Source organism: Astatotilapia calliptera, chromosome 6 (assembly GCF_964374335.1).
Source record: "Astatotilapia calliptera chromosome 6, fAstCal68.1, whole genome shotgun sequence".
Taxonomy (NCBI): domain Eukaryota; kingdom Metazoa; phylum Chordata; class Actinopteri; order Cichliformes; family Cichlidae; genus Astatotilapia; species Astatotilapia calliptera.
The window spans coordinates 33,733,337-33,875,117 of NC_137427.1; the positions used below are offsets into that span (position 1 = coordinate 33,733,337).

Here is a 141,781-nt window from a genome sequence, read left to right on the forward strand (position 1 = left end):
GGCAACAAAGAGAGAAGATAAAGTCAAACAAAAGACTGATGAGGCTGAGGAGGGAACAGCTTGGTGTATTCCTCTTCAAATGACACATTCTTTAACTTCTCCATAGAGAAGAGAGCCTGGGCCCCCTGTTGGAACAATATTTGTACAGTCATGAGTTCACATGTCAGAAACAGTAAGCAGTACTAAAAAAAAAGATGAAGGGAGACACATTTATATAGCTCCCTGGCTATATAAGCAAGCTGAGGATAAAAGCCAAATAAGATTCAAGGTTTAAGGTTGTCAGTCCCGTCTTTGGTTACAGCACCGCATCAGGCCATTAAGGTCCTTACCCAAGTGAAGATGGAGAAGAAGGAGAAGGTGATGGCTGCTCGGGCAGCGTCCCCTCTCTCCTTAAATTGGTTGTCCTCAGACACCTGCCACTGGTTGGCCAAGAAACAGAAACCCACAAACCACATGAAGGACCAGAATGCTGGAATAAGAAAAAAAAACAGAGATTCGGAGTAAAATTGCTAAGAAATTCCTCTTGCTTAACTCCAAAATAACAGAATGGAACTCGTGTTGCAACTCAATATGAGCAAATTACAATGTTTGCAACTGAATTCATCTGTTAAAAGACTAGTTTAAGTATTTACAGTACTTACTTGATTAGATTACATCTGCATGGCTGTTTAGTTAGAATATGCACTAACAGCAGGGGAGAATAGGTAGCTGTCTTATAAAGGTGACAAAACTCAGCCAATCACCACCTTCACCTATAAGCTACTGGTTGATGAATATGTTGTATAACTGTAATTAAGCCAAACTAAACGTTCCCACCTGTTTCAACTCTTTTAGCTTAGCTAGGCTAAGTTCCTGCTGCCATTTGTTTAACAAAACAAGAACTGTTTTACTGAAGACTCTCATAAAAAAAGAGATATTTCTCAAATTGTCGAACACATAGTGCAGAAAAACAAAGCTCAGGTACCACAGCTGGATGACTAAAGCAGGTAATTAAGTCAGCATAAGAATGAAAAGGTGGAGGCAATCAACTGAGAACAGCAATGGGCCCCAAAATGAGCCCTGTGGTATGCAAGATGAGCAGTCAGACAGCAGGATTCACTCATAAAATCAGATATGATTCTTTCCTGCTGGCTGGGGGAAACTGGAAGACGAGAGAGAAATTAAAAGAGCTGGAGTGTGGAGGCAATGTATAAAGCCTAATCAGAAATGCCCAGGGATTATCAGGTTCCCTTATTTCTTCAGTGTGGAAACCATCTCATATTACAACAGATACGGCAAGAAAATCAGAGAGTCAGAGAGTGTAGGTGACGAAAACAGGGAGGGCGAACTCTGTCTGTGACAGGAACTACCTCATTAACCGATCCGACACTTCACTGTCCTGTCATTATATTTGAGTTCATTGCAGTAGCAGTGCAGTGGAGAAGTAGTGGAAGCCACTGTCAGGGACGCCAACGCACAACATCTCAGAGACTTGTTAGTGTCAGATGAGTACTTGTCTACTTATTATCCCTGTCACACATCTCTCCTTTTGTTGTAAAAACCTAACTGCACGGCATTTTTATACATTACAAAAATCGCTGACAGGTTTTTGTTAGGTAGTATATTTTGAGCGGCTGGGATAATTTGCACAGAAAAAGGCCTATTTGGTTCGAGCATCCATGGGAAGTGAATTTAGGTATTTATGAAAGCTGTTTGTAGGAGTCTTTGTTGATCTCCAGACAAACAGACCCAGAGACTCATTGGCAATCACCTGTTGCTTGGAAGAAATGTGAACTCCATGAACAGATAGCAAGTGGTTGCTGACGCTTGCTATGCGAAACTGGTCGCAAAGAGGTATACGGTGCAAATACCCTTGTGATTGCTTTGGTTGCTAGCAGATTCCCACAGTTACTGTATTGTAGATGGAAGATGAAGTCTTGTTTGCAAACACTTGCCAACTACTCCCCAAGCAAAACTGTGAAACTGAAAAAAGTGTGGCGCAAACTGGAAATGTAGCACGCTCACCTTCAAAGTAAAACTTGCACCTTTTGACTCGTAGAAGTAAGGCGGGATTTTTATGAGTAGTTGGCAATCTGCTACCGACCAATCAATCAAGTTTTTTGGTGCAAGCACCATCTCTGCGGCCAGTATCACCCGGCGACAGACAGCAACCACTCACCAACTTGCATGTGATTGCACATGTTCCCCAAACCAGTCTCTAGGTCTGTGTAACTGAGGCTTTAGCACATCTGAAGGTAAAATCCAAACTCAAACAAAATACTTCACAACTATAAAGTATTGTAAAGAAATACGGTATGAAAAGACAATGTGTTTACCTGACAACCCAATATCAGCCAGCACAGCTTTCTTGCGGTCTTTGACGCTGCTGATCTGAGGGAAATAGATGTCCAGAGCCAGGAAGCCCACACAGCAAAGAAATGCCATGGAGCCCATAAACACCCCATAATTGCAGGCGTTTTGGTTGCGGTTGAAGATGCAGTACTCCTCCTCTTCTTTGGCCTGGTTGATGTAGCCCTCATTGGCGATGCAGCCGAAGATCACAATGGAGAAGAGCTGGAAAGGAGAGAAGAAGGGATGAAAATGCACGAACAGATATGACTTTCAGGACTGTGGTAGAGTTTACAAGACAGAATTTAATGTCAGCACCTTTAGAACATCTGAACTGAGTGTGTGCCATAGTGGCTCTGTAAAGTGCTTCTATATGTAAAGCAGCTTTGAGGTTTGCTACTGAATTCAGAAGTCAATGTTTCCATATTTTGAGCATTTGGAATGAGTGTCGTCACATTTGCCTCCACCTGGTTGCTCAAAGGTTGAAAGTCGAGTATTCAAATGGCGTCCCACTTCGTACACGTCAAACTTTTCTGGGAACTTCACAAACAGGTGCCACTATTATGTATGGCTTTTCTTAACTTCATGTCCACACAGCATTGCCAAAGGCTGGAGCCTATCCCAGACAGCACTAGGCGAGAAGTGTAGTACACCCCGTGTAGTGTCACTAGTTCTTTACAGAGACAACCAACCATTCGTATATCATTGTTTGTCTTTACCAAGATTGTGTCAATCCTTATAATATTTCCATGCTGCTGACTGAGTGTAAATAGCAAGAGAACCATCAATCTGACTTTCCTGCTTTATATTAGAGACGGACCGATCCGATATTACGTATCGGTATCGGTCCGATACTGACGTAAATCACTGGATCGGATATCGGAGAGAAATAAAAAATGTAATCCGATCCATGAAATATAAAAAAGCACCTCACAAAACTTGCTACACGGCGTAACTCGGCTCATAACCGTAGCACGTCGGAGCAGTGTGCTCACGTGATAGAGCAGCTGTGTGTATTTGAAGCCTGCTACCAAGCCAGCATTTCATCTCTGAGAAAGTGATCCCAGAGAGAAGTAAAGCAAGTGTGTAAGTTCATCTCTGAATGTTTGTAAAGCATTCCCGCGTTAAGCTTAACAACCAGTACCTGGAGCGACTGCCTCTTCTTGCTGCTACTTCAATCGTGAAACTGCTTAACGATCAGCTGATCGGCTTTTCTGTCGCGACTCCGTCTCTCTTGTTTGTTTATTGCCCACTTCGCGCCAGAAAGAGGAAACCAGCAGCTGAACAACAGCAGCACGTTTAAGCTTAATAAGCTGTTGTTAGAATCTATTTATTATTACCGTAATTGTCGGGCTATAAGCCGCTACTTTTTGCACAAGCTTTGAACCCTGCGGCTTTTAGTCAGGTGCGGCTTTTCTATGGATTTTCCATGATTTTTGTCATATCGTAAGAGGATTTGTTTTGTTTGTTCCGCTGTTGTACGGCACTACGTTGCCTGGCGGAAGGATCGGGGTTCAAGAGTGGTATGTTAGTCACATGTCCGTCCGCCAGGCAACGTAGTGCCGTACGAAGTAGCGCGAAAAACAAACTTCAAAGTAGCGGTACGCATTCAGCGGGAGGCGTGGATGACGAGCGGCGATAAACTTGTGAAAAGCAAGTTATGCCCAACTCCACCGGTGGATTCTGACAGCGTGGAAAAGTGCGAAAACATCCACGATCACCAACGGATTTTGAAGGGCTGGACTGCTGCATGATGGAGAGGACACCGCCACGGCCCTTCTGAGGGTGTTCGACTCTGACACTGACAACGAGGATTTCTTTGGTTTTGAAAGTGACAACGAAGGAGAGAAGCGGAGAGTGGATGACGAAGCCATCCTGAGCCTGTTCGTTTCCGACATTGGAGAAGAGGACTTTGGTGGTTTTAGAGCGCAGGAAGAAGAGAAAGATGGTGAATGACTGACTTTTCTTCTTGTTAAAGCCGTGTCACTGCACCTGAGCCTAAAAGGTAGTCCGAATCTATTTTTCTGGTGTGCTGTAGGTTACTGTTATGTACTACATGTGCAAATATGTACCCATAACTTGTTTTTCAAAATATTAATAAAAGTGATGTGTCTCCAAACAGCCATCTCTTTCCTGACAATTCCCTTTGTGCATATTCTCTTACATATAATAAGTCAACATTGAAACACCTGCGGCTTTTAGTCAGGTGCGGCTAATGTATGTACAAAACAGGATTTTCCCCTGATTTTAGCTTGTGCGGCTAATATTCAGGTGCGCTTTGTAGTCCGGGAAATACGGTACTTTCTACACCAGGATCTTTTTCTACTAGCTGACAGCTGGTAACTGTGCAGGGGCGGATCTAGCAAAGTTTAGCCAGGGGGGCTGATAGGGCATGAACAGGGAAAAGGGGGCACAAAGACATACTTTTCTTTCTTATTCTCATTTAAAATGTTGAACTTTTAATAAATAATTATCTGAATCTTACACCCAAAGTCCATTACTGTATATAGTAACTGTTAAGTCTAATATACCCTAGTAAGCTATATTACTTTTTCCTTTGGGAAGATACCATCTGTGCAGTCTGCAGTTCTGTTGAAGCAAGATGTTGAATCTATTTAATATTTCTTGAAAAATAATTGATTTCTGTGCATTTTTTTCACACTGCATCAAATTAAAGTTGATTACGTCGATTAAGCATCATGAGGTGGAGGGTGGTTCCCTATTTTATTTTATTTTTTGCTGGGAGTTTGCAACCCTATTAGTTAGGTTGCTTAATATTTCTGCTAAGTACTCTTTAAAATACCAGAATAGGGAGGATGGAGCAGGTTTAAGTTTATTAGATTGATCAGTATTGCTGAACTATGAAATATTTTGGGTGCAGTGTATTTTTTACATACAGGTATAACAGAATACCTTTAATGTTGTTGTTTATTTAAACTTGAGTATGAACCTATACAAAATGCAGCAAGATATTAAAAAAACAGTTTTATTGATTAAAAAACACTATATCGGATTCATATCGGTATCGGCAGATATCCAAATTTATGATATCGGTATCGGACATAAAAAAGTGGTATCGTGCCATCTCTAGTTTATATTTGTGCTCCAGTGCTGCCTTCTATGTTTGCATGTTTTCTGAGTGTTTCATAAAAGCCATTTCCAGGCCATAAAACTCCTACTTGCTGCAGTAGGGTGATATATTTAGACTGACTGGGTAATGAAAAAATAGCTTTAGCTTGGTGTTTTCAGCCCATACTGTCACAGAAATCCTGCAGTTATCATTTATTAAACATTTCTCGTGTCTTCTTCAAACAGTTTTGCTCACATGCCTCTTTTTTCTGAGAAGCTGGCATTTTGCTGCATTTCTTTACTGCAATTTAACACAACAGCAACACACAAAAGCAAACTTTCTGGTTGTTCCACTTAATGAACATACAGGTGATACGATGCTTGTAATAATGGCTGCATGGTGAGAATCACCTTCTTTGACTTCTAAAACGCATTAAACACAACTGAGCCGCTGCTATTGAGAATGAAACGACAGGAAATAAAAGAAAACCCTTGCGGTAAATCATGAGATGCTGCACATTATATGAGAATGGGTTCTGTTCTGTCTGGCTTGGTGATGCACAGTACAGTAGCTCCACAGGAGACTGTGGAGCTTAGACTTTCAGTAGATCACCAGAGTGTGTCACCTACAGAAATACTGAGGTACAAGTAATGGGCTAAATGGGAAGACCAACACTGAGGAAGCTGAGATCCTTCACTGTGTGCAGCAAAATGATGGATTTTGTGATTGGCAGCAAACTGGACAGTTTTGAAGATGTAATGGAGAGGAGGACACAGACTATTGAGCTATAGTAGCTCAGGTCAACCTTCGCTCTCCACGTGAATCAGTGAGCCTTGGCCGCCCATGACCTTGTTGCTGGTTCACCACTGTTCCTTCCTTACACCATTTTTGATAAATACTGACCACTGCAGACCAGGAACATCACGCAAGAGCTGCAGTTTGGGAGATCCATCCATCCATTTTCTTTCATCCATTATTTCCTGTACATAATCTTGTACGGCATGCCTGCACATGCTTATAATGTTAACCCAAAACAATAGCATTCATTGCTCCTGCACTGCATCTACTACAGAACATCATTTCAATGTCATTTTGGAGGTATTTGCTACTGGCACTGTAATACTGATCTTCTGTAAAGCTGAACATGCTGGAGAGGATTTATCCTTCCTGCAGTAGTCGGTTAAGGTCGAGGCAGGGACCCTGACAGTGATAAAATGGAGCCAAAGAAAGGACAAGGTTACTGTGATAGCATCTGAGCCCTCTCTCCTTTGTCTTTTCCCTTATTTTCCTCTCTGCGTCTGTCTCGCTTTGCCTCAAGGAGCGCACACCCAAAGGGATACAAAATGGAGTCAATAACAGGAGCAGGTTAATAAGATATCATCAAATCCCTCTCTCCTCTTCTCCTTGCTCCTCTTCAGTGCAGTATCACGAAACAATATTCTCATGGCAACAAATGCAGTACAAACTGTGTAGCATGCTACTTTTAGTTGCTAACAGCAGATCAGACAACTTCATCCAGCTGACAAACCCTCAGACCAAACCTCCCGGGAGCTTTGTCTGTCTGGATAAGAGGCAGAGTGTGTTTATGTTTGTCTGTGTGTGGTCTTTGCTGTGGTGAGTGATGGATTCAGAGGGTATCTCTAAATGTGATCCAGTGTAAAAAGAGAGATAAAAAGCTAGAATTGAACCTTGGGTTGGTGTGTACAGTTTACCCAGCTGTCGTGTCTCTGGGTGTGAGATAAATGACAGCGATACAAAGACTGAATACAAAGCAAAGTGTACCTCCTCTGACAGCCCTGATCATGAAGGCTAGCTACTGGGCCGGGAGGAGACAGGGATGCCAGTCACGGTGGGATTACGGCACAGTTTTTTCTTCAGCTCCTTCCTTTTTTATCTGCTTTTGAGCCCTTCAGCTTCTCTCTACTGTCCGGTCCACGCTTGGGAAACCCCGATTTCATTTGACATTGAGTTCTTGCTTTCTATTAAATTTGACAGACTGGCATTTCTTTTCTCTTTAGATACAATCAGTTAGATTATGTGAAGGACAAAAGTTTAAAATCAAGTCACAATGACTTCATTTTTTATCTGTGGGTTGTGAAGCTTTAACCTATAGCGTCCCACTGATAAAAACAACTGCACTTCTAAGTCGTTTGCATATTTGTCAGACTTTACTTACTTTGTTTCAGATAATCAAACAAATGTTAATAATAGAAAAAGATAACCCAAAGATAAACCTGTCTGACAATGACAAGCAGGCTATAAGATCTCAAAAAGCAACACATCATGCCTCGTGCTTTTTCTAAAGGAAAGGCTGAGGAACAAAGTCAGTGACGTCTGTCGGTCTATAAAGGGTTACAAAGCCATTCCTAAGACTTTGGGACTCCAGCAAACCACAGTGAGAGCCTTTACCCAGCGAGCATAAAGGGAGTAACTTTTATAAATGGCAGGTAATTACAAATGTAACATTTATATCACCTCATCAAACATCAGCAAACACACACGCTGTGTTGCTAGCTTACGATCCAGCCGCCGTATTTCACAGCGAGAGAGCGCTAACTCCACTCAAAGACCGGACAGGAGAGGACGAAGGGAGGTTAGATTTAGAGGTAAGGATGCTCAGTCGTATTTGATAAACTGTAAAGTTAAAGCTTACATGTAAGTCCTCGTGTTTTTGAATGTGGCATTGTGTTTCTTCATATTGTGAAACACGCTGCAAATCAATAAGATAAGATAAGATAAGATAAGATAACCTTTATCAGTTAAAGTCTTTATTATGGAGTCTGACAGCAGTGGGGAGGAAAGACCTGCGAAATCTCTCCATCCCACACCGTGGGTGCCGCAGTCTCCCACTGAAGGAGCTGCTCAGTGCTGTCACAGTCTGCTGCATGGGGTGGGAGACGTTGTCCATCAGGGATGACAGCTTAGCCGCCGTTCTCCTGTCACTCACCACCTCCACTGGGTCCAGAGGGCATCCTAGAACAGAGCTGGCCCTTCGGATCACCCTGTTCAGTCTCTTCCTGTCCCCAGCAGAGATGCTGCCGCCCCAGCAGACCACACCATAAAAGATAGTAGAAGCCACAACAGAGTCATAGAAGGTCTTCAGGAGTGGGCCCTCCACTCCAAACGACCTGAGTCTCCGCAGCAGGTACAGCCTGCTCTGCCCTTTCCTGTAGAGGGCGTCTGAGTTATGAGTCCAGTCCAGTCTATTGTTCAGATGAACACCAAGGTACCTGTAGCTGTCCACAGCCTCAATGTCCATACCTTGGATGTTCAGTGGTTGCAGTGGAGAATGCTTGTGCCTGCGGAAGTCTACCACCAGTTCCTTGGTTTTACTGGCGTTGATCTGGAGGTAGTTCAGCTGGCACCAGTCCACAAAGTCTTGAGTCAGTCCTCTGTACTCCTTGTCGTCCCCATCAGTGATGAGGCCGACTATTGCACAGTCATCAGAGAACTTCTGCAGGAAGTACTGGGTGGAATTGTGGGAGAAGTCTGCAGTGTAGATGGTGAAGAGGAACGGAGCCAGAACCGTTCCCTGTGGGGCCCCCGTACTGCAGACGACCCTGTCTGACACACAGCCCTGAGTCCTCACATACTGTGGTCGGTCGGTGAGGTAGTCCAGGATCCAGGTAGTGAGGTGATGGTCCACTCCAGAGTTCACCAGCTTGTCCTTTAGAACCGAGGGAAGAATGGTGTTGAAGGCACTGGAGAAATCAAAGAACATGATTCTCACAGTGCTTCCCAGCGGTCTCCAGGTGAGCGAGGGAACGATGTAGGAGGTGAATGACGGCATCATCCGCTCCAATGCCAGGCTGGTAGGCAAACTGAAGTGGGTCCAGTGATGAGCTTATTAGGCGCCGAAGCTGAGCCAGGACCAACCGCTCCAGGGTCTTCATCAGGTGGGATGTCAGAGCCACCGGCCTGTAGCTGTTGAGGTCCTTGGGGCGTGAAGTCTTTGGCACTGGTACAACACAGGAGGTTTTCCAGAGCTGTGGGACTCTTCCCAACCTCAGGCTCAGGTTGAAGAGGTGCTCCATCACCCCACACAGTTGGTCCGCGCAGGACCTGACGACCCTCGAGCTGATGCCATCTGGACCCGCTGCCTTCTTGCCATTAATCCTCCTCAGTTCCCTCCTAACCTGGGTGGTTGAGAGAGACAGGCTGGAGCCTTGTGTTGAGTGTGTATTGGATGCTGTTGTTGGGGGTGGGGGGGAGTGAGCAGGGTGAATAGAGGAGGTGTGAAGTGTCTGAGGTGGAACAGCAGCAGTGGGGGTGGGTGAGTCTGCAGCCGATGTTGCAGACTGCCTCATGGCTGAGTCAAATCTGTTGAAGAAATGATTCAGTTCATTTGCCCATCTCACATCCCTCCCAGGCAGAGAGTTCTGCTGTTTGTGGCCCGAGATGGTTCTGAGGCCTCTCCAGACTTCACCAACGTTGTTTTGTTGAAGCTGGTTCTCCATCTTCTGCCTGTAGCTCTCCTTCCCATTCCTTATCAGTCCCCTCAACTCTCTCTGCACCCTTTTCAACTCCTCTTTGTCTCTGGATTTGAAGGCCCTCCTCTTCTGCTTGAGGACGGTTTTAATTTCTGGGGTAATCCAAGGTTTGTTGTTGGAGAAACACTGTACAGTCCTGGTAGGTACAGTGTTATCCACACAGAAGTTTATATAGTCAGTAATGCATGTAGTAAGGCTGTCGATGTCCTCACCGTGGTCATCACAAATCACCTCCCACACAGTCGACTCAAAACAACTGTACTGTGCGGGTGGCTGGTGGCACCCTGCGCACTAAGGGCTCATACACAGGGACAAGGTGCACCAGGTTGTGATCAGATCTGCCCAGGGGAGGGAGAGGTGATGAACTGTATGCCTCTTCTGCATTGGCATACAGTAAGTCCAGTGTTTTATTGACTCTGGTTGGGCAGGTCACATACTGGGTGAAGGTGGGCAGTGTGGAGTCCAGTGAGGCATGATTGAAGTCCCCTGATATTATGAGAAGGGCTCTCGGTGATTGTGTTTGCAGTCTGCTGACCACAGAGTGGAGAGAGTCACAGGCTGCATCCGCGTTGGCCGAGGGGGGGACATACGCTGTTGTTGCGATAACATGCAAGAACTCCCGGGGCAGGTAGTACGGACGCATGCTGAGACAGAATAACCGTGTTATTTAAAGGTTGTGTGAAAGGACTGTGCAGTATACTGTCAGAGGATGGAAATCTGCCAGGGCAACTCGTGAAACGTCTGCTGACATCTCGTTGAAATCAGTTTTGTAAATTTGCAAAGAGCAGCAGATCAGCTGATCACAGCGTGCACGTCAAGAAAATCTACCGGAGCTCTCAATAGAAATTGTGATTCTTTCCCTCACGTTGAGCCATTCCATCTGATTCCCCCACCTGCTGAATCCCACTTTAACCCCTTCCCTACATGTTTTCCTGTTTAGAGGCAAAGTCACCCTCTACAAGGCAGGCAACAGAAAATAAAGCAATTTTTTTATTTTGCTTCTTTTTCTCTGCTCATGTTCTTCTTATGATTCAAGAGTACCTTTATTAGAAATTAAATTTAGACTGAAATTAAACTTGTATTCCTATCTACTAATATTATTTTATTACAACAATAACTTAGCACAAGGTCCAGTTAGCTTTGCACAAAAGTATGTGGCATTAACGACGGACCCGACCACAGGCTTGTGCTTTTCAGCATCACTTTATTAACACTTTCACGGTTGCACACTTTCACCAACACACGGCTGCAGCTCTACAGCTGCCGCCACACACATCACCAACACCAATACTGCAGGACCCAGTGCAGACTTTAAGCCGGCGAGGCGGGATTGAGGATGGTGCATCCGCCTCCCCTGCAGCGGCACCACAGACCACGCCCCACCACAGAAGACCACGCCCAGCCACAGAGTACAGAGCTGGTAATTTTTCACTTTTACTCGAGTAAAAAAGTTGAATCGGTACTTTAACTTGTACCAGAATATTTTTTGACACAGGTACCTGTACTTCTACTTAAGGACAAAATGTCTGTACTTGTGCCACCTCTGCATGTCAGTGATGCGGCTCTGCACTGTGATGGTGTTAACACTGTGAACAGTCTCACTCGGGTCATAACAAAAGACAAAACAATTGAATCCATGTCCATGAATATGACCATGCACATGTTCATGAGTTATGTTTTTAAATAATGCTTTCATTCCTTCGCAGATCGTGCAGGATTGTATTTCGATGTTTAATAAGCATTTAAGTGGACGGCACAGCAGACTGACACAGAGTCTGGGACAATGACCTGGGTTTATTAAAAATATCTGTCATGGTTTCATCGCATATTTCTATTTTTTGTTCAACAGCAGCTTGTATCAAAAAAAATGTTCCCTGCCTCTGACAAAAAGCCTGAATCCCCAGAATAATGGCCACCGTCTCTTTCACCTACAGTGTTATAGTTTGACAGACTGGTGATGAGCTTATGAGCAATCACCTACCTGAATGAATGGAGAGTACGCACTTAAAACTGACCTTCCCTGGCTGTATTACTTATACTAATAAGCATTAATAAAAGTGATTCAGCAGACTATGTTATGATAAACAGAGTAACACTCATTCATTCTACACAGCAACAAAAGCCAAACTCTTATTTCCATTTTAAAGCTCCAGCACAGAGAGAAAGCTGGCATTTAAATCTGCATCTCGATGGCAAACTCTAACAGTTTGTTACTAAGCATGCGCAACCTTTCTGTTTCCTCACTCCTCCCTCGGTCCACTTTATGCCACTCTGGATTCTGGCCCATGCCACGCACTCCTCTTTCTGATTAAAGGATGTATGGGGGAGGGCAGTAGCACCTCAAACACCTCAATCCCATCATTCATCTACCTGCAGTTTTTGTTGTTGTCATGATGAAGAACTAAAGGAGGAGATGGTGGGATTGTGAAGGGGATAAGCAAAGAGAAGCATCGGGGGTAGAAGGGGCATGGAGGCGGTGCTATTTTTAGACCGGCTGCATCATTGCTCCCTCCCCCTCGTCTTTTCCCATCTCCCCTCGTTACTGGCCCTGCCTATACCCACAAGCATTCTTCAGGAAAAAGGAGCACGCTCCGACACACATACTCATGCATACACAGCTCAAATGCACGCACAGTTTGTCCACTGCTTCACAGGGCTGGCTTAACGACTCAGGTCAGAAAATGCGCACACACAAGCATTGCAGCACAAACGCACAGGCATAAGGCCAATCCCATAATGTGGGATATTGTCAGAGCAATAATAACTTTGTTTGCTCACTTAGTCTCTTTCCTCTTATAAAAACACGCTGCATGTATTTATTCATTTATTTAATCTCCATGTGACACAACGGATTTGTGGCGCTGGGTTTAAAGCTAAAGAAAAAGTGGCATATTTGCACGTGCAATAAAAATAAAAGACGTGGTGTCCAAAATGATTTCTGATGAGTTCGAAAAAGGCCAAAAACTGCAGGATTCACAACACTTCTGTGTTTCTCTCTTACCTTTGTGTCATTGCCAAAACCAGCACAGTAACTGTTCAAAATGTGTCTGTTTGGAGAAGCGTGAGGATCATTTACACCCTAAATACACAGACTCACCGCCTGGTCTAACTCCCAGCCTGACACATCAACTCTACTCTTCTGGGTCCTCGTGATATTTGTGAAGTACAAACGTGCACACTCTTCTTCTTCTTCTTTTATCTCTTAAAGAGATAAGCGCAGTGTCGCTAACACGCTTACCTGCAGGGTCATCGCTTCTTTGATATAGTAAAGGAAACCATAAAGATTCTTTTGAATCTTTTAAATCAATCTACTTGACTTTTATACATTGATTTGAAGATGCTTTTAAAGCACTAGTCACCAGAACAGCTTATAAGATTTGATGATTTTGTCCCACATGAAGGAATTTACACTTCCACCACCATTTTTTCCATAACAGAAGCTTTCCAGCCTCCCATTCAGGAATCTTTAACTGTCACGTCTCCTCCTTCTGATTAACATACAGGCAATATTACAATGTCTCTGGTTCACCCCTCACCTTCTGTTGACTCAATTCTGTCACATTGCGAGCATGACTGGATTCCACAGTAATCTATGAAGCATGTACAGCTGTGGCCCCTAACTTTTTTTATTTGAATACAGAAGGGAGTCTGAGTATCTGTAACAGGGACAAAAGTACCTGCAGGGCCACAAGTTTTTAGTGATGTGACACACTTTGGATTTGAAATGCTCGGAGAATCTGCACTGGGAAATAAACTCATCGCCAGGGACTCGCGTTCATCTTTCAAACTCTTTTTTTTCTTCTTTCTTTTCCAGCTACAGCTTCAAAGACACAAACACTGAATGCACAAACGCTATTCCTTGAAATACGGATTGGACTCGGCGTGACCTGGTTCACTAAGAAGGAAAACACGCACCATCTTCAGGATCACAATTATATTTGGTATCACATGGCAGGGGGCAGATTGAATTACAAAGCTTTTCTCTCCTGCTTGCAGCGAAAGTCCGACGAGGCTTGTGTAACGATTCGAGCTTGATCCACAAAAACACCCTTAAAAAATGCACAAAAAAATGTGAACTGCACCTAAACATTTCCCGAGAGCTTCGAAACCATAACCAGTGAATAGTGTGACATGGTTTCATATGTGACTTGACTCCTTTGAGTGGGTGTGTGTGCCTGGGTGAGGTGAAGGTACCCCACCCTGCTTAATCTGTAGAGAGATCACAAGGCTTCTGAATGTGGTGAAAGCAGGCACTGTGAAGAATCCCACGTGCTGTCTCTGGTCTTGTGACCATCAGAGGGTCCCTCACAAATTGCCCTTTAGCGATGCTGATTACAAGATGTGTGTGTGTGTGTGTGTGTGTGTGTGTGTGTGTGTGTGTGTGTGTGTGTGTGTGTGTGTGTGTGTGTGTGTGTGCTTCTGAAACGTTGTGCATTTGTGCGTGAAAGCATGTGCTTCCTGAGAATCTCCCTTTGAAATTGCTGCTGTGTCTCTCCATTCAGACCTTCTTTAGAGCTTTAAGCAGAAATTCTGATATTTGCACGTGATTGCAACAATGAAACACACTTACACACAAATACACACCCACAAACCCACAAACCAGCACCCATATCAGCTGCTACCTAGGCCTAAATCAGATCGGTTCAATCGGTCTGCTTGTGAATGATTTAAAGCTGCTGTTGTGCTGGCTGAAAGGCCTTTTGCATCCATTGTTGAGAACCAGACAATTGAGCCGGGCCTCATGTCACCCGGCTATTCACTGTACCTCACAAAATCCTGTACTAGAAGTAGCCATGCACACACAAATGCACAGACCGTGAGTTAGCAACGTGCAGCCTTTTCATAATAATAGCGTGCCCACATTTAAGGAACAAATCCTGTGAAAGTTATCACCTTTGTTGAATCACTCATTCGCTGATTTGAACTTATTTTAGAAATATTTTTACAATTCACACATGTAAAGTTGTAAATTACCACATTTTCATCTATTTTTAAATATAACCAAGTAGTTTAGATGCCTTCAAAATACCAAAAACGAGTAAAACATGAAAGCAACACGTAAGAGCAAAAACAACAGGACATGCATCTTGGTCGCTTGGTTCTGTTTTGGGTAAAATACTCCTTTTTTAAACGTTTGGATCTGTATGATGTCACAGAGAGGAGGATTTTAGCAAAGTTGGCTTAAAGGGGGAAAATTAGATGTATTTTCTTCAGTAAGTGTTTTGTGATTATGAACATATTTTAAAAATACAGGTTCAGAAATAGCTAATAATAATAAGCTAATCAGCTATGTAGTGTATCAGTGGAGCTTATTCTAAGTAGCCATGTGAAGCCATGTGGTGGTTGCCCATCTGGTAAAAGATAACACTTTTATAGAAAAATTCAAGAGTGAATGGGAAGGTCATGATAATATCTGAAGATATTATCTTTTGTTCAGGATCCAGCCTTGATCAAATATTTATGCCTGCAGTAAAAATTACATTTTTAAAGGAAAAATATTAAGGATATTAAGGATAATTGTTTACAAGGGATTCTCAGTCAGCCTGAACACAATTCATGTTAATTAATGATGAATGGCTATGAGCACACTGTGTTGCAAATAAGCACAGGCTATGTGCACGTGTTCTCTGTGGAAACTGTATTAGATGAAGGCGAGGCAGCACAAAAACATGGCTATGTTATGATGCAGAAGCCATGAGAAACCTGGCTGAGAGGCCTGGCTGGGGTCTTGGAGGTCTGAGAGGTTGTTCTGCAGATAAATCCTAAGAGCTCAGGTGGAGCTCCAACATCTAAGCCTGAGCAATCTGGTGCTAATGGTTACTGCTGTTCTGCTACAGTATGTGCATACGTGTGCACACTGCAGCCATTTTTTCCCCCTGCATGCTACAGGCAGTAAATCCGTCCATCGATTTTTATTAACCACTTATCCAGTTCGGGGTTGCATGCTGGAGCCTTTCCCAGCTGTCACAGGGCCAATGCCATGGGAAAATAAGTTGAGAAAAGTCAATTTTAAGGTTAAGGCTGTGCAAACAAAACAGTTGGTGCTGTAAGCCCACCATCCAAGAACACACCAACTAGGGCAGAGCAATATGGCCAAAAATATTTATCACGATATACATTTGAAAATTTGTGATAATGATATAACTGACGATATAATTGACACTAGACAAAATACTTTACAACTCCACAACTTTATTAGTGCAAAAACCCCATCAATGTATTTTCACTTAAACAAGCAGCTGTTTTTTATGTGCATTAAAGTTATATAAAAATGTAACAGTGCAAATGCAAATGCCTTGCTGACAGTTTAACCAAAAGGCATTTCCAGTGGAAATTGGCCGACATATCCTCAGCATAACCATGTATAATATCCACAAAACTTAAAAAGAGGTTATACACACACAATATGGTAATATTATGTTGAAGCACAGTACGTATCACTCCGCGAGGCTCCAGCCTACGATAGCTGTAATGCTCCGACAATCCATCAAGCAGAGCGGCTTCGTAGCTTCGCACTAAAACATTTTTTGACAGATTTTCGAGCACCGTGTACCACATAAAATCGGTTCAAGGTCAGTAAGCACAACCAGAATTCATACATAAGGCGCACCGGATTATAAGGGGCACTGTCGATTTTTCAGAAAATCAAAGGATTGATTTTAAGTGTGCCGAGTTTACCGAAAAACACTGTAATAACAACAGCCCGCTTGCATGCTCTACCAAAACTGTGCTTTGGTGTGTATCTGACAGACGAAAGCTAAACCAGTTCCACACCACTGAAGTTGCAGCATTTTACAAACCAATTCTGGTTCATCCGTTTCATTCAACGATCCGCTTTCGCCCTTCTCATTCTCCGTCGCCGCCATGCTTTTTCCGCCATGTGCGTATGAAAACAAAGGCACTGCGCATGCGCGTTTTACCCATATTCTATGGCGATATTTCATTTTCTTATCGTTGCCTAACATTATACTGGTATTACTGTGAACAGTATGATATAACCCAGCTCTAACACCAGCCCATCAAAACAGGTAGAAAAAGAAATAAGGGTAGAACAATTTGTTTCTCATGACGCGTTCTAGACTATTAGGATGTGCAGGTCCTCTGAAGTGAGACAGCATTTTATCAATAGGTAGATACAGATCGAGGTCAGAACTAGACACAAGTGTCCAAACAGTTGTCTAATGAATAAAAAAGAACTTGAGATAAAAGCTTACATGTGGCCTATTTTGAACCTCGGCACACCCGACCAATCACTGTGTTTCATGGCCATTTATGTTACATGTTGTTTAGAGAAACTGTCAGAAGCAAAGGAACGTGGGGAACGTGTTGACTCTGAGACAGTAAGTGTAAAGCTTTCTAACATCAATGCCTTTGGATTTATGCCATTCTTTTGACATATAGGTAGTAATTAAAATATGGACTAAGGAAAAAGAAACATTTCAGCAGCACATCACCAGTATCTGACGTGTGTGCTGTGCTCTCAGTGACATTAATATATTATCTAATTGCAAAAACGGAGGAAATTTCCATTATTGCTTACCATAATGATGTAAGTACAGATAAAGAAGACAGCACTGTTGATGCAATCAGATCGTCCCAGAAAGAACATGTTCATTTCTGCAAATTCTTGCCTTTTATGTGCTTCAGAGCTTTTATCTGCTCTGAAGAGAACAAACCAAAGCGAATGCAGTGAATGATCAGTAAAAGTAAGTTATGACAGTGGGAAGTGAGCAGAGCTATCTGCTGCATAATACAGGATCACTGCTGGAGGATATTACATCGTGTGTGTGTGTGTGTGTGTGTGTGTGTGTGTGTGTGTGTGTGTGTGTGTGTGTGTGTGTGTGTGTGTGTGTGGGCTTATTGTCTGCTGCAGAATGTCAGCCCAGACTGGGGATACCTGATTGCTGCTGTCACCATGGCAGCAGCTGCTCATGTAATGAGAGAGAGAGTGAGAGAGACAGGAGACCTTGTCAAAGTACAATTCAAGGAGAGCCACTGCAGTACCAAGGGTACACAATGAGACAGACAGAAACACAAGTTCAGAGCACAACGGCACTCTGATGTCTGTTCTGTCGAGTCACTCAGTCACACACACAATGCTCTCCTCCATACGCCTCTGTGCCTTTTTTTTTTTTTTGGGGCATTATTATCTCGTTTCCATTTGAAATGTGGTGGCAGTCAGTGAGAACATGACCAGACGAGCCCAGAAAACAAGCATGTATCAGTGCAAGAAAACAGACGGTCCCTCAATCTTGTAAAGCCAAGCATAACAGAATCAAGGGAAAGTAGCACTGCAATCTGGTACGGGTGCTCATTCAGTTACAGGCCTGCTTTTTACGTTTTTTTAATGGCAACAGCAAGTGAAACTGAAAGGGCAATTTTGTAGTGTGTTCAGCCAGTCCACAGACAAGGAACAAAGATGGCTGTAGCCAAAGCCATTTGATGTCTTATCTTAATGATTCAAGTTACGAGAGTTTACTCTCTTTTCTCATATGAGTTGCAAGGGAAACCGTGATCAGGTATTTGCATGAAGCAAAATGCTCCAAAAGTCACCAACACAAATAGCAAGGGTGTGAGGCCCAGTGGCTACAAAGGGCCACGCCTTAACAACAGGAACTATAAATCTTAAGAATAATTAACAATATATACTTCAACCCTCTATAAGGTTATCACTAATGGGAAAAATAACCATAGAGACCAAAAGTGTTTTTGTACCATTCTGTAAATACATTTATTTCTGATGTAAAGTTGGACACACAGGAATCTATTGAAAGTGACTTGCTTTTGGAGCCAGCCTGCATTATATGACACTAACTACATCAATGTACTGCACTATGATGATATACCCAAATAAAGTAGGGTTCAGCCTGCTCATGAACTATTCATGCTGAATTGAATCTCAACCAATCACCAAACTGAAAACGATCAGTTGGTTAAGTTAGAAGATGATTCATTTTTTCAGGCTTTATTTACCTGTGAACACAAGCAGTACAGGTACCCAGCGGTACCCTTTTCAGTACTTTACACACCACAACAGCTGCTGGTTACTGCCTGGCACTGTCTGTGATGCTGACGTCACTGTCACAGTGCTTGTATACTGCAGTATTTAAATGGTAGTGTGAGACAATTGTTGGTTATGTTTACATACTAAGGTTTTGTGTGTGTTTACAATATACCATGCTGATATGACATTTCAGCGCTGCGAAACAAATGCTAAAAGTTAAAACGTCAACAGCACAGTGTCAAAAAGCCGTTTCTCTGACAACAGCTTTTCATCATCATCATTACCATTCCTGGGTTCACCTTCTTAACAGGCACGTTGATGTTACCTGCCGGTCTTTCAAATACGGTACACTTTGCAGCTTTCAGACATACTTTGTATTTGACCAGATGTTTCTTCAGATTAGATGTGTTCCCACGTTCAGCTTCTTATTTTACACTACAGATGTTACATTTTGGCACCAACTGTTTTAGCATTGGATGCATGCTAATAATTAGGTCCAAACAGAGATTTATAACAAACAAAACTTTCCACTACACTGCGATTTCAAATATTAGCAGTCAGAAAAAGAATCACCCACAATCAGTCACAGCAGACGGCTGTCCCTCCCTGAGCCTGGTTCTGCTGGAGGTTTCTTCCTGTTAAAGGGAGCTTTTCCTTCCCACTGTTGCCAAGTACTTGCTAATGGTTCTGTTTTTTTAGGGTCTTAACCTGACAGTACACTGAGGCAACTATGAGTGTGATTATATAAATAAGAAATAAGTGAACTGAATTTAATAAAAAGATCTATCTCAACCGCAGTAAGAAGTTATATCAGTGGGGAGTTTAGGATGCTTGGCTGGCCAAAAAGCTGAGTAATTTGAATGATGTATAATAAACATTATTTGACAGGGCTTTAGGTTTTATGAATATTTAATGCAAACATCTGCAGACTTTATGTTCACAATTTCTACTACAGTCACATTAAGGCAGTCAAACAACATAAAAATGCAACTTTCTTCTTAAAATAGCTTTCGAACAACATCTGAATTTTGACATGTAGGTGCTGACACACTGTGGGTGTGTGAGTAACCAGGAGATGACGGAATGCCCTGCACTGCAACGGGTTTGTGCTGGTGACATAAAATAGTTACTCATCAAGCACAAAATCTCTTGACCTCTGCAATGCTAATCACCATCATGGCTAAATTTAAAACATTATCCAACGCTATTTACGTAAGAGTGTTTTAATTACAGAGCAAATATCAGGACAGAAGAATTTTCCACAGCAGCTCATAGTTTATGTCCACTTTTAGATAGGATTCACCATGCTGGGAATGTCAGGTCTTTGGCTAAATGCTCTTTGGGAATCACATTGTTGGTGCAGACGTGCTATTTTATGTCAGTGAGACTCTTATCTTTAGCGTTTTTTTTACATTCTACTAAAGACATGGAGGGAAAAATATGTATCTTTGGGAGGCTGCTAGTAACATAATGTCTAAATATACCCTTTAAAATAGGTTTGTTCTTAGGTTGTTTGTTATGTGCAGGCTGGGTTATCCCTTGAGTTTGGGGCCTTTTTTGTGCTTGAATGATTCCTAGGTCAGTGTTAAGTGGTTTAACATGCAGTCACAAAAATGAACCGACTGGACTGTGAATGTGTAAAAATGTAAAAAAAACAAAAACACTTTATAACCTTCAGAAAGCCTTAAGAACTATTTCTTGAGACCCCTTTAAAAAATGACAAGAAACTGGATTCTTGGAAGCAAATACTTTAGGCCAGGCTGAAATAAGTAACATTATTAGCAGTTTTCAAGCCAGCTGTGTCTAATAGTTTGACTTTTAAAGACATGTTTATATTTAAAATAATCATGCCTATACGTATATATGTCTCTATGTTACTGTATTTTTGTCTTTTTTGAGAGTTAAATTGTGAACTTTAATCAGTGTTTTCATCCACAGGGCAGACAGAAGTTCTACTTTGGGCATGTTGACTTCTGAAAATAAAAATGCTTCTTTAGCACAGTCGAGCACAACACAGAACTAAACAGCATATTTAGGTGTATAGTGATGTGATGCTTTATGTTACCCCTGCGATAACCCGAATCCTTGAACAGCAGCAGAATTCAAGGAACTTCACTCAAGGGATCGATCCAAGTTTTGAAAGTAATTCTCTTTTATGCACAGATCAAAGTAGAACCACAGGCAAACAATGTCATGTTTACTTTGTGAGTCAGGTTGACCCTGTTCAGCTTACTTAAATCCAAATATTTTCATTTCCTCAATTAGAAAATTATCACGGCCACGTTACTCTCCCTGCACCTGTCACTGTGTTCGCTGTTCTTCTTTTCACCATCCAATACTCTCGTAACTAAAATCCGGCGCTGATTCTCTGAGGCGGACACACACGTCATTATCACCTCCACATTCAGCCCTCATGAGTCAGAACAAGTGGGAGATGGATGGAAAAGAGAGGGCAGAGAATCCTCGACCAACATTCATAAACTTTTCTCTTTCTTACTCATTCATTCTGGTCTCCTCTCTCTCATACGCTCTTCTGTGACGTCGCCCATCAACAAATGTTTAAAGGAGAAATCCAATCACGTAAAGTGTCTACCCTTGCTCTGTGGGTGATGCTAACTTCATCGTTTTTAATGTTTGTGTTTCATGCAAAAGTCACTTTAGTGACTGTATTGGAGATCTCCATCCCAGGCGACCTAATCGCACAATAATTTACCTATCCTAGTTTGTTTCAACAATGATTTTCAGCTGTAAAACGTAATGACAGACCATTACCAGGATAATAACAGGTAAATTCAGTTTAACGGTTGGTTGTAATGGAACTTAAATCTGCAGCTGAGGACTCCTCAAAGTAAAGACAAAAGGAAATAAGAAACAGAGGAACAGAGGAAAACCTTCCAGAAAGACGAGGTAATGCTGGATCCAGGGTGTTCCTGTTGTCACTACTCAGTTGCTGACTAAAAAGAAAAAATTATGCTCCAAAGTGTAGATATCGTTGATGTTTTGAGAGTCTCAGTATCTGAATAAATCAGAGCAATCCCTTTCATGAAATGATAGATCTGTGTCTTTGTTTTTCCCCTCACCAAAGTAAACCAGAAGACTAAGAAGACTTTTCATTGGAACAAACGTTTCGTCACTCATCCAAGTGACTTCTTAAGTCTCAGCTGAATGCAGGTTTCCCCAACGGCATAAATGGTACATTTGCATAATGACTTCCTTACCTGGATGAATTAGTACATTTGAGCCTAACAAACACCACCAATTCAGTGGTTCAGGTATGTAGATGACACCTGGGTAAAAATGTCAGGATGTACCATAATTGACTGATCACAGTAACTCAGTAGACATCAAGTTTGCCTGGAAGGATATGACAGGCTAGACTAGTTAGACTGTGAGATTTCCATCAGTAACGGAGGACATTTAAAAGTTAATGTGTACCATAAACAAATGTTCACGGATCAGAATTTAAGGTTTGACTCTTATCATCCACTGAAGCACAAACTGGGTGTCATCAGTATGCTACAACACAGAGCGAACACCATCGCCACAGATACAGCGGCCCTGAGTAAGTGTGGTTATCCCAGCTGGGAAGGCACCTAAAGAAAGCTCCGGGTGATCCAGACAAGAAAAAGCTGAAAACCCTTAGTGATGATCTCTTCCATGTCAGGAGTATCAGAAGAACTGAGACGCATTTTTTATAAACAATCTGCCTGTGTGGCTTTCAAACACCAAAACACGCTGCGCCAAAAATTGGTCCACCCCAGGGATCGGGTCCCTCGACACAAACAGAGTAACATAGTGTACGCTGTTAATCGCCAGGACGATTGCCAGGATTTATACATCAGAAAAAACAAACAACCTCTGGCGAAGCGGATGGCACAACACATAAGAGCTAACTCGTCAGGCCAGGACCCCGCAGTCTACTTACACCTACAGGCCAGTAGCCACTCAAGACCATCTCTGAATTGAGGAGGGGGCCTAAGGGTACATCTTTCGCCATCTTACAATGCTGTGACTGCAGCCATTCCCCAACTCTCTGTGAGTGGCACTCATGGCCATTGATCAGTGGTTGTTGATCAGTCTTCATGAAGATTTGCATATTAATGATCATGAAACTGACCTACAGCCCATAGTTCGTTAGTAGTGCTAGTTTCAGTCATTATGCAAATGTACCGTTTATAAGGTTGGGGAAACCTGCGACTGAAAAATTCTCTTGGATGAGTGGAAAAACCGTTCTCCCACTGAAAACACTACGTCCAGATAAACAGAATCAACTTTCTGGCATTATCATTTTACCTGGTTTGCTCTTACCTCTACATTACAAACAGACATTAAATTTTACAGAATGGGATCTTAAATACTGTTCATCACTATAATGGACTTGCAGGAAAGTGCTAAGAAGTGCTTGACCTTTAAGCGATGTTCACATTGGAAGGGACAAAGTTTCATTATTGCTGAGCATGGCCTGCTACACTGTCAATGAATTGCTAACAAAATATTGTTAAATCCTCTGAGGTTGAAGATGTTAACTTCTATCTTTCGGATGCAAGCAAAAAGCACTTTTCTGGAAGAAAAAGTTTTGACACGTCCATTAAATTCATTGATGTTCTTTGTCTCCTGATTGCCAGAACGTAGGAGAACAAGTTTAACAAGAACATGATATGTAGCACAAGGATAGGGTCAGAGGTGACAAAAGCACAGACATCCTTTATTTAAGTAATATAGATACTAGTATCAAAAATACTCTGGTAGAAGATGAAGTACCAATTCAACTTCTTTACTCAAGTAAAATAAAAAAGTATAGTTCTGAAATGTACTCAAAGCAAGAAAGTAAAAAGTAGCTCTTTGAAGGACATTACTACCAGCTATTCTTTTGTGAAGGACCTGGCACTTTGGGGTTATTGGAATGTGTGTGCACTGTTAGACATAAGATGCATAAATTATGTATTTTTGGTTATTTAATATCTTTCTATGCAATAATCCACAGTAATGGATATACTAACAGGATTGTCACATCACTGGATGTTTGGCATGCAGTGATGTGAAACAATATCTTCTCTTAAATGAGTCAAACCTAAAGAAACGAGGCTGTTTTGACAATCTCAGGAGTAGAAAGTAGATATTTGTGAAAAAAAATGCATGTTTGTTACATGTTTGTTACGTCTTACGTGCTTCATATTATCCATCAGTTTGTGTGTGTTTTACAAATATGGAAGCATATGACCCACTGAAGTCTTGGAAAAAGCTGAAACTTTATTTGTTTGCATGTGTCAGTTTTTAACTTCCATTGAAAGTGTGACTTGAAGCCAACTGCCTTTTCACAATAAGAGCCACAACAGCTACACTATTGGGACATCTAGTATATGAACTAAGGAAGTCTCCTTTAAAGTGGTGAATGTTATAGTCTCCTCCCCCACAGACTGCTGCAGGCTCAATATGATACGATACATCACAAGGTAGGCTATGCCTGTTACTATGGCGACATGCTGCTGCTCTGATGACACCTCTGGACAGGGGATGTGGTGAAGAGTCATAAAGACACTCCATACCTGTAGAGTGTTGTCTTAGTGTCACTTAAGATGTCGCGGTAGTGTCAAATCAATAGAAAATTATAAATGTGTAAGAAAATCACTGCTGAAGCGATCTGTCACCTAAAAATGATCTTGAAAACATTTTTGAGGACCATAAAACTCTTCATTAAGACATTTAAACATGTGCTGTTTTGGTTTCTACTTTTAAGATTTTGAGTACTGAATGCTTGAAGAAACAACTTCAACCATTTAACCCCAACTATGTAACTTGAACATTAATAAACAGTCACATAACAGTAAAATGTATTGTTTAAATATACGATTTAACCCCCTTTGTAGTGCAGTAATTTAGTTAATTGAAATAGTAATAATAATATAAAGATTAAGAAATGAAGATAGAAAATAAAAAAGGAAAAAACTGCAACCCTAGATAATAAATACAGATTTTATAACTACAAATATCTACTGAGTTGTGCCATATACTTTCAACATAAAACCTTAAAACTCTCAAAAAAGGTGAAATAGCAGTGATCAGATTGTGCCATATTAAAATATGCTTTCCCTACGTGACTAAAAAAATATTCCTGCATACAGATGAATTTACAGCACAACATGTGTCATATGTTTAGAAAAATTCAGTGAAAGAAATGTAACTGCCAGGTTTACTAATATAAATGATACACAAAGTACGTCATCATATTAGTATACCTCGTATACAGCCAAAAATCTGACCTCACAACTAAGCTTTACAATGATTAAATTCATGATTTACAGACATATCACATCACTAGCCACTGGCCTTGTTATTTAAGGCTAACGGGTTAATAAACTCGGTTTATGTCACCACAAACTATGCATTTTCTTTGTATTTCTAATTATACAAAGAAAGTTTATGGCACTTTCAGGCAACAGAAACTTTTTCATTTATAATTTTTTAAAGAGGAAAACCTTAGCTCCCACTTTAGTGTCAGGACTGTACAATACAATACAAACCTTACCTTAGGTTTATATAGTTATAAGCATAATGTATTGACGCAACACTGGTCACTGACATTATATAACTGCTTACATTTTAGCTCTGAAAGCAACCTGTGGCTCTTAAGATGAAACTAAAATTTGAGAACCTGACTGACGCTAAAGTTCAGACTTTACGCTACAAAAGAAACACAATGAAATTTTAACTTTTTAACACTATAAAATCTTTGCAAGTGTTTTCTCTTAACCAACTGGTGCCTCAACAGAGACAAAATCAGTACAGTGAAAATATAGAGATGCAGGTAATACAGGAACAAAAAATCTGTTAGTCAGGCTTTTAAAGGCTATCCCGAGCTGCAGAGCGCCAAGGCTTAGTGGCACATTAGAGAAAATAGTCCCTTGTAATTTTATGTTACTGTGCAAAAGTCTTGAAGCACCTCTCATTTCTTCTTATTTTGTTTCCAAGCAGCTACACTTTCTTGTGATATTTTAAAACGCGCTTGAACAATGGTGCTCCAGACTTTCTGAGTCTTTCATTGCACAGTGGCTGCTTTTTCACTTATTTTCAGAGGAATGTTTCTTGTGTTTGTTAAGCCAACTATCACTAACCTGTGAATCAGCACAGTGTCTACACATAACACATAACTGAGGGGAAAAAACAATTTTAAATTGTATTTTTTGGCAGAAACACAAAATTTGTTCCCATTTCTTTAGTTGCGTCTACAAAAAAATGATGCCAAATATAACACAGCTTAACAGACATAAACTAGTATTTTAGCACCACCACCACCCATTCAGTTACTTTCATTAACGGACAAAATCCCAAAACTCCAATCATGTCTTCCTACAACCTTTTGTTGTGGCTGTAGCCAACCTGTTGCGAGCACACAACTTCTAGCTGGCTAATACATCACATAAACATTCTTACTGATGTAAACTAAGAGAAATAATAACTAAAGGTAAGATGTTCTCCCAGTAGGTTGTTACCTTCAGGTAATCCCAACAACTGTGGTCAGGAAGTGCCTTTAGTCATGTGTAAGATAATTTGAATGAGTGCTAGATTAAAAAAAACTACAACTCATTTTTCTTATTAAAAAATATTGAAGTACACCTTTCCACATCCTTTCCTGTTTTTGCATAAAACAAGGAGACATCAAAAAGTTATTATTAAAACAAATAATAATATGCTCTTTGTAATAGATTGCACTGTTGTCAAAAATCAATCGTATAGTTCAAAATCTAAAACAACAACGTCTTGCTGAGTCGAGGAGTACTATCTGTTAACTTATTGTCCAAATATGTTAAAAATAACAAAAATATGAGTTGTTCTGAACAATATACCCATTGTCCAAAGTTTGAAACATCTCTGATATACAGCAATCTTCTTTGAAAGCTTACAACAGCTACACTATTGGGACTGCTGGGCCTAACCTTTGCACTGCTGCCTTTTGTTGAAAAAAATGTTTTAAAAAGTGCAATAATGCCTTCCTAATTGCTGCACATCACCAAATGTTCATCTAAAAAAATAAACTGTAACAATGTAATGTATAAATCTCCGTTGGATATTCATCACTTGATGCGGTTTATGAATGGATGCAGTATATTTACTTCCTGTCTTTCTTAAATTACAACAATTTAAGAGAACGTTCTTGATGCTTTCTAATGAAAACACATAGAATTGCATTTTCCTCCTCTCAAAATATAAACGACACAAAAGGTACAGCTGCAAAAACTAGACACCCAAAACAAAAATCCTATAAAATACCACCTGGCAGTGCACTAAAAAGAAGAAAAGCTGCCCAAAATCCTGACTTTAACTCATTTAAATACATGTACATTTTCCATGTAATTACATAAGTACAATGTAAAACAATGGTCTGGTCAAATGAAATGAACTTGATTGTTATACATTCAGTTTATACCGAGCACATTTTCCTTAATGATTAATTATATGAATAAATAAACCTCCGGTTTCATACATTTCGGATGTATTTTCCTTAAAACTCAGCGTGGAGCCTACACTTTGGGGAGCACTTCTGTTGCCATCTGTTTACTATGCTTGTCAAAAGTGTTCTCCTACTGTTGCTACTTTCATTAGTGCTCCTCCTCCTCCTCAGAGCCCGGAGGGTGGACAGTTATTATGAAATTATTTTCTATGAAATCCAACAACTGTGTGACTGTGTTCTCACTGTGCTCATGAGAAAACATCCTCTGGTCACTAATGTATCATCTGTAGAAGGTGGATTTTGTACACAGCGATCGGGACTCTGTTCAATCAACCCATCAACCCACTGCGTGAGGAGAATATTATTAGTGAGATCAGGTAATAGCACCAAACACACAAGTGAAAACAAAAGTTAAAAGAACAAAACACCACAAAGCATGTTACAGCTTCCTTCAGTATCTATAGGAGCTCCTCTCTGAAATGAAGCCTGTGTGGGCCCTCAGTCGGCTAATTCAAACCCATATTTGACAACATATATGAACGATTTAAAAAGTGGTGGCCTCTGTAGCTAACTGTGTATCCAAGAACAAAGTTATTTTTCGTTTTTACGTCTCCAACTCACCCAAGACACTATGCGGAGAATGGTCTGAGGCTGCTGGAGGAAGGTGACGGGGTCGAAGGCTCCTCCGGCTTTCCCGGCTCCGTATGCCTGCATCCCCTCCATGGTCCTCCTCCTCCTCTCTCTCCCTCCCCGCTGCTGGCTCAAAGGCACAGGGTGTGTGGAGCACCGGGTAACCGAAACGGAAAATCCCCGAAACTGCTCCCTATCACCACTACTGTACTACCGCTGAATCTGCACGGCTGGGATGCGCGTCTCCCCCCACCCCCGGTCTCCTTTGGCGACCTGTTCTCTCGTGCTGTTGGTTTTAAATGTACCTCTAATATTTCTCCGTTATGTGTGGGTAAAGAAAGCTTTGTGATGGTGCTAGATAGTGATGCTTTCTCCCTTTAGTTCAGCGCAGAAGCCGGTGGCGACCCCGTGAACGCGCCTCCGTTGTCACGCCTCGGACGGAGCGCTCCTCGTCAAAACACCCGAGTAAAAAAAAAGAAAGAAAGAAAAACAGCGACGTACTCAGGACCACTACAGAGAGTCACGCGCTCTTCGTTTATCGACGGTGGGCGGAAAAACAGTGATTAAACCATTAAACCAGAACATGATATTAACTTAATCAACGTTATATGATAAAGTGTGTGAGCTGAAAATAAATATTGGTAAAGGGTTATTTTGTGCGACAGCACTTATTAAAACACTAGAATGCTTCTACACGAATAAACGACAGTATAACAGTACCACCACCCAACAACGTTGAACTCCATGATTGATGGTGCCGTTGGTAGGTGCAATAAATTCCGCCCTCTAGCGGTCTTACCGTATATTGCCTGAATGTGCAAGGACCTCACGCTTGTTTTCTCCTTCAGGCTTTATACGTGATATTGCTCTGTTCTTCAACAAGCTCCATCAATCTTTTGTCAAGTCGGCTTATTGGTGTTATAAATGGTTGTGCACACTGGTATTTACGTTTGTACACTGTTTCAGTAAGTTCTGTCTTACACACTCTGCAAAAGTAGCCTTTTGCTTCCTTTACGTCCTCACAGAAAGCCAATGAAAACGCGATTACGCGTTACGTCCACGCCGGCTGGACCAATGAAACATCCCCGTGGCTGGTTGCTAAGAGACGCTTTGTGTCCATGTTCCCGAGGCTGCAGGGAGGATAATCCAACGCATATGGACCGATAAACAGAGAAACATAGCTCGATTAGCTTCAAGAGAGTTTTACCTGACAGAGACCGGAAGTCATCCCATGTAATGGTCAAGTTAAGGGCGAGATGTCTGCTGGTCGGTAAGGTTTTCACCACCTGATATGTAAGCAACGGGGGCTAAAGCTAGCCTTTTACTACAGAAACATCCCCAGCCACAGGCTGTGTCCTTCTTATGTTTCAGATTCAACCTACTTGTTATAGGACTGACGAAAAATACAAGCCTGATACTATTCTAAATGTGAAAGATGACGTTTGTTGGGTCTATTTTATCATGTAGCTACAGTCATTTAGCTTACACAAACCAATCACTGCCGAGTGATGATGTTTCAACTTAAAGAAATGATGGTGAACCAGACACTAAACTCTAAAACTCCCTGATAATGAGGGGGGTTAATTATGAATTCTGTCGAGAACCAACTCCTTACACACAAATTAAACTATTAATTATTAATTCACAAAAACGACACCGTAAACACAACCACAGGACATTATATTTGTATTCTTCCGTGTGTGTGTGTCTGTAGGAGATGCTGCAGTGGGCAAAAGTGCTCTTTCTCATATGTTCTACAGCGATGGCACTCTCTTCCAGAAGAATTACAGCATGGTGAGAGCATTAACACACAGTCACTGAAAGGCTCATGGTTTGATCCCACAAGTGAAGTGAGTCTTCATACTTTAGATCAGATGTGTCCAACATAAGGCCATCCTTTCATAAGTTTTACAGCTTTTCCTATTAATGCAAAACAAAAGGAATTGACTAGGAGATAAACAACTGAATGATAGAAAAGTGCCTGTTTTTTTCCACACCATCTATAGAAATATGTAACAAAATCAACATTTACTGTGAATTAACAAAAAATGTGTTTTGTAAATACAGGACAGTTTGGTGAGCTACCAAGGCTCTCTATGTGATCATTTGTAGTTAAACATCTTTACAATGACAGAAAGTTTTGCTCGTTAGGCCCACGTAAGATCAACGTGTGGTGTGTGTGGCCAACGGTATAAAATGAGTTTGACATCATTGCTTTAGACTAATCTGTAAGGGTTAGGACAGTCTTTTGTTTGGCTCATTGGTCATTTCATTCAGTTTATACAGTGGGGGTATCCGTATTCTCCTGAACGATAGATGTTGCCACTCAGACAAAATTTCCATATTGTCACTGGTACAGGAGAAGTCAAAACCAGAAGCATAGAAGTTATAAAAGCATATTCTTTTTTTTCCTCATTTTTTTTTAATTTCTCTGCATAATCTGCGGATCTCCGAGCTCATGTACTGATATATCATTAAAATGGCAGAAAAAAACGGCACTCATATCTTCAACCTGCATTGGTTGGATTGCCTGCAGTGCCTCAGGTTCCAAAAATCAAAAGGTACTTGGCCGGCCGGAGCAACACTCAGGTGGTATTGTAGGCAAGTGGATGTGATGTCGGTTTGACATCATTTTTGTCACCTGGCAAATGGCGAGCTTTAATAATAATAATAATAATAATAATAATAATAATAATAATAATAATAATAATTTATTGTTGTTACCATGGTAGCAATCAGTGATACCGGTCTGGACCAGTGGCAATCAACACTTGGCGCTTTACACGTGTATAGACATGTGTATATGAAGTTTGGTTTATCTTTAGATAGTTTATATTAGGGGTGTCAACATAAGACTTCAGGGGCCAAAATCAGCTTGGAAAAGATTCCAAACTGGCCCACTAGAGGGCTTTGAAAAATTTAAAATAAGGAATAAATTTAATACGTTTTACAGCTTTTCCTGCTGGTAAAGACCTCCCCCGTGGCCATTCATACTACACCTATACCATTTAATTACTTACTTATAACCAATTAATTACTATAAGTGAATAAGTAATAGATAAATGTCAAAGGAGCTTGCAAAGAAAAGCATCTGGACTTCTTTAAGTTGCTTGAAGACGTTTCACCTCTCATCCGAGAAGCTTCTTCAGTTCTAAGGTCAAATGGTGGAGAGTCCCAGGAATTCGCATGATAAGGTGGGGCCAGGTTTCACAATGAACACACCCGAAACTCTGGCTGATTGGGACCCACGCCCAGTTTCCCACCTTGGCTCAGGCGATTAGAGGATCATCAGGGGGTCCTTTGTCCCTCTGTGGGGGGTTACTCCCACTAGGTTTATATCTGGGACTCTCCACCATTTGACCTTAGAACTGAAGAAGCTTCTCGGATGAGAGGTGAAACGTCTTCAAGCAACTTAAAGAAGTCCAGACGCTTTTCTTTGCAAGCTCCTTTGACTACGATGACCTGGATGACTGAGAACCTTCACAGACATAATAGATAAATGGTTAATTTACAGAAAAGTTTCAGTTTTTCACTATTGACTGTTGACTTTGTTTTTGGTTTTTTTGGTCTTTATCTCATAGAAAAACTGAGACATAATGTTGAAATTGCTCTTCTTTTTTTAATATTAAGATTTCTCCGGGCTTAAATGTGTAGTTAGAATTCTTTACACAGACAGAAAGGATTTTTTCTGGTTTGGCTCACTGAAGATCATAATTAGTTGAATGTGGCCATGTAAAATGAGTTTGGCATCCCTGGTTCATATAGAGGAGCTGCTATACTTTGTGTATTTAAGTATACACTTGGTCCGATTCACTACTTTTGTTGTGTAAGGATGAATGTGAGGCTCGGAGCGCATGTCAGCACGCCTTTCAGTTTTTGCACCAATGTACCAGCTATGGATATGTCCTTCACGTGGACTTCAAGCAGGCTTGAACAAAGTATAATAGAATGACTACTTGTCTGTGACATCTGCAGCAGTCCACATCTGAGAAACTGCCCCCTGGTGTAGCACTGTCACATAACACAGAGAAAGCGAGCCCAATGCCAGAGATACTGCAGTGTATGTGGGGTAGGCAGCATAACATGTCTTATAACAGTAAGTAGGGATGTGTTGTACTCCATTCACACAATCAGCAGAGGAATGGAGCTGTAAAACAAGTTGTTCAGGGATTTATAGATCGGGGTGTACTCCGTGACTAGCCACAGGCTTATGTTTTTGTATTCAGGCTGGGTAAGTGAGGTGAATTGGGTTTGAAGGAGCAGCTCATGAAGTGCAATGCTGGCTCACTGCCAGCACAGAATAGATAGTAGTTTGTAGGGAATAGCGTTATCTGTGTGCTGTGAAGTGCTCAGAAATCCAGGCGTTCAGTCCTGCCTGACATTGCAGCAGCTAATCAGCATGTAATTGGCAAAATGTGCTTCTTTAGTAGGCACACTTGTTCTGATGTTAATCACATGTAGTCGTTTACTTCAGATTTGCTCAATCAGTCAAGAACTGTAGAATTTTCAAATTAATGAAACAGTAAGATGTAATTATACATCAATAGCAAATCAACATGTCTAATATTAGTCATAGAGGACTATGTTTATATTGCATGTAGTTTCTTTAGTGGAACTTCTTGCAGGCTTTTCAAGGACCTGCAGAGGTCTTTACTACAGGACTCACTGAAGTGCACAACAGCATAATGTAGCAATTAATGCTGACGCAGAGAAGGACTAATCTGCATTATTTATGCTAATCTACACGAGAAAAGGAACCATGTCATTAACCTGACTCTGTGATATATGGCGGCATGGCTGTTCAGCGATTCCCTCAGTTTTCTAAAGGGCTAGGGCACTGCAAAAGTAAGAAAGTGTAGGTGCGGTACATGCATTAACTCGTGAGTATGGATATATATTCATGCAGGTTTCTCAACACACAGCCACTCACATTTAGTGAGTTTACCATAAAGTCGTGCAATGGTTATGGTACAGAACAGGTTGGTGTATGAATTACTGGACAAAGGCCAAGTGTGCGTGCATGCATGCGCCTGTGTGGTTGCTCAGATCCTGCTGTGTCAGCAGTTTTGGGGCTTCTGAGGTGACAGGAACGTCGATAATTAATACAGCAGGATTCTGGAAAGCCACCAGAACAGGTACTTAACTAGCAAACACACACACACCAGCATACACACAAAACAACAACAGGGATGAGTTTCTTCATACTGCATAGGCTTAATACAGTAGGCACTTGTTTGCGATGCTGTGTGTGTCTCTTCACCGTGAACTAGCGGGTCATTGACAAAGTAGAAAGAGGCTGCAATTGGGAGGCCTTTACAGTTTGTAATGGCCTAGCATGCATGATTGCTGAATGCCAGGTCAAACTATTAGACATCTTCTTAACTAATGCAGCTAATATGAGTAGATCTAAAGAAATGATACAGGTGGAGCTGTGTGAAAATCTTCAAATACATAGCAAACAGGAAAATAAGAAGAGAAGCAGTGATTCAACTTTGAAAGTAAGTGGAGAGAAATTCAGGTCTGCATTTGTGCCAGTAAATCAAGGCTCTGTGTCCAGTTGACACCACTTTATTAGCTGAATACTCTGAAAGAAATGCTCATGGGGAATTGCTGGTCACAGTCTTTGCTGTTGCCATGCAACTGTTAAAACACCTATTTGTAGCCAACCGCTTGCCTGATATTAGTTGAAATATTTTTAACTTCTTAACTCACTTGGTGTAAAGTGCTTCATGTAAAAGGAACTTGACTTTTGAAAAAAAAATTGAAGCTCTTAAACCACGAATTATTCATCCAGAAGTTACTTTGTATTTTCAAGAGGGTAGTAACAGTGAAATGTACAAATTTGGCTTCAATTCCAACATTTGCACAAGAAGTATGAATATTTACATCTACCGAGCTTCGCCCAAGAGGAAGAACCCTTACTCAGGACTGTTGAACACGTTAATGTTCCCTCTCGTTCTGACTCCATAGACCTTTCTTTGCTTCTCGTTACTTTGAACAGTGTTTTGAGTTGGGTTGTTTAACAGGACTCTTTGCACTCCTGTAAAAAATTAAGTACGCCCATTGATTCAGTAGCTTGTTGAACCACTTCTAGCAGCTTGAAGTAATCATTCTCTGTATGACTTTATCAGTTTCCTGCATCATTGTAGTTCAATAAGGAGAGATCATTAGAAGGAACTGAACATGATTTGTCGATGTAAAGAATTCAATTTGAGGCATTTGGCGGCTACACTCCGATGACCCATCACAGCAGAAGAACATCCCAGTGGTGATAGGGATTAGGACAAGATCCCCTGGAGTCTAGACTCTGGTGGTGGAGATGAAGATGGAGGCTTGAATAGGGCCTGAGTGACTAAGGAGAGGCGGTGATGAGGAGGTGGTGGAGTAGATGAAGGCGTCTGCAAAGGAGAATGACAGATTGTGGTGGGGCGTGGTCTGCGGGGCCGTGCGGACGCACCTGCACGGCATCCGCAATCACGCCCGCCGTGTTAAAACACGGGGACTCAGGGGTTGGTGGTGGTGTGACGTGAATCAAATAAAGTTGGCTCTGAACGTCGCTCCGTGGTCCCGCCGTGCCTTATTCATGCTACACAGATACGCAGTGAGATTTAAAGTATGTGGAGTGAAGGCTGATTGGCCTAAAGAAGGCCGGCAGAAAGATGATTGGACTAGACCAGTGATGTCACAATCAGCTTGACAGTGTGGGAAAGTGGAGGTGATGTAAAGCTTAGATTAGCCGCCAATACCTGACAAGCATACAGATGTGTGACTACAGATCTCCCTTATTGAACTTACGTATGCTTCAAAATAATTTTTCCTTTACGAGTTTGCTTTAGTTTATTGAGATTTGTGACCACTTGTTTTCTTACTTTGACCACAGTATTTCAAATGGGTTGAGATCTGGGCTTGGACTGGGCCATTGTGCAACCCCTTGATTCTTTATTTTTTCTGTCGTTCTGCTCTAGATTTCCTAGATTTGTCCTGATCTGAATACATCTCAATACTTTGCCAGGTGCCCAGATGCAAAACAAGTCCAAATCATCACTCCTCTACTGCCATGCTTGACAGAGGGTATGAGTTGTGTTTCATTTTTGTTCGATGTTTGTACATTATGGCCAGTCATCTCCACTTTGGTCTCTACTGTCCAAAGGATATTGTTCAAGACAACTTGTGGTTCGTGGAGATGCAACTTTGCAAACCTAAGCTGTATTGCCATGTTGTTTTTAGAGAAAAGAGGGTTTCTCCTGGCAGTCCTTGCAAACAAGCCATACTTGTTCAGTTTTTATTCTGTCATGAACTTTAGCCTTTAGCATGCTAGCTGAGGCCGGTATAATCTAAGATGTAACTCTTGGGTTTTTTCGCGGTTTCTTTGAGGTCTGCACGATCTGACCTTTGGATGAATGGAGTGAATTTGCTGGGGTGCACATTCCTGGAGCTGATTAGCGTGTTTTTACAGGGATAGGATATTTTAAAAACTATAAATGGACAACAAAGTATTTACAAGGTCTTTTACTTCTACTTATTTTATTCCAGATTCTTCCAATAGCTAGGTTTGCTGCAAAACCTAGAGCAATATAAATTAGTGTCATTTTTAAAAATGTTAACTGATATCATGATTGTAAATCACTGATCCCTGGGGTACTCCATAGGTGACCTTTCTAATCTAATACCAGTAACTGTGTCCCACAGCTTTCAATTTAAGATTTAAATGCTGATGGAAACAGGACACAATATGTGTTTCTATATGGGGCTTAACCGGTGCTGTGAAGGGTTAATCCTTCTGCAGACGCCCAAGTCATCCCTCATGTTCTTCAACTTTTGATTTTGAAGGGTAGCCGAGGCTGTCAGCCATTCCGCTCACGTCCTCCTTTGAAAATGTCAGACAGCCTGTTAGCAATATTCCAAGCTTATTTGCTACTAATAGGCTCTCATTGACATTCCAGCAAGAAGCTTCCTATGCATCACACCAGCTCATTAGACTGCTCTGAAGTGGGACTGCAGCATGGTCTGTGTGTGTACTGCTGGATGCTTGTTATGAACTCTGCGTGTGTATGAATTGAGTAAATGTTGGTCGGAGGTGTGTGTGTGTGTGTGTGTGTGTATTTCACAGAGGCAGTGAGTGTCCACGGTGCGTTTGTGTGTGCGTGTGTGTTTGCAGGATTTTAGTCTCTTGCATTTGACATGCTTCGTTAAGTGTGAGCTCAGGAGATGAGATCAATTTAGAGTTAGATGCTGATGTGAAGAAACCTCAACTCACTTCTTCAAGGTCATCACTGATCTCATACCAGTGAATAGTTGGAGGGGGAAAGGCAGCCTGCAACTATCTGGTCCATTTAGGATTTCTTTAGATCTCGTAGCCTGTAAAGAAGGTGACTTCGTGATATCGTCCTTCCTCTCTACTGCCTGCACTTTATCTCCTTTAACAGCTACCTCTGTTTGCTCTGTACTAAAAGATCCCAACTACCTTCAGCAGTTTGTTTAACATTAAGACAGTTTGACCAAAGTTCAAATAGCTGATGTTTCCTGTAGTTTGGGGCAGATTCAAAAAACAGCTGCCTCCACCTTGCAAAGGAGGACGAAGGTTTGCAGCCACTACAGCTCTTTTTGTGTCATTCTTATTGTTTCGAAATATTTTTGCAGCTGCTTTTGTGTGACGAACATTCAACATTCATTTTAGTAAACAGCTATACCAGCTATTTGTTTTGACAAAAGAGAAAAACTCACACTGACTGTTTCTGTGTTTCTTTCACATAAACAGTCAGTTTTTTTCTCTTTCACAGTAGATATAACTCTAAAAAAGAAAAATTTACAGTTATACCTATTCTTTTTTTTTTAATGGCCTCTGTTGACTCCCTTTTTGAGTTAATGGCCAAGTTGTTTTTGCTTTGGTTTACTGTCATGTCAGTTTCGGTTGCTGTTGCAGCTGTTTTTAGTGAAATTGTTCTAAAAGTCCTTTGTAAAATACTTGCGTACCTCTAAATAACAGCACAAAGTAGGGAGCAAGAACTTAGAACATAGTGGACCATCAGAAGCTAAATAGTCAGATAAGAAAAAAGGAAACTGAACATGACACATATGTACATCAGTTCAGTATGGCTACAAACAAATGCTACCATAACATTAGGTGATATAAAGGCTTAAAATACTTTAAATTCAATTAAATATAGCGCCAAATCAGAACAACAGTCAACATGTATTGACATTTGCCATACATCAGACTAGACAGTGGTAACTCCCCGACAACAAACTTCTCTTCTCTTCTCTTCTCTTCTCTTCTCTTCTCTTCTCTTCTCTTCTCTTCTCTTCTCTTCTCTTCTCTTCTCTTCTCTTCTCTTCTCTTCTCTTCTCTTCTCTTCTCTTCTCTTCTCTTCTCTTCTCTTCAGCTGTTGCAGATTGTAAATGCATTTTGACAGGCACGCCCATAATGTGACAGAAAGAGTGATTGTTTATGACAAAGGCATGCCAGATCCATCATGAAGAGGTTTATTTTAGCTTTACGTCACATAACTAATTTAACATTTGTAGCCTTGTTTGTTTGGCAGACAACAGGCGTGGAGCTGCTGATGAAGTGTATCAACATCCCAGCGACCAATGACAGCGTGGTGAGTCCAACCATGTGCCTAGAATCCATTGCAGGACTCTAGGTGGAGGCTACATTTTGTTGAATGAAGCAACAGATATTAGCCACCCAACCACAGCTTAAAGTTCATCTCTCAGCCATGGTTGTAAAAGGCTGATGGAGTATTGTCGTCACCCCGCCAAGTGGGCTGCATGGACACTTAAGTTTGTGAATGCAGTAACTAGAGAACAAGGCCATGTAGGATTTTGAAATTGATAGTTGTGTCGACTAGGAGGCCGAGGGGGAGCACTGGCAGCCGCCAGTCTGTTTTTAAAATGCTGACAGTTGGAATCCATCACTCAGTGTGGAAGAAGCTTTCCCAGACATATAATATTGTTATTTCTTCATCTGAATTCAGTATGCTATTTGGCAGTATTGTAGGTCTAAGATTAATGTCCTTATAAAAGATAATGTGAAGTAATTTGATTAACTTCCCGTGAATAACACTCGTCCGTCTCCCCCTTTCTCTGCTTTTCCCCACCAGGAGCTCTACATCATAGACTCTGCAGGGAAGGAGACATTAGTGGATTCCTGTGAGAAGATGGTGAGACTCGTTCCCTGGATTTTTTTTAATCTGCATGATACTAGATAAATTCATCATCTAGAGCTTCACCTCCTGTCATAGTAAAGTATTATTTGATTTGCTACACGAGTAGAGAAAAGTAAGCTGATGTGGGACCAATCATATGTCTGTCCCACTTCCCTCATTCCTTGTATATAAAAACCAACATTTCCCACCTCATCACCACTCGTTCCTTTCTGTAGTGGGGGGAACCTTCGCTGCTGTGCCTGGTTTTCGACCTGACTAGTGAGCAGTCTTTTGCTAACTGCAGCCGTTGGCTGGAACGAGTCCGTACTCATTGCCAGGGTCTCCATGTTCCAGGTAACACCTCACAGAACATGAAATACTGGGAAACGGAAAATAAAAGGGAGGGAAATTAATCAAGACCACTGTGGTCAGAAGAAGACTGATATTACCAGCTGCGGTAATTTTAATATGGTTAAATGGTAAATGGCCTGTATTTATATAGCGCTTTACATATCCAGTCATCCACACATTCACACACTGGTGATGGCAGCTACATTGTAGCCACAGCCACCCTGGGGCGCACTGACAGAGGCGAGGCTGCCAGACACTGGCGCCACCGGGCCCTCTGACCACCACCAGTAGGCAACGGGTGAAGTGTCTTGCCCAAGGACACAACGACCGAGACTGTCCGAGCCGGGGCTCGAACCGGCAACCTTCCGATTACAAGGCGAACTCCTAACTCTTGAGCCACAATCGCCCCACAATTGTTAAAGATAAAATGAGTATGTCAAATTGAGGTGGCTTACAGATGTGCAGCAACAGGAAGGCTAAAGCTGCATAAACAGCATGTGTTACATAAGATAGCCAGTTGTATGTGTAGAAGGGTATCAGCTGAGCCAACTTACACATGTAACCCACTTTGCAACCCACCATCTCCCTGAAAAAAAATACATTTGAGTACAAATCTGTGAAAAAAAAGTTTCAAAACATTAACTCACAAACCACAAGACTTATGTAACAAAATCTTTTAGACAGATGAAACCAAAGGGGATGTGTTTGCTCATAGTGCACAGTGTTTGGAGAAAAATGGAACTCTGAATTTGTTGAATAACTTATTGCTCTGTTTACTATTGGTGTACTTAGCTTTTCAGATATTGTTTCTGGATTTTGTTTGAATAAATAAGGAATAATGACAGTGTAATATGTCAGCAGTTGCCATTGATGTGAATTTATTTCAATAATTAACGAATTGGTAAGAATCAGATAAATTGTTCCGTTACTTTAACTTGTTAATAGTTAAATAAAGACCCACAATCTTTACAAACATCTCAAATGCATCACTTAGTCTGATGCCATAAAAGAAGAATTTTTGAATTTTTGGAACTTTTTGAATTTCCTGAGTATGTGGACCCAATGTCAGCCCAGATTAGACGATAGCGCAGATGATACCCATCTACCCTGTTAGTGTCATGTAAGGTGAGCTATTTGTGCAGCTTTAGCATTCCTGTTGCTGCACCCCTTTGTTGCCACTTTGCAACCCACCAAAAAAAAGACACGTTTAACTACAAATCTTTAAAAACAAGTTTCCAAGCATTAACTGAACAAACAACAACACTTCTGGAATAAGTCTTGAATCTGTGTTTACTGTATGTGCATCTCTAAGTGCATCTTTCTGTTTGCATGTGTTCCAGGTGTCCTGGTGGGCAACAAGTCAGATCTGTCTGCTAGAAGAGAGGTACAGGCATCTGTGGCCAAGGAATGGGCCCAGAGTCAGGGACTGGAGTACCACGAGACCTCAGCTGTGAGTGAGCACATCGACACAGCGTTCACGGCAGACTTTAACAGTTCCCACATCTGAAGGATGAACTATGCAGGAAAATATCCCATTCTTTATATCTTTTTATAATACAGTGATTACTGTCTGTTCATGTTTGTCTTTTACAGAAAGAGATGGAGAACTGTGATGCTCCTCTCCTCTGTTTAGCTCGGGCCTTCCATTCTCTGTACCAAGAGCACCGTGAGACCATCCAAAACCTTAATCCAGCCTAGACCACCGCCACCCTACCCCACTTACCACACACCTTGATTTTTCACCATTAGGAGGATACAAAGTATCTCTTCTGAGAGAATTTCATCGACTGAGGGCCTTTGAAACTTACAAATTCAGATAATACACAGCAAAACACTGTTTTCTACCACACATGCAAAGGGATAGCTTGTTCAGACAGATATTTTACTATGACCACAAATAAAGTTGTTTTTCTCTGATAATAAGTGATTAGCCGTGTTCTCTCTTATCCGTGTGTTTCCTCTGTGCTCAGATAGTGGAGGTTTTCTTTCACATCGATGGTTGGGTGATTACCAAAACCACAATAGCACTTCAGCTCATTGTGGGGGTGGGGGTGTCTGTACCTCCTTTTTTCTTCTTACAACTCCTCTTCTGTCGCAGTGGTTGTTCCTGATTTTAGGCAACGCAAATGTTTGATCTCCTCTTCTTATTTTCTGCCTCTTCCACTCGCCCTCCTTATCTTTTCTTTTTTTATTTCCTGGCGTCAGCTTTGCCTCACTTGGCTGTTTTTTGGGGGGTTTGCATTCACTGAATGCTATTTTCTGTTTCTTCTCTTTTCTGTTCAGTTTCTTTCTCCCGCTGTTCATCTACTGCTTTCTCCCTTGCTGTGTTAACTCCCTGGCTGCAGCCCTCGCACATCATTTCAGTCATGTCCCCTGTGCGGCGCTAACAACCAGTAATCACCGTTCTAATTAGCGCTCTCCCATTCAAACCAGGTCAAAGCCATGTCCTTGTTCTTTCTCTGCCTCTCAGACCAGCTGCTACCATTCAAATGAGGGCAGACTGGTTTGAGGCAGACACAATAGTTTTTATCTCATTATGCACCACATATAATAACTGCAGCATTTACTCATGACGACTCTGTCGTGTTTTGGAGTCCAAACTCAGTCGCAGAATTTGTTTTTTGTGTGGTCTTTAGAAAATCGCAGCTGTGTTTATTCCCCAAACATGTGCAGTAACTGGATAACACCTAAAGGAACTAATCTGGAAACTTTATCCCCTGCAAAATGGTTTGTAGTGAAGTTCTTACCAGAATCTGCATTAAACAACTTATAATTGTTATTGCAGCTTTTGTACTCATTGAGTGGGTGATTATAATTATAGCAATTAGGCTCTCTATCCTTCTCATTCTTTCTCTCCTTGTTGTTTTGTGTAGGTAATTGGTATGTGTGTTTGTGAGGGTGTCTGCATGTGTTCTTTCTCTTTGTGCCCAACAATGTGCGCTTGCATCTCCGTAAATGTATTGTGGCACTGGCAACTGCAGTTGGCTCTTCAATGTGGAACCTGTAATGTAAGTACTTGCGTGTGATGGATCTTTGGAAGTGTGAACTCATAAACCTGGAAGGCTTGGGCTTGGTGGAGCCTTTTTGAAGCGTAATTACGTAACTGTCTTCTGTTCTTCATCTACAGAAGCTTCAAGGACAACCTGGCTTATTGTTGATACAGAAAATTGCTGTGTTCCCTTTATATTCAGGGGAGGGTAGACATACTGTAGAAGTAGGAGGTCTAAAAAAAGTCTCTGTGGAAGGTAGGTCATAGCTGCAGTAGCGGGTGTGTTCATCTTTGGACTTAGTTCTGACTGCCAAAAACTGCATTTGTCAGATGGCCACTTGAGGTTTGATCTAAAAAGATTGACATAGCTTTACGGTCTGAAAATGAAAGCCTCAAACCTGCATCGTTTTTGATGACTGCCAGGTGGGAGGGGGTCCTCTGTTTCAAAAAGAAGTTGTATTTATTTTCCTCATATGGCATCATATTGCTCAAGAACTGTCCATCATATTTGGATGTGATGCAACCACTGGTTGCTAGGGAAAATTTGCATTGCCTGACTGGTTGGCAGTGGTTTCTGGAGGTTGCAGAGAAGGTGCTGCACCAAAAGCTTCACAGTGATTGCTGGAGTTTTTCATGTTTCATGCAAATATTATGCAAGTAGTAGCCCAGTGATAATGAAACTTGAAAAAGTGCAACAAAAACTACAAATGGCCCACAAAAAAAGTTGTCTGTTGTCTACAGCTCTGAGGCACAGCTTTTACTTTGAAGGCGGAATTTCACAAGGATTTCTTTATCAACTGGTTGAGAAATGCACATTTTTCTCTAGTGAAAGGTTGTTCCCAGGGGATCACTGATTGGTCTGTAGGCCTGTGTGGCTGAGACCAATATGACAGAAACCAGATTGCATGGATGTGATAAAACAAAGAACTAAAAGGCTACTTATTTTAAGTGAAAGAAAGATGTTTAGTGCAAAACTGACCTCTGAGGGCTTTTATGGAGCGCTGGCACTCTGAGCCAGGTGTTGAAAACAAGCCCCACCACCTCTCCAGTGGCTGCAGATGAGACCTGCCACACAAACAGGCCACAGGTGGAGCGTCACAAATCATTTTCCCCCGTCACTGTACCAGCTTCCAGCAGCCACTCACAAACGATTAGGGAATACTCCACTTTTCCTTCACGACAGGTGGTGGCCTGATGGTCACGGACAGGCGTGTGTGACAGGGGCCTTACTCACTTGAAAATACATTGTCATGCAATAAATGTCACATATTCAAAATGGCAGAGAAGCTCATGTCATGTGGTTATTGGTCAGATGTCTGCAAAACCTCAATCGAAGTCTGTGAAAATGGCCCTTGGCTCTCTTGCTCTATGACAACAATAAACATTTTCCTGATGAGCACAAGCCTACCTAATAATGAACAAGTTGCTGTTTCCTCGGGTCCCATATGAAAATACCAAGATGACGACTCTGAGAGCACTGGAGGATTCACAAAGGGACTAACCAAGGACATCATTGGATTCATTTTTTATGTATGGTCTATGGTCAGTTCCCATAGAGTCCCATGTTTAAATTAGTCTTGGGCTGAGGTGAATTTTTATATAAATATATCTGTATTTTAAACTTCATTTGTGCATGAAGAAAACTTTAACTCATAAAATTTCCATAACGACACTTCCTGTCTGTATGAGGACACTCGGGGGAAAAAAATTCCCTAAACAGCCCTTTGAAGTTGTCAAGAGGACATTCCAAATTTTCAAACTATGGTTTTGAGCTACAATTTATTCACACAAACATAAACACGCACACACACCAAGGTACAGTATAACACAAGCTCTTGACTATCCTAGAAAACCATTATTATTACTTAAACAGTATCCCTCCTGTCCTCTATTCAATTTAAATGGGGCATCATGCCTCGGGAATATCACTTAATAATATCATAAGACGGAGTGTGGGCTGGTTCTTATTGCTTCGGGAGACACTTCTTCATTTCCACAGATATTGAAACAGGGTTTTAGAGATCACGGCAAATGTCGAGCTCTTTGCTTTCGTGCTTCTCTAGCATGCTCAATCATCTTTCCTTACTAAACACAATCATTTCCTCTCAATGATTAGTATTCATAACAGGTTTGCTCGGCCTGTAATACAACACAGCAGGACAGATGCTTTTCACCTTCCAAGTATAAGTGAGGTAAATGTGGCACTAACACTCGTTCAAAGCAGACATGTTTGCAGCAGGTAATAGTGGTCGGCTTTATGATGTTTATAGCTGTTGACTCTTCAGGGGGTCCTCAAATTTTGTGTCACTATAACATTAATGCAATTTCTTTATGGCTTTAATTATTACTGGTGTAAAACACAATCATTTCTGTGTCTGGAGTTTGTTTGGCAATAGTTTTACATTAACCCTTCATAATTATAAACAGAGATGGGCAGTAACGCGTTACTATAATCTGATTACTTTTTTCAAGTAACAAGTAAAGTAAGGGATTACTATTGCAAAAACGGTAATTAGATTACCGTTACTTTGCCGTAGGAACGCTGCGTTACTGCATTACTAAAACCGTGATTTTTTTGCGAGAATGTCTCACGACAGTGACGTAAGCGAGTGCGACGTTTGTGACAACAGCTGTGTGCAGATCAACAACGAATCATATATCGAGTGCGGGAGAGAGTATGAGCGTGCAGCGTTTAAAGCGTGGAAGTACTGACCTTACTTTGAGTTTGATTCCATAAAAAGTGACAAAAACATTAGTGTCCGTTGTGCATGGGAAGAAAACTTCTTTTTAAAGCGAAAAAACCCCCTAAACTTCCAAGCAAGCACCGAGTGCGCTACAACGTAATGGGAAACTCAGAGAAACTCGCGGATTCTTCCACTGACCGCTGCGGAACACCTGCACCAGGGTAAACCTCCGCCTACACCACTCCTGCTTTACAGGTGAAAATAGAGCAACAGGACCGCTGAGTCTTTGATTTTATTTATTTTCTGCTGTGTTTTACTTGTATCTATTTGAAAGACTGAGTGTAAAAACAAAAAATATTTTATTTTATGTGCTGGAATGTGCAGAAAATAGGTTTAAATGTTAAACTAATTTCTTCAAGTCAGAGAACGGTGCATATAATTTAATTTTTGCTTGATGCATAAAGTTAAAAGATTAAAACTAATAAAACAAGTTTTAAAAAGGGACCTTTCCATTTGATTACATTTTGTATGATGGATTATGCAGAAAAAGTAGAATTGGGCTGAAAGATCTATCGCTTTATCACCTATTCAGGTTGTAAATCGTGTTTTTAAAAAGTAACTAAGTAACTATGTAATTAATTACTTTTGAAAATAAGTAATCAGTAAAGTAACGGGATTACTTTTTTGGGGAAGTAATCAGTAATTAGTTACTAATTACTTTTTTCAAGTAACTTGACCAACACTGATTATAAAGCACTTATGATTCTCTAATATAATGAAGTATTTAATACTGTAAGTAATTCTGGGTGTTTTTTTGCAGTACTTAGCAAGAGCATTGACTTTAATTGTGTCTCGTATGGGACATAAAATTGCAATGCTGCTGCTTTTCCAAGTCGGTGAATAGTGAATGGCAAAAACAGTTCACATTCCTAAAATCAATTATTATTTTTGATTTGATTAAACTTTATTTATATACAACCAAATCACAACAGCAGTTGCCACAAGGTGCCTAATATGGTAAGCTAAAGACCTCTGCAATAATACAAAGGAAACCCCAACAATGAGATCACCGCCTGTGAGCAGCAGTTGATGGTAGTGGGACTTGTAACAGGGAGTTTTTCTCTTCTCTTTTAACGTTAGAATAAGGATTGGGTTAACCAAACAAACACATGTACATGTATTTTGCCACTCCCCCTAAATACAGAGTGGAGTAGGGAATAGCCTCTCTATGGGAGAAAAAAAAAACACCCTGTAGCCAAAGTCTGAAAACTGCTCATACAAACTTCATCAACTTTGGCACTAGAGTCCCCAGCAACAAATTTTCCAAATTGAAGAGGATTATATGAACGGTTATTGAGATAAGTGAACAAAGAGATTTCTGAAATTACTACTCACGTGTGGGCCCACAGTGGGTAGCTGTGGATGAACTGTGGGGCTATGTGGGCAGCACAAAAACCACACTTATTCCACACAGCGCTCAAGGGGGGGTGCCTACACAGCCCCCACAGCAGTTTTGTCCTTTTGGATCACACACTTCTAGAAAACAGCAGAACATGGGCCTTCTTACAGAAAACTCATGTGGGGCCCATGTTGGCCCATATGGGGTACATAGAAGTTCTGACCCTCTGGACCTCCAAATCTCACTTTGCCCACACTGGGCAGCACACCATGCTGGCACTCTGTTGATACGCAGACACATATGTCACCTGCCTAAACTGCCTTTGTGCAAGTTCCACTAGTAGTTTCTCCAAAACTACATTTTGTCACAGTAACACAAAACAGCTGATCAACAGAAATTTGTGGATGCTGAGAATCGTGGATGAGAAAGTGTATGAAAATAAGCAGAAATTCTTAAGTGCAAGCCTTGACTGATGAATTTCTGATTCAATTTCACAGACAGTTGTCATCAGGTTTAATGCAGTGTGTTGAACTTAAAGCAGAGCCTAAGCTGCTGCATTGAAAATCCCCACATGTGCAAAGGTTGAGTAAACACTTGAAGCACTAATTGCTGTGTTTGGATACAACCTAATTGACACTTTGATTACCTTAAAATGCCACCATATGTTTATATTTGAGTCAATTATGCTTGCTGTGCTCTTTTACACTTAATAAAAACGCATCAGACATGTTTAATGGTTTGACAGCGACTTCATTAAAACCGATCCATGCTCTTGGCGTAGCACAACACAGCACATCATATCTGTGGAAGGTCTGAGTGTGCTTTGGGACCCGAGGACTTGATTTGAGCTACATTTCACTGCAGTGCTCCTCATCCAACACAGAGTTTTGTATTCATGACACAGCCTGAGCACAGGGCGGAGAGTTCCAACTCATATCTTACACCTACTCTGGCTGTTTTTCTGTTTCTGTCGCACTTTTCCTGCAGATCAGCTTTCTGCCTTTCTGGTGGCTTACTCTCTGAAAAATCTGTTTCCATTTGCTTAACACCTGTAGTTTTTAAAGTCGCTGCTGCTCTTTTACAATTTATATTCGTCTCATGCCACAGCAGAACAAGAAGATTGACGCCAGGCACAATTCTGTGCAGGTTTATAAAATTGACACACCAAATTATGCAATAATTATAAAAATATTCTAACTCACAATCTTATCATTTGATTTAATTTGAGGCGAACTGACCTCAACCTTGATTTCTCTTCTTTTTGCTTTTTTCGGTCTGTGTGTAGGCTTGAATCTAAGCATGGTTTGTTCTATAGCCTCTAACTGTCCATGACCTAAAAAGCTTACTAATTGCAGGTGAGGGAGGACACAGCAGCTGTTCCCCCAGATCTGCTTCCCTTACAATAATCAGCTACCGTGCCTCTGAGCTCATCTGCGTCACCACCAAATTTTTTTGGTTGTTTGTCTTTTATTTCATTATCTTCCATTTGAGGTGCCATTTGTTATAATAGCAGTCATTGCATTTGCATTCTTAGATAATTAAGGTAACCTCCGGGCAGTATTGTAAGAATTGTAATATTACATTTGAGATAACCATTAACATTCATAACTTCCCCCCATTTTGTTGTACAAAGCAGTCCAATAGATGTTTTGTAAATCCTTACCAGAGTTGCACAAATAGTAAAATGGCCAACAAATACTAGCTTAAAGTCCTCAGGCGAAAACAAAACAAAACAGTCATTGGTAGCAATGTGTGAAACTGGCAGTCGTCTCATATCACAATAAAATTGCGAGCTCCCAGCCAGTAAGAGTGCAATACTGTGGAAAAAAATTCAACCAACCCTCAAACCAAGTTATTTTGTTCTTGAAACAGACCTGAAAAATAACAAAGTTCTCAATTGAGCAAAGCGAATAAAGGTAGGTAGTAGTAGGTTCAAAGGTAAAGATTTAAGAGGCCTGACACAAGACCTCATTTGATCCATCTACTGTCCACTGAAGCCTCATCAGAAATGGTCTCAGTGGAAGGTTAACTGTCAAGGAGCCATTATCAATATCAGTGGGGCAACAGTGATTGTCTACAGCCATCTGTAAAACATGGCAAAGGCTCTGTCATGGTTTGGGGCTGCATTTCAGCCATTGGTGTTGAGGATCTCGTCAAGATGAATAGAATTATAAATGCAGAAATGTACTGTCAGATTTTGAGCCACCATGCAGTTCCATCTGGAAAGTATCTGACTGGCAGCAGCCTCATTTCTCCCCACAACATGATCAAAAACACACTGGCAGTGCTTTAAAAGCACACCAGGAAAGAAAAACACTCTCAGTCAGCCATGGATTGGCCTCTCCAGAGCCTGGACCTCAACATTATTTTAAAATTATTGTGCAATCATCTTGACAGACAACAGAACGAAAGACAGCCAACATCTGAAGAAGAGCTCTGAATGCCCTTAAAGAAGCTTAGAGAACTATTCCTGAATTCTACTTAAAGAAGGAAAAGGTGGTTATACCAGATACTGGCTTTGTGCAAACTCTAGAGAGCAGATTTGAAAGATGGCTGAGTGACAGATGAGGGAATGACGTAAAGTCTGCCTGCTCCTAGTCAAAAAAAACCCTTCCTCTAAGCATTTGATTATAGGGGTTGTTTCAGGGGTTGTTGGCTTTCTCCCTCTAATATTAAAGGGTCTTTACCTTACAGTATAAAGTACCTTGATGGCTTTTGTTGTGGAATGATGCTATAAATATATTTAAAATCTTTCTAGACTATATATTCATGGTGCAAATGCTCTGTGGAAGATTTATGTTCCCTGCACTTCGGCGAGGTCACCAAGTTCAAATTTTGTGATGAAGAAAAATCATTATGTACCTCCGGTCCAGATGGGGGCAGCGTGCTGCTGTTTGAATAGAGCAGAACTGCTACTCCACTCCCTTTACTCTTTCCTCCTTCCCTCCCTCCCCCACTCGCTCACTGCTCTTCAGTGATCTCAGCAGTACTGCAGAGAGACATGCCAGCCACTTTGATCATCACACCGGGGGAGGAGAGAGAGTGGGACGGAGGAAAGAGAGGGACAGACAGCGCATGATGCACACTTTCATGCAACATGCAGGACATCGAGGCTGATTTAAGAATTTGAGATTTATTCCAGAGCTCATGGAAATGGCAGGACAGACAGCTGATGAAGAGCTGACAGCAACAGAGAAAAAAGTGAAAGAATGACAGAAAGAGGGATGCTGAAGAGTGCTGTGAATGAGTGACTAAGAAGGCAAAGTCAAAGTGAATGAATGAAAGTGACCGAGTATCACCTGAGCCACTGTGAGCCAAACTGCTAGGATTGGCTGTTCCAGCTGAACCAGCTTTAACCATTTGGAAGTGTTTCACTCATGGCAGTAGGATCTCATCTAAATGTAGAGGCACTCCCTACAGTTTTCAGAACAATAAATGTCAGATTTAATTAGCTGATTTTATTTAGATTAGAGTTAGTGGCCCAACAGTTACGTGACACACCAGAGTGTAACGAAGCGGCCATTTGCCCACCTTTGCATTGCTCTGTACCTTATCAAAGAACGTGACATTTCATCTAATGCTTAGACAAGCGGTGAATATCAAATCTATGAAGTGTTTTTTAGATGTTACATCTTAGATTTATAAGTCATTTGTGGGAAAGGACACATTAGCAATGTCCTTCATTAGCAGTACAGCTAACATCAGTGATGCATCTATAATGTCAAGTAAGTAAATAACACATCCTTGAACATTAATGTTCTCATCTATCACATACTTAAATACCACATCATGAAAAAACAAAACTTCTGGGCTCATTTTCTTTTTAGCTCTTCTGGCTGAAAGACTCATGCGTTGGCGAGGCATCCGTGCAAACTTCCACAGAAGGATCACCAGTGCTGGGCATAATGTGTTCCAAAGTAATGCATTACTGTAGTCCCAAAATATTTTTCAGTAATGCAGTAATGTAACGTTAGTGGATTACTGTTAGTGTACTAAATGTATTAATATTTATTAATTACGTTATGGTTACAGTTATGCATTACAAAGGTTATTTACACACCATGGCTACAAGGGAAATAAATCAAACAAAAATGCAGAAACAACTGTATCTGCTTAGTCAGCATGCTAACACAAAGCTAGCCATAAACCCAGAGTGATGATAAAGCTGAGTGCATGCTGACCCCCAGCCCAGCAGCCAGATCTTCAACAGCAGTTGGGCTTGTAGTCTCGGTTTCTACATGTTCATGTTTCACGTTCAGGTTAGATCAGATATAATACAACAAAGACTCATTCAGTTCCCTACGGGGGGTTCAATTTTTATTTGTCATCAGGACTTGATGCATCCAAGTTCAGAATCATTCAGTTTTGGCACCTTGAAAGACATTATGTTTTTTTGTTTTTTTGTTTTAATTTGTCATTTACAACAACACAAAGCAAAACCAAAGAACAAGAAAATGAGATAAAGAAAGAGACTAAGGCTGTGTGAAAGTCCAAAGTAATGGAGGAAATAAAATTAAATGAAAAGGCAAGATAAGATTCTCTTCTGTTTAAAAAAAAAGAGCCTTGATACGTTTTTCAAAGGTTGTTTTTTTTTTTTTGTTTCAAGCATGATGAGACCCCACCCCAAATAACCCACTCAAAAAGAAAAACAAGATAAAGAAAAGTAGAAATTGACACAGTACTGTAACATTAATTACTACTTTTTTCACTCCCACTGCCCTTACATGGTATCATTGTTCAGTTGTTCAAAACATAGGTTTCTTAAAAGCAGATCGGATGATTTTAGATTAGCATGCATGAAAATTCTTAATTTTTTTTTGGAGTCACTTAGCTTCAGCTCACTCGTAGCCATGTTCTCACACGCACTACTTTGTGTCTTTGGCAGTAGTGACGATTCATTGTCCATAGTCATCTGCAAGTTTGCAGAGAGACCATCCATTACCCAGAGTTCTCTCTTCACTCCACCCCTGTATGGGGAAAAAGCAAGAGTGGCCAACTCACATCTAGCTGACCCTGAACAAAGAAGGCTGCCAGGGTTTTGGCGGAAGGCCAAACGATTTTGTTGTTGTTGTAAAAGAATGTGATAATGTATCTAACGCTAACCAATACGAGTTTATCAAGTAGGCTGAAGCCTTTGCCCGTCAAATGAGCCAGTCACAATGAATCCTCCGCCTTGGTTTAGTTTCCATGACGACTCGGTTTAGTTTCATTGTAGGTTACGTTGTTTCTTTCTTTTTTTTCTTTTTTCTTGATATTTTTTGCTTCAGGGAAGTCGAGTCATGATTTATTAACATATATGTTCATATATTTATATATAATCAATACATATATTAACTTATGTGTTTTTTCTTGGTTTTTTTCTTTTTTTTGCGGCCTGAAATGCTCCCTGCTAAAATCCCGTACCGCAATGGTTCACAGTATTAATGCGAATAAAGAATGAAATCAAGAAGATACAGTAACTAAAGAAAGGAGTAGGGTTTATAAGGGAATTTAGGGTGCGTATGTTGGGGGGGAGGGGCTTGTGGTATGGTAGTGCGAGGGTTGGTTCATAGGCAGGGCTGTGGGGCCTTTCAATCAGACTGAGGAAGAGTAAAAAATATAAAGTTCGCCTATAAATGGGCAGTTTGGCCCAGCCCACCACTCCACAGTTCCACAGCCCCGAGACAACCACCAACCACCCCAACCCAGCATCATGAATGCCCCCCATCCCCACTCATCTTTCCCCGACCTTCCCCTCAACTCTTTACAAACATGTTCAAAACTTGTTAAACAATGGTTCATGGGAAAATCATGCATGTTTCTTTTTTTTATGCAATTTTACTCCATTTCCTTTCTATTAAACAGAAACTGTGATTATCTGAGGCGCTGTGGAGCTCTCAGAACTTCTCCTCTGTTGCCTACCCCTCGCTCCTCAGTCTTTTGGAGCCCTCTTTCTCTTTCTGTTTCCTTAAGCCACAATCTGTCTTTCCCCCCAGAGTTCCTCTGATTTCTCTTAATGTCTGTGTCATTTTCATACAGGTGTGGTGCGCCGATTGGCGGTGTTGCTATGGCCACCTGAGTCTTTCAGGTCCTTCTGGATGCAGTTGTGGACCTGCAGGAAGTTGTGGTCCCTCTCCGTGGAGTTATAGGTGGCTGTCGGAGTGCCTGTTTGGCCTTTGGGGAGCGTGTACATGGACAGCTCAGTGGAGGGCAGCGTCCCAAAGGCCTTCAGGCCCACTGGCGATGCCTCGCGAGAGTGCGAGGGATCTGTAGAACGAGACGAAGAGCGCGAGCGGCGTCGATAACGGTAGCGGTAGCTTGGGATGCGTGTGATGGCTGCCCCTTGGAGGTAGTCGGCGGCTCGTGCCCCCACACGCAGCTCCCGATGTCGGTCGATGAACATGTGCACAGCCAGCACACCCACCATTTCAGCCATGATGAAGGAGAGGGCGCCAAAGTAGAAGGACCAGCCGTAGGAGTAGCTGTTCTTCTTGGAGTCACTCTTGGAAGGATCCCCAGCATTGGCTGATATGTACACAATGATTCCTATAATGTTGCTCAGGCCTGGGTAAAGAAATGAGGGATGGAGATTAGCTCAAGAGCTAAAATGCAGCCAATCGTAGACAAAGCCACACGTTAAGCACACATTAACCTCAGTATAATGAAATATTCACAGGCGTAACACTATGACCACCACCCTAATATTGTGTTGATCCCCCTTTTGCTGCCAAAACAGTCCTGACCCATTGAGGCATGGACTCCACTAGACCCCTGAAGGTGTGCTGTGGTGTCTGGCACTAAGGTGTTAGCAACAGATCCTTTAAGTCCTATAAGTTTTAAGGTTGAGCCTCCATGGATGGAACTTGTTTGTCCAGCACATCCATTCAATTCAGAACCTCAAACTTACTGTTGTGCTCCTCAAACAACATCGAATACTGTTTCCATGAAAGTGTGTACATGATCTGAAAATGTTGCCCAAAGCATCACACTGCTTCCGCCCACTTGGCTTCTTCTCATAATGCACTTTAAAGACAAAATGTTCCCTTACTCCCTAATATATCCTACCCACTAACAGCTGCCATGATGAAGAAATAAGCATCATAATTCACTTCACATGTCAGTGGTCATAATGTTATGTCGGTGTATGCAAAGTAAATATGCAAAAACATATATGTTATAAAATCAGGTCAAATTAAGATCATCACATGTCATATTTATATTTTCCTCTTAATAATCTTACCTTCCTCCACACTTTTCACTGTCTGCTCAGACTGACTACATTTTTGTAACTTTTCTCTGTAAGAAGGGCAGCAAGTACTGTATTTAGGACAGCTGGTACCAGCAGCAGCTGAATCGAGTTCAGCATGTACAGTAGGGTCCACAAGTTTTTTGGACTACGCAGCTTTTGTAGTTTTGCCTCTGTACACCACCACTGGGGATTTCAAATCTAACAGTCGACATGTGATTGAAGTGCAGACGTGCAGCTTTAATTTTAGTGGTTTAACAAAAAGGATCACATTAACTGTTTAGGAACTACATTCATTTTTATTCATAGCCCCTATTTTCAGACGTACAAAAGTAATTTGGCAAACCCAAGTGTAGGTCTTTAATACCGAACATTTTCCCTGAGGGGAAAATCAAATCTCTGAAAGCTTAAAATGACTTATTATGATTTGTCATTATTTTGACACATAGTAGTGTTTCACTGAAAGTATAATGATTCAATAGGAAGTCACAGGGCCTAGAATGACATTTATGATTATTATAAGAAACCAACCTTTTCATATTTAATTGAGGCTTTTATGTTGAATTTGTTTACATTTCAACTGCTATTGTTATCCACCAGGAAAGTGGCCAAATAGCTGTCCTTCACATCTGATGGCTGAAGTGGCTGATGAATGAGCATGGCAGAGAACCATAAATATGCCTCAAATAAATTAGTAAATTATCAATGTGCAATGTGCATCTATGCGCAACAGCATTAATATGAGTAGAATCAGTGATACTTGAAAGAAAGCATATTCCCAAAAGTGCAGGATTTTTTTTTCCAAACTGGGGCAGGTTCACTTTTATTTCTTATGTCTTATTTGAATGTTTTCATCTGTGCCTTTGTATTTTACCCTCCTCTTTCTCCCCCCAGCCTCCAATGAGCTTCAACTCACATCCTTTGTCAGGCTCTCTGTTATCTCCCTTTCTGTATTTTCAACATCATACAAGAGGATTCTGGGTGTGTGTGGCCAGAAATAGACACAGACATGGACAGACAGCCAGAGAGACAAAAAAGACGAATACAAAGCTAAACGGTGAAAACAGTTCTGCACAAAGACATAGAGCAGCAGTCCGAGGTGTGAGGACTTTGTAGGCCTGATTGAGATGGATCAGAGAAAAAGTATCAGGGACACCTTATTTTTAGAGTGTAATCCCAGTGGCCTCCTCTTAGCCTAGCAACAGGGTGAGAGAGTCAGACGCAGACAGTGAGAAAGAGAGAGAGAGACAGAACTGCATCTCTCACTTCTGACTTGGAGGGGAACTAGTTATCTAGTGCAGCACAGTAGGCCATGGCCTAGAACCATGCACAGCCACACACACATACACAATCAGAAAAATTCTGTGGCAAAATGGCAACTTGCACTATCTTTGTCTTGTGTCGGATGTGGTGCTGTATAACGCAGTGCAACTGGACTCTAGAGCAGTGCAGACATGTTCTCTGGAGTGACGAATCACACTTCTCCGTCTGGCATTCTGATAGACGAGCATGGGTTTGGCGGTTGTCAGGAGAACGGTGCTTATCTGACTGTATTGTGCCAACTGCAAAGTTTGTTGGAGGGGGGATTATGGTGTTGGGAGTTGGGCTCTGTCCCTTAGTTCCAATGAAAGGAACTCTTAATGCTTCAGCATATCAGGACATTTTGGACAATTTCATGCTGCCAACTTCATGGGAACAGTTTGAGGATGGCTCCTTTCTGTTCTAATATGACTGCACATCAGTGCACAAAGCAAGGTCCAAGAATAAGCACATTTGGTGTGGAAGAACTTGAATGACCTGACCCCAACCCGATAGAACACCTTTGGGGTGATTTAGAGCTTAGACTGTGAGCTAGGGCTTCTTTTCCCACACCATTGTCTGACCTCACAAATGTGCTTCTGGAAGAATTATCAAAAATTCCCATAAACACTCCTAAACCTTGTGGAAAGTTTTCCCAGAAGAGCTGAAGCTGTTATTGCTGCAAAGGGTCAACATCATATTAAACCCTATGAATTTAGAATGGGATGTTACCCAAGTTTAGATGTGCGAACAAATACTTTTGGCCATATATATAAATATGGACATGGTCAAGTTCACACTTAAGTGTTTCAGATCATTAAACAAATTTAAACAGAAGTTTCAAAATGAATGTGTTTATTATTAAGAGGAAAAAATCCAAACCTACTTGGTCCTGTGTGAAAAAGTCATTGCCCCCTAAACCTAATAACTTGTTGGTCCACTCTAAGCAGCAGCAACTGCAATCAAGCATTTGTGATCAAGCATTTGTGATCACTGGCAATGAATCTTTTACAGCCCTGTGGAGGAATTACGGCCCACTCATCTTTGAAGAATCGTTGTAATTCAGCCATTGGAGGGTTTCTGAGCATGAACCACCTTTTTAAGATCATGCCACAGCATCTCAATCTGATTCAGGTAAGGGCAAGGCCACTCCTAATCTTCCTATTGTTTTTCTTAAGCCATTGAGAGGTGGACTAGCCAGTGTGTTTTCACTTTCAATCACTTTCCTAGTAGTAAAGTAAATCATACCACTGTATAATCTATATATCTATTATTTTTCACAGTGGTAACATAAAATCATCAAGTCTAACAGAAACCTTTCTTAATATTTGCTTAATATGCTCCCCTTCCCTTTTCTCTCAGTATATCAGTATAGTTTTTAACTTACGCTGGCTCTTTGGTCAGCTTCATTTTCATCTGCCTCTTCATACATCCACAAAGATTTTACCTCCTCTAACTTGCTTCCTCTTAATGTTTACCTCCATCTCCTCACCCACTTTGACTGTTATATCTCCAAGTCTGCCTGTTTTCCTATTTCCCTTAATACCTGCAGAGACGAAGAGGATGCCGGCGCTGAGGATGATGTTATGCCGTGACTTGTAGAACTCGCTTGCGGCGATGCACAGCCCCCCCATGAAGAGCAGGATCACACTCAGGATGGGGAAGATACTGGAGGCTCGTACAGCACCTGCACACATGCATCAAGGCAAAAAATAGTTACCATAATTGTCATCGGTGGACACGCTGACATTAGTTCCTTGTATGGCACGAGATATGAGCAAATACAAATCTTTTAACCAGAAGCTAACAAAGTATGAACGGTTTCAGAGAAATAGCTGCTTTCATGCTTTGCTTTTGGACTATTAAACCTCAAACAATGATCATCAGTAACAGAAATTTCCCATTTGTGAAGGTAATCTGAATTTCTTCAGTCTCTTTCAGTAGCAATGCTGCACTTGACAGCACAACAGGAAATACTTTTAACAACTTAAACACCTTTTTTATGTAATAAAAACTTCTTCTAGGTCTCGTGTTCTTCAGTGACTTTTTCTAAACACTTCTACACCCAGGTTGCAAGACAGGGACTTCCAGTGTGGAAGGGGTTAAGCACCATATCTGCTATCATCCTGTGAAAATTGAAAACAATTATGCTTAAAGCGGTGTACAACATTTGCTTGCACAAATTTTCAGCAGTAGGCCAAATTACCACTTTGGAGCGCCTCGGTACAACTAATCCTTGATATGATCCTAAAGAGGGATCTTTTATTGCCCTGTATATAATATTATTGTTATTACTTTGTTTAACTTCCTTGCCACTTTTCCTCCTTTTCTATCTGTATCAGATCCTCCAATGGGCATCGTGTCTGTCTCCCTCCATGAAACCCCTCGTCATCCCTTTATCGCCCCATCTCTCTGTATGTGTCTGTCCTCATCATCTGTCTGTTTGCCATCTGCGTTGCTGATTTCCTGATCGGCCTCAGGGTTGTCATGGCATTGCTGTGGTCATGGAGCCGGTTTCTGAGGAGACCAGTGTCACGATTCTGAAATTTTGATTGTATTTCAGCAAGCTCATTCAGGTTATTTCCTTTTCCCTTGCAGAAAGTGTGCCAATATTCTAAGCTCTGGTTTTCAATGAATCTAGCATTAAAATCCAGATGTGCAAGACTCTGTGAAGCAAAGACTATTCTTATGCTTCTTGTGAAACTACTAACAAAAGTGTTTATTGTAAACAGCTGCAATTTTGCAGACCTTTGACCTGACTTTACATCCTATGTCTCTCGAAATTATGGTCACAAAGCAAAGGCAAAACAATGCTGGCTGTAATAAACCAGAGTTTGCCTCCATTGCTTTGCTCAAAGGTCCTTAAAATGAACAAAGAGCAGGTCTTGTCCCTGGTATTGTTTCTAATGTCAGTAGCTCCCATATTGGTTTTCTTTTCCCTCCCTCATTTGGTTTTTAATCCTGCATTTCTCTCTCCCTCCAACTCTCTATTGCAGCTGCTCTCTGACCGTTTCATCCACTGAAGCAGATCAAATATTAAGGTGACCTCAGAGTTGGAACTGCACCAAGATTCCCCTCCTCCTCTTCCTCCTACTCTTCTCCCTCCTATTTGTTTTAACCCCATCACCTCTTCTTCATGTGCTGTCAGTGCAAATCGTCTTCAAGGTGGAAATCCTTCATAACAGGTGCACACTGTACGTACACAAAGACACACACATATTCAAAGAATAGGCAAAGTTGCCTTCTGTCACATTCACTCACAGTCATGTAAACATGACTTCAGAGGATGTTACACTGAGTTGCACTTCTGGAGAATCAGTCCAGCATTAACTACTACTAACTACTACTACTAACTACTGCCTGCCCAAGACCCCAGTCACACAGGCCTAGAGACAGGTGGTTGCTAGGGAACAAAATGAGTATTCCCTGACTGGTTGTGAGTGGTTGCTGGGTGTCACTCTGAAATCAATTGCTAAAGCTCCAGTCTTGCAGGTCAACAGATCGGTGACCTGCTGGTAATGACCGGTTACTAGGGAAAAATATATATTCTCCAACCAGTTGGCAAGTGGTTGCTGGAGGTTGCTGATAGTCATTAGTAGAAATTTGTCAAAGAAGTATACAATTCTGCACTGATAATTTTAACAGCTTTGGTCACTAGGACATTGCCACAACTGCAACTATGTTTCTGTAGACACAAACAACTATTCGATAAGTGACAATGCAACTTTAAAAACGCAAGAAACAGAGAATTTTTGCCTTCAAAGTAAAAACTGTGCCTCTAAAAGAGTTAGGCTGTGTTTGCAAACGAGTTGGCATCTTCCATGCAAATATGGGCGCCTGCAGCAATCTCTTAGCAGCACTCAGCGGCAACCAGCAACCTCCACCAAACATTTGCCAACTGATTTGACAATATGGATTTTTCCATAGTGAATGGATGCTGCTAGGGAGTTGCCAACTAGTCACTAAGGGTTACGGCTGTGTCACAGTAATCTTTACAGTGACAACATGAGTAATACCTATACCACACCCACGATTTTGCTTTTGCTGTGAGGACACTTGTTGGCACAATGCGTTCCCTTAGCTCCTCGGTCACCGATAGAGGGACCAGACCACAGTCCGGATTCCGACATAGACCTATTGCTAAATTTTGACAGACTGTTTCTATTTCACTCTGCACAACTTTTCTCATCTTTACAGTAGAGTTTTTTAATCTGTTCAGCCTTTTCTTTGTCTTTACAGGAGTCAGTATATGTACAAATCATTCAGAGCACGTGTGAAAACAGACTACTGCAAGAAGCTGAGATGCAGAAGTCCAAAGACAGAAGAACCCACTACTAAAGAAAAACAACAAGCAGCAGAGATTTGTTTGGGCCAAGGATCACAAGAAATGGACATTAGACCAGTGGAAATCTGTGCTTTGGTCTGATGAGTCCATATTTGAGATCTTTGGCTCCACCCGCCGTGAATGGATGGCCTCTACATGCATGGTTCCCACTGTGAAGCATGGAGGGGGAGGTGTGATGATGTGGGGGTGCTTTGCTGGTGACAGTGTTGGGGATTTATTCAAAACTGTACCAGCATGGCCACCACAGCATCCTGCACCAAAATGCCATCTGGTTCGAGTGTATTACTTATTTGCTTTGAAAAAATGGTACATGCTGATTCCAGATCTTTCTGTAGCTTACCACAAGTGGTCCTCGGCTTTTGGAAAAGTCTTCTGATAATTCTTTTCACTCATGTGACTAAAATCTTTCAGAGAGCACCTGGAACGTTCTGTAGTTTAGAAATTCTTCTGCAACCAATGCCATCAGTATGTTTTACAACAATAAGGTTGTAAAGGTCTTGAGAGAGCTCACTGGTTTTACCCGTCATGACATGAGACACCTTTTTATAGGCCCTCAGATGGGACTGAACCAGCTGATATTAATTTGGTCTAAGTGTCACGGTGTACAAGGTGGATTCACGCGCTGGACTCCGGGGATTGATGCACACAAGAGAATTTATTAGTGAACAATGTCCAATGAGTGTATATACAAAAGGTGAGAGGGGCAGGGCTCCGGGGGAAATCCAGGTGAACACTCTTGTCTCTCTCCAAACAATCCAAACACGAATCCACTCGAACACTCGTCACTCAGGGAACACCAGGGAAAACAGTCCAGAGGGTGAAATTCTCACAACAATCCAGCGAAGAACAGCCGTTGCTTCCTGGCTTAAATGCCATCCACACTGATGAGGCACGGGTGTTTCCTCCTCCGAGGGCGTGGGCCAAGGGCGTGAACCCATAATGAGTTCCGCCCTGGCGCGTGAGAGAGAGAGAGAGAGAGAGAGAGAGAGAGAGAGAGAGATAGAGAGAAACAGCTGATCAGCGACCAGCTGAACCTCCAGGCCGTGACACTAAGTGGCAGGATTGATTTCTAATTATTGCGAGATTTCAGGTGGTGTCATGACTTTCCGTGCCTGCTTGTTCAATACTTTTTCTGTTTGTCATTTCTCATTATTAAAATAAAAGGCTGCACTTTGTTATCAGATTGGCATTTTGCTAAGCTACTACGCAGCTACGTTAGCTAGCACTATCAAACCTGTCAGGTTTGGCATTGTTGCATACAACATACTTTACAATGACATAAGTGGTTATGTAAATTCTGACACAATGGATTCAGAGAGAAGTATGACATGTTTAAATAAACTTCTTGGTTTTACCCGGTGAGCAAAATATGACAACACTCTGACAACATTTTTACATTTTCCAGTTGACTTGATTGAAAGTAGAAAAGATTTTTTTTGTATTTTACCACTATGGCTGATTTCATGTTAATTTGTGCCATAAAAAAGTGAATAACCAGAATCGAGAGAGAAAGAGAGCGAGAGCAGGAGTGGGTTTCATAGATAAGGAAGAAAAGAAACAAAGTTGCAGTAAGCATGCTGTGGCACTGCAGGATTTTTTTAACACACACTGCATGTATAATTATAGGATTCAATGAGAATAAAGGGCTAAATAGGGAAAGGAAAAGAAAAAGAAATAAAGAGAAGAAAGAGAGGGAAAAGAAGAGAAGAGAGGAGAAGTGCAAAGACTGCAGGCTTTCACTTCTCTGTGAAGCTGCTTTGCCTCCAGCGATCCCTCTCCCTCTGTTTCCCTCCCTGCACCTACACTTTAAGCAGAAGGCAGGGAGTTAAAAAAGGAGAATTTTTAAATGCGCTGGCCTCCAGGCGCACCCTGCCACCAAGCACATCATGGCACAGAGACAGACAGAGAGAGCTGAATTGAGAGTGAATGAGTTTTAGTGTCAGCAGTGTGAGGAGACATATTCAGTATGGTTTAGTTTCTTTGTTAAACAAGCAAACTTTTTCCCACCTGTTGTGATTTGATCTATCTCGAGGCCACCGTTTCTTATCAAAGTACGCCAAACACTAAAAGTCAGACAGAGCATTACAAAATCCAACTTTCCAGAAATATCTCCCGTATTTGTTGCACAGAGTATTGTTGTACCAAAATGAATTCATCAATTTTATTATACAGTGTTCCAAAAATTAAAGGAAATTTCCCAGAGGTCTTCAATTGGATTTAGGTAATGTAAGCGTGGAGCCCAGTCAAGTCCTTTGACCAACGTTACAGGCAATGTTACAGACAGCGCAACTTTCTTCGTGACTTCTTTAGACTCTTTTACGTCTGGCACATGTGCTCACGGTGTACCTGCTCTCATCTGTGAAATGCACAGGGTGCCAGTGGTCATTAACCTGCTTCCAAACGTCTCAAAACCCTATCCATAGAGGCAGCACACTGCAACCGACAAGAACAAAGGATTTGAACACTACAGAGCACCTCCAGAAGTCTCATCATATGGACATGTTATGGCTGAGGAATACAACAGATATTTACTGAAGACAATCAGAAAGCAAATTAAAAATACCAATGAGCAATTTGTTTTCACTGGCTTCCATGTGAGAACAATTGCAGCTGACATTACAGTTTGTGCGTGCCACTGGTGAGGGGATCAACACCTTATTATCTGCACATCTCAGCCTATTTATCTATACCCCCTTATACATGCCGAAGGAGTTCGTGGCTGTCTTAGCTCATAATTGGACGAGAGGCAGTGTACACCCTGAACAGAGCACCTGTGTGCTAATTATCAGCATGAAATTGGTTCGTAATATTGTTTCTACATTCCCCCGTTGGACTGTGCAACACTATTGGTTTAGTGGTTCGAAATTAGAAGAGAGTAAGGCTTTGCATTATTGCTGCACATGGAGAAACAATCATTCAGAGGAGGAAGCAGAGAATGGCGATGATCATACTATTGCTGTTGATGCTCCTATACTACACATCAGTCCAGCAGTTGTCAGCTGTGTGACATTTCATCTCACTAAATGTGCCAAAAGCTGCATAATATAAGACTTTTTCTCCAGTTTGGATTTCTCATTTCCAGAATCTGTGCATATGAGCAAAGTTAAGCAACACTTTGAGACATTAGGTCATTCCTACATCCACACCAGCACAATATGTACTGAGGACTATAATTCAGATGGAATACACAATCAGATGGCAGAGCACTCACACAGACATACACACAAACCAACACATTCGCCTCGCTGCTTTCAAACAGCTTTTCTTTTTCTTTCTATGTATTACACTTTCATCTTCCATTCATTTCCCCAATTGCTTGGCTGGTTCTGCTGCAGTGGTGTGTGTGTGTTTGTGTGTATTTGTGTGTGTTTGTGTGTGTTTGTGTGTGTTTGTGTGTGCGCGTGTTTGTGTGTGTGTGTGTCTCTGGCTGACTTATGGTTTCATTAGCTGCAGCAGAGGAGAGCCTTGTAATTGTGGCTGAATTATAGAGATGGGGGTGGACACCACCATGGGAGCTCCTTGGGTTCACACACACACACCTACACACACACACATAGCTGTGTTATGTGTGTACACATAATCTACAGTTACAGTACAGTTGAACCCCCCCCCCACACACACACACACACACCCCAATTACTTTCTCTCTCTCTCTCTTTCTCTCTCTCTCTCTCTCTCTCTCTCTCTCTCTCGCTCTCTCACACACACACACACATTAGCTCAGCAAGCTACAAAGTGAACACACTCATCGATCAGCCCACCACCTACTCACTCGCTCATTCTCCAAAGTGGGGTGTTTCCCATACACACTGTACACTAACCATGCTGGAACAATCTGCTCACTCTTTCTGTCTCCCATACACACACACACGCACACACACACGCACACACACACACACACACACACACACACACACACACACACACACACACACACACACACACACACACACGCACACACACAACTTCGCCCACGTGGGAGAGCCCAGCAGCAAAGAACATGTGGTAGTGGGGAACTCAGCAAAACAGCTTCAGGGGAATAACTATCTGTGTGTGTGTGTGTGTGTGTGTGTGTGTGTGTGTGTGTGTGTGTGTGTGTGTGTGTGTGTGTGTGTGTGTGTGTGTAGGTGTGCGCGCGCGTGTGTGTGTGCGTCCATGCAGGGCTGATGAACGAATCATTTTTGGGAAACAAACTGCATTTATTTAAATGGAGGAAGAAGAACAGAATAATGAAAATAAACGCCACCCTGCAGATGTGTGTTTGCACGTGCCTGTGTGAGTGGGAGCACGTGTTTGTGTGTGTGTGTGTGCTACACGCACAGGGGGAGCTTGCACAGCCTGCCAGTCATTATCATGCCGTATTACTCATGTAAATCGTGATATGCCTCCATGTCACAACTCGACCGCCAAAAATAGCTGCAGTGACATCGGTGGGCCTGATGACATCATCAGTGGGTGACGTCACATGTCTCCTAGCATACCGATTCAAAGTATTAGCATTATGTATACGCATTCAACATTCTAATTATAGGAGCTAGAAGGGTTTTCAGTGCAAATCAGGACTCTGAGGGTGTGCGCCCTCTGTACCGAATTTTAGACCTGACTAGTGAGGACATCTATTCAAAGTCATTATATTTTGCCTTATCCTCACTTGTTCACCTGGCTTTTTATGCTTTAAAAATTTGTTAAAGGTCATAAGTGTAAAATAACTATATATATATTACCTTAAATACTCTATTTTACAGAATTTAGCTCCGCCTCACCCAGCACATCAATGTATTAAAGTGAGCTACATCCCAACATGAGTGCTTTTTTGTATATGACACATTTTTCTAATCAACAGTTTTACTTACAGTATTAATTAATAGCAATAATATATAGTTTCTCCTCATAATGTATACTCTAAAATTTGAATTGTTAGGTGCGTTGGGAGGTTTGTGGTGTAGGACTTACAGACTGCAGTTCGGCATGGATGGCTAGAGGGCGTGAGTGAAATCAGTTGAGCTGAGTGTGTTAGAGTAAGAGCCAATGTGTTTTCAGTTAGCCAAAATACTAATCTTGGTAACAGCACCTACTATACTGAGCCCAGCTGCTGAAGACGATGTCTTATATCTTTCAGTTTAACTCATTTTGTCCACTACAGAGGATATAATGAAGAGGCTATTTTAGATTTTCTGTTTGTGATGCTAACTTTTGATGTAAATGGTTTTATTGATCCAGTTGAACAGCTTACATCATATTTTACAAAATAAATTGTACAGTTAGCTCACTGAATTCAGAATAATTCAGCTTATATTTATGTAGCGCCAAATCACGACAACCGTCACCTCAAGGTTTTTTATATTGTAAGGTAAAGACCCTGAATTAATTTAGCTACGTGAACACCACTGCTCTAATAGTGTTAGCTAGCTGGCATTACCTGTTTTTCTGAGGCAGCTGCAGAATAGCTACTCTGAAACCGACTGCTATGAACGTTGTTGTTATTATTGAGAACAAAATCTGCTGGCAGCACCTTGTAAAGTGTATTGTTTTTGACAAAGCCAGTCATTGCCCAGGTCTCATTAGTTTAATATATACTGGTAGGAAGTAGAGATGGACCGATCCGATATTACGTATCGGTATCGGTCCGATACTGACCTAAATTACTGGATCGGATATCGGAGAAAAATAAAAAATGTAATCCGATCCATTAAATATCACGAAAGCACCTCACAAAACTTGCAACACGCCGTAACTCACCTCAGAACGTTAGCACGTCGGAGCAGTATGCATCACGTGATAGAGCGGCTGTGGCATGCGGGACCTGTCGGTGGTCTGGATAGCATTTGGAGCTTCGCTAGCAACCCGGCATTTCATCTCCGACAAAGTTATCCCGAGAGAAGTAAAGCAAGTGTGTAAGTCCATCTCTGAATGTTTGTAAAGCATTCCTGCGTTAAGCTTAACAAACGAGATATGGAGCGACTGCCTCTCCTGCTGCTACTTCAATCATGAAACTGCTTAATGATCAGCTGATCGGCTTTTCTGTCGCTAGTCCATGTCTCTAGTTTGCTTTTGGCCCACTTTGCACCAGAAAGAGGAAACCAGCGGCTGAACAACAGCAGCACGTTTAAGCTTGATCAGCTGTTGTTAGAATGTATTTAATATTACTTTCTACTCGAGGATCTTTTACTACGTAGCTGACGCTGGTAACTGTGCAGGGGCGGATCTAGCAAAGTTTAGCCAGTGGGGCCGATAGGGCATTAACAGGGAAAAGGGGGCACAAAGACATACTTTTCTTTCTTATTCTCATTTAAAATGTCTAGCTTTTAATAAATAATTATCTGACACCCAAAGTTTTAATTTGATGTAAAATGAATAGAAGTCAATTACTGTATATAGTAACTATTAAGTCTAATATATATACCCTAGTAAGCTATACTATTTTTTCCTTTTGGGAAGGTACCATCTGTGCAGTCTGCAATTTTGTTGAAGATGTTGAATCTATTTAATATTTCTTGAAAAATAATTGATTTCTGTGCATTTTTTTTCACACTGCATCAAATTAAGGTTGATTACGTCGATTAAGCATCATGAGGTGGAGCGTGAGGGGTGGTTCCCTATTTTTTATTTATTTATTTTTGTTGTTGCTGGGAGTTGGAACCCTATTAGTTAGGTTGTTTAATATTTACGCTAAGTACTCTTTAAAATACCAGAATAGGGAGGATGATGTAGGTTTAAGTTTATTAGATTGATCAGTATTGCTGAACTATGAAATATTTTTTTTTGCATACAGGTATAACAGAATAGCTTTAGTGTAGTTGTTGTTTTAAACTTGAGTATGAACTTATACAAAATGCAGCAAGATATTTAAAAAACAGTTTTGTTGATTAAAAAACACTATATCGGATTCATATCGGTATCGGCAGATATCCAAATTTATGATATCGGTATCGGACATAAAAAAGTGGTATCGTGCCATCTCTAGTAGGAAGCCTCTGCCACGCAGACATGGCTAATTTGTCGACTTCTAAAAATCTTCCTGATTTGTGCATATCAGGAGTCACAATCTTCCACAATACCAGTAAAAACTGACACTTTCATATGTTATTGTTTGCTTTATCTGTAGGTTCCATAACTCCACTACTAGAGCTTAGTTAAGGTTAGGCAGTGGTTTTAATGGTTCTCATAAATGCACACAAATGTGTGTGTGTGTGTGTGTGTGTGTGTGTGTGTGTGTGTGTGTGTGTGTGTGTAACTCTGCCTTGTTCAAGCCAGTTAGGGCCAGTGCTGAGCTGTTAGCCATATCTAATCCCATTCATCGGCTCCATGCATGACACAGCACACATAGACACTTCAAAAGCTTGCACATACACTGTCTCTCTCGCACACGCACACACACACACACACACACACACACACACACACACACACACACACACACACACACTTTGTGTTGTATGCTTCACAGCCTTTCCCTTTTTACTCTTTCCAACTCTGCAAACACACACAGCTGTAGTGGCCTATGCAAAATCTGTGAATTATAGACTTCATATGTTTCAAATTAAAGCCTCAACACACACAACTCATATGATACCCAAGTCAGAACATTTACTGTAACATGTCCACAAAGGCACATCAGTACACATATAGCCACGCACCGTGGGCTTCGGATTTCCTCAGTTTTAAAGCCAAAATGGGATCAATTATGTAACAATTTCAGGAAATAAATATATAGCTTTTTTATCTTTGTCTTGTTTTTGGATATAGTGAATGCACATTAATCCACCTTGATGACACCAAGAAACATGCTGTCACCTAAATCTGTTATCCAATAAATGCAAGCTCAGGTTTCAAGGACACCGTGAGTTCATGTGCAATAATAGCAGACAGTGCAAGACATATTATGGACAGAAGGCTATACATCAAAACGGTTTTATATAGGACATAACAAGCGTCTCAGCAAGCCGAGGTGAAATGTATGTCCTTGTATAATATCTGTTTTCAAGTGACCCACAAGTTCGGATTTTGTCAGGTGCATATTTTTGCACAAGGTTTCATAAAAGTCGAAGTTCTGACCAAGAAGCCGGCTGTGATTGCCTTCATGGTTTCTGCACAGCATGAAACAGACCAAGGAAAACCCCAAAGTCTTCATGCATAAGTTAATGTTTTAAAATTAAGAGATCTGAACGAAAGGAGACGCCGGTAAAATTTTCCAGGAAAATGCAGTTGAGTCACACAGAGAGAGATTTCTGCATCGACAGTGGTGCTCTCTGGTTTAGATGGGTACATCCTAGGGCTGGGCGATATGACCCAAAATTCATATCTCGATATTTTTTAGCTGGATGGCGATATAAGATATATATCTTGATTTTTTTTTTTTAAAGCCATAAGTTAAGAACAAAAAGAGAGGTCTTAGTCACACTGTGTCCCAGATGTCACACGGGCACTTTTATTTACATACAGCGTAGATGTACATGAAGAAATTACTCAAAAATAAATTATCAGCATTTATTAAATAATCATGGTCCATAAATAAAAGAAAACAATGTTGTTTTTGTGCATAACAAAAAGCTCGCAATTGTGCAGTCAAAATGTAAACTAAAAGACGCTGAGCATAATAACAAAGAGACAGATTTCACAGCTGCACCACGTCTCTGAACAGGTGCCATTTGTGGTCCTTATACACACACAGTACGTATCACTCCGCGAGGCTCCTCCTCGGTAGCCGTAATCCTCCGACAATCCATCAAGTGGTGTAGCTCCGTAGCTTAGCAAAGTCATATTAAAACATTTTTTGACAGATTGCCGAGCGCTGTGTACCACATAAAATCGGTTCGCGGTCAGTAAGCACAACCAGAATTCATACATAAGGCGCACTGTCGATTTTTGAGAAAATGAAAGGATTTTAGGCCGTGCAGCCCCTCCTGGCTGCATGTCGTTAGCGCAGTTAGCTCGTTAGCACGGTTAGCTCGCTAACACGTTGACACCGTCCAGCCCCACGCACGGTAACTCGCTAACGGAGATTTTCCGCTTTCATCTTGTCATTGCCTGCAGGTGAAGCTATGGGGGAGGCGGAGTTGTGTTCAGTGAAGGAGAGGCGAGGCAGAGTAACGTTGCGTGGGGACAAAAGTGGACGAAAGAGAGGCAAACCTGCTGCTCCACAAGTATAATTATAACGTAACATAGACTATATCGATATAAACGATATTGTCACATCTTATATCTCGTATGAAAATATATCGATATTTTTAAAAAACTCGATATATCGCCCAGCCCTAGTACATCGGCAAGGTAAATCGTCAGCTCTGTCCTCTATATTATGCTATGCCGAAGAATTCTGGTGGCAGATCTGTCCTCTCTCTCTGTGGCTGATAGTGCAACTGCTGCAGGACGAAGGCTGACTGCTTGCTCTTACATAACCACATGTACAAATTCACCCAGTGAGAGGAGACCTAAAAGGGAGGGGGGCAGGGTGAAACAGCTCAGAGAGCAAGAGACTGAGGGAGAGAGACAGAAAATGCCCTTGGGCAGAGAGAGAGGGAGACAGAGAAAAGGAGAAACAGTGTGTGAAAAGAATCTCTAACAAATAAAGGAATCTATGTATGCACGTGTGTGTCGGTATCCGTTCACCTGATATACTGCAAATTTTGACAGTGTTTTTCTCCGATTTACTAGAGCCATGCTCATGTGTTGCCTAAAAGCTGTTTTCTGTTGCACACGGGCACCTATGAGGCATCCCGGGCAAAACTTTGCTACATAGCAATGTATGAAAATGTATGAAACCATAGTGACCGCAAACCCGAGTTTCTTATGCTGCAGTCACGCTCGGGAAAACAGTGACTGGAAACTGCAGCATGACCGGAATTATTACGACTGTGTGGAATGAAACTACAATCTCATTTCTTCTTAAATAGCTGCTTTGGAGAAGGGGATCAGATCAGCCACCATTCATAGTCAGTTTCCGGACATCTTCGAAGCCACTCTGGTGCATCGAGATGGTACTAAAATGGCAATATAATGGAATCAATTTGTTATCAGTCTGTATCAATTTGTCATTGAATGGGGTCAATTTGCAATTATATTCAATCTGTTTGCGATAATATGGCAGTTAACTGTGATAAATCAGTGAAAATTCCACATCTCCTCCTGTCTGCTGAAAATCTGTCGCCATATTCACATTAGATAGAAATTCATATTAACTATTTACATTGAATCCTGCAAGAACCTCCTAGATTTGAAACAGAAATTCTTTCTGATGTAGTTGCTGCAGGATGGTTATTTAACTACAGACTGACACAGGCACCGCGTCAGACTATTTACAGGATAGGGCAGCACGGTTGTTAGCACTGTTGCCGCACAGCAAGAAAGTCCTGAGTTCAATTCCACCGTCAGGCCGGGGTCCTTCTGTGTGGAGTTTGCATGTTCTCCAGCTTCCTCCCACCATCCAAAGACATGCAGTTTGTGGGGATAACTGATTAATCTAAATTGCCTGTTGGTGTGACTGTGAGTGTGAATGGTTGTCTGTCTCTGTGTTAGCCCTGCGACAGACTGGCGACCTGTCCAGGGTGTACCCGGCCTCTCGCCCTATGACAGCTGGAATAGGCACCAGCACCCCCCGCGACCCTGGAAAGTATAAGTGGAAGCGAATGGATGGATGGATATTTACAGGATGCAACCAGCTGAGTTGAGTCCCCTGCTGCAAATAGCCAAATGCAGATGAGTTGCGCTCGCTGGTGCAACCTGATGCAGATTGATCACAAGCGGAAACGCGTTGGTCAGTTAATAAAGTTGTTCCTCTTTACTTTTAAGTGTTGCTGGAGCCTCTGCTTTGTACATTTATTAATTATACAGCAATTATTTGCAAACCTTCACCAATCTGTCTGAGAGTGACTACAATCTTTTTGACAGACTACATTGTAATTGTTTTGGGAGCAGCTTGCCTTCCATCAGATGACCTGTGCAATCATGTTGCCATCAAAAGTGGTCACCCCGAGGGTCAAGGGAATTCCCTGCTTAACTTCTGGGTAATTAGTTAGCTGTCCCTACTATTTGCTATCGATTGCCTTAATTCAACTTTTGAAAACCTTGCATCAAGGCACTCCTCTAGTCTGAATAACAGCATATTAATATTAGTCTGCTACTGTTTGAATTGTTACAGAATGACATCTGACATTTCTGCCCGTCTCTGTGCTTCTGTACACTTTTTTATTCATTTCAGTTCTGGAGCTGCACAACTGCTGCACTTCATTAATCTGTGGACAAATCCCACTCAGTCATGATGCAAGAGGTGTTATTTAGTCTTTTTCCTTTTTTTTCTGTGCAGTGAATCTCAACTTAAAAAACCCATCTGGGACAGATCATGATACTGCAACAAAAACAGGAAAATGTTAGGGCTCGTTTGCTTTCTCCTTCTTAATTTGCATCTTCGATGTGGTCTGTGATGTTAGTCCATATATCACCACAAAGCTGCATTCAGACATGAGAAGAGCAAAGATTTATTTCACACGCATGTTTTCAAAACTGTTGGTCAGAGCTTAATGACTGATGTGATGTGATATTACGACAGAAAAAAAAAACATCAATGATCGGACGTCCTTTTTCTGTATAAATCAGAGTACCTGAGAACAGCTTTGATGTTTCAGGATGTATTGAGGAAACCAGCAACCCCAAGTCAGCAAATATTGAACTCTATTGTTTCACTCCATCTCTCTGGCCGTCTTTATTCAGGCTTTTGGCAGCAAAACAAAGGGATGGAAATTCAAGGTGGCAGAGGTGGGCTGGGATTTACAGATGCAGCACTTGAAGGTTAGCTTTTTGAAGGGGAATGGTTAACCATCTACATCGACTACTGTATAATGAACCCAGCAAGTTCAGTTGAGCAACTAGTATGAGACTGTGGCTACAGTGGGAAGCTTTCAGGTGGGAATGTGTATGAGCAGAATAACAGAGGAAAAGATCTTGCATTGATAAACAGATGTTGCATCATTTCCATCTGTCAAAATGTGTCATCATCCACACTTTACATTGTTATTGCTGTAATTTAGCTGACACTGTTAATCAGAGTGACTTGCAGTGAAGCGGACAGTAAAATAGGCTTTGATTACCATATCACTGAAGAATTCAGGAAGCCAAAAGCAAATAGTGCAAGAGTCAGTGCGTTAACGCATTTATAATAGTTACGTAACCTGGCAAACTGCAAAAGTGGTGCTCAGATAGCAAACAGAATAGGAGCAGAAGGACAGTTTGTGCAAATGGTGACAGTCACAATTAAGCACTTGACACAGTGATGAATTTCAGCATATAATTACAGCTGAGTTCAGCATTTAACTGTTTTACCTGACTTGTTGTCAGGGTTACAGCTAATGACTATTCTAATTAAGCTAGGTCATTCTCGTTGGACAGCAGTGGTTACATCTCATTACAAAGTCAACGTTAGAAAAAAAATTACATTCAGTTTATTCATGCCCACGTGCATGTGAAGCCTTATTAACTCTTACAAACACGTGTTTGTGTTCGTATGGTCAGGATCAGTTTTTCCCAGGCCTAGAATTGCCTCATTATATGTGTTTATACCAATTTTAAAATTAGAGATTCATTATGGAATTTACATAATAACCCATCTGACATTATTAAATGGAGGATTAATTATTAATTAAAGGGAGGAGGGAGAGTATTTTCTAGGCTTTTCAACCCCTGTTTCTGTAGAAAAACCTCTAGTATCACAAATTAGGTCCTGTTTTACCTAAAAATATTTTGTGTTAGCCGTGCAGCAGACTGGGGACCTGTAAAGGGAGTACCCTGCCTCTCGCACTAAGACAGCTGAGATAGGCTCCAGCCCCCCAGCAACCCTACCAAGGATAAGCGGAAGAGAATGGATGGATATTTTGCGTGACTTTTAACAAAATTTCAGGTTAATCTTTTACTGCTACCATATATCAAAATGATTCAAGTTTTGACCTGAACAGTATATAAGGAGGACTCAGAGCGGTGATCGCCCAGGAGAGCTGATGGGCATGATGGCATCCCAGGGGCTGTGGTCAAAGCCTGGCAGGGATCCTCGCCAGCTTCTTCAAACTCTCCTTGACTCATGCCACTGTTCTCACCTGTCTGAAGGCCTCCACCACCCTTCCCATCCACACAAAGACTGGTATAGACAGCCTCAACGACTACACACCTATAACCCTCATGTCTGTAGCTATGAAGTGTTTCGAGCAGCTGTTTCGCACATCAGAGACTGTATACCCCCCTCCCTTGATCCTCACCAGTTTTCTTACAATCCACATCGGTCCACGGAGGATGTCACCACCATCACCCTTTACAGAGTGCTTAGCCATCTGGAGAACAGGAAGAGCTACATTAGGATGCTCTTCGTGGAGAATCCCAGACATCCTCACCACCAAACTGGACCACCATCAGGTCCATCCTGACACCTGCTCCTGGATCAAAGACTTCCCAACCAACTAGCCTCAATCAGTCCAACTCGGCCCAGTTCACCTACAGGTTTTTGGGCACCCACATCTCCGCTGATCTCAAATGGACCCACAACACCAACGACCAGAAGCTCCTGCTGGGCTTCTACCGCTCCTCAGGGCCATTAGTGACAACAGGACGGCTGCACAGAGGGTAATTAACACCACAGATACTTTTTTTGGCTGATAGGTCAGAATCTTCTGTCTGAAAGGCCTCAGAGAAAGCCTTATGGCATCGAGAGAATTGCCGCAACTCACTCCCTGCTGTTATAAAAAAGATTAACTGTACACTATCCAGTCTCAAACTAGCAAACTTCCCGTGCCACACTGTGCGCATCCGTTTCACTAAACCATCTTCAAACTTTTGCAAACTTTTAAAAACACAAAAAAAGATTTTTGAGTGGACATGACAACAAACTCAGTTCCCTCGCTTCCCTGTATTCCTCGCTCTACCCCACAGCCTCCATCCACCAGCTGTCAGGCAAGCGTGAAGGCCTCGGTGGAGATGGACAGACATATGGATGGAAAGCAAGAGGGAGGAGGTGAGGGATGGCTGGATGGATGGAAGGAAGGAGGAGTAGGAGAGGTGTGACCCACTTAGCAGAGCCTAGAGTATTTATAGAAGAAAGTGTCCTAATTGGCAAGCCGCTGGGAGAGCAACAGCGCTGTACTGCTACCCTACTCCTTGTCCTTCACCTCCTCAACCTTCCCTTCACTGAGCCATGTGCTTTCTCCTGATGCACCTTCCTCCTGTCCTCTTTCACCTCCCACAATCTTTCTTCTTGAGGACTTTAACTATTTCTTCTTCCTCCTCTTCCATAACAGTGAGATTCCCCTCATTCTTCCATTCACATGCCTGACCCCTCCTCTACTGAGTCTCTGCTGTAAGTGTACACTGCCCTCCATAGTTTCTCCTTGTCTCTGACTTTCTGCCACCTCTTCCTTTTACCCTCTCTACGACAAAAAAGTGTGGTTTCTCATCCCAGCCCCTTTCCCCTCTTCCTTTGATCTTTTTCCATTTTTGGCTAAGTGTGCTGTCACTCAGCCCACATCCTCACTTTCCATCCTTCATTTAATATGTTTGTAGGCTTTTCAGAGAGTTCATGATAAAGACACGAGCAGTGAAAGATAACTTTAAGATCAGATGTTACTGACTCAAAACCAACTAAAGGAAGGAAAAAAAGACAGACTCACGTAAGAAGTACTCTGAGGCATCCGCCTCATAGTCAGCATCCTCAGGAAAGTGATCTATCTGCTTGCACATGCCTTTGAAAGAACCTGTGAGAAAGAAAGAACATATTACAAAAATCAGCACTGACAAAATCTAAAATTGCACGTGTAAACATGCGTTTATGTTTGTGTTCGTCTGAATGACCGAACGCAAGAAAACTCAATTTTCCCATTTTTTCCTGCATGGTATCGCAGATTGTATCAAGTCTCCAGTATTCTGCTCGGTGTCTGTATCAACCCTTCTTTGGGACAAAAGAGATGAGACAGGGAGGAGAACTTTGTCAGGAGCTTTGAAGGAAACATATCACAGAACAAAAAGTGACAGACAAGGAGAAATAAGGATGACGATTGGAGGAGCTCAGTCTAAACAACTCAAAAACGCAGGTGGGAGGGTGAAGAGGAGGCACGGGGAGAGCAAAATGCAAATGATAGACAGGAAGAAAGGATAGTGCTGCTCATTAAGAGAGATTGTGTGTGTTTGTGTGTGTGTTTTTGGCTTAGTGCAGCTCCTGTGGTAATTGTTGTACCCTCCTAAACCACTGCAATTAAATGGCCCCTTGTTAATTGGCGATTGAAGGACGAAAGACTAGCGCCGGCTTTCAAATGGGCATCGGCTGCGCACACGAGCACACTCTCACAATATGTCTCACACTTCCAGGCGTGCACACACACACACACACACACACACACACACACACACACACACACACATTCACATACTGTAGCATCAGCCCTGTTACCACGAGCCTCCCTCCAGCCGTCTTTTTCACTCATCGCTGGGGGAGTGTTTGCTGCTAAACTTGCATTTTTATCATACCTGTGGAGATAATAACCATTTTATAACAAAGCCTGATTAAAAAAAAGTGAAAAAAGAAAAAAAAATCATGACAGGACTCCAACAACAGCCTGTTTCATATTTACATATCTTTAATACACCTCAGAAAACTCTCAGACGAACAAAGTGTTTTTCATCAAGTGCACTTTGATAGATACATTAAAGAAGATATTTCACGAGGAAGCGGCGCCGAAACCTTTCAGAGTCCTGCAAAAACACTTTCATCTTTTCATAATTTTAGCGTGAACTGCGTGTAGAGCGCTGTGTTGAGATTGCGTTCGCTTCCTGAAAGGACCGTGATGAGTGACAGCGCACTGTGTTTCAGCAGAAAAGTTTCACATCTGAATGCCCCTGTGTCTCACTTGCTTACAGTAATTGTTTGTTGGGCAAATGCGAGTCGGTACTACAAAGTTAAAAATACTGCAATCATGCTGAGTGTGCTTCACAGACACACTCACTTTTCTACAGTAAGCGCCGATGACTAGACTTTAAAATGATGTCATTTCCCCTCCAGTGGACGTGAAGGAGATATTTAGCACTTCAGCGCAGCCTCTTAGAAACTGTTTCTTTGTTTAATCAACAGAGCTTTAAAGGATGGTGGTGACAGCTGCATTGTTCAAGTTACATTGGTAGAGGATAATCTAAGAGCATGAAGAGTGTGACAAATGAAGACGTGAGACTGTCCTCCCTCAGAAAACAACACCACACATTTGCACGAGGTTTTTTTATATGACCCATAAAAACCTCAGTGTGAATAAGAGCATGTGTAATGTGCACTGAGCTCTCCAAAAAAATGAGGATGCCAAACTCATTTTACCACATACAGCCCACTTTGATCTGCAGTGGACCAGACCGGTGAAACTTTCTGTTAGTATAAAGGTGTTTAACTGCACGTTTAATCCCTAAGATGTCTTAGGATAAGAAGAAGAGATGCAATTTCAACCTAATGTCTCAGTTTTATAAGATGATAAAGAAATGCTGCTGTAGTAAGCGAAATAAAAAATTCCAGCTTGGCCCTTTGGGATTGAAATAAGAGTGTAAAATTACAGAAACAGCTCTGCTGGCTCATTGCCCAGACTGCCCTGTCATTACAAAGAGGAAAGTTTTTGTCAAAACAGAAAAAAATGTCCATTTTAGTTATATATTTGAATGTGGACACGTTGTAAAAAACAGACACTTCTAAAGTAGATGTCATTTAATTGTTTATCTGTTACCTTTACTACTGTGGGGGAGGTCTTTATCAGCAGAACAAGCTGTAAATTTGATGAAAATACAGTTAAAATCTAAAATTTATGTCCTCCTTTAAAAGTCCGGTGGGCCGGATTGAAGTCTTTTGTGGTCTGATTGTGGTCCCCAGGCCTTCTGTTTGACACCACTGCTTTAACCTCCTAAGACCCGAACTCTTTCATGGCATGCATTTTTGATTTCTCTTTGCTATGTGGGCTGATTGGGACCTGATGAATGTAAAAAGATTGAACTTTTTTTTTTTTTTACCTGATTTTTTTGTCTCTGAGAAAAATGAAATCCACATATGAGGATATTTGTTTTAAATTTCTATAGAACAGTGGCGGTATAATGTCCTCGTACGTGGATATCAGGCCTTTGTGGAGCAAAATTGAGTATTTTGGTCTAGACGACCCAAAATGTGATGTCCACATATGTGGACGCCAGGTCCTAGGAGGTTAATGCATTAGTCAGAGATCACTGATTTGATCAAGATTGTTGGGGGCAGTAATTCCAAACTAACGAAGCTTAAACTAAACTTGGCATCATATTCAAAGAACCTGGGTGTGACGTAGGTATCTTGTGGGAAGTTTCTGATATCTGAAGTGATGTGCATATCTTATGTTGTTGTTAGCGGTGATTACATTACTGTCAAAAACAATAAAGTTTCTGCAGTACATATGAACAAAAGTAAGTTTAACAGCTACCTAAGAAAAGAAAAGAAAAAATAATGTTTTGATGGTGTCTCTCTCCCTGAGTGCCCCTTGCTGAGTTCCTCCAAACCGAAGACCACGCAGATACCCTGCTAATATTTGCTGGATTGTCTCAGGGGTGTCTTTACACAGCCTGCACTTGGGGTCTTGCATTGTGAGGTAGACCCCAACCTCTGTGGAGCTTGTACTTAGAGCTTGTTCTGTGCTGCAATGATTAATGCCTCTGTGCTGTCTTTCAGTGCAGCTTTGTCCAGCCACTGGTAGCCATTCAATATCAGCCACTTCTTCTATCTGCCGATGATCCATGCCATGCTGACGTCTATCCTTCCTCACGTATTCACTAACATGCGGTCAGTTGTGTCAGTCTTCCTGATGTACTCATGGATGTTTGTTGTTTCATCCTGGATAGCGGTACATAGTGGTATATATATATTCATCATTTTAAGATACGTTATACGGCGTCTTTCTTGTGTAGCTGGGAGTATACAGCCACGGCGCTGTTAGACTGGTACCACCATTTCCTTTAACTTTAATAAAAGGACTTCTTTTTTCCCGTGTTTGGTTTTCTGTATAAATTTATTGGTTTGATCTCTGGTGTCTTCAACCCACATCCCACAGCATGTCAAACACATCAATTCGCACACACTCACAGCTATGTAGAAACTACATTATATCTATTCTTCCGTTGCTGCTTTCTCTCTCTCTCTTTGCCTTTCACACGCTCCCTCACTTGCTTCAACACTTGCCCACCCACACTGCACCACAAGCACATGTAATCTGGAATTGGATTTTCCCTTCCTTCTCCTTGCTTTCGCCCCCCCTCCCATCTTGCTCTCCTGTCTGTCTCACATACATGTGCTCGTACCCTGAAGACCAGATTCCCATTTGAAATGAGCTTGCAGCTCAGCCCGTCCTCTGGGCCTCCCTCTCTCTCTCTCCTTTTTATTCCTTCTGCAATTCAAATTAAGACCATGCTTTACTGTCTTGACTGGGAAGAAACCTGTGCAGTGCATTTCATTTCTTGGCTGATTCTTTTTTATGAATTTTGTATGGGCGCTGGGGGTTAAACACATGATTCCATGGCCTCTTTATTACATACACTCATACCTGTGATTATAGAGCAATATAGCACAAACAGGATTGCCAGCTTTCACCCATCAGAGTGAGGCTGTGGAGAGAGAGAGGGGCTTTGAGCATTTGGCTCTATTCTACTGATGCCACATACTTAAGAGCAGGAAGGACATCTCAGCACAATGATACCACAAGTACTTCACGAGTGGATATTAGCCTAAATCTACATTCTGTCTTATTGATTTCACGTGTGAAGATAACTGATCAAACTTTGGTGAATTATGACACAAAAACATGTGTGAGACAAACTGGAAATATATGAAATGAGTACCTTTTCATATATTTCCAGTACCTTCCTGCTCACACCGTCTATAGTGGGAGTGGGGTGCTGCTGATCTCATCCATGGATATAATAAAGAATTATTCGAAGATCTCAATGCCACCGAAAGACTTTCTGTAGTAAAAGCACAGTTCGGGAACAAGAGGGATGACTCGCCCATCACTGTGTCTGAGGTCACCAAAGTAGTCAAAAAAAGACTACTTATTATTTGGGAGGCGGCTCAGTGGAGCTGTTACTCCTCGATGTGGAAAGGAGCCAGCTGAGGTGTTTTGGGGCATCTCCCTAGGATACCTCCTCAGTGAAGTGTTTTGAGGATGCCTCACCGGGAGGATATTAACCTGTGAATCCAGTCATAAGTGGCCATTCAGCCCTCAAACCCCAGTTTGAGCTAAAACAGAGTTGGCTTCTTGGAGCTGGATAGAAAGAAAAAAAGGGGAAATGATCAGCTTCATAGCAGTAAATTTGGTTTCCATGAAACTGCGAAAGGTCTCTTTATGAAGCAATGCTGTGTATTAGCAACACAAACCTCTGCTAGCAAACAAATCCGCTTTGCATTCATTTACGCTCATTGTGTATTCGGCTTTTGTCAGCTTTGTCATCGTGTTGAAACAAACTGGAGTATTTTTTGATGCTGCAATACATCAACCAATCTTTCGCTCAGATAAAAGAAAAAATGCAGACACCTTTGTGCCTGCTGAGAAATCCCCATCTGAGAAACTCCTCCTCTTCCCTTCTCCTCTCGACACAGCCATCGTAATGACGCGTCGCTCTTACAAATTGCCCCTTTTAAATTATACATTCTGCTTTAAACATGGAACAGATACTATTATTCTGAGACCAACCTAAACCTCGGGGGTCAGGACAGCTCTGTCACCCACTTATGCTCACAGCAAGAGGGGCCGCTGTGTCTCACAGAGGATGATTTATACCAATAAGAGGAGACCCCGATGACCCCTTTGCTGTCATAAGCCAATTAGAATCCTGCTCGCTGACCGACCTGGTAGCTGTTAAGGATAAGTTAATACAGTATGATGAAACACTAGAAGACATCCTTTCATGAAGCATTAACATCGTAACCCACTCGGCGAGATACGTGAAAATGTGTATGAAGAGTAAATGCCCTCCTCTGAACCGGTACTGTGTCTTATGCAAATAACTCGGCGTGTCTTTATTCCTTTATGCTAATTATGGCTCAGTCTGTGTGTTAAAGTGCCACTAAAGTAATCCCTCAGTGGCAAAGGTGGATGAACATCAGAGACCTCAAAGCAGATGTGTTGCACAGCAAAGGTGGCTACCAGCTCAGTTCAGTAGATTACAAACACGGTACACAGGAAATGTGCTCCTTTCTTTTCTTGATCTATTAATGTAAATTCACCCAGGAGAACATTCATCCCTGCTTTCATGCTTTTGTAAATATTTCTTTGTGTTCTTTAGGCTCCTCGGTTGTTCCGAATACGAACATTTTAGATTTTCTAAAAGGTTGCAACAACCCCACCCATGAACCCTTAGCAGAGATGCTTAAAACGCTCCCTAAACGCCCCACCTGCTGCATCTGATCCACCTATCTCCCCAGTCTTTGACTTTTAGTGGCATTAACAGAAAGGAATTTAAAGTAAACATACAACTAACTACAACACATTTAATCTCCCTCAGCTACATCATATTGATGGTTTTCTTCTATATTAACTTCTAGTGGGTTAACAAAGAATCCGATTGTTCAGTGATGACGTGACGAATCCTACTTCCGGGCCTAAAGTAGTCTGCGTTTAATATGGCTTTTGTGTTGTTAACATGTTTAATGTTTTGTATTTTCTTCTATTTGATCTCAAAAAGCTCCTAAAACAGTCAGTGATCACTGTTGACCTCCATAGGCTTTTATTACCGCTAATCATTTATTTAAGCTCAGTTTTTAAAACCTTAGGATGTAACTACAGCCCAGCCCATGCAGCAGTATATGAATGACTAACCTCGTATTGTGGATGGATTATCTCAGTTGTTCTCCTGGCTGAAGTTTGGTCCTTTTACAGCATCCTGCCATGCGATTACATTTGTTCCTGACCACCGAGAACACTCACATTAACTTTTATCGAGTGGGAAAAAAAAGTTAGCTTGTTTATATTATGCTAACATAGCTGTGTCGCTAGCGGTCACGTAGCACATCATTATATACCAGCTAGCCCAACTTCAGTAACCCTACAAACGTCACTGCTGTTTAGTTTTCTGTCTTCATTTATGCTGGAAGTGATAACAGAGCTGTACGTTTTAATTTGTTTATTTGTTTAATTTGTGACATGCTATATTGTATTTAGATAGAAGCTAGCGAGCTAACTTCCTGCTAACTTCTAACTCAGTTAAATGTCATAAATTCCGTTTTCATGGATGCCTGGATGTTAAACTCAATTGTTACACCTGGTAGAGCAGAACGCTGATTATTTTATTAAAGATGAAAGACTTTAGACAGTTTTTCAACTCTCAGTAATGCCATAGTGATCGTTTGATATATGGACCTGCAGCGGAGTTTAGGTCCAGACACGGCTAGTGAGGTCAGACTGAACAACCGGATATGACCTTAATTATTAATAAACATCTGCAGTGTGGCTTATATAATTTAACCTTCTGAAAACACCGTAAGATTTTCAAAGACATACACTGGAGTTGAATGGGAAGGGAGATGTCATGGTTTGAACCATCTCAAAAACATGTTTGTTAGTTAAACCTGTTTTGCATTGTTAAATGTAAGGCTAAAGATCGCTATTGATCGCTGTTGATCAGACGCCACAAGCGAAAGATTCATACTGGTGGAACATCACTATATGGAAACATAAACATTTTAATTGTCGTTATTTAAATCCTTTATAAAGAGCACCTCAAATATTAACAATTTGAATAAGCAAACATAAGGAAATACACTTGTCCATTTAGTAGTGAATATTTTATAAACCCTGTTAAGGTTTCTTTGTTAGACGATTAAATTCAGTTTTATTTCTATAACACCAAATCACAACAACAGTCATTTCAAGGCACTTCATAATGTAAAGAGCCTACAATAATACAGAGAAAACCTCAAGAATCAGATGACCCCCTATGAGCGAGCACCTCGGCGATGCTGGGAAGGAAAAACTCCCTGTTAACAGGAAGAAACCTCCAGCTGAAAAGTGGGAAGTTAAAGATAAGAATAGAGCTTAACTTCTGTGCCCTGTAACTTTACATCATAAAATTTAAGAATAAAAATATTTTGTTGCTTTGTTCTGTTGTGAGAAACATAAATATCTGTGCAAACTTTCACCTTGCGGGATGTTACTTGCTTAGCAGAGGAAGACAGAGAACCCGGTGCACCCACCACCCAATTTTCAATATGAGAGGATAAGATGATAAGACTTGCTTGTGAACATACACCCAGGCAGCTGTCATGTTATTCAACTTACTATTGCTCTTTAAATCAGGCCTACACATGTGTAGCTGGTTCCCTTGTACAATACTATCACAGCAAATTGAATAGTATGCAGATTTCCAGAGCCTTGCATTCGTATTCTCCTGATGAAATTTATATCACTTGTGCTCGTGTATGTGTGTACACGTTACAGTTCAGGTCATGACCCAAAATCAGAACAAGTCGGGAGACAAGAGGATTACCAGGGAAAGTGAAAATTGGATCAAACTGGATTGTAACATATTGTAGTAGGAGACATAATCAGGTTTCTCAGCAAGTCAGGGTAAGCAGCTGCTTGACTCATTAAACCCCATTTCCTGACTTCACCTCATATGAAAAATGCAAAATGTTATTTCTGTACAAACTCAGTTCAAAGAGGAAAAAGGCTTCATTTTCTCCTACTAGTCCCAAATGGTCCAAATATAATGATCCATATAAAAGGAGCTCAGACAAAATTCAGTAAACATGCGGCCAGAAATGAACTCTTCATGCATTTTAAAACTTTGATAGAGAACAAAAGGACTGAAATGACTGAAAAAGCCTTCAGTTCATTAAACGACTTCATTTTGAGCTGTATTTCATTATAATCTTTGAACCCGCACGGCCAATTCATTTCCACGCAATTTCAGCACACGTTTGGCAATAGACAGACCTATTAAAGATAATTGTAATAAATGTGGAATTAGATTCTCACCCTATTTGTTCTAACTAATTTAGAGTAAGCAATTACTTTTCCTACCAGCAGGCATGCACAAGTGTGCACACGCACCACATAAATTACTTTGATGTCTGGTTGTGACAGAGAGAACTGCTCGGGTTTGCTCCTGATAAAGAAGCCTCCATCCCGACTTTGATTTTTTTTCCCTTTTTTGTGACGGGGAAGTAGAGCAGCCTGTTGTCATGTGGCACAAAGCAAAAAGGAGCAAATGACTGGTTAGTGATAATTTGGCAGATCATGGCGCTGTGTGGTGGAGGTCACCGTAGCGTCCAGGTGGTCAGAGAGCATTTCACAAGTGTTCACACTTTTAGTCCAAATTAGTTCATTGCTCAGATTTCCCTCCGCGTTTAAATGACTCAACTTGGGCTAAGTGCTTCTGATCAGTAGCAGAGCAAAAGCCAAGTGGACTAACGTGGGTAAACCAAGTGTGATACAGTAAATGCATCCATCCATTCGCCATATCTTTTACTCTGTATATGGCTATAGGGGGTTGGAGCCTATCCCAGCTGGCACAGGGTATATCGAGGGTGGGCAACTCAAGGCCTCGAGGCCAGAGTCCTGCAGGTTTTAGATGTCACCTTGGGTCAACACACCTGAATCAATGATGATTAGTTCATTACCAGGCCTCTGGAGAACTGCAAGACATGTTGTGGGGGTAATTTAGCCATTTGAATCAGCTGTGTTGGATCAAGGACACATTCTGCCATCTGCCATTGCTACAGCTGTGTATCCTGCTACAGTGATGCCAGCGGAACATTTTTATCAATGGCCTGTGTCACTTTTCTTTCAGATGTTGAAGGACTCCTGTTGACTCTACAGGACTAACCTGCACATTGCCAATAGATGCTAAATAATACCAAGCACAGCTCAGTGTAAAGCCTATGGATCCAGATGCCTCAGTATGTGAAACCTTGGAAAGAAGAGTGGACCCAGCCAGAACCGTCAGTCTGTGGACAACAGTGCTGACCTTCCAGGCTGCAGACAAGACTGGATGTTTAAATGACATGACTGTGTTGCTGCAGCTGCATGCAGAGAAGCAGGCAGAAAAGCAGCTAAACAGGTGAAAGAAAACCAGTGTGATCCTTGGATGACTAAGAAATATCCTGTTTTGCCAGTGTGTCCAAGATGCTGTTTGAAGCGAAAGGCAGATATATATAGATATATAGATTCAGTTATAAGCTGTTAAACAGACTACACTGAAGTTGTAAGGAATCAGATTGCATCTCATATCATGCAAAGTTTTCAAGTTTTGCTAGATATGAAATCCTGCAAAATATAAAATACATCAAGTAGAAGTCAGTCATGTAGTTAATAAAGACAAATTAGCGACAGCAATAACAGCAAAGTTGCAATTTCAGGAGACTTTTTCATTAAAGCAGTCACTTAATTAGCAACACTGGCATTCTAGCAGAAGGAACACCTTAAAATAAACAAGCTGCTTGTAGAGAGTTCATCTGTAACATAACTTGGCATTGCATGCATTCAGTAAATAAACAGGGCATATGGTGACATTATATCTGTGATATAACATTTATTTTAAACTACTACTGAACACAAACATAGTTAAGCCTTTGGACTACATGGTTTCAGTGTTGGTGAATTGTGATGACACACAGCGTCTTACAGAAAAGTCATTTGTGATTTTAATCACTCAGGCAGAGTCAGTGTATTAAAGCTTAGACCATAGTTTAGCTTGTTTATAACAGCTCACATCTTGGATATCTGTTTTTTATGTCTCTGATTCTTGTATAAACACATTATGTAGTGCTGTTACACAAAGAATCCGTCAACAAATGTTGATATTAACTGTGTCGGACACAAAAATTGTACGTCTCAAGTAATGCGTATGCCTTCAGTCAGATATACTAATCCAAAACTGTCATCTTCTGCTATCACGTTTGGATTTGCATTTACGGTACTTTTAAAAAGTATATAAAGGGCTTCACAAATTGCCACAAAAACAAGAGAATACATGAATTATTAATTCATGGATTACAACGATAAATATATTTTTAGCTTTAAAATATTGTCGTTGATTAAAGGATTTGTGCATAACTGGTGGATTCACCATTACAGAAACATGAAAAGTGATTTTGGTAATTACCAAGGCTGTTAATGTAGGATAGCAGTGGCAACAACCTTACATTGGGTGGTGCTTGTGACCCTTTATGAAATTGTTCATTTTTCTTTTCTTTTTAAATGAATGCCAAGCGGAGGATTCAAAAACCCATTTTACCCAATCAAGAATCAGCCTGATTCATAATGAAAAATTTCTATTTGTCATTTGTACACAATGTTTGCTGTATAAGTTAAACAACGAACTTATGGATGATATTTCTACTGTTGCGATATATCATCAAGCTCTTGGTAAGACAGATAATATTGGCATTTAAGGAAATATCAAACCATTCATTTAAGCTGCGATAGAGACCAGAACAACTATGTCAACTCCAAGATGGTGCCAAATTATTTATTTCTATATTTATTTTAGAAAAATCCATCAATGCAACCAACAGTGTAGTTGCTACTCAGTTAAAGTTAAAAAGAGAACAAAATCTAACATGCACGTGAGACGCAGCATGCCGCACCATTCATCTCAGATCTCAGCTAAAAACATGCGAACAACAGAGGCGTTCACGCATCATGAACATCATCTTCATCTGTGCATCCAGCACTAATATATTTGCAGACATCTATCTTCATGGATCCTCGTTACACTAGCTCAGCACGGCTGTCTCCTCTGATAGCGCCACACAAAATTAAACGTGTGATCAGACATAATCACACCATCTCAGAGAGCTGAAAAACTCAGCAACACTTTTTTGGGGGGAGACAGAGCTGCAGAGAAGCAGCAGTTCAGCTGTTAAAAGTAGGACTTGTACTGTGTCACCAGCATGTAGCACTCTTACAACAAGAGTGTTACAACTTGGCGAGCGAATGCAGATTTTCAGAACACATTACACCACCTCACGAAAAACAGCTACAGCTCTTTGAAACTGCCACATGAGAAAGGACGTGAAACGACAACTGAGTGGTGAAAACAGGGCCATCATTTCTTAAGTGAAGCGTTTTTTAACATTGTACTCTGGCTCCACCATCTTAATGTGAAAATAGACGGTTGCGAAACAACAAACACGGTAGCTCTCGCAGCTCTGAGAAAAACACACAAGCCCTTTACACTCTACATCTCTGTGAAGGAAGGTATTTTGTTTAAACTGATGGCGGCTAAAAATGTTGCACCCTGCCATGAAAGACGAATGCTTATCTTAGGAACGCATTGATTTGTATAAATATAAGAAATAATATTCAGCACCAGCAGTAAAAAAATGGTCAAAACGTGAAAGATAAATCAGACACTAATCAGTGCATGAGTGAAGCAAACTGGACAAGGTTGCTGATGAGACAGTTACTAATTACGGAACATCCACCTCCATCTGTGGCTGTAAACGTGCTAATTGCAGACATAAATTTGCAGATGGTCTCTCAAAGTCTTTAAAAAAAAGAAGATTACCAGGTACAGCAAATAAACAATTCATTTTTAAAAAGGGAGTACCATCAACCACCTGCAAACAACCACACTGTCCCCCTTTTGAGAAATCCCTGAGCGCGCCGTCTCCGGTCCCTTCCCTGCTCTATCCTAGTTTTGTTTAGTGAAACTTTCTGCAATGTTTTCCTCCCCCCTCCCAGCTCTGATAAATTCCTTTGGCACACATGTGAAGAAAAGAGGAGCGAAATGAGGAAACTGAAAAAAACAAAAACAGCAAAAGGGTGGAGGGAGGACAGGAAGGAGACAGACAGACGAGACATGTGAGACAGAGAGGTGACAAAAATAAGAGAAATGTGAGAGATCCACAAAGCCTGCAGCGTCCTGGTGAAGCTTCATTGATAAATGAGGCAACAGATGTTTAGCCCCATATAAAATTACAGCAAGCTGCTATATGTGGAATAGATACCTGCCCTCATTCTGCAGCTCTACATTACATCCTCCCAAAATCATCTCTGTTGCAGCGCACTGGGCAGCCGCTCATACGTCCAATATTCGGCTAGGAAAGTGACATTTAACTCGAAATGTTCACATTTTCTCCCCATTATAAGGTGTCAACAACGGCATGTTTACTGTATCTCACTGTGAAAGCACATAACGTGTGCTGGTGAGAGAAATACTTAAGCCAAAATGCTTTGTCTGTTTGACTGACAGGACCTGTAGATTATTTAGTGTGTATTTCAACATCTGCTAGAATTTAGAAGAAAGTTGTTTGGCTGAACAGATGGGTCGGAGCACTGCAGTGACTATTTTGAATCTCTTACGTGTGATGTGTGACTCATTTCAACTTGTTTTACATTTTTATCACCACTGAATATCCTGAAATATCAAGAGGACTAATCATCATTTACTAATTAAAAGCAAAAACAGCTGACTATAATTAAATGACTATAACTGAATTTAATTGTGCATATTTGTGACGCAGCACGAGAGACGTAGCTGTGCACAAAAGCAGCAGCGCAGTGACACGGCCTTTTCTGTTGTTTCCAGTGTTTGCTGTCCTAACTTCACTGTCTCCAAATGTCTCTCAAAACTCAAAAAAGTTTACTCTGTTTAACAGTTCGTGAAGCATAAACTGCAAATAATCAGTGTATTATTTTTCCTCAATTTTCACCCAGCACAAACCTCCACACACGTGGCTGGAGCTAAATCCAGGATGGAAGCTGAATGGAGATTTCTGTTGAAAAGTATTTTACATGCTTTAAATTGCAGTATTGTGAAATTCAGCGGTGCTCCATTCTGAAATAGTCACTAGCTGGTTTTTTTGCACTGTGAAGGTTTTTATTAGTGTAGTCTCAAATTAGGGACATTTTGATGGTAAGACCGACCAATAAAAATGTCTTTAATAGTTTTAGAGACATTCAGGTTCAAATATTGCTGCAGATTTCACTGTGTGGAAAAAGGGCCTGAAAGTAGGTCAATGGACCATTTTCAAAAAATATAGTAACACTTGATCCTGTGGAGTCCTGTGACCTGGAAATCATGTTGTACATAGTACTAGCTTTCTTTTCAAATGTAGGAAATGCTACATTCATATTAGTCGTATACCTTCATTCAAGTGCTTAATCTAGAACTGGTAACACATTGCAAGGTTGGAACCACTGCACTGAAGGCCAAAGCACCGAAGCGTTGGTTTGATTGGTGTGAATTGTGCTCAAATATTGAAGGGATTGATGGCAAGCCAAAAGGCCTGGGAGAGTCACCTCCCCCCCACCCCCCGACCAAAAAACCCCCCAAAAAAACCAAAAACCAATAAAGATGTGATTCAGTGTGAATTAAACTTCTAAAAGACATTATTATCTCTGGTGTCCATATTAGATTGGGGTTTATTTACTTGAGACCTTAATCCATTGAGGTTCTTGGTGTCGTTGGTGATGACCCAAATCCTTCGGAGTCGAGCAAGAAGTCATTTTTTGGAAAAGAAAGTTTTTCATGTGTATCAGGTAGAATGATTTAAGATCTTTGTTTTCTGATTGCGAGACTGGGAAGAATCATTTCTATCAAGAGCAAAAATGAGATATTCTGGTTGGGGTCAGCGTTTAGGCTATAACTAATGCTGACTTACACCTCCAAGGCCTAAACTTCCTGACTAGTGCAGATATAATGCTCATCAGAAATAAATTGATTCTTGATAGGTATCTAGGTTTTGGGGGGTTTTCCGCCTGTCACGTGAGGACATGACAAGAGCAGAATATGTCTGAACATTTCAGGAAGTAATACAACAGAATTACAGTAAATTTTACTTTGTTTGGTTAAAAGAAACAACAAGTGGTCATGAGATATTCTGACTATTTGCAGATTTTTAATTAATCTCATTTACAGCATACATTTAAAGCCTTGAGTCATTCAGAAATCTTTACATAATCACATTAATCATCAGTGCCTGTTTTTCAAATACTGAAAATCTTTTAATAAACCTTATTCTAAAATATCTCCTCGCTTTAAAAGCCCAAACAAATCAGCTGGGTCGGGCTGTTGGTTTAATAAATGATTTAAGCAGAGGTCTAATTTTCAGCCTACCGTGAAACTCGCCGCTGGTGCAGTTAAAGTCGGAGAATTACGTGTTGGTTAGAAACCACAGGCCTAAAATAATTTTCTTCCTGTATTTCTGACATGGACGTGAATTGTTTGACAGATGGGGATTGCTGAATGAAAAAGCGGTCATGGTCATAACGTCACACATTACACCACATTAAAATACATTCATGCTCCGGTGAAAAACGCGCGTAAACGGGTCAGAATCGGCCGTTAGCTCAAGAGGGTTGACTGATCGGACCGCAGGATCTGGCAAGATAGTGGGTCAGTGACCAATAAATGGCGAGTGCTTGCTTTCTCCCCCTCTCTCCTCATTTAAGTCTCCCGTCCACTGTCTTTCCTCCCCATCCGCGTCTCTCTTACACTACCCTCTTACCCCCCCCGGTGTGTCTGTGATGGACGTTGCGTAACATTACTAAAGAAAAACGACACACACCAGTGTGCAGCATCGGCGAGGGCTGGGAGCTTGGAGGGTGGGCAGGAGGATGGGGTGGTGAGGGAGTCGAGCAAAGAGCACTGACCCAATATCTAATGAAAGAGCAGAGAGAGATGAAGGGGAAGGGAGGAGGAGGGTGGGGTGGAGGGCAGAGGCGAAGTCGACTGGAGAGATGGAAAGAATAAACGGAAAAGAAAGAGATGAGGGATGAGGTTTGGTGTGGGGAAATATGGAGGGGAGGAAAAAGGGAAAGGGAGAGAGGCTAGAGGGGGAGACAGAGACAGAGAGGGGCAGACAATGAATTCAGGCAAAAAAGAGCCTGGGCATTTAAACTATAAATAACCAAGATACTAGCAGCAACACTGGTCTTCTCTTTCTCTCCCTCCATCCTTCCCACATCTTTCTTTCCCCCCGTTTCCCTGCGTGTCCGTGCTTGTTCTGCTTCACAAAGTCTGTGATTTTGATCAGCTTACGCTCTTCAGAAGGACAAACCCCATCTGACTTTGATTTAGTCCTGTTGTGACTGGCTGCAATTTGGTTTGTTTGATTTGGTGATCACAAGCATTAGTTTTATTGGGATTTATTAAAAAAAAAAAAACAGCACAAGACATTTAACCAGGTTAAATTAAAGTCCCGTGCTTTCATTGGCTGGGCAGGGTATAGAAAACCATAACCGTAAACCATAAATAAATTGATATTCAATTACAATCACAATTAATACAGGCACTGATTTATAAGATGATTTTCTCTGAAATATTTTAATTTGTAATGATATTTATTTCCCAAAACATGTTTACATTTTGTTATATCTGTTATAGGGTTAGCTTTTTGCCTATTGGTTGCTTAAGATCACAGTGTAAATGCTAGCATCCAATCAGGGGACTGCTAGAAAGCAGCAAACAAAACTTTCACATTTGTCCTGCAAGATTATGCTGTCAGTGTGGACTGCTGCATTAACAATACATGAGTTTGAAAAATATCTTTAACACAAGAAAACAATTGCAATTGCACAAGTTTTGGCAGCTTTTGATCTCCATATAACACTCCCCTAAGCTACTCAAACCTGAAGAGCACCTTGCATTATGTGATAATAGCTCGAGAACACATATCCAGCTGTGTTAATGTGAATATTGGCATGAGAACAGACATGACCGTGATCTGAGCTTGAAAGTTTATCTAGCACAGGAAAATCTCAGCTCCAAAACCTTGAAGCTTCAACTTCATGTAGGAAGGAAAAACCATGTAACAAGTGTGGCCTGACATGTAGGAGCCTCAAAGTTCAGTATGTAAGCATAAGGTTTGAGCGCTTCACTTAAACGACACCTCAGCAATGGTTCCTGAGGGGAAACTGTTATGATGGCTGCATGTATGTATTTGTATTTATGTTTGTGTACATCTGCGTGACTGTGTGCACTTGTGTGTTCATGCTCTTGCATGTGGGAATGTGTGAATCTGCCTTAAAAGCGTTCATCTCTGCGCTGTGCGTGTGCACCTGTGAATGCATGCGTGGTCCATGCGTCCACGTGTGTGCAAAAGTGCAAGCGTGCCTGTGTGTACATGCATATGGATATGAGCCATTAGCTGTTATCCACAGGGAAGACATGTTAACATGTTTGGCTACCACTGAGAGAATTGTTAGGAAACTGTGTGTGTGTGTGTTTCTGTGAACGTTTGTCCACACGCACACATGTATACATGCCCAGCTGCGTGTGTTTGTGTGTGTGAGGTCCCATTGAGTCAGTGGAAGGAAGGCAGGGGGTATGAGTGTGAGGGGAGGGAGGGCCTGGTGGGGGGAGGTGGGGAGGGTGCTATGAGTCATCCTCCGCATGGGCTTCTGGCTCTCTCACTTGCTTAGTAGCTCACCCGCTCGCTGTCTTTCCCTGCATAGCAACGGCTGTGCAAAAGCTCATATAGGTCCCTAGCAACCAGTACTGATCGTGTATTGGCCTGTAAACACTCCATTAACAGGTCACAAGGACCCATTAAATCATAAATACACTAATAAATGCGCACAAAATTGTTTCAAGACGTCATGTAAACACGTAAACAAAAATGATCAGGACAATAAGAGGAATGTGGGGGGCAAACAGAATCTATTTTAAGGACAAATTCAATAAAACTCAACAAAACCAGCCTACAACTTTAACTAGCTAATGTCTTAAATATGCTTTCAAGTGAAGAAAAACAAATTCACATTTATTTGCTGGAAGTAAAAATATGACTTTCCCAAAAGGCAGGATTCACACACAGGGATCACTTTGAGTGACCTTTTCACACAATCAACAAAGCAACAACAACCAGTCGCTCACAAGGCAAGCTAGCTGAGTGTTTTTTAGTAATTAGCATTACCAAGCTAGCTATATGTAACTACCTAGCTAGAGTGTATCGGATATCCCGGGTTGCTGTTACTGCCTCATCAAAGTAATGTTGGTCCAGGATCAACATTGCAGCTGACCAATCGTGTTGCTGGATAACTTACTTGTCCCCCAGAAGCAGAGGGCAGAAGGCATTAGCTGCCCGATAGTTCAACACATTGAACACATAGATTCGATACCATTTATGCAGTTTATCGCTTGCTAGGAGAAAAAGAACCTGGCACTAATTTCTCACGTTTGCTACACATTGGTGCAGAGACCTTTTTCACTCAAAGTGTTTAGATCCCTAACTCGGAATTTTGAGGTATGGATGGCAGAAACAAGCTTAATACATTCTAGCAACAATTTAGTTGCTAAATGAGAGCATTCAAAGTTTAAGTAAGCAAAAATATTTCTGAGTGGCAAGGGCTAAAACCATAAAAAACCTGTCATAACGTTTAGGTAGGACACAAGTTTAGTACAAACCGATTGCTGGGTCATTGCCTGCATCATCACATCCCAATCACTTGATCCTTACCTCCACATCTGTCTTGGAGTTTTCTAATTAGCTCCCTCAGTATGCATACCAGTCCCCCAGTTTCCTTACAGACTGACTCTTGTGCTTTCGTGCACAGTTCTCCAGTTCACAGACCTTGTGCTCTTGTTTTGATGATTTGGTGATGGTGATTTTTTCCCCCACCATGTACATTTTTTGGAACCCATCTGCCAGAGATGCCACTGTCAGAGAAACTGACCTTTTACATCTTGTCTTATACATTTCCCAAAATTGAACTCTGAGTCATAGGGAGGTGGCGAGAAAAATGCTGCCCCGTCGCAGGTCTCAGCACTCCGGCCCATTTCTAGAAACAATGTCAATGCACAAGTGAATACAAATGTGCAACGGCAAGTAATCTTTGAAGGAAATGAGAGCGGATTGTATTTCTGTTAAAAAAAACACTGCATTGCATTTCAGCAGAAAATACATAGAGTGCAAGTAATGTGTTCTGTGATGGTATAATGTTGTTTTGATCTTGCATTACAGTGTTCACTTGTTACTACAGCATTACTGAAGTTTTTATGGTTATTTTTAGACACTCTAATCGCTTACATTCAGCCAAAACAAAGTGTTTTCCCTGAGAACAGCCCAGCCGGTAATTATATTCCCACCTTAGTGTAATTGAAAAAAAAACATTTGAAATTTGTAGCCTACCAAGAATCACAGGAATGCTGTTTGCTACCGCAGCTGGAGCATCTGAAGGGTTAATAGTGATAGATGGGGCAAATAGTAAAGCTAGTAAGCCATGCTGGTGATCGATGATGTTTCCCAAAAGGCTCAGCTGCGGTGTTTTTACCCAATCAGCAAAGGAGTAAACAAGAAGAAAGTGTTGTCTTTCTCTATCAGCTGATGTTTCTGCGGCGATAAAAAATACACGAGCTTCCAGTGTCTGCTTGCTGTGTCAACAACATTAACCGTCACTCAAGGCAGCGTCAGTCATCACCTCGGCGCGCTCTCACTTTAAGATCTCTTCTTCCTCTCACCTCACCCCCCATTAAAGACGTTGATCTCGGTACAGATGTTGTTTGGAAAGCTTTCTCTCGTACACATCCACGGCTACCTCGCCCTCCTTCACAGATGTTGTTTGACACATGTCTACCCGTCCCCATCTTCTGCTTTTTCGCCTCTCCTTTTACCTCCATCTCTCTCTCTCTTTTTCCACCTTCTCTTGGTCACCAATGCTGTTTTTCTCTCCATCTGCTCTTTTTTCCCCCCCAGTTTCCCTTCCTCACGTCTCCCGTTTATTTTTCACCTTCCTTTCAGACTTTCCCTCTGTGCTCAACCCAGATCTTCTTCTCACTTTGCAGTAGCATCTCTCCCAGATGTTTCAGGGCACAGACGATCTCTCCTGCAGATGCAATAAAACTGAAAAGTCTCCTGAGGCAAGAGAAGTACTTGTTGTTTGGGTTGGGTGGGCCGGTCACAGTAATACGCTTGCAGCCTGCATAAAGAGAGCAACACATACTGTCACGCAAGCTGGGAAACTGTGTGTCTGTGTGTGCGCGCGGGTGTGTGTGTGTAGATATTCAGCTGTGAACTGTGTGAGCATGTATAATTCTAGCCTGGTGTCTAAGAATCATTTCCATCTTGGTTTCAAGGCTGCTGATTTGGGTCCAGACCCAAACACAAAATCTCATTACATGGACAAACATGAAAAAAAAGTGAAAATAAATAAATAAATAAAAGGAAAAAGCAAGAGGCAATTTTCCTGGCTGGATACTGAAGCAGCAAGAGTCGGGTCTCAACATTCATAAGATTTCAAATTGCATAGAAGGTCACCACATTTTGTTCTAAAAACCAATTTACGGTCTCTTTTACAAAGGTTACAAACACATGGTTAACTCTGCAAGCTACTGAGTCGATGAGGCCAAACGTGTTTAATGCCGAAATGGGGAGAATAAGGATAAATGTTTATGTCCATGCCAAGAGTAAACAACCTTAAGGTGGCAAAAACTGCAATTCCTCATTGACCTGCTTCTAAAAGCAAGACATCCACATGTCAAACCCCACAATTCTAGACCAGAACAAAATGTTCACTGCCTGCTGCACTAAATAGTTTTGGCTTGTTTGGGTAGATTTCTCCATCATGAAAATTTGTAGCGCGGTCAGTTTTATACAATAAATGTTTTTAAAAATAAATGACGCACACAAGTTGTATTTAAAGTTTAACATCATGCAGTTAGGTGCAAATTATAGCCAGATGTAGCAATTATGATATAAATTAAAATTCATATATGTAAATTCATATTTGCTTAATTTTTAAAAAATTGTCAGAAGTTTCAGTAATTAAAATTTTCATGGTTCAAGCTTTAAATGGTAAGTTCTATTTAATTCTAGGGGAACTGTGGCTTAGTTGTGTGCTGTATATTATGTATTATAGGTGGACGGATTGATCCAAATATCGATAGTATAGTATTGGTATTGGATTAACACTAGCACAGTAGGATACTTTGTTTTTATGCTCATAGTTCAGTATATAACCCACTGAACTGCGTTGAATAAATTATAATTATTGTTACATAAGCTACAAATTAAAACTATCAGTGTCAGTATCGGTAATACTGCCCTATATTTACTTGGTATCAGATCGATACCAAAGCACAGCACTAATGCATAAATAGGATTTCTGCCCAATGTTCGCCCTGTGTGTTTTTACTGCTCGTTCTTGCAAGTCAAATTACTCATTTATTAATAACAAGCCAACAATCCGGTTTTATTAACTGGACAGCTGTTAATAGGGGAGCTTTAGTAGAACATAATGGTCATTTGTCTTCATGTTTAACATTTTACAGACTGAACGATTAATCGAATAACCGATAAATTAATCGGCTTGGGTGGCTGAGGTTGGGAAAAAAGCTCAACAGTAGAAGAAAACAAAACACGGAGACCCTGAAGACAACCCAGCTCAAACAGGTCCTGCCATTTCAGTGGATTTCAGCAGTAATTGGATTTCCTTTTATCCTTCACCTGTGCAGAGCCTTGAAGGAATACTTTGACATTTTAGGGAAAAAAGGGTTATTAGATTACTTGTTCAATACCGCTCTCATATTGATCCTTTAAATATAATTTTACACGACCGAGTGCTGCTTGGATTGGTTTAGCATAAAGAGTGCAAAAATAAGGAGCTCTTCCTCAGGCGCTAGTAGGAGTTTTTCTGACTTTGCACCTATTTTTTTCAGACCAGCAGACTACTTTACCAACTTTCTTGTTTCGCTTTTTTAAACTTCAGAGCAGAGATAGTCATTTCAGAGTAGGTGTGACTTTAAAATCTCCAACTGGTGGATTTCCATGAAGGCAAGAGATATTTCCTCCCTGAAATGATCCAAAGAGCGACTAACGGGGGCGCCACAACAATCGCCATGACAACAATGATTACTCATCTCCAAATAAGTGAAATAACAATGAATAACATCTAATCAGGCTCAGCGCGCTGAAGGTGTGATTATGCACACTGCTGCTGCTTTGCCACTTTATGCAAACCATCTCTCTCTCTCTTTCTTTCTTCCTCTCTCTGTCGTTCTCAGAGCGCTCTGGGCAGGATGATTAATTTGCGACTATTGATTCCTCGAGAATGTGGGAGGGATTGAAAGAGAGCGAGGGAGGGGAGAAAGGAGCATCCAGTATTCTGAGTAGCGCCTCGCTGCAGCTCTCGCCTCCAGTCTTTCATTTAAGAAAAAGCCAATGAGTGCAGAGTTTGGATCCGCCAGAGCACCTCCATCCACCCCCCTCTCTCCCTTCTTCTTCTTCTTCTTCCACCTCCTCTGCCCATCCTTCCTTTTTTCCTCTTCCCTTTCGCTTCCTTCTTTCTTCTTTACTTCCCTCCTGCCCCTGCATCCCCTGTTGTCTAAATTATCTGTGAATATTCAACAAATGCAAGCGCGCCTGGCAACAAGCAGGAAGGAACGGAGGGAAGGAGAGAGGGCGAAGTGCTTAGAAAACAAAAACAAAAATATTTGCTCCTTTCCAAGTTCATAAACTGTTTCGTTCCATAAATATCTTGAAACCAGCAGGCCAGCCCTCAGCTGAGTTTCACTGCAACTTCAAAACAGTAACAGCCGATGAAAAAGTCACAGAATAATTATTAATAATTTAATATTACGAGCAGCGAGCTAATACGCCAACTTCTGCCGTAGTGGTGGCAAAAGGTACATTTTAACACAGCGCCAGTTCACAAACACAGCAGCAAAACAAAAACAGAAAAAGAATCCCGTGAAGAAACAAACAGCAGAGAGTGAACGTCTCGAGCCAACCCTCGTTTTTAATTTTGTTTCTAAGAAGCTGGATTTTTTTAGGCGTTCTCAAGCAATAGATTTCCTAAAAGATTTCTCTTCTTTAAAAAAATATACTTTAAAGCAGATTAACTTTTTTTTTTTTGTAAATCATGCCCTTAGGAAACCAGAAAACATCCAGCAAAAACCTGACACAGGACCCAAGAGATGCACTTGGGCCTTTAGTAGATCCTGTTCACTGAAGCCTCAGAGAGCTCAGGCTGTGTTGAAGAATAAAGATGGGCACAAATATTGACTTTCAAGGTCTTTAGTATTGTACAAATTCAGTTTTTGTCTTGTTTCAACATGTTTCAATAAATCATTGCACCTATTTCCCATTTGCCTAGCAAAGTAAAAAGCAGTGAGGATGGCTACAGACTTTTCCACTGTGCTGTACATTTCGGATCATATCAGAACTTATGTGAAACCAAGTCAAATTTGCATCTCAGTGTTTTTGTTTTTAGCGCCGTTGCATTTTCTTGTAATTTATTTCTAACGATATGAAGTTTTTACATTTGCATTTCTCTTGAACAAAAAATTATAAGGTGGAAATATACTTGTAAGTTCAGTTTAAGTTAAAATCTTAACTCCACAGGAAAATAATTGGGAGACGATGGAGTGATAATGTATTCACAGCTTCACTATCATAGCAGGGGACCTTCAGTAGAAGAAAAGTCAGAAAGACTTGAAAGAAAACCAACCCCAAAAAAAGTCAGCTTCAGCCTCCCACTTTGAGGGAGGGACACACACAAGTGTCCTGTCATCGTGACTTTGTCCCTTAAAACCTGAGCAGCTCTCCCACACGCCAGAGACTTCACCAGAGAGGTCGTATAACTCCACATTTAGGGCGAGAGGCGGAGTACACCCTGGACAGGTTTCAGGCCGATTGTGATTACACTAAACCTGCTATAAACTTGCATTCTTCCTGATGACCAGCAGGGGGCTATGTGTCAGTGGGAGGTCAGGAAATCAACACTATAGTTCCTTGATCTAAGAAGAGGGTATTCTTTGACTGCAGCCACCTTCTGACTGATAATTACTTTCTATGTGAAGGTGATAAACCCATTGCTTATGATATTATGGTTTAAAACCCAAGATGGTGATGGCCAAGACACTCACCTCAGGTTAATCTGGTTAACATCCTTGCTCCTAGTTCCCTCATTTATATACAGCGTATGATATGGATAAAACTTTTGTCTGATAGTCAATATGTTATCCACTGTGATATATCGTCGTACCAAAAGTTCCTATCTTTGCATATGGAAACACTGTTTTGCCACAGATAACAAGAAGGCAGCTTATGGATGTGTGACTACAGTCAGAGTGCAGACAGAATAGAAATTGTCCTCTGACTGCTTGTCTTAGAGCACTATAGCTTTTTTACATCCAACCCTCTCAAAAGCCGATCGCTTGTTGCTAAAGAAACACTTGAAATCCTAATGAAATGACACAGCTGGAAACATGTAGGCATCTGTTTAGCGTGCCTGCTGTGCTGATATTGTGCCATGTTTTTTGGACATTAATCAACAGGATGGCTCTACAAAGGAAGAAGAGCGTTCAGTCTGGAGCATCAGAGAATCACACACTTATCTAAACACATGATGCTGGGAGAGACACTCCACTGTACGGTTAGCAGATGGCCGCAACGTGTTCTCAATCGCTTAATTCACAAAAAGGTTTACAAATAATACACAAACATAGCCGCTGCACACTGCAAATCCTGCGCCTCCCACGTGCGTCACCTGTCGGTCGGCACGTCTGGACAGAGACACACCGAACAAGGAGATTTAGCTGGAGGCCATTTTGTGTCCACGCGTTGTTGTCACTGCACTGACCTGAACTCTGAAAGGCTTCAGGAAACTACTGAATCGTTTCAGCTTACTCTGAGTCGACTCATGCACTGCAGTACCTGCTGCAGGGAAGAAGCTTCCTGTTCCCTCAAAACAGCACGATCCCGTTCTCGAACGCTTCATCAGCTGCACGCACGCACGAGTCAAATACCCACTACGTAGCTTGCACATCAGAATCGCAGTGAGGTTCACAGACAGTAAACCGGGTGCTTTAGATTCTCTCAGGAACAAGGAGAAAACTTGCATTGAACTGAAAGTTTAAGGAAATTTGCAGGATACGAGAAAGCATTCGTATAAATCAGCTGCCAGTCAACCTGCCCTTTAAAAACGTTTTTTTTCCAGTTTCTTTAAAGAACAAGTCTGTTTCACATCATTGTTTAGCCATTATCTAGAAAGAAGACTGGTAAGCATGGAAATGGTGCAAGTGTAACTTTAACAGTGGAATAATGAATGTGCATGCAAGTAGTGTCTTAGCAACACACACTCAGTCTCCTTGTTAAATTTACACACCATCAAACAGCACCACCAGCCCAGTACAAATACAGTCTTTTGCTGGGTCATTTAGCAGCTGCAGTTGATCAATGAGTAGTTAAAAGTCCAGTAACTGATTCACTCCACACCTATTTACTGTATGTCTCTCTGTGCCTCTCCAGTTCAGTCCTAAGGGAGGGATTAGTAGTATACTGCAGGACTGAACCCCAAGTCATTTAAACCTTGTTTTTCAGATCATATCTGCATAAATTATGATTTTACAAATTGACTGCCATTTGTACAATTTTGCATGGCTGAAACACAAAGAAAACGGCCATTGTCTACATACAGTTGGCCATTGCTATATACTATATACTTGCTATTACTATATATATGCACATACATTTAGAAGCTCTAGCTGTGTAGGTCAGCAAAAAGGGGAACTTCACAGATAAAACCATCTGTTTAAATAAGCTTTGATCCTATAGGATCAAAGCTTATTTGCAATACTTGCAAATACTCTACAAGGACAATAAAGGGTGAGTGGTTCCCTCTGACTCCAACAGTGTCAGGTTGAGAATCCATTCTACCCCCCAGGTACAGGAGCTTCTGCAGCAGGACTGATGGAACCACCAGCTAACACAGCAGCATGCTAAGGAACCTAGCTAGTGTAGCTACACTGTACACTGCTAAGCAGAGGACTGTTTAATGTACTGATTTAATGAAGTGATAAAACTTTATGTTGAGATATGTGTTCAGAGAGAGGCTGTTGGGTGGTTATCGCCACCATTCTCGTTAAGTCGACGTAAGTTATGTGCCACACATACACAAGGTATGGCATGCAAACTAACAGTCCTCTTTTCTGACTTAACCCTAACCCTAACCACATGTTTCGACTTGTCACACATACGTTCTGACATTCAGGCTCAGTCACACTGGAGTAAAAACTAAACGGGAGCGTCTTTGCGACGAGGAAACGTTGGTGGTTGACCAATGCTAGCAATTAATTTTTACCCATTTTGTGACCACTTGGAAGCAGTTGGGCAACCAACTGGTCACCCAGAGGATGAGTGTTCAACAAACAATCTCCTTGGATGTATTTTTGTTATATTTCTATTTAAAACTAAGGTTGCCAGGCACCTCTGTCCTTTTTATATCACTGTTTTGCAGAAACTAGGTCACTATTTGTAGCAGAATTTCAGATTTTTTTTGTTCTATGAGGTTAAGACTGCACTCTGAATTTTAGTAGTTAATGTTAAGTCCAACAGATTTGCAATTTTTGCTGATTTATCAGTTAATCCCAGTGTTGTCACAAACAGATTGCCAACTAGACCCCATTAAATCACAAACTGATAGCAGACTGAATCCATCTTACTGCCGTTTTATCTCCAACTTAAAGCACCAAAGTCACTTCAAGGACGGTACGTGACTGCGAGTGGTGGGATGCCTGGTGCCGTCTTTGAAGCAACCATATCAAAGGCAATGAAATATTTGTGCCTTGGTCTCGAACCACTGTTTTGCCTAGTGTGTCTGCATTACACACCTTCCATTTCTAATGCACCTTTAGTTACAGTGTGCAACTGTGCTTCAAAGGAGTGCATTTGATATATGCGCTTCTTTATTTAGCACTGCACAAGAGTGATTGTTCCCTTCGACCTTTACATTATTATAGTGTTATATATTTGTATTAATTTAAATCTAATAAACAGATTAATTTTAATCGTGTCATTTGAAGTATTATTTAAAATGCCACCAATTATGATAATTATCCCGAGACTGAGTAATGTTGTTTATCTGTTTGAGAATGATTTATGAGGCTGATTTAATAACCTAAACCTACAGCTGAACATGTCCAGAAGGCAAAGCCATGGTTTCGTGAACCTAAAGCTAATACATGCAAATGACTAATTATGAATTTATGCAGGCTCATTTTCATCTATACTGTTTCCTCCATGCACGCAAGAGTCAACCTCAGCTGTGAATTATAGTAATGACCACATACTGGCCTCTTTACTTTGTAGAGGTTAACAGAGCTGAAGCACTCAGTGAGGACTGGAGGTACTTACTGCAAGTAAATGTCCATCAATGAATTACTATACTCAGTATGCTGTATTATAAGTATCACTCAATTGTGTCTGAGAGAATTGGCATCTGCTAAATTTATTGCTCTAATTTTCCATCTTCAATCTTAAAGACTTTACCTCAAGTATGGAACTCAAGCATCTATCCTCAGAAAGTATTACTCCCAAACATCTGTAAAAGTACTTTGATGTAAAAGAAAAAGAGCAGTTCTTCTTTGAATACTTGACTTTTAATACTTTAGAATTTTCTTAATAATTCATCTTTTTACAGGTTCTCAAAAGGCCTTCTAATCCTTGTTCATCAGTAGGCGGATGTGGTTTGATCAATTTTCTTTTGCAGTAACCAAACAATGCACCAACAGTCATCAAATTCTTGTTCAAATATTGTCGCTCTGATCGGTGCAAGGAGCACAGCCATTTAGACTCATTCCATCAGTCTGCACAGAAAGGAAACATTTGTTTTCCAGGTCTTTGAAAGCTTAGGCTTTAAAGCTGCTCTCAGATGACCTGCGCACTTAATAAAATGTTCTTGCTGTCGAGGTCTGCCAATCAAACATATCTGATGCATCACATATTCAGTACCTGTAAATTCCCAAACTAACTCACGACCCAGGACACGCTGGAGAGATTATATCTCTCGGCTGGCCTGGGAACGTCTTGGCGTTCCCCCGGATAAGCTGGAGGAGGTGGCTGGGGAGAGGGAGGTCTGGGCCTCTTTGCTTAGGCTGCTGCCCCCGCGACCCGGCCTCGGATAAAGCGGATGAGGATGGATGGATGGACTCACGAAAAATGCATCCAGATGGCAACACGCACACACACATACGATTTACAACAGACCACGAATCATAACGGCAGACAGTGGAGTTTATTACAGCCTTCATAGTGTTGCACCATTATCACTACTGTGAGTTAGACACATCTGCAGTGTGGCTATAAACATCTTCTGCTGACCATGAAGACTTGGTGAATCATAACCTCACACCTTGTTCTTTGTGCATCTGCATGTCTCTCAGTTAATATCTTTCTATTTTTATGAAGCATATAGTTAGTGCTGATCAGGTGACTCTGAGTCCTCCTTTAGTTATGCTGTAATAGGCCTAGGCTGCTGGGCCTTCCCATGATGCATGATGCATTCTTCACTCACCTTTTCTCACTCTCTGTGTGTTAATAGCCCACTCTGTACTTAATCATTAGTTAGCTCTCTTCCACAGCATGTCTTTTGTCCTGTCTTCCTCCCATTAGCCTGAACCAGACACAGCAGATGGCTGCCGCTCCCCAAGCCTGGTTGTGCTGGAGGTTTCTTCCTGTTAAAAGGGAGTTTTTCCTTTCTACTGTTGCCAAGTGCTTGCTCAAAAAGGGTCATCTGATTATTTGAATTTCCTCTGTATTATTGTGTGATTTTACCTTATAATATAAAGCACCTTGAAGTGAATGTTCATACACTCTGTAAAAAGAATTGAGAGGAATAATAACTGGAGTGTCCATGAGTCGTAGTGTCATGTTCAGGTGCTTTGCTCATCTTCACTGACAAACGTAAACCCTGTAATTCAATTGCTGCTCAAAGCATATCAAATCTGTCATGTTTTAATATACCTCAGTCATAAAAGTGACATTTGAAGTAAGCCAAACCAACTTTGTGTCACCATGTGGCCTAATGCTGAGTGAAGTGCAACAGGATCTGGCACTGTGACTGCTATCGTAGTGTTCATTCACACTTCAGTGTCTGCCAGGTTGTGCAAAAAGTGGCCTCGGTGGTTTGTGTCCTGGATTGTATCCCGCAGTAGTGCATCTGCATCCAGGCAACATAAATATCATTCTAGTGCATCATAGTACTGTTTCCTGTATTAGTTAAGAGCCTAAACAAACACAAATGACTTACTTCTAAATGTTACATTTCAACAGGTAGGAGGATTGGTAGCTCATATCTACTGACGTCAAGTTTCGACAGTGTTTGTATATGTGTGTGTGTCTGTGTGTAAGACTGAGTCGTTGTACTTAACACATTGCTTAACCTTACAAATTTGACCTCTGAACACCTCTTTAATGAGAAGTGCATGTGTTTGTGCTCTGTAAATGAAGGGCCAACGTCACGACATCACCTCAGGGACTGGCTTCTGTAATTTCTTCTGTATGCAGCCGTCTCTGCCCGGCTGTACACACAAGTCCGAACTGCCAAGCTCTGTACCAAGGCTGCACGTTATTACTCACACAATGAATGTGAGAACACAATTACATAACGTGCATGCGTGCAGGTAACGTTAGTTTGGCTGCGTGTGCGCAATGTGCTTGCGTCTTAAATGTGTGCAAGCAGTCCACGTTTAACTCATATTGCGTGTGCTGTGCTGAGATCAGCTTATTTTACTATCAGGTAATCAATTGACTAATGTATTGTTTACAGGAAAGTGAGACTGTGAACACACACACAGGCATTATGTTTATGAGTCATGTGGCTTAGAGATGACAGCATTGTTACTCCATCAGTTCGACCATATGTTACTACTAATGCAGATTTCTTATCGGCTTTACCCTGTGTTCGTAATGACAGCAGCCCACTCGAGCTGTCGCTCTGCTGTGACTGATGTGGGCAGGGTCACAGGCTCTTGTGACTTCTATCTAATGAGCACATGGATGTTGTAGTATTTTTCCTTCTAACAATAAAGAGTGTTTGCATCGTCACCATGTGACCACAAATACTCTTTGCAAATGTAAATGTAACAGGTTTATATGCACATACATGCACTGCCTGGTCATTCCCTTTGACTCCTGTTGTCTGCAGGATTAGGGAGCAGTCGGCCTGTCAGCACCTCTCCCACCAGGCGTTAAACAGACTGTGTGGAGGTGCCAACAGATCCCCACTACACCACAGTCAGCCTACTATACTGTAAAACAAAGAATGTGACATACTGTTACTGTTACTACTGTAAGAGGCTGGGCTCTTACAATCTGTGACAACACAGATTGTAATACAATGCAAGTCATTCTGGATTATTTAAAATAAAGCCTATAGATCGTTTCGGTGTGGTTTAACAGTCAAGGATTGGCTTACACTACAGAAATAATGCACATGTGCAGGATAGTGCTGCTACTACATCGCTCTGGCACACCTTCCTCTTGTAACACCACAGTCTGCTAACAGCTTTGTCCTGTTGCATAACCCTGTTAGTGAAACACTTCAGCATCCGCAGAACAAACACATGACCGGACACACTGCTGTAGTTTTCAAAAGCAATTTTAATGTTAACACTGGAGGCTTTGGATGCCCTGTGACCCCAAACATATCAAAAAAGATTTACAAATATAATGAGGGATTTGATTTGATTCAAAATGTAAATGTATTCAGTCTAAAAACAACAGTCTTTCTTCAAAAATACCCACCAAATTAAAATTATGTTAGTGCTCACTGTCCTCTGCCTGGATATTGTCCTCCATGAAAATTATTACTGATCAGAAATGACTTGTGTATATAATTGTATTGAGACTGAAAAAAAAGTTTGGTTAAAGGTTGGAATAATTGTAGTATTTGACTATACAGTACATGAAAATATTTTGAATTTTTAAGATTTTACTAATGGATTATGTTCACACATTTATGAACTACATCTGCATGTTTACCAACGCATCATTAGAGGTGGGCAGATTGATCCAAATATTGGTAATAAACACCGGTATTGGTATCGGATCTGATCCTCCCAGTTCAGTATGTAGAACCAGTGGATTTTGCTAAATGAATTCATTTTTTTGCAAATGAAAAAGTATGCCTCAAACATGACAGATGGCTGAACCTTTTTTTGTTGACTCTCACGTCTGTTTTTTGTAAAAGCTGATTTCATTGTGTTGATTGATTATTGCGGAAAGTAAACATTTACAGGGATTTATTGGTCATTAAAATGTGTTTTGGAATTTGGAAAGACGATAATTCATCTTATAAATCATGACATACTGCTGTCTCCTACAAATAAGCTGCCTTTAGAGGTTAAAGATATTGATATTCTTCAATTCTTCAAACTTCAATTCTGTGGTAAACAATCAACAGTTAATATGTCAATGAATCGTTTCATTGAGTCCCATATGGAAAAGATATATATAAATCTTTCCCTTGAAAAATTATATAATGAAACTTGTATGTTTTGGATACTTACTAAAACAATATATGAAAGTAATGAGAAAGTGGCCACTTTCATGAGTAAATCATATAAGTAGGGATGGGTATCGTTTAGGTTTTATCCGATACCGGTGCCAAATCGGTACTTTTGAAACGGTGCCGGTGCTTAAACGGTGCTCGAACCGGTGCTTAAAGAATGGAGAACACAAACTTTGTCCAAAAACCTCTCATGTTCAGCTGGTTTTTTTTTTTTTTGTAAAAAGATAACAATGTTAGCCTTTTCTGCAGCTATGGGGCATATATGGTATCACTCTTGGCTGGAAGCAGTGCTTAAACAATGGAAAAAAAACACAAACTTTGTCCAAAAACCTCTCATGTTCAGCTGTTTCTCACTTTTTCTTTGGTCATTTTAGCCTTTTTGTCCAGGGTGAAGGGAGTATCTGCCATCAAACAAGAAGACAGCCACATGTAGCTATGATCATGTTTGCTAGTTCACCTTACATGCATTAATGTAATAACGTGGTTAGCCTACTCAACGTAAATTACACTCAAACAACATTAAGCGACTCACGCAGAGAAGAACGGCTTCTGCTGCCATCATCATCCTCATCATTTCTGCTACACTGGCAGGGCTAGGGGCCAGGACTCTATTCTTCGGGTTTTTGGGGGATGTTGCTCCGGGTCCGATAACTGGCAACCCACCCAACGTGCACAGTGTGAGGTCTCGCAGCAAGCTATCAAATACGGCGCATTTCTCGGCTTTTAAAAAAATGCTATGCGTCGCCAGGTGTTTCATCGGATTCGAGGTGTTACCTCCTTTGACAGTATCACAGTATCAGCTTAAAGCACTTGTTGCAGGCTGCTGAGTTTGCATCTTTTGCTGTGAAGTACAGCCAGACTTTTGACCGCTTCGCCTTGGGCATTTTTAATCTGTAGCTCTGCTCTAACAGAACGTACGTACCTGGACCCGCCTACTATCCTCGGAAACGTAAAATTATTGGCTAGAAGTGTATCACAGCTCAGGAAAAAAAAGCACCGAAATAAAGCACCGAAATGTACGCTGCTTTTCGGTCTGGTTACTACCGTTTATGTCAGAACCGGTGCCATGACACCGGTACCCATCCCTACATATAAGCCTTATATGATTCACCACATGAAGTAGGCATCTTATGCAAGTCTTTTATAAGCTTTTACTATTTCTTTTCCATATGGGGTTTATATGTTTAGATTGTTGTCATATTTCCTTTAACTATTTAATTTTTTTGTATTTATTTATTTACTTTTTTCTTTATTGCTGTGAAGGTTTTGCAAAACTGTCCATTTATTGTTATTATTAGTTTCATTGCCTTATTTAGAACAATGCTTGTGTGTTGTCGTGTCTCTACTACACTTGTGCGTGCGCTCGCTCTTTTGCACGTAGCTGTTTGCTGCGTGTGTGATTGATGCCCCTCCCATGGCGCGGACTGGAGTGTGTGTGTCAGTCCCAGGTGGTGTGAGTGCTCGTAAACAGTCGCTTTGATTGAGAGGCCGTGATGCCTGTGTGACAGCCGGCCTTGTGCTGCCAACAGAGCTCTGCATCACCATAGTTACGCCGTGTCATGTGGCCATAGATGCCCAACAATGCCATGAAAAAGGACAAGCAACACTGCTACAAAAAGGAAGTGGACTGACTGCATTAATTGGTTAACACAGAGAAGGTTGGGGTAATATAAACTAAATTAATTAAAATAGTTTTTCTCATTTTAATTTGCTCCATTTGGATCTTGGGCTGTCTTGGGGGGAGTAATGGTGTATGTTTATATAAACATGCCTCTGAGAAAAAGTGGTAAAACCCATGTAAAACATTTGTTCACGGTCATGACAATGACTCGGGTGCTCAAGGACACAGACAGGAAAAACACAATTTCTGGGTTTATCCATCCATCCGTGTTCTCCCACTTATCCACTTTAGGGTCTCGGCAGGGCTGGATCCTATCCCACATGTCATAGGATACACCCTAGATGGGTTGCCAGTCTATCACCGGGCTAACACAGAGAGACAGACAATAATTCAAACTCACGTTCACACCTACAGACAATTCAGAATTACCAATTAACCCAACATGCATGCCCTTAGGCCGTGGGAGGAAGCTGGAGTACCTGGAACCCACGCAGGCACTGGGAGAACACGTAAACGCCACATGGTGGAGTCGAGCCCAGGACCCGCTTCCTGTACTAAACTACTGCACTAATGTTTTTCCAGTTATATTATGTAATCAAAACAACAACAACAAAAAAACAACCAAATAGAACTTAAGCTCTTAAACCCAAATGATTGTATTATTATTTTTTCCTTTTTAATTCTAATGCCAGTTTTCATTAGCTTTTACAAGCCTGTGATAATGGGATGCAGGATTACTAAAAGAAAATGAATAAATAAAAGTCAGCCTGAGGTCACTTGTCGCTTTTCTGTAAGTTAAATTCTTCACTTCACAGAGTTTATGCACGCACAGCAAGTATTTGTAGCCATGCAGCATGGTTATTAACTTCCAATTACAGTTCTCTGTTATGGCGTACAGTTATATAAGTTACACCACAGAATAAGTGTAATTATGCAAGAATGTATAAGTGTGTGCACAATGGCAACATACAAGGTGCATAGAACACAGAGGCTTCCAGTTTTTGACCAAACAGGTCAGTGTTTTGACTTTCAGCCTGCCAATAAAAATATTAAAAACAATTCTTTTGACCTGGTGCTGAAGAAAAATACAAAATCAGGTCTTTAGCCTAAAATAAACGCTTATCTCCATGGTAACCTAACCCTTACAAGACAGCCTCACAATGACAGAGTCCCTCACTGTCTTTAAACAATCCTTTGCGATACATACATATCCGCACACATAAGCTTACAGGTGTACATAGCGCACAGCCTGTGTTTTTGTCAGTCCAGGCGAGTGCTGCATAGATGGAAATTATTCGACGTGGCAGGGTTTTTAAAGGTTCAGGCGGTTCAGATGGCTTGAGCAGCGAAATGATTTTGAGTGTGATGAAAGCTAAAATTGACGGTGGTACAAACACATACTCGCAGCACACTCTCAGACACTCACACCTCATTCCCAGAAACATATCTGCTGTCACACACACCTCGCTCGCTCTCAAACCCGCCGTGATGGAGATTAATAGCAACATTTAGAGCCTGCTGAGCTCCACCTGTCAAGGCTAGGGCCCCCAGGGCAGCTCCGGTCTGTGCCTACGAACGAGAGACTGTCCCGGGGCAAGATCCATCACGGAAACCCACGACAGGCTGGATCTGTGGAGCCTGCCACCACAGCTGGACCACCGACACGGGGCCATCCGTCCAGAATGACAGGCACGCTGAGCGGATCCAACTGGAGCAGACTCGATAGCTGCTGGATGGAGGAGTGTGGGGGTCCGAGAGGACGAGTAATGGCTGCAAGGATATTAGGAGGCTGCTCCAGGATACTGTGTGCACTTTTACACAAGTGTAAAATACACATATACACAAAAGTAAAGTTGTCATATGTGATATATATAGATTTAAAGATTAATTCTGCCTGTTCCAACTGATTCTACTGTAAGATCCTATAGCCAGATTCGCCTGTCAGGGTTGCCCTACAGGACTTCCATGGACTAATCTAAAGATGGCAGCCCCACTGGGAGAGGACTCCCAGAACATTTTTGTGTCAACTTTTATTGCTGTAATAAATAAGTCATAAGTAAAAAAGTAACCATACGTTACTTGTTACTTTTTTCTTCATAGAACAAACCAGCAGCATCTGCACAGCTGGGCTGTTGTGGCAAATACTTTACACTTGTCACCAGTTTAATATAACTGAACTGGTTAAGAAGTTTTATGTGGTCGTGTAATAGTAAAACATGTCATTTTGACTGATGTGCCAGTTTGTCAAAGCAGCAGCATATCTCAATTTTCTCTGACTCTTTAGGAAGGAACGTCCGTCCATTTTCATACATGCTTTCCTAATTCTGTCACAGGGTGAAAGATGGTGTACACCCTGGAAAGGTCACTAGTCTGTCACAGGGCTAACAGGGCGACAGATACACATTCACACTCACTTTCACACCAACGACCAATTTTGAAGCACAACGATAATCACCTATCGCGCAGGTCTTTGGACTTTGAGAGGAAGTCAGAGAAAACCTATGAAGGGAAAACATGCAAACTCCACCCAGAAAAGGCCCCAGCTGGTTGGTGGATTCAAACCCAGGACCTTCTTCCTGTGTGGTGACCGTGACACCCACTGCACCACTGAGAGGAAACAGCATAAAGCAAAATTGCTGCTTTTTCGGACAGATTTACTAACTAGCTTACAAAATAGCATGCGTTGGGTTCTTAAAAGTTGGGTTGATATCTAGCACAAAAGACGACATTTTTTGGGGGGTTACATTTTCTATAATTCGCGTGTCGGAAATGCCAGTAAGTCTGACTTAACCCTTGTATGGTGTTCGGGTCTGTGAGACCCGTTCTCAGTTTTTTTCAAAAGAAAAATTTAACAATTAATTATTTTTTCAACCTGAAATTCATTGGCTTTGGCTTATTTTCTGTGAAGAACATAAATCTGAACTAATTTTCAGTGACCTCATACTGTACCTCCCCCCACGCATTTACATTACATACAAGGTGTTCGGGTCCACTGGACCCAGGTCTAATAAAAGTGTTGAAAGTGCAGGTCCTGTGTTCCCACACTCTGTTTTTCTCCTTTCTGGTGCTGCTGATGGTGTTTTCTTCCCCTCCTGCTCTCGCACAAAGTTGCAACATTGTTGAAAATTCAACTATCAACACCGTCTGCTCTTACATTCCCACACATTTTACCCTCTTTCTTAAGGGATCCAAATTTTATTTTCTCATACCCTGTCCCACCTGCAAATTAGGGGCATAATACTATAAATAAGACTTTGCCAGTGTGGTTCTTTATCACAACTGATCAAGATGGCAAAAGATTATCTGCTGCGAGGGCCATCCAACTGATTTTGGAAGAGAGAGGAGCTTCTGATGATGATGCTGACAAAGAGGTTTCAGAATATTTCACATTTCTGAAAATTTAGAGTCTGACAGTGACTTTGAAGAAGAGGATGAGGTTGAGCACCATTTAGTAACAAAACGAAGACGAGTACCCCATCAGCAGCCAGCTCCAGGACCAGAACAAGCCCACCAGACAGCAAGTGAAGAAATATGGATGTCAATAACTGGTGAAATTGAATGGTGTTCTTGCCCAAGAAATGAGCCACCCTGCAGAGCTGTTACTGTGATAAGCCAGGGCCAACACGGCTGACAGTTACTCATGTGCAGGACATCAAGTCTTCATTTGAGCTTTTCATCCCAGATTACATCCAGAAAATTATTCTGGATTGCAGTAATCTAGAAGGAAGGTGTGTTTTTGGAGAGAGGTGGAAGGAGATGGACCAAATTCATCTAAGAACCCCAAAGGCCTACTTTGGGGTTCTTATCCTCGCAGGAGTTTTCAGGTCCAAAGGGGAATCCACAGAATCCCTGTGGGATGCAGAAACCGGCAACAACCTTTCCGTGCATCAATGTCTCTGGAAAACTTCAACAAAATTTCCAGGATTATCCGTTTTGATAACCAAGACGACAGACCAGCTCGACGGCAGAGAGACAAGCTAGCTGCCATCAGGACAGTGTGGGATAAGTGTGTGCACCACCTCCCCCTGTTTTACAACCCTGGGCCTAATGTCACCATTGATGAGCAGCTGATCCCATTTAGTTGTGAAACATATTGCTTCACGTGTAAATGTGTTGTCTTTCCACTCACTCCACTTGATTATAACTGATTTTTTTTTATAACATTTTATTAAAAAAAAAAAAAAAACGAGAAGCACATTAATTCATAAATGTGATCTAACAAAGGTAAAGGGAAAAAATTTTACCATGTTTGCTGTTCATATGGCTTGTAATTGGGATGAAGTAAACATCTGTTGAGTAATTTAACATAAAATTGTTTGATAGTGTTAATTTGGAAAGCCAAAACTCTAGCGGGTCCACCAGACCCATGAACACTGGCTGAGTAACAAAAATACGAACACCACACAAGGGTTAAATATTCTCCTCTCTGTATTTTACGTCTTGTGGAACGAACTCTCAGAAACATGAACATCTTTGTGTTTCTGCTTGAAAAATCAGTTGAAATTCAGAATTTTCACTGAAATCTCACGAGCACTCAGCAGCAGGGAGAATTTCATGGTTTCATCCAATAGTTGAGCTATCACGACCGCTTTGTTACGTATTTCAGGATGTCAGTGAGGCAGTTTGAACTGTTTTTGGGAGAGCTGGATCACATTTGAAGAGGCAGAGAAATCATTTCAGAGGGCCTATTGACCTGCAGCAGCGTACAGCTGTGCGTCTAAGGTTTTTACCATCTCCGTTTTGAGCTACGAGCGCGCTTGTTGCCAAATGCAGTGGTCTGATTGGTCAAATCTGTTTATTCACATGTGAAAATTCAGAAAAATCAAGCTTGGTCAGAAAAACATGCCTCCAATTCATCCTATGAAATTTTGAAGTCACTGTAAATGGCTGCAATAAGAACAGAGGAGTTAAAGTATTTTTAATGCACTAAACATTTACACAAGTTTTGCGTGTCCGGTGTGTACAGGCGTGTTTAGACTTCATGTTCTCAACAGGGATTATGGGAAAAAAGTGGGGCATTTTCTTTAAATAAGTTATAAGGCTAAAAATAATTCCAAATAGGTTTTGTTGTCTCTGTTGAGAAGAATTTCCAGTAGTTGGGTGGCTGTGGTTTGACAGCTGCCTTGACCTGTCAGTCACTTCTATTACAGTATCAACAGCAGCACGCCCACAGAGCGCTGCTGGATGCTGACTGTTTGCAGGCCTCTGTGTGGAGACAGAACAACGGTTCTTATTTCTTACACCAGCACTCCTCTTTCAGACATTTTTTAGGATTTGTAGCATTTTATTAAGCAGCTACGTCTTCAACCTTTCCTCTCCTTAGCATGAGTTTGTGTTATTGTAGGAGGGGACAGGTTTACACATTTGCAACATTTTATGGTTCCTGATTATTAATTTCTTGTGAACTACATTGGATGTACTGACCTCAGGGGAAGGACGTATTGTAATTCGGTTCATTTTAAGCTAAGGAGATGACAACAATAGGGCATAATTCTCAGTAAGTGACTTAATATTTGAATGTAGCCTCAACACAAAGGTATTTTTTAGAACTAGTCCTGTGCAATACTGCAATAAGTCAGTACAGTGCCAATGTTGCAGATACAGATACCAATACAGATGCTGATATTTCTGACCTGTAAAGACAGCTTACATGCAGTGTGTCGTGATTTATGGGATGAATCATCAGCAGTTTGCAAAGTCTAAACACATTTTATCGATCACTAAATCACTGTTTTTTTTAAATTTTCCACAATAATTAATTAACTCAATAAAGCACACCTTTCAGCTTCTCGTGTATTTTGAACCTGGATTTTTTTGGAGACATGAAAATGAGCACTTTGGGTTAACTTTGGGTTAACTTCTGTGTTAAACATAACCATAAATATCATCATAAAATATGCAGAAAGCTCTAATCTACAATAATGCCTGAAAAAAATCTAACACCCATAACTTGAGGTGAGTGTTGTGGTGATTTGATGCCGTATAAACAAAACTGAATTAACAACATAGACTTATAAATAACTGTATAGAAAACACTGAGGTAACCACAGTGGAAGTTCAGCCTGTCAGTCTAACAGTTTGCATCATTTCATTTATTTCTGGTTGGAACTCGGAGCCTACAGATCCCAGATCGCACATTATCAGGTGACTTTGGAGTAAATCTGTTTGTAATCATCATTTCCCGCTCCCCATATCAAGTAATGAAGCATCCGATAAAGCAGTGGGTGTTCTTTTGCAGTCGGCCGTCCCTCCCTGCACTGACTCTCTGACTAGTGCTTGATATGAAAGATACATGACTTTTTTTGTCCAATCAGATTACCACTGTAATCTGATTACAAGCCATTTGTGCTCTCCATCCACTGATGCACTTACTGGGGCTTTAGATAAAGAGTTGGTCTGCATATTTTTTCTGTGTCAGTAGCTGGATTTTTGTATTCTGGATCCCATGTAATTAGTTACTCCCCTATCCTGGCATATCACTATCTGGGGCTTTAGATAAAGAGGCAGCGTGGAGAGGCTCTGTTGACGATCTAGCACGGCAACGCTACCGGAGCTGTTGGCTATTAGCATAATTAATGTCATCGCCGTAATGCACTCCAATATGGAGACAGAGCCCTGCCTCACGCAGAAAGACACAGGCACTTTTCCATCTGTATACAGAGCAGAGCTTTAAAGCAGAAACATTCACAACTGCAATAACGAACACAAGCTCGACGTGACAGTGCTGCGTGCGATCTTTGGTGTTGTTGTGACGCCAGCGTTTCACCGTGATGACAAAACCTTTAACATTCACTCAGTAGTTTCTACAAATCACTTACATCACGTATCTAGCACTAATGTAAAATCACTGTCACGCTGTGACGTTTTATGTTAAAAGGCGGGCAAGATAGGTTAGATAGAACGTGGGCCTGTGTGTTAAAGATAGCACAGGATGCCTGAGGGGGTGTGACAGCAAACCAGGGCTGCCTGCTCTTTCTATCTCTTGCCCCCCCTCCACCACCACCACCTCCGTTTTTCTCTTTCTCAACACCTCCCAATTCTTCCTCTCCTCCCTCTCATTCTCTTCTCTGCACCACACAGCCATAAAGCAACTGTAGCTCTGAAGGCGAAGCACAACAGAGCAAGCTGGATCTCTCTCAGATTCCTCTCTGCTCTTAACCATTTCAAATCTCTGGTGCCAAGGACACAGAGCGAGCCTAGAGTGTGAAAAGTAAAGCCACTTAGCGAGGAAAATAAGCATATCACATGGAGCGAGTTGGCGTGGCCGCGTTCACATCCGCGAACGTGTCGTTGATTTGACACAATTTTTTAAAAATTCGGTGCCAAGTTCTTCGGTTTTTGGCCCTTTTTTTGTACCTACGTTCATAAACCAACCGGCGTTACGTGCAACATTTGTTATCCGTGACCCGCGCTCAAAAATGATTGCATAACGTGGACACATGGCCGATCACTCGTAGCTGTTATCACACCTGCACAAAATGAGCCCTTTGTTTAAAATAGAGAAGCTAGCAAGAAGAGTTGTGTGAAATACGCTGCCTTTTGTTTCTGGGCTAAAATTTAAAACAGTGCTCAGGCTGCAGGGTGAAAATATAAATGCTGGAAGGAAAGTACGTTTCACTTTTCATGCAAAACCAAAGATCCGTGTTGTCCAGTGTATTTCTTTTTGCAACAGATGTGTTAGCACCTGAGCGGTGATGGAGGTAGCCATCAGTGGGAAATTCAGTTTGGGTTAACTGAGGCTGTGTTGCCACTGATAAGTGTATTTTTTTTTACATAGACAGCTTATAGAAAGTTTGTTACCTTAATATAGCGACTGAGGTGACTGAGGGTTAGGTTTCAGTTTGGTTCACTGTTGTGCTCTAAACCTTTATCACCCAAGACTCACACAGGACACCAGGACTTATTTTGGTCATTTTGTAATCTCAAAGCTGATTTTTCCATCTGTGGACCTGTGAATGCTTTGAATGCCATGATCCCAAATCTTCTCTTCTATCTGCAACCGTTTGAATTGTGTTTCTAGCGAAATTGCAATATTAAAAAAAGAGCCTAGACCTGATTCTCTGAATGTGGTATAGGACCTTTAAGCGCTTTTCATAACCTGGTTGGTGTTTCGCTGAATGAGCAAGCATTAGCAACTGTTTGTTTCAGTTATTGGGAGCACTGTGCTATTCCTGGGCTAGTGTTCTGTTGAGATCAAGTCGAATTAAAAACCACAGTTACATTTATTGCTGTAGTTTAACTCGTGTAAAACAGACAGACGAAAAAGTGCTACATCTTCCAGGTCTTGGGCACAGGTTACGCTGTTATCTGTAATCTTTCTCATGGCAGACATTTGGAGTCCTCCCAGCAAGGGATGCGCAGGTGTATTAATGATGCATGCTGGTTTACTACCATGGCTTAATGGGACATGTGGTGGAACTAAACCACCTGTGCTTTCCCAAGTTAAAAAAATATCTGTGCAAAACTTCTTTTGATTTAAATCTCTGATTAATCATGAACACGGCCCTTCATGTTTTTGTCCAGCACTAGATGAGCTCATTTACAAAGAGAAAAAGGAAAGATGAGGGTTTTTTTCGTTTACCTTGCACGTGGTCAAAGGATCGACCAAGACATGATGGTGTCTGGCCAGACATGACCTCATCACCTACATACAGAGTCAATACGTGTACAACCAGGAGTCCTACAAAGCTTCAGAGACATAGGAAATATTAAATCATATTTGAAACTGATATTTTAGACAAAACTATAGATATGATGTATTTCCTTTGATTAGTTCTACGCTAAGATTTGACCAGAACTGGACAATTTTGTGAGAGATGTGCCATCAGCTTCTGTTAGATAGGAACAATGACGGTAGTGCTGTTAGTCCAGGATATAAAAACCTGGTTAAAGGATACTTTTTTTTTTAGGAAATACAACAATATTGAGCAAAAAAAGTGATGTCAGTGATGTTCTGATGTAATTAAGTTTTGAAAATTAGTGTGTGATGTTGCAGCTTCATCTGCCACCGGATCACCTCTATGAACTTTTTTTTTTAAAAGAAAGAAGTGATGAAGGGATAATTTAAGATGTTCTGGAAAAATAAGGTGAGATTATTGTATGAGATCAGAGTTTAATGCCATGAAGTCAAACAGCAGGAGAGCTGAGAAAGAAGAGAATACAACATGATGTTGTGCCATGGAAAAAAACATTTAAAATTTGATGATCAAGTGAAAGAAGCAGCTGGAGTTGTCATTTTAAGTTTCACTACACGTCTTTTCTATCTTTGCCATGAAACTGAAAAGAAATAAATAATATGAGGACAGAATCTACAGGACTTACTGATAACAAGCTCGTCTTCTAATCATTTCTGTGAGCATGAATAACAAAGGTGTGCGACAGGATCAGGCTTCATGGCTCGACCGGTGTGACAACGTGAGGTCACAATCAGGGAGCGGCGCGTCACAGCATCCTCACTGTCGCACACACACAGTCTCACACACACACATATACATGAGTAATAGGTAGGTGCTGATTATGACATCAAACCAGACTCAGCAACATGTCGTTTTCTGTCAGATTTATCACAAAGGTGCTGATTTCAAGGCCCGATTCAACGTGCGAACACCGTGTTGCACACAGAGCTTCTTGCTTTCTATCCCTCCTTCTCCCAAACGCCCGTCCGGGCTAACGTTGAACAGAGCAGTCGTGCAGCCTCGCTGAATCGTGGGAGAAATCCCACAAATGCAGTGAATCTCCGTCACTCGAATCTGTGGGCTTGATATTGCGTGATTTATGATCACGACCGATTGAACATGAATGCCGTATGTAAAGTGTGCGCGTGTGTGTGCGTGACCCTCTGCAGTGCGAGCGTTTGTGTGCATGTGTCAAAGACGCTTTCGCACACAGAGACACTTCACAGCTTTTCCTTTTGTATGATCACAAACTCACACTGCAAACTCGCATATGCTTTCCCCTCTCTCTCCCTCCACCAAAAACCGCTCTTCCTGCACACATCAAAGACACATTCATGCCAGTTTTCTATCCATCTCTGCTCCCAAACACGGCTGTATAGCAGGGTTTTTTTCATTATCCCTTTGCAGCCAGTATTTTGAACACAGCAGTGCACCTCCATAGATTTACAATCAAAAAAGTTAAAACTGACTTTTTTTTCCTTGTTCTGTTTTTTTTTTAGTAGAATCCCAATAACCCCAGCTCTAAAATAAGCCCTGCTGATGCATCACATTGGTTTCCCCTCTGTGATGCAAGGATTTTGGATTTCGCTCCCCATCTACATCTACAAGACTAGTATGGAGAGCAGGAGGGATTACTGTGATCGCTGAATTGCTCCCCCCACATAGACGTAAGTAAGAAATATGGGTTCATCAGCCTGCCGCGGAGACAAACTTAGCTGTACACCTGGCTGGACCGTGTGTGCCATGTGGAGCCCGCTGTGGCAGTTTGCTAAGTGGGCCAGGCTGCTCTCTGCTGGGACAATTAAAAAGACATTCTGGCCACACTGGCCATGACAGACCATGAGGGCAGCCCCAAAACCGCGGACAAGGATGTGACCATTTGGTAGACAAGCCATCCAAATCATTGCTCAGGAAGAAGCTGCATTCATTTCAACACACAAAGAAGGAATGATGTCACACAGATAGATAGACAGATAGTGTGGGAATGGATGCAGAGTACATACAGAATAGTGTGGGCATGTGAGCCTATGTGTAGGCATGTGAGTGCAACTGCAGGACTGTGTGAATGTGTGTGTGGGCATGCAGGGATCGATCTGCTTGTGTGCCTGTGTGTGGTGTTGTTGGTGTGTATATATATATATATACACACACACACATGTATATACGCATATGTGTGACTTCTACAGCACAGCTCCAGCTCACCTTCCAAGCAGCAGGTCCTCCAGAGGCCCGAGTGCGTCATCACCTCCTCGTTCTTCTTGCTGGTCTCGTTTTCGTTGTTGCTCTTGATCTTGCAGACGCCGCGCGAGTACAGCCAGTAGTCTGTCCCCACGGCGATGGTCATGAGGCTGAAGGCAGCGAAGGCCCCCACCGTGGTCAGCAGCATCTGAACCCCGCGGTCAAACACGCCCATGTTGCCGCATTCCACGAAAGGGGGGCCCCCTTTCCTCTTGATGTACAGGAAGTAAATATTTGTGAGTTTGCGTCGCCACGCCAGCTCGGAAAACGGGGGGTGGGCGGCGTCGGGCGGGCGACGGTGGCGGGGGGCGGCTGGGGGGGCGGGGGAGTTCGGGGAGCTCGGGGGAAATCGTATGGTTGGTTTTTGGGGGGGTTCTTCAAAAGGGTGAAAAAATGAAGGGAAGGGTGAAGCTCTGAGGTGGATTTGTCGCTGTTTGACCCAACAGAGCAAGGGGGGTGAGGGGGGGTCAAACAGACTTTGGCAATGACAGCAGAACCCTCAGCTCTGAAGCTGTTCGAGTCCTCAAACGGCAGTAAGTTGCCCTGCTCTAGAAAAAAAAAAGTCGACCTAAAAACACAGGCTTCAAGCAGATCCCACAAGAGACCTGGTCTGGGATCTAGGCCTACTTTGTTGAGTTGGAAGGCCTCTAAACGTCAAACTCTGAAAAAGGCCCAGATCAGGAGAAGATGGAGGATTCTGCTCAGCTTCTCCGGGGCTGTTTTTAGACCTGATTTGGGCTTTCTGAACCGACTCAAACAGTTACATGTATTACAATCCTCACAGCTTCAACGGTGATGTGATGTGCATGGGAGCGCTTGATTTTTTGTGAAAAATATATATATTTATATATATTTTTTCCACTCACAGAGTCTGTCACACACAGCCTACACTGTCATTCTCCTGCTCTCTCGCACACACACACACACACACAACACACTCGCTCGCTCGCAAACTTAAACTTTCACGCACCTGTGCATGGACGAGCACCCGCATGCACGCAGGGTGAATTAATTCATACTGAAGAGGAATGAAGAAACATAGGGGGGTGGGTGGAGTGTTGTTAAGACTAACACAGTTGGCGGCCTGATTTCTTTAAAACACTCCCCGAAGAAGGCAAAGCACAGATCTCTAATTAACGATAACACAATTCAGTGATGGCTAGCTCGGTGTGAACCCAGGTGGATCAGTGAATCATGTCAAGCACTTCTGACGAATCAGGCTGAGCACATGTATTCTGATGGGAGACAGGCAAGACAGACAGGCAGGCAGGGCCCGGGATATGTTAGGGAAATTAGGACTAAATGTACCAAAAGGAATGAGAGGACAGACTCAAACCAGCAGAACCAAGCACTTCACCCACCCCAACCACACACACACACACAGACACACACACACACACACCTCCAAATCAAGGACAGAATGATAAATACTGCCAAATATCAGCCAGTGCCATGACTGCCATAAAAACCAGCCATTCCTTAGAAGACAGGATGGAGAATTTAAAAATAAATAAACAAATAAACCAACCAGGGACGATCAACCCCCCTCCTCCTGCCCCCCTCTTTCTCCAAATAATAGGAATAAAAATCAAGCAAAGAAGAAGAGGAACAACATCAAGTTGTGCAAATCAAACGACAGCCTGCTTAGTTTTCCTTTTTCCTAAAATTCTGGTCCCCAGTTTCCATATGTGGTCCCTAGACCTTTCTCCGGCAACAGTGGAATTCTGCTACAGGGGGACACGGGCAGCGGTACCGACGGCACACCGCGGAGAGAGGGGCGCATCCAGGCGGAGAGGCCGAGCATCACCGGTCACACAGCCGGTCGCAGGCAGGAGGAGGACAAGGAGGCATGGACGAAGCTTCCCGGAGCGTCAGAGCCTCTGCCTCCCGCATCCAAACGGTCCTTAGATGGTTATATCACGGTCAGCCGGAGAACATCGAGGGCACACAGACACACACACACGCACACAGCCGTTTACTGTCATCACATGAAAAAAGATCGGAAATCATCAAAAAAAAAAAAGGGGGGGGGGGAAGCAGCAATTATTTTATGGCAAGGCTGTCGGGCGTGAGGAGGTGGTGGGGGGTGGGCAGTGTGCGCAAAAAAGGAAGAGGCAAATTTCAAGTCGAGCAACACATCAATCCTCGGTTCCCTCGGTTTCCTTCTTCGCAGCGCCGAGATAGAAGTGGAGAGAGGAGAAAAAGAAGAGGAGGAGGAGGAGGAGGGGGTGGATGATGGTTAGGAGCACAGGATGAAAAAAAAATCGACACAACCAGAAAGCGAGAGAGCGAGGGGGGATGTTCCGTGCGCAGCAGCAGCAGTACTTTACGCAAAAACAAGCGCACTGCAAAAAAAGGAAGAAAAAAACATGCCCTTTACCCACGTCAGTACATCCATCACTTTATTATTTGTCTGAAGCAGTGTGAAAACATGTGCATGTTCCATCAACTCGTTTCTAGAAAGCTTTTCTTTGCACTCCTCTAAGGTTGGGCAACTTCATTTGTAAAACGGCGACAGGCCAGCGCTTTACTGACGGTATGACACGGACATGACACTGAAAGTGTACTAAGGAGCACGAGTTTAAAACAAAGGTCAGAAAAATTAGCTGGTGTAGGATAAAACGATAAAAAGTAGATTTTAAAAAAGTAGATATAGGCACGTGTGGTAAAGTAATGAAGCATTTTTGAGTTGTAAGTTTTACATTTTATGAAGCAACAAAATAATAATAATAATTAGCAGTCTGGAGAAGCAGATGGTTTCTTCCCAGATACCAAAGAATATAGCGTGAACTAGACACGCATGCAGAAGCCACGTTACCAGCAGGGGGGGATCATTAAAGCCAAGAGTTCGGTTGTGAGCGAAAGAGAGACAAAGTACATCCCAGGATCCTTAATCGCTAAACAAGATTAAGCTAGGTGGCTAATATGTATTTACATGTAATTACGTTTTCATAATGTCTGTTTAAATGTTTCCCCGTGATTATTTTCAAGTTGGTTTGAAATAAAATATCTCCCTCTGCTGTTACTGCAACTTCTGCATGCATGTCCTGTCACACCGGCTCAGTGATGTCAGTTTGAAATAACCAATTACTGAAGTGAGATTCCTTCCGTTTTAGCTGAAATCCTCCAAATATGTAAAGTCTTTAACTTCAATGATAGCAAGGACACTGTTAAAGTAACAAATGACAATGAATTACAAAAGCAGTCTGTAGCTTTTTTAGCACTCGGGGTCAGATGCCATTTAAAAAGAAATGTTATTGTTGTTTTTTTTCTGCCATATTGTAACCCCCCCACCCCCCCCCACCCCCCCCCACACACACACACACACACACACACACACACACACACACACACACACACACACACACACACACATTTCTATAGTAAATGTTGGAAAAACAGGACATCTCACATCACCTCAGGTTTATCCATTACTTCATTACTGTGGTGTCATATGACTGGTGACAGGGGAAGTCTTTGTCAGTAGAAAAACTTGTAAAATGTGTTAAAATATATTTAACAAAATGTATCCTCTCTTTCACGTTTTCTAAAGCCATCCAGTGGGCCGGATTGAAGTCTTTGGCAGGCTGATTCTGGTCCCCGGGTGGCATCACAGTGGCTGTATTTCATCAGGCAGCGTATGTTTGTGTGTTTTTATTTTTTCTTTAAACCAAGTTCATGTCCTGCAGACCCAAAAGCCTCTAGTTTACTGCAGGAGTGCTGCTGTGATGTGACCTCCACCTTCTAGCCTTTTCTATGAGCAGGGGAAGCGAGAAAAAAAATCTGACAGGGATCAATAAAGTGTCACATTATTGTCATCATCAGTGCGTTATTATTATTATTTTCCAGCGAGCTGGTGTGCTCATTCATTTCCTGGGGAGAGGCAGATTCGAGACACAAATGATGAAAGGGGTGAGCAGAGTGTGTAAAACACCTGAGCGAGCAGTTAAGAGCTTGGATGGTTTCTACAGAAATAGATTGGTTAGGTTGTAAAACTCACTGATCCGTGGTCAGTATGTCTGACTCTGTCATATGTTTCACATCCCCTCGCCTTGCAGAAACTACAGTGATTCTAATGCTGTCAGAGCCACTCGTATATACATCATGTTATATGTAGCTGCACGTTAAAAATACCCTAACGAAAGGAGTTTTTCAACACAGGTCATGAAAGCTTTAAAGGCCAAATACTTTTGAGGAATTCCTGCAAATAGGTGGCTGAAGGCCACATATAGCAAGTGGAAATACAGTGCAGTACGTGGAATCTTAGTAAACATATCTAATGTTTTGTTTTATATTATCCACCTAAATATGGAACGTTTCAATAGGAACATCTGTGGCTTCTGCTGCCTCATCGTGGTGCTGAAATGGACAGCTCCTCCAGTGACTCCACAAGCACGGCAACTGTCTCCCTCTTGTGATAGGCTGCACTGTATCCACATGGTATTTTCATGGGTACTGCTAGTAAATAGACACAGATTCATGTGTATATACACACAAACACACGTAGAAAGAAAAAAAACTGAGTGTTGCCCGAAGGCAGCAGGAGTTTTGTTCCTCTGAGAAGGCGAAGGAACGGATGCTTCTCTTCTTGGCCAGGATTTTCTTCAAAAGGCGATGTTTAATCTCAAAACTGATTAACTGATTAAAGCGAAGAGAAGCCGTATCTTCGGATTCACCTGGATTTCATTGGATTGGACATTATTTCTCAATGCTAGATTGAAAAGGCATCACACAGAACATCACGACGCACACTAAGATGAAGCTGATGATATCGGCAGTACTGTGTTTTTTCTAACTTTGGAAAGTTTGTGAACTTAAGGGGTGCAATCACATCTGCTAATTACTGCCATGTAAGAAACTGATAAAACAAAACAATCTCACTTGCCAGAACTGAAAACACCAACTTTTAGGACAGACTGTACCACACAGCAGCCCATAATATCAGATCGTTAAAGTAAATAAAATGCTCCAAAAAGCACAGAGAGCACAAACACATTAGTGAGGTGGGGTTCATGGACTCTAATTTAGCAGAGTTGAAGCCCAGCAGACTTCTATTAGCTAAAAGCTGCCAGTGTCGAACACCTGCCAATCAATGCTATTATCCAGATGGATGAGTCAGAAAAACAAAAATAAAAACTCTCCCATTGTGCACTGCAATGAAGAGGAAAACTATCAATAAAGGCCAAATTAGTTTTTTGCCCAAGGCTGTAAATATGCTTCTTTAATTGTCTGATTTGGGGCATTTCAAAATGTTTATATCTGCAGCAGAACAACCATCATCTATCCATCCTTTCATTTTCTGTTGCTTATTTAATTCAGGGTCACCAGGGTGGCTGGAGCCAATCCTAGCTGCCGTAGGGTGAAAGGAGCGCATCCTCGATAGGTTGGCAGTCTGTCCCAGGGCTAACACACAGAGACTATGGATGAGAATCAAGAACTGCTTCTTGCAGAAAACCAGTTCCCAGTAGTCCAGTTCTTTGGAATTGTTAGTCTACCTGCATATCGATCCCGCTCATCGGTTCTTGCATTTGCCCTACAATCAGCTGATTTTAGTTCGCATGTCAGAGGAAAATAATGACACAGTCCAGAGCATGGATATGAACATTTATTTTATTGCAAAAAAGGACAAGATAAATGGTAAAGTTGAAATCTGCATCCATGATGGAAACAACTGCAGTATGTTGCTAACACAACTTTGGTTCTTTGCATGCAATTGCACAAACAGCATGCTAACGCTAAGCTAGCCAACAAGAAAGTGCTGAGTGCAGCAGCCAGACCCCGAACTTCGACAGATAACAAGCAGATGAACAGTCGGGCTGCAGCCCCGCTTTCTCCCTGTTCATGTCTCTAAAGCAGAATCACTGTGGTGATCGCTATTTTGTGCTGGTTCTCATCTTTGCTTTGCGCGGTCAGCTTTGTATTCTACTAAGAGAAAGATCTTCGAGATGTGTGTCCTCATTAGGGATTTGTGTTGGTGTGTGGGGTTGTAGCCTCAGGTTTCTGTTGTTAATTGGTGATTACAAGACAGTGTACTTCAACCCGCCAGCTATGATTGACAACAAATTGATACCACGGGTGCATCTTCTTAAATTCTCGGACGAGCTCCAATCTCAATGATCTCGACCAGAGGTCAAGTTTTCTGAAACTCAATAACTCCTGTAGGTAGTCACCAAAGATTTTTATACCATACTGTAGGTTCATCAAGGTATATTTTTATATAACTAGCATGTTAAAGCACATGAGAATTTACAGCTATATACATTATATACATTATTAGGGGCACAGTTACTCTGAGTGACATGTTGGTCCTGACTAGCCCTCTACCTGTCTGCTAATCTGGACCTCAGGTAATGTTTCACTAAACCTCACAACCGTCTCCAGTGTTACCATAGTGATTTACTGCATATAATATGGTTTCCCATGTGGTTTATTGGAGAAATAGAACAAACTGATGCAAGAAGCCTGTCCAACACACACATGCAGTCAATGAATCCTGGTTTCTAACCAGAATTTTCTCAGGTGAGATGAATTCTGAACTTTCAGATGGATACAGCTGAGCTATGTGGTGCAAAGGCTAGCTCACAGAGTGCCATATGAAACATTTCATGATTTGTAAGTACATTAAGACTTTTTATAGTGACCCTCCTATATGTAGAGTTATTTGCTGCAGCGTTAGCTAAAAGGGCTGTAGCTGTTTTAAAGCCTGAAAGAGGCATTTAAAAGATTAGTGTGAATGTATATACAGTGTAGCAAATGGTTCCACCTATATATACATTTCTACATATATCCAGCATGTTTCAGGTGATGCCAGAGACACACTACTGCAGAAAAAACTTGGAGCAATGGTCTTTGACACGGTTCCAGTATTTTGAAATTATAATAAGCTGCCTGTTGGGGATTCTCAAATTAAATGTCAAAACTTCAGACGCTGAAAGGCCATACACTGCAGCACTAGTCAGATCTGGATGTAATGAGGGAAGCTCTACCTTCTTGCTGATCCCCCTGCAGCTGCCTGCACCATTTGTGGGTGATGACATGCACAGTATGCTTCTTTTGTCTTTCTCCACAGACAGTCCATAGATTATGTGCTCCTGTCAAAGTCTACAGCTTTAGTATGCATGCAACAGTGCTGGCACCCCACGTTAGCTTATGTTCTACTCTGGAAATCCACTGCATTAGTATACCTCTGATTTACTATGGAGTAAACAAACAACACGTTACATAGCTGTTTGAGAGTCTGGGTTGTTTTTTTGCCTTTGCCTTTTACCAAAGCAAACCAGCTGCTGGTTTTAGCTTCATAATCTGTACAATCTACATATGAAACAACAAAGGACTGAACCGTTGGTATTACCAGGATTTCTGAACCGATTACTGACATAATCTGGTCTGATGTTCATCCAAGTTAGAGTTACAGACAAACATAATGTACCTGATTGTCTATGTGTTGGTACAAGTGACACAAATAGTTATACACCAACCAGGCATAACATTATGTGGCTGACAGGTGATGTGAATAACACTGATTATCTCTTCATCATGGCACCTGTTAGGAGGTGGGATATATTAGGGAGCGAGAAATCATTTTCTCCTTAAAGTTGATGAGTTAGAAGCAGGAAAAATGATCAAACATAACGATATGCCTTGGCCAGTTTTACCTTGGCCAGATTGTAATTGTTAGATGACTGGGTCCAAAACTGCAGTTCTTGTGGGTTGTTCCCGCTCTGCAGTGGTCAGTATCTATCAAAAGTGGTCCAAGAAAATAACCAGCGTAATGGTCGAGGACGCCCAAGGCTCAGTGATGATGTGTGGAGTGAAGACTGGCCTGTGTGGTCCAATCCAACAGACGTGCTTCTGTATGTCAAACTGCCCAAAAAAATATGCTGGTTCTGTTAAAACGGTGCCAGAATACACAAAGTATTGCGGTTTGTTATGGGGCTGCATAGCTACGACCAGTCAGGGTGCCCATGCTGACCCTTGACCACCTGAAAGTGCTAACACGCATTAGAACTGGATCACAGAGCAATGGAAGAAGGAAGCCTGATCTGATGAATCACATCTTCTTTTGAATGAGCATTGCTTACCTGGAGAACACGTGGCACCAGGATGCACTATGGGAAGAAGGGAATCCAGCAGAGGCAGTGTGATGCTTCGGGCAATGTTCTGATGGGAAATCTTGGGTCCTGCACCAGCTACTTAAAAACTGTTACAGCATTGTTGTACACCCTTTAATGGAAACAGTATTCCCTGATGGCGGTGGCCTCTTCCAGTAGGATAATGCTCCCTGCCAAAAAGCAAACGTGGTCCAGGAATGGTTTGAGGAGCAGAACAACGAGTTTGAGGTGTTGACTCGGCCAACAACTTCCCCAAATCTCAATCCAATCAAGCATCTGTGGGAAGTGCTGGACAGACCATGGCCCTACCTCGCAACTTCCAATATTTAAAGGATCTGTTGCTAACATTTTGGTGCCAGGTATCACAGCACACCTTCAGGGATCTAATGGAATTCATACCTCAACAGGTCAAGGCTGTTTTGACATCAAGTGGGGCCAACACAATATTCAGCAGATGGTCATAATTTTATGACTGATCAGTGTAATCTGCATATCAATACTGAACACACGGGATAATAACTGTACATGATCAGCTTCAACAGTGACAACCCCCATTAGGGCATTACCTTGAGTAGGTTGTGTGTATTAATGGCGTTAGGTGCTTCCTAACTATCACATTCACATGTCAGTGGATGCAATTGTAAGGTTTAGTATCTTGCTTAAGGACTATTTGATATGCAGACTGGAGTAGTCATGGATTGAACCACAGAACCTTGCATTAGTAGATAACCAGCTCTACCTCCTGAGCTGCAGCTGCCCATCAGTAGTCTTGATGAAACAGCTGCCTCCAAGCCAGTGCATCTAAATGTGTCTATGGTAAGGACTCTGACATTTCCAAAACACAACTGTTTTTCCTTTTTCCAAAAGTTCTGTTGTTGATTTGCTTGTGTACTTTGTGTCACTGCATATTTGCATCAACCAGATTCTCCTAAGCTTCAGGTCATGGACTGCTGCCCTGACATTCACCTGTAAAATGTCTGGATACGAGCTTTAATTAACCGTTTCTATGACAATCTAGGCCCTGAGGTAACGAAGCAGCACCAAACCACAAGGCTCCATGCTTCAAAGTGGTTTCCTTCACGGTGTCTTTAAAGTTACATGATCGTTATTTTTTTTCTATTTTTAAACACAGTTTTTAGATTTTTTTGGGTCTAGATTTTTAGATTTTTGCAATTCTGTTACCACCGGGTTGCCGCTAGTCTGCTGTGATCTTTGATTCTCAATGTGTGGATAGTAGCAGCAATACCGAGGGGCACTTCTTATTATCCACACTTCCAATATGACTGACTGAAAATGGCTTTTGAAAAAGTTGTTAGCAAAATTGACTTTTTTTCAGCCTGGACTGTGAGTTGTCTGTAAGTATTAAAGCCAAATCACATTTATCTGCAACTATGTCACAAAACACACACTTTGATCAATTGCTGCAGAAATTCTGATGCATGTTTTGATATAGCTGACATTCTTAAATTGTATTAAGGAACAACGGTGTGTACATTTAGGGGCATGGTTGCTTTGAGTGACAACGTTACAGAAATCCTGTTAATATGCAAATGTTTTCTTGCACTAGTTCCCAAAATGTAAAACCATGCCTTTACCACTAAATGTAAACATTTAGTTTATAGCAGGACTACAAGTGTTATGTGGTTATTAATATGTTGTTCTTTTCCACAATGTGTCTTTTGTCATGACATGCTGCCCCTCCCTGATCCTGGTCTGCTGGAGGTTTCTTCCTGTTTAAAGGGAGTTTTTCTCTCTCACTGTTGCCAAGTACTTGCTCATAGGGGGTCATCTGATAGTTGTTTTTTAGTGATAGTTGTCTGATAGTTGTTTTTTCTCTGTATTATTGCACTGTCTTTACCTTACCTTACAATATAACTACTGTTGTTGTGATTTGATGATATAGAAATAAAACTGAATTGAACTGAAATTGCTCAGCATCAACAGCAAACATACGTGATATCAGGTTGTCACTGCGATTTAGTTTATTTCCATTCTTTAAATCATGTTACAACAATCACTGCAGTCTAATCTCTACTGGGTTAAAGTTTGCCTCGGAGGCCTGTTAGTAATATAATACTGTGCAAAAGAAATTGTGATTTGTTAAATTAAGGCATGTAACTTTCCTGACCCATTCAGAAAGAACAGCAAGGTATTATGGTATTGCACTTTCAGTCATTCTGAAAGAATAGAATGAGCATTACCTCATTTGGTGACGCAAATCCTAATGCCTAATAACAGCTGGTACACTGACTGAATTACAATAAGAGTGACAAACAAAATTTGAGCGATTCAGAGCAACTCACAGGGTGACAAGTATGAACGGTTTCCAAATTAAAGACAAAAAATCTCCAAACAAGAGATAAGAGTGGGAGGAAGAAAGTGAGGGAAAGTGATACAGAGGGATGGAGACTGAGCCATAGAGGCACAGAACGAGCAGTCTGCCATGTTGGCCGCCCTCCCTCCTCCTCCTCTGGGGTCTAGAGGACATGTTTAACATTCCGCTCTACTCCTCCTCCTCTCCTCTCATCCAGCCACAGCCTCAAGTCCCTGCTGCACTCGGGTTACTGATGGCCAGAGACGAGAGGAGCGGCACAGAAAATCCCTTAATCATGACCAGCACGGCATTGTTACTGCATTGTTGTTGCTGCATCTCATGAACCCTCTCTGCACAGGCAACAGCCGACTCCAGTTTGGCATTTTCATCTTAAAAGACCTTTAGATCAAAGCTTGTTCTGCCGAGCAACGGATTCAATGCGGCACCAAATATCCAGCATAAATCTAAAGATTTGTCCCTTTTGCCAGTTAATGAAGACTGCGTTTTGTGTACGTGTGTGTGTCTTCAGATTCTGGAGATCAAAGTCTTAGTGTGTTTTCACATTGCGGTAGGGTCTGGACTGTGAACACGTCCACTTGTTTTTCTGGGCTTGGTCACTCGGAAAGTGGCGCAGGAGCTAAATTCTTTCACGCGTTATTGCATTTATGCGCACCAAAATCTTGCAAGGTTGACAGCCTAATCAGGAAACACAGTTACACATCTACATAATCGTGGCTGCACAACTGATCTCTAACCACGTCCCAATGCGTTTGTACTGGGACTTAACCAGAGAAGTGACAACATCAGCGTTGCTATATCAACAGTTCTTATAAACCACTATAAAAAAGTCAAACCAGAAACTGTATATAAAGACACATTAAAAATGTTTTCAAATGTATTTCTTTACCATTTCAGAAGAGGGTGACTCCTTTGATTGCAAAAAGAATTCAGATTCTCTGTGGGGAAAGTGACCCCATTGCTCACTTGATGTATGACCTCAGTAAACACTTTCCTGCTGACTTTATGATCTCAATCAATAGCAGATGGGTACAGAGGGATGCACACTGCATTTAAAGTGCTTTAATGTGACCCTGATTCCAAAACATTTGCTTTCTGTGTAGATTTTCCTCTGCAAATCATCTAAACTCTATTATTAGAGTACTGGATTGTATAAAGTACAAGGAATTTCCAAGAAAGTTGATTCGGTTCATCTGGAAGTGGGTTTTATGAGAGTGGAAAATATAAAATAATAAGTTTCCTTTTTGTTTGATGGAAGGCTTAAAAAGAAGAAGCTGGTTCAAAGACATCTTTTTTCACGTCTTTTAACAACACTCTGATTGGGAACTGAGGAAACCATCTCTGTAGATTTACAAATGTTTCCCATTCTTCCCAGACAGGATTTCAGCTGAACCTCTGTTTTCATTTCATAATGCACCAAATGTCTTCAGTGGGTGACAGGTCCGACCTCCATGCAGGCCAGTTTAGCACCCAGACTCTTTTTCTGCTGAGCCATGTTATCGGAGTACATGTAGATAACACGTGATGCAGCTTTGTCTCGCTGAAATAAGCAAATCCTGCATAAGAAGTGCAACGCGCGTTTGCGTACATAAGATTTTCTGGAGGAGGACAGACATTTGCTTAGAACTCTTAAAGATGTCGAAGAAGCTCCTTTAAGCAATTACTTTGGTGTTCCTCCACCTCCAAAGAAATGTCAGAAGGAGTGCGAACCCCAAGCGCGTATTCTTGGAAAAGTGGTTGCAGGAAGTGAGCTGGCTTCAAAAAAAGGATGAACGCACAGAGATGTGGTGCAGAATGTGCCGTGAAAATCCCACTCCAGCGGACAAAAACACTGCCTTTTATATGTATGCGAACACGCGTTGCAGCTTCTTATCTGGTCCACTTATGTGCACCCCTGACTGTAGAATCATATTTGATTATAATGCAGTGTCTCTACAGAGCCCAGGATTACAAATAATTAGTATTGGTTTTGGGACTTTTCCCTTGAGTTCTGACATTTCTCTAGATTCATGGTTTTTTTAATGATATAAGTGCGATTGAAAATGAAGTCCACTAATTAGAATAAATTGTTGAACCCCTGGGCAGCAGTGTGGCAAGGCAAGGCAAGGCAAGGCAAATTTATTTGTATAGCACAATTCAACAACAAGGTGATTCAAAGTGCTTTACAGAGACATTAGAAACAAAAACAAATAAAAAGCATGATTTAAAATTGAATAAAACAAGCAAATAAACTAACTAACTAAACACACACATTTCACACCTGTTCGCGCGATCTGAACCCTTATCGTAAGGGGAGCTACCAGTCCTTCTGTGGACGAGCTACTTTCTATTTTAAATTCCCTGAATTTAAAATACTCTCTAGACCCAGTCTAGACCCAGTTGGGGAGCTACCCAGAGCTCTAAACCCACTTAACAAACAAACAAACAAACAAACAAACAAACAAACAAACAAAACAGTATATAAAATCAAAACAGATAAAATCAGAACAGTAGATAAAATCAGTAGTTAATGTAAGTTTTGAAATTTAAGCTTAACAAACAAACAAAACAGTATATAAAATCAAAACAGATAAAATCAGAAATAGATAAAATCAGTAGTTAGTGTAAGTTTTGAAATTTAAGCTTAAAAGTGTGGATTTGGTGCTTTATTCAAATGCAGCTGAGAATAGGTGAGTCTTCAACCTGGATTTAAATAAACTGAGTGTTTCAGCTGATCTGAGGCTTTCTGGGAGTTTGTTCCAGATATAAGGAGCATAAAAGCTGAATGCAGCTTCTCCGTGTCTGGTTCTGACTCTGGGAACTGATAAAAGACCGGATCCAGATGACCTGAGGGATCTGGAAGGTTCATACTGGGTCAGGAGGTCACTGATGTATTTTGGTCCTAAACCATTCAGAGCTTTATAGACCAGCATCAGAACTTTAAAGTCTATTCTCTGATGGACAGGCAGCCAGTGTAAAGACCTCAGAGCTGGACTGATGTGGTCCACTTTTTTGGTCTTAGTGAGGACTCGAGCAGCAGAGTTCTGAATGAGCTGTAGTTGTCTGACTGATTTTTTAGGTAGACCTGTAAAGATGCTGTTACAGTAATCAAGCCTACTAAAAATGAATGCATGGACTAGTTTTTCCAGGTCCTGTTGAGACATCAGATCTTTTATCCTTGAAATATTCTTGAGGTGATAGTAAGCTGATTTTGTTATTGTCTTAATGTGTTTTTCTAAGTTTAGGTCTGCATCCATCACTACACCCAAATTTCTTGCCTGGTTTGTGGTTTTTAGATGTATAGATTGAAGTTCTCTGGTGACCTGTAATCGTTTTTCTTTGGCACCAAAGACTATTACTTCAGTTTTGTTTTTGTTTAGTTGGAGAAAATTGTGGCACAACCAGTCATTAATTTCCTCAATGCATTTACCAAGAGCCTGTACAGGGCCTCGGTCTCCTGGTGACATTGTGATATATATTTGTGTGTCATCTGCATAGCTATGATAGTTTATTTTGTTGTTCTTTATAATCTGTGCCAGTGGGAGCATGTAAATGTTAAACAGAGGGGGTCCCAAGATGGAACCTTGGGGAACTCCACATGTGATGCTTGTCTGCTCAGATGTGAAGTTACCTATTGATACAAAGTATTTCCTGTTTTCTAAGTATGTTTTGAACCAGTTTAGTACAGTTCCTGAAAGACCTGCCCAGTTCTCCAGTCGTTTGAGTAATATGTTGTGGTCAACTGTATCAAATGCTGCACTGAGATCCAGTAGAACTAAGACTGACATTTTTCCACTGTCTGTATCACTCCCTCCAGTTAATACACGACACCACGGTTCTTCATTCACAGATGGATTTATTCTTCTGTCACACTCCTCCTCAGAAACACCATAAAATCCACCGTCAAACTGTTATTACATAAAAGTACAGAATGACCAACATAAATATTACAAATAAACATTTAAACCCAAGTTAACAAATACGCGATAAACAAACACAGTTAACGTACCTCGCTGGCTGCACGTAACCGTGAGGGAATGAGTCCGCTTCAGGAACAAAACTTAACAAAAATAATTCCCAATTTCTTCTTCTTTGCAGCTTTCTTTTACTTTAAACTGCTTATTTATTCCTTCTTCTGCCTTAGTTAACTTATTAACTTAGCTTCTTGCACATGCTTTTTACTTCCCTTTACGTCACTTAAAAAGGCCTGTGTGCAACACAGAATGAACCTTAGTTCCTACCCCAAAAGGAACAATAAATAAAGAAAATAAATAACATAAATGAACACAATAAATTAAACAAACTGACATAATTTACATTTATGGCAGTTAAAGTCTGTATTCAGACATATGTCATTAAACACTTTGGTCAGAGCAGTTTCAGTGCTGTGGTTCTGTCTAAAACCTGACTGGAAGGCATCGTAGCAGTTATTCTGTTTTAAGAAGTAACTGAGCTGTTGAGAAACTGCTTTTTCAATGATCTTACTTAAAAATGGGAGATTTGAGATCGGCCTGTAGTTGTTCATTTGTGTCTTGTCAAGATTGTCCTTTTTCAGTATAGGTTTGATTACAGCAGTTTTTAGTGATTCTGGAAACACACCTGATATTAAAGAAAAGTTGACGATCTGTAACAGGTCTGACTCCAAAGTCTTTGAGACCTTTTTGAAAAAACTTGTTGGCAGGACATCTAAACAGCAAGAGGAGGAGTTCAGTTGACCTAAGATGTCCTCCAGGTCTTTGCTGTTAATAGGGTGAAACTTTTTCATGGTGTTTAAACAGTTTTTCGGTGGACACAGTACATATCCTGGATCTGCTGTTGATGTACCAATTGCTTGTATAATCTTTTGGATTTTGTCTGTGAAGAATTTGGCAAAGTCATTGCAGGCCATGGTTGAATGAAGTTCAGCTGCCACTGGCACAGGGGGGTTTGTTAGCCTGTCAACTGTAGAAAATAAGACCCGAGCATTATGGCTGTTTTTAGTGATGATGTCAGAGAAGTAGGACCTTCTTGCACTCCTCAGTTGTAAATTATAATTGTGAAGTTTCTCTTTATAGATGTCATAGTGAACCTGGAGGTTTGTTTTTCTCCATCTGCGCTCAGCTTTCCTACACTCTCTTTTTTCATTTTTCACCAGTGTGGAGTTTCTCCATGGAGACTTTTTCCTTCCAGAGATAACCTTCACCTTAATGGGGGCAATAGTATCCATTACATTTAACATTTTTGCATTAAAGCTATTGACGAGCTCATTGACTGAACCTTTGGACAGGTCAGGTGTTAATGGGAAGACCTGGTTAAAGATCTCACTACTGTCTTCAGTTATACACCGTTTTGTGATCACTGCTGTTGATATATTTGTGTGGGCTGAGATTTTACTTTCAAAGAAAACACAGTAATGATCAGATAAGCCCACATCAGACACAGTAATGTTTGAAATGCTCAGGCTCTTGGAGATCAGTAGGTCAAGAGTGTGTCCTCTATTATGTGTGGCCTCTGTTACATGCTGAGTAAGCCCAAAGTTGCCCAGAGTGTTACTCAGGTCTTTAGTCCCTTTGTCCTGAGGGTTGTCCACATGGATGTTAAAATCCCCAACAATAATTACACAGTCGAAATCAACACAGATCACAGACAGCAGTTCACTGAGGTCATTGAAAAAGTCTGTGCAGTATTTGGGAGGCCTGTAAACATTAAGAAACACAACTTTGGATGGGGCCTTCAGCTGTAAAGCCACATATTCAAAAGACTGAAAACTTCCAGGAGATAGCTGCTTACATTGAAATGATTCATTAAAGACAGCGACCCCCTCCTCCTCTCCTGCTCACCCTGGCCTCACTGATAAAACTGTAGTTAGGAGGGGTCGTCTCGATGAGAACAGCTCCACTGTTACTTTGGTCCAACCAAGTTTCAGTTAAAAACATAAAATCAAGGCTGTGCTCAGTGATTAAATCATTAATTAAAAATGTTTTCCCAGCTAAAGATCTAACGTTTAATAAAGCCAACTTAAGTGTTTTAGAGGCATTACTTGTCCCCTCGTGTTTGGGAGCAGTCTGTGGCACACAAGGTATGTTTACTATGTTTAAAGATCTTTTAGAGTGCAGCTCTCTGTGTTTTGACCAGGCCACATGTCTCCTTCTGTCACCTAAAAGTACAGAAATTTTAAAACCTTCTAGTAAACAGGGTCCCAGCTTCTCCTGGGAAAAGTCACCACTGCCATAATCCTCGCAGCCCGGACCCTTCACACATCACACATCAGACTGCGGAGACAAAGCATGAAGGTGGTAAGGAGGAACTAAGGGGGGCGAGGCTGGGCAATGTGACTTCGATTGCTCTGTTGAGGGTGGGGCTCGGTGGCGAACCTTTGGCTGCTTTGGTGGGGGGTTTATGGGGGACAAAGAGGGATTGGGCCGGGGGGTAGATCTGAGCCCAGCATTGACCCGCTCCATCATCTCTTCAGTGAATTTCAGGTGTGGGGAGGAGGGAGAAAGGGAGGGGGAGGAGGGTGATGGGGGTGATGGCCTGTCAGGGGTTTGGGGGACTGGGGAAGATCCTGGTCCTGGTCGTTGGTGTTGTTGAGAGAGTTGGAGGCAAATAGGGACCCCTCTTCTTGCCTCTTCTTGCCTCAGATGTCTCTCCTTTCTGAGGCTCTTCCTGGGTGGGGGCAGATGGAGCTCCTCCTCAAGGTTTCTGCTGGGCTTTGTCTGTTCTTGGAGTACTGTTTGTTCCTCTTTATGAGATAACTCCTCGTTTATCTCAGCCTTGGCTCCAAGCACAGATGGATGATGTATGGAATAAAACAAGTTGGAGGTGAACAGTTTCACCCCTGACTTGTTAAAATTAAATCCATTTGCTTTAAACAGATGCCTGCGTTCCCAAAAAATATTAAAGTTGTTGATAAAATGCACTGAGTGGTCAGCACATGCTGATATAAGCTATTTATTCAGTGTAAACAGCCTGCTGAATCTCTCATCTCCTCCTCTGACCGGCGGTACAGGTCCACTGATGAATACAGCTGCATTCAGAGAGTTTACAGTGTTTAATAATCCAATAAAGTCCCGTTTCAGAACCTCCGATTGTTGTTTGGACACATCGTTTGACCCTGTATGCAGGACAATGTTTGCCACAGTTGGATATTCATCTGCAATTTGAAGAATTCTCTCCTTCAGGATGTTGACCATATCGTTAGGAAAGCAGAGGACTTTAGTGTTCTTACTGCACATGCTTTGTACATCCTTTACAGCAGAGTCACCCACAATCAGCGTTTCAGGCCTAGCCTTTAGCTTTCCCCGTGGATTTTCAGGCCTTACTTCGCTACTTTTAGATGGATGGTTGTCTGATATAGATCCAGGGTCCTTTGATAGTGGAGCAAATCTGTTCTGCAGTTTCACATTCAGTTGTTTTGAAGGTTTGTTGTTAACCTTCCTATTCACGGTTGTCCAGTCCTGTTTCCTCTCGTATACAGGGGTAGAAGAGCTTCTCTGTCTCGTAGGAAGTGAAGGCCAGTCGGTTTCAGAGATTTCAGCTCGCTGTGCCCTGCCTGTGGTACGTCCTCCCCCTTCCAGGAGACATGATTTATGTCTTGGTTTTGCACCAAGACAGTCCAAGGGGGGATTATCGCTTGAGGATTTATAGTAGTGCACAAAGTCTACTTTCTTGGTCATGTTATCTGTGCTCCTTAGCTGTGTGCTAGCTTGCTCATCGCCATTGTTTTGAGTCAAAGGCAAGGTTGTTTCATTTCCACACAGTCCATTTACCTCCACGTTTACTTCTAAGCGATGAATTTTTGTCTCCAGTGCTGCAATCTTCTGCAGGAGGCTGTGGTAGTCATCTGTGGAGAGGGAAGGCATCTTGTTGCTAGTTAGCCTAGCGGTTAGCACCTTTCTAGGCTATCGAGGCTGCTCGGTGCCCAGACGCTGTAATCAGGCTTCAGCTGTGTCTAGGCCACAGACACACGGAGCGCTGAGGATAAGGTAACTATAAAAATGTTGCTGTTTCTGTTAAGAACACTTTAGTCCTAATGATCTATAAGTGTCCAGAAGCTATCGCAGGTAAGCTCATATGGGAAAAAAGGGAAAAAATTAGCATAAAAATCGGTAAAAATCAATAAAAGAAGCAAAGCATTTAGAGAGCAAAGAGATGAAGCGTCCACACTCACAAAGGGGGAGGAGTAGGAGTGTGGTATTTGAAGTTGCTGCCTTCAATACAAGAAGGTCCTGGATTCACATCCACCAGTGGGCTGGGGCCTTTCTGTGTGGGGTTTGCATGTTCTTTGTGCCTCTGTGCATGGATTCCTCCCACAGACGTGCACGTAAATCACAATGATTATTCTAAACTGGCTGTGGGTGTGAATGTGTCAGTCTGAACTGTTGACCTATCTGGTCTGCACTCTGCCTTTTGCCTTATAATGCTTAGTATAGGGCTCAGCCCTGCAATCCTGAATTAGAAAAACAATTAAGAATTTTTTTATTCTTTAAATTTCTTTATACTTTGCTTGGAAAATAGGAAATAGGTACACTTATACTTTTTAGGGGTGGGGGAACTCCAGGCCTCAAGGGCCGGTGTCCTGCAGGTTTTAGATGTGTCCTTGATCCAACGCAGCTGATTTAAATGGCTAAATTAAGTCCCCAGCATGTCTTGAAGTTCTCCAGAAGCCTGGTAATGAACAAATCACTTGATTCAGGTGTGCTGATCCAGAGTGATATCTAAAACCTACAGGACACCGGCCTTGAGGCCTGGAGTTCCCCTTTACGGAGATCTGCATACATAAATGAAAATGCAGTAAAGCTTCAAAGTCAATGTTTTTATTCTCCAATGCAGCCTGAATTCTCTTTGGCAAAAGCTATCTTCTCATTTCGTTGGGTAGTCTTCAGGAATAGTTGTCCAGGCTTCTTGAAAGACATTTAAAGCTTTTCTTTGGATGTTGGCTGCCTGTTGTTGCATCTCTATCAAGATACTATATCAGCAGTGTGTTTGGGATCATTGTCATGCTGAACAGTGAAGCCAGTGCCAATCTACACTCTCCTTTGCATAGTGGATCAAATTAGACGATACATTTCTGTGTTTATAATCATCTCTGACAAACCATGACAGAGACTCCATCATGTTTTATAGATGGATGCAGATGCACCGCTGTACCTCTCTCCTGACCTGCTCTGTACATATTGACAGATAAACCAAAAATTTCAAATTTGGATTCATCACTCCATGAGACTTGCTGCCACTGATTTTCAGTCCAGGTTTTGGTGTAATTTTCTCCAGGTTTCTTAGAAAGCGCTTCTTCACAGCTTCCCTTCCACTGAGCCTGTTTCTGACGAGGCTTCAGTGAACAGTAGATGCACATCTCAGGTGCTGTTTTAGGTCTTTGCTAGATTTTTCCTTTTTCTTACAAAAATGACTTTCAGATACTGTACTCAATCCATCCATCCATTCTCTTCCACTTATCTGGAGCCTATCCTAGATGCCATAGGGCGAGGCGCAGAGTACATCTGGACATGTTTGCCAGTCAGTTTGCTCTCTGCTGTAAATACTTTTTTTTGACCGGCCACTTCTCTTGTCCTCAACTTGGAGTTTTCTCAAATATTTTTAAGGACTCACCACATAACGTGCTGAAATGTGGCAGGTTTTGACTGACAGCTCTTTCTTTTTCACAGTGTAGTGTGAAAATACCGTTGTATGTCTGTCAAACTGTTACCTTTAGCATTTTTCATAGATTCACCTGGAGAAATGGGAAAGAGTGATTCTTTTTTGCAATATTTTTCTAGCAATAAAGTTCCTAAAGCTACAATTTCAAGTTGGTCATGTGTAAACAAATGTGAAAAAGCAATCAATGTCCAAATAAACCCTGTGAACAATCTTCAGAAAGCCTGGAGTGCCAAAGACCACGTTAGAAAAGTGTCTCCTTGGAAACAAAACAAAATCAAAGAGAATTTTGCACATCTCTGAGTTTTTGATGAATTTGCTTAAATGAAAAGAAATTCAGTCTTTAAAACATCTGTATTTAAAATATTGAAATCCATTTTTCACATTTTCTCATAAAACCTCCCAAAATTTTTATGAAATAAACTCATTTCTGCACAAGTATTTTTCAAAAATGTGCATCCATGTGCCTTATTTGTAAACACCAAATTGAGACTAATGCAGCCACCTTCTTTCCTATCTTTCCATCTCTCATTGCACTTTTTTCTCCTTTTTAACACACATTTTATACATTTCTTTTTGGCCACGTCCCCAAAGATTTCCACTATCCCATCTCCTGCTTTTCTTTCCCCCTGCCCTTCACCTCTTTCCCTTCTGCCTCTCGTTGCCCAAGGCTGATCCAGGGTGTCCTGTTCCTCTCGTTCTCATCACAAGCTTCCAGTTTGCATGAATGACTCTGCGTTACCTGCTGCAACCTGGCCTACTTTGAAAGTTCCTCCTCTGCTCTGTTCCAGCGCCACGAGCAAAGTCACAGGCAGACAGAGGGAGGCGGTGGGCTGGTGAATTAGCAATGTGGAGGGAGGAAGAGAGCGAAGAAGAGAGGAGAAAGGAAATAAAATGACACAAAACCTGGGTGAACTTCTCCCCAGAGCCGATGTAAGGAGCTTCATGCAGCAGCGACAAAGAAAAAAGAAAGGCAGAGGAAAGTTTCTTATCCACATCTGTTTGTCCATCTGTTCTTCTTTTTGACCTCTTCTTCGTGTTTTGGGGAGTAAAAAGGGCATAACATTATTATCATTGTTATCATTTACAGGGGAAACATCCAGAGTCCAATCATTTAAATAAACCATACTCTGTTTCATTTTCAGACATTCACACATTAAACCATCATTAAGATCACAGGAAGTCCTGCACGCTGAATTAAAATGGGTCGAAAACTGTGTGGAATCTGCTGCAGATCCCCAAAGTTTGCCTGAATTTAATATTTTAATCTCATCAGTGTTTTCTAACTGCAGGGATATGAGAGTTGGTGTTAAATACAAACACAGGTTTGCTCTCATGAACTGGGATCTCAGTCCTCAGAAGTAAAAATAAAGGAATCGTGAGAAGACACTTTTTTTCTCCCCTCAGTGTACAAACTGCACGCATGTTTATTTGTGCCTGAAATCTTCATGCATGAATTAGCAATTTAACTGGAGTGCTGAATTATGCAATCAACATTTTTACAGATGATGGGTGACTCATAACCTATAAAAAGCCTCGCATCCGCAGTCGGGGCTGTGGGTCAAAAAGCTAATCACCGGAGAACATGTATGCCATCCATCCTTAAGCCACGAGTGCTTTTTGAATAATCAGATAAGTGCAGGGATGGGCGTGATGAAGGGAAAAAAGGGAGAGACGGGCTAATTGCTGTGGATCTTCAGTCCTCTGAGGTATTGTCTCGGCAGACCCTGCTGTTAGTGAGGTGAAACTTCTCTCTCCTCTCATCTCCTGGGTGAAGGAGGAAGGTCCCAGGGTGGCTCTCTCTCTGCAGAAGTCATCATTAACGGTGCAGAGGAGAACAGAAAGAGAGCATTTTGGCCCCTCTTTCTCTTTCTTAATTTTCCACTCTTACTTCTGATTTCCTGTTGGAGTGTGTTTGTTTTTGCGGTGTGGTGGCGTGTTGGCGAGTCCTCGAGAGTGTGGATGATACTGACAAAACAGCACGCTCGTCCAAGAACACGAGCCTACACGGAGATTACGGTGCCTCATCCGCTGTCACCTGTTCATCCTTCGCTTTAATCACAGTTATTGTGCAGGAATGCGAGCATTTAAAAAGAAAGAAAGAAAACAGCCTGTCCTTTAAAGTTGCATAGCGGGTTATTTTGGGCTCCCTCGGTTCCATGAAATTCATTTTCAATTCATTTTCTGCATGAACAATGTTAGGTGACTAGCAGCTGGAGCGCATCCAAAGCTTGGCTGGGTACAAAGCTGTCCCCGCTGATTTATCAGCACAAATAATCAGCAGCTTTGCTAGAAAAATATCTAAGACACGGCTTAAGCAAAAGTACTAAGATGTGCACCGAGTACAAACATCAAAGAATCACAAGGCTAAAAATTCCTTATTAATGGAGGTATATGTATCTGGCAATCATTAGCAACGTGCAACTGTGAAGTGTTTAGGAAACACTACATTTCCATGATTCGCAGTTTTTGGCCGGCTTTGTCTTTACATCAAGTGCAAACATGCAACACAAGACGGGAATAAATACAGTGGGGACAAATACATCTCAGATGTGTGGTGTTGTTTCTGTAGCGAGCGCCTGAATGCAAACCATTACAAATGATGGACGAGACATGGTGTAAATCAAAATACACAGTTTATTATTGCCATATTTTTGTGTCACCCCATAGGAAGAAGATCCTGGGGTTTGACTCCACCATCTGGCCCTTCTGTATGGAGTTTGCATGTTCTCCCTGTGTCTCCTGGGTTCTCTCTCTGAGTACTCTGACTTCCTCCCACAGTCCAAAGATATGCAATTAATGGGGTTAGGTTAACTGTTGATTCTAAATTGGTCATAGATGGTTGAAGGTCTTTGTGCGTTAGTCCTGCAACAGACTAGCGACCTGTCCAGGGTGTACCCACCTCTCACCCTATGGCAGCTGTAATAGGTTCCAGCCACCCTGAACTGGATAAGAAGATGGATGGCTATAAGGATGGAGGTTTGAGTTTTGGCCTTTGTTGATAGATTTCCTCTTTATTTCGATGCACAATGGGTGCAAACGAGACCCTTAATTGGAACAGCTGAAGAAAATGGATGGATTGATATTCTTACCGGTATGTCAGCAGTTGCATTAAGTAGAAAGATGCAAAGACAGCCAGTGATGAAGGTTGAGCAACATGACTGATATCAGTTTAACTGACTGACTGACCAACTTTGGGTCGATGCTGAATAAAGTTGTAAATGTTACATTGTTCCTCATTATTCCACAATGCTGAGTGGATTTGTAGAGGTTTAAGGGGAGATGAAAGACAAGAGTGAGAAATCACACCTTAGACAGCCTGGATTTGTCCACCTCGTGTGGTCTGCAATGAAACTGCAAAGACATGTTTCGCAGATTTTTCGTAGCTGCATATAGAAATCTTTAGCTGAAGTCCACGTTTACCCGCTTCTTCTTCTTCTTCCTCTCTCTGCTTCTTCCTCTGTCTCTCTCTGGAAGTTAAAGGGCCAGCGGAGGCTGATTAGAATGCAGAGGACGAAGGCTCTGCTGCAAATTGAAAACATATTGATTCTCCTCATGCTTCCGGGGAGAGAGAGACAGAGGGAGAGAGACAGAGGGAGATGGGAGCAAAGGGAGAGAAAAGAAGGATAAAAGCTGGTGAAGAAACGGAGGGAGCAAGACATGCTCCCACACCACCCCCCACCCCACCATGCCTGTAGCAACTTGTGTGTCTGGTGTCTATCTTTCTCACACTCCCTCTCTGTTTCACACTCAAACAAATATGAACTGTTTCACATGGGCTACCAAGATAACATCTCACACAGGCTGAGGTCTCTGTCGCTATGGCAATCAGGTCAGGGCAAGCAGTCGTACATGACTGCATGTGTGTGTTTGCGTGTGTTTGCGTGTCTTCTACATGCGAGCGCGCGCTGTCATGTCCAGCTGTGTTGGCGAGAGGCCGCGGGATGCCAATGAGAGAGGACAGCACACAACACGTACAGATGTGCTGACTGCACAGTTTCTATGGGAACCAGCCCCCACCCACCCCTCCCCTTCCCACTACCACCAACATATCCCTCCTCCTTCCATCGCTCCTCATTGCTCCTGCAAGAGCTTGACAAGCTCCTCTAATGCCTCTCGCTTCGTCTTTATGCGAGTCCAAGCATTCCTGGTGGAGCTCTCACATCAGCTACAGCTCAATCTGTCTCCCCCGCTTCCCCCCAAGTGTGCATGTCAAGTGCGTGTGCATGGGTAAGAGCCTGCGTGTGTGGATATTCAGTGGACACGTGCGACAGGCTTGTCTTCTTCTTTAATCAAGAATGGGGGTGAAGGCAGGCGAAGTGTGAAGTAGGTGGTGAATATTATCAAAGAGACTGGCCCTTCTGTCATCCGCACAGAAACAACGCACAAGCACAAATAACACACACATGGAGCAAACACAATTTGTGTGCACAATCGCAGACATTGCTGGCACCCTGTTGACAGGGCTTGATTTAATGTGCGTGTGTGTGTGTGTTATAACTACCAGAGCTGATCATAAACAATACCGCTGTCTGCTGAATAAAAGCTGCCATCATATGGCTGCCTGCTGCCATTGCATGTCTGATCGTTTCACACAAGTCTAGATTTCGGAATATTTGTGTGTGTGTATGTTACATACATGAGCAGCTGCTTAGAATTTCATGTTTCCGTCTGATGTTTTAAAAAAAGACACAAATAATGAAAAATTGGAAATTTTACAGCAAAGTAAAATAAACTACACCTTCCCAAAAAATTACATCTAAATTAAAGGTAATGAAAAAACTGCACATAAAAATGACATATGCTTTATGTGTGATTAAAAAATAGAAATGTCATTGACTTAAACATGCTTTTTGCCAATTTCAGATAATCTGGCAGGTTTGTTTGTTTGTTTGTTTGTTTGTTTGCCAAATCCCAAAGTTAAGTTATTGAAGTTTAAGTCCAGGTATTTTTTAAAATAAAAAGTCCATATGTGATTGCCTTTTGCAGTTTCCTGATTGACTGACTTTTGTTGCGGGGCACTTCCTGTACTTTAGCGTTTTAGCATGATATGCACTTAAGCAAACAATGCAAAACCATGGAACTATAAAATGAGCTTAGTGTAAATTTAGCTCTATGAGGATTTTTGACAAATACACAATTTTTGCAGTGTTGAATCTACACATCACCACAGTGGATTTTAAATGAAACAATCAATTGCAGATTGCAGATGTTCAGCATTAATTCAAGGGTCTAACAAAAGTATTGCTTTAAGAGTTTAGGAATTACATCTGCTTTTTGAAACCAGGTTTTCAGAGGTTCAGATGCAACTGGCCAAACGAACATAATTTTAAATGTGATTGTTTTTTATATATACTTAAATAAAAATCAATCAATCAAACATCATCACATGCTGTGTTTCCTACCTTGTGATGCTCTGCCAGGCCTTGACATATTTGAGGGTCTCTCTCCTTCTCTTCTGTCTTCAGTGTGTGAATGTGTGTGTGAATGGGTGGATGACAGGTTGTGTAAAGCGCTTTGGGGTCCTTAGGGACTA

General features: G+C 41.6%; 3 protein-coding genes across 6 annotated transcripts in view; 1 reads left to right on the forward strand and 2 right to left on the reverse strand.

Annotated features, from left to right (window-relative positions):
- syngr1b (synaptogyrin 1b) overlaps window positions 1-28,425 on the reverse strand; it is a 30,839-nt gene extending 2,414 nt beyond the window's left edge. Inside the window, exons 1-4 of one of the 2 annotated variants that reach the window (XM_026171840.2) lie at window positions 27,963-28,399; window positions 2,316-2,553; window positions 330-469; window positions 1-125 (exon numbers count right to left, since the gene is read on the reverse strand). The exon at window positions 1-125 is cut by the window's left edge and continues 1,395 nt beyond it. In XM_026171840.2, coding sequence (XP_026027625.1) covers window positions 24-125; window positions 330-469; window positions 2,316-2,553; window positions 27,963-28,064 — 582 coding nt within the window. In that variant the 5' untranslated portion in view covers window positions 28,065-28,399 and the 3' untranslated portion in view covers window positions 1-23. Of the gene's footprint in view, window positions 126-329; window positions 470-2,315; window positions 2,554-27,962 lie in introns of both variants that reach the window. The other variant, XM_026171839.2, reaches the window with a different exon arrangement.
- Window positions 28,426-29,032: 607 nt separating this feature from the next.
- On the forward strand, window positions 29,033-40,390 carry ift27 (intraflagellar transport 27 homolog (Chlamydomonas)). 3 transcript variants are annotated; one of them, XM_026171841.2, is made up of 7 exons: window positions 29,033-29,241; window positions 29,686-29,765; window positions 37,514-37,573; window positions 38,075-38,134; window positions 38,356-38,473; window positions 39,811-39,920; window positions 40,064-40,390. In XM_026171841.2, exons 1-7 carry the CDS (start codon window positions 29,208-29,210, stop codon window positions 40,166-40,168), a joined length of 567 nt encoding a protein of 188 aa, XP_026027626.2. In that variant the 5' UTR covers window positions 29,033-29,207; the 3' UTR covers window positions 40,169-40,390. The 3 variants fall into 3 exon arrangements, with proteins under 3 accessions (XP_026027626.2, XP_080159322.1, XP_026027627.2); XM_080303196.1 differs by having other exon boundaries at window positions 29,053-29,241; window positions 37,497-37,573; XM_026171842.2 differs by having other exon boundaries at window positions 29,074-29,264.
- A 9,442-nt stretch (window positions 40,391-49,832) lies between these two features.
- cacng2b (calcium channel, voltage-dependent, gamma subunit 2b) lies at window positions 49,833-118,688 on the reverse strand. The gene is made up of 4 exons (XM_026171843.2): window positions 116,155-118,688; window positions 73,054-73,137; window positions 55,613-55,753; window positions 49,833-52,085 (listed from the first exon to the last, which is right to left on the reverse strand). Exons 1-4 carry the CDS (start codon window positions 116,363-116,365, stop codon window positions 51,553-51,555), a joined length of 969 nt encoding a protein of 322 aa, XP_026027628.1. The 5' UTR covers window positions 116,366-118,688; the 3' UTR covers window positions 49,833-51,552.
- Window positions 118,689-141,781: the final 23,093 nt, after the last annotated feature.

What these genes read in the sequence shown, in the direction of transcription:
- ift27 (XM_026171841.2), top strand. Translation starts at nt 29,208, where the DNA reads ATGGTCAAGTTAAGGGCGAGATGTCTGCTGGTCG. An exon ending in CCAGGGTCTCCATGTTCCAG is followed by an intron (nt 38,474 to 39,810) that starts GTAACACCTCAC and finishes CATGTGTTCCAG; the next exon opens with GTGTCCTGGTGGGCAACAAG. An exon ending in AGTACCACGAGACCTCAGCT is followed by an intron (nt 39,921 to 40,063) that starts GTGAGTGAGCAC and finishes TGTCTTTTACAG; the next exon opens with AAAGAGATGGAGAACTGTGA.
- cacng2b (XM_026171843.2), bottom strand. Translation starts at nt 116,365, where the DNA reads ATGGGCGTGTTTGACCGCGGGGTTCAGATGCTGCTGACCACGGTGGGG. An exon ending in GAGGACCTGCTGCTTGGAAG is followed by an intron (nt 73,138 to 116,154) that starts GTGAGCTGGAGC and finishes TCTTTCTCACAG; the next exon opens with GTTCTTTCAAAGGCATGTGC. An exon ending in CATCCTCTTCGTCTCTGCAG is followed by an intron (nt 52,086 to 55,612) that starts GTATTAAGGGAA and finishes TTCTTTACCCAG; the next exon opens with GCCTGAGCAACATTATAGGA.